This window comes from Camelina sativa, chromosome 15 (genome assembly GCF_030686135.1).
Source record: "Camelina sativa cultivar CO46 ecotype springtype chromosome 15, ASM3068613v1".
Taxonomy (NCBI): Eukaryota; Viridiplantae; Streptophyta; class Magnoliopsida; order Brassicales; family Brassicaceae; genus Camelina; species Camelina sativa.
Window position 1 is genome coordinate 15,582,006 of NC_141894.1, and position 141,457 is coordinate 15,723,462.

The following is a 141,457-nucleotide window of genomic DNA, read 5'->3' on the forward strand; positions in this document are numbered from 1 at the left end:
TTCTAACCATCTCCTTGCTTCACAGTTTGTTCTTCCTCGTTGGCTGCACCGTCTCCCCCGTCCGAAGCCTTCTTGATTTGTATATTCTGTTTTTGAGCTTTAATCAAATTTCAAAGGAATGATTTTAGTGTTCTGTGGTGTTACCAAGTACCAATCATAATCTTGTATTAGTAATATATATTCAATTATCATTATCCAGCCTTTGAGACAAATACTTGCACACCACTAAAGTAAATTGTAAATATAATTTACCAAAACAAATTAATCCTGTATGGTTTTAGATCTTCTCTTTTTTATATTGAAGAGTTGATATTAAAATATTATATCTATGATATGTGATTTAGATATTTATAAAAGTAGACATGTTTATAGTGCATAATTATGATAATTTATTAATAACATTTATAGAATTAACATTATTCTTTGACAAAATCTATATATAATAACAAACCCACTTTTGGGGGTCAACTTTAATCTAACGGATAAGATTGTTTTTATTATCTCATCTAACGATTTAAAATTATTAATGATCCCAATAGTTGCAAGTTTTTTTTCCAATAATCGTGTTTCTACGTCGTACATCTATATATAATAGCAAACCCACTTTTGGGGGTCACCTTTAATCTAACGGATAAGATTGTTTTTATTATCTTAAAATTATTAATGATCCCAATAGTTGCAAGTTTTTCTTTTCAATAATCGTGTTTCTTCGTCGTACCCCCATCTTTTAAAAATTGCACCTATTAAACCCTTTGTTCATGATCTCAAAAGTTGCAATGTTTCAGTCCAACAATTTTGTTTCTTCGTTGCACCCCCAACTTTCCATGTTGGCACCCGTTAGTTTTCACACCCTTTTGGTTTACACATGTTTATTTATATAAAGTTGCAATGTTTTGATCCACCAATTGTGTTTCTTCGTCGTACCCCTAGCTTTCAATGGTTGCACTTGTTAGTTTTCACACCTTTTTGTTTCACACCTCTTTGTTTTCACACTCTTTGTTTTTATATTTATACAGATTTTTATGGATTTTGAAAAGAGTTTTTGTTCTTTGAGTATTATTAATGATCTCACCCTTTGTTAATGTTCTCAAAGTTGCAAAGTTTTGGTCCAATAATTGTGTTTCTTCGTTGCACCCCCAACTTTCCATGTTGGCACCCGTTAGTTTTCATACCCTTTTGTTTTACACCTCTTTGTTTGTATAAAGTTGCAATGTTTTGATCTAACAATTGTGTTTCTTCGTTATACCCCTAACTTTCAATGGTTGCACTTGTTAGTTTTCGCACCTTTTTGTTTCACACCTCTTTGTTTTCACACTCTTTGTTTTTATATATATACATATTTTTATGGACTTTGAAAAGAGTTTTTGTTCTTTGAGTATGATTAATAATCTCACCCTTTGTTAATGATCTCAAAAGTTGCAAAGTTTTGGTCCAACAATTGTGTTTCTTCGTTGCACCTCCAGTTTTCTATGTTGGCACTTGTTAGTTTTCACACCCTTTTGTTTACACCTCTTTGTTTATATAAAGTTGCAATGTTTGGATCCAACAATTGTGTTTCTTCGTCGTACCCCTATCTTTCAATGGTTGCACTTGTTAGTTTTCACACCTCTTTGTTTTCACACTTTTTTATTTATATATATATATATACAGATTTTTATGATTTTGAAAAGAGTTTTTATTATTTAAGTATTATTAATGATCTCACCCTTTGTTAATGATCTCAAAAGTTTCAAAGACTTGATCCAACAATTGTGTTTCTTCGTCGCACCCCCAACTTTCCATGTAGGCTTCCGTTAGTTTTCACACCTTTTTGTTTTACACCTCTTTGTTTATATAAAGTTACAGTATTTTGATCCAACAGTTGTGTTTCTTCGTCGTACCCCTTGATTTCAATGTTTCCACTTGTTAGTTTTGCATCTTTTTGTTTTACACCTTTTTGTTTCACATATCTTTATTTTCCTATTTTTGCATTTTTTCGTCGTACCCCCATCTTCAAAAATCGCACCTATTAATTTTTTCACATTTTTTTTCAGCCCTCTATGTTTTAAACCTTTATATTTTACACCTCTTTGTTTATCATATCTTTTATGGAATACAAAACAAGTTTCGAATTTATTGTTTTCTGAGTATTTTTTAAACTTACAAGTTAATAAATAAAATCATATATTTATATGTTTATAAATTATAGCAAACTCACTTTTAGGGGTTAATTTAAATATAACAGAGGAGATTATTTTTAATATCTCATCTAACTGTTTAGATTTGTTAATTATCTTAATAGTTGCAATATTTTGATCCAACAATTGTGTTTCTTCGTCGTACTCCCAGCTTTCAATGTTCACATTTGTTAGTTTTCACACATTTTTGTTTCACACCTCTTTGTTTATATATATATATATATATATATATATATATTTTTTTTTTTTATGGACCTTGAAAAGAGTTTTTGTTATTTGACTATTATTTAATACCTCCAAATTTAAAAATTCTGAGTATTATTTTCATTCAATTTATTAATCAACGTTAATTCACTCATCTCTGTTAAAAAAATTGGATTATTTTATTTATTGATTCATTCATCTAACTTTTGTTTGACGTCGTTTTCCATCTAACTGTATTGATCATCTCTTTCAAGTATTAATTTAGGTAATTAATTGTGATTTCTAATTTTTCATAGATTTATCTTTTTAGGTAATTAATTTAGCTATGAGCTCTTTCTCCATGATTCTCTTATTATTTTTTTATAAATTTCGGTAGAATAATGATTTAAATTTTATTCTATGTGAATATCTTTCAAAATTGATTATCTGAGTATGATTCAGTAAACCTAGATTTATATATCTTTAACATTATTCTCTTATTGTCACTGAATCGATTTTTCATTTTTATATATATAACAAATATTTTATTTAACTAATTTGGTTAATTCATCTTAGTCATTATTTATAAATTTTATATTATACAGTGTTAAATAAAATATTACCATATCTTTTTCACTCGAAATGTGAAATTAATAATGTTAATAATTTCAAGTTTTCACTTTCCCGTACGGTAACGCACGGGCTGACATCCTAGTTATATGAAAAGCCATTGACTTTAAGAACAAAATAAATTTGTTTATTAAAAATAAAAAAGCTTACTCATGAAAAGTTAAATTTTAATAGTCAAACAATTTTTTAAAAGCTTTTAATACTATATCTTTGTAGTCAAACAAAACATATATATCCAAAAATATATATTTCTTTCTTTGAAATATTTATATTCTATTTCATATAGAAATATATCTTCATAAAATTAATTTCCAGTTAATTACAATAAACCTAATAAACCTAATGATTTTCGAGTTACGATTCTATAAATAATTTATAATTGTAACCTAATTTTCTTTCAACCCCACAATATCGATAACATAATCTATTTTGTTTTCTGTTGCCGCCCAGTATAACAGCCTCTTTTGTACTTTTTGTCTTCTCTCTTTCCCAACGAAATCAGGTAAGACTCCAAATTTTTCTTTTTTTTTCGTTACCATTGTAGCGAGAATTCAAAATTTGGATATAGATCTATCAAACTCTTGTCACTATCTAAAACGAGCATTCAATATATATATATATATTTGGATATAAATCTCTCTATCCCGCATGAAAAATATATATATCGTATATTGTATTATCTTTTTACATGTATTTATTTGTAGTTTTGGTTGTTTGTTCGTTTAATTATGTTAATTATTATCCACATGAAGCCATAAATCTCAACGTGTTTCGATTTTTATTATACAAAAAGCATTTTCTTGTTTGGTTTTATGTAATTTATTAGTTATATGTTGTTTGTTTGCAGAAATGGATATTCCTGAAGTGGCGTTTGTTGTCTTGGTGCGACTTCCGTTGAAAAGCATTGCAAGATTCAGATCAGTGTGCAAAGAATGGAAAGATTTGATCGATTCAGACTTCTTCCGAGATCACTTCATCTCTCGCAACTCATCTTCTTCAATCTCGTGGTCAATCATTCAGATGCAACCTCACAAACTGACACTTGAAATCGTGGGTCATCATGGATGCAAAACATGGGGACTTGCTCGTTCTCCGGGATCTTTCATGAGTTTCTTTGTCGAGAAAGCAATCAAGAAGCTACTAGTCTTGGCTTGCACCGATGGATTGGTCTTGCTTTACGCAGAAGCTACCGATGGAACTCCTATGTATTACGTTGGAAACCCTTTCTTTCAAGTGTGGTTTCGATTCCCTCTCCCTCCTTTTCTCTCTTTGGGAGATCTTCAGAGATTACGGCTGCATGAGCGTTTCAGGGACACTGGATTCGTTACCAAGATGCAGAGTGGTATCGTTGTGAGTTACAAGGTTGTGTTGTTGATGCCTCACGGTGGTACTAAAGTCGGTTTTGCGATCTACTCATCTGATACAGGAAAGTGGGAAAATCGTTATGTGACTTGTCCTCTTCATCATTGCTGGTTTAGTCACCGCAAGTCGATTGCTTTGAATAGGATGCTTCACTGGTTTTCAAATATCAACTCTTCTTTTATGGCCTATGATTTCTATGAAGGTAACGTTGATGATGGGTGTCGTATCATATCTTTCCCTGATAGTGGAAAAGATGATGTGTTACGGCGTTTTAGGAGAACCTTTACAACCTCGGAAGGGTCGATTGTGTATTTCAACGAGTACCGTGAAAATGAGAACCTCACGTTACGGGTTTGGAGGCTGGTCAAGTACACTGATGGTCCTGAGGAGGCGTGGCAGCTCTTATGGGAAGTCAGCTTGTTTTCTATGATCGAGTTGTTAGGTATTGATTATTTCCCGGTGGTGATGCATCCTTTGAACTCTGAAATAATCTACTTGTGGAGCAGGAACAAGAAAGGTATGATCTTGTTTAACTTGAGGACACTAGCGTTGTGTCTTCACAAGGAAAACGAAGACGATAGCAAGTGTATGGATGGTTGCGTCTTGAGTTTTAACAGATGTAGCGAGTTTATGGAGGACATCTGTGGCTACTTTTTCCCAGGGTTGTACGATGATTCTAACCATCTCATCTTTTCACAGTATGTTCTCCCTCGTTGGTTGCACCGGCTCCCTCGTCCTCCACCTACTTAGTGTGTAGCTATGTTTTGAGTTTATTAGTAATACAATTTTTCATGCATCCTCTAAGACAAACATTTGCACCATTATGTAAGTATTTGCACTACAAAATTGTGATCATATAGTTACGTCTTTCTGGTATGGAAAAAATAATAACAAATACTCCCTCCGTTTCAAAATATAGGATGTTTTAACTAAAACACGCAAATTAAGAAGTCTTTACTTTTAACAAGTTCAACCAGCAAAAACAATACTGCATAATATAAAATACTAAACTAATTTAAGAGTTGTATAGAAACTTGAAAACATCCTATATTATGAAAAAAAAAAAAATTTCTCTAAAGCTAATTAGTTACTAAACAAACATAAATTGAAACAAATTTGCTACAAATTTAGAGACACAAATTATTGTAGCACAAGTGCACACAACACAATATATCGCAGATTGTAGTAAAAATTACTAAAGTAATGAAAAAAGTATTTACTTTCTGAATTTACTAAAAAAATGAAACACTTAGAAACTGAAGGGTAAAAAAAAAAACAAAAACCATTTATTTTTTTTCTTTTCTCTTCTTCATCTCCTTTCCCACCTTCTCATTTTTTTTTTGTCAACCAAGATGAATCTTTTTCTTCTTCGATTGTTTCATGTACAGATTGGTGGTGGAAGTGCAATTTGGCGGATCCAGTACTAGTTCGACGGCGGCGGAAACTCCTCCTATTTCAAAGATGCTTCTATGAAATTTGGTTCTGCTCTGTGAATATTTTTTTATTCCCGTACTCCAATCATGAGTGACTCCACTAACAGCGTCTCTCCTTCCTCTGGTTACGCCTCCATCTCCTTCGGCGACCAGGTTCTCCATTTTTCTCAATTTCGATCTGGGCACGAATCTGTTTGTGTAGGATTTGAGAAATCACTTTGTGGGTTTTGCTTTATAGACCATTTTGTTTCATAAAGTCTTTCCTTTTATAAGTGGGGTGGGGATCTTGATGAATTCACATCTTGGATTTGTTTCTTAATCATGTTAAGAGCGGTTGGCTACTTTGGTTTTCTAACTTAATTCAGATTCTTTTTTTTTGAATATGAGACTTGTGCCTTTGTGTGAGTTTGATCAAGATTATGTATTTGCATTGTACTGATAAGAATAGCTTTTTGTAGGTCTAAGAGTCGTCCACAGTGTACTTACTTACTTAGCAACCAATCTTTTCTTGGTTGTGATTTGCAGAGTCTTCAGCGGAGTCGAAGGAGTGGAGATGGAAACAGAGCCATTGTGCGTGAGTCTCCCCACTGGCATTATGTATTCTGGTCAGCCATCTTTGTGATCCACATGGTTTGTTTGGGATTTGTGCTCGTGGTGCTTGGACTCAACAGGTTTAGAATATCAGATAGGTTAAACATCGATAGGTACACTCAAGGTATCTTGGAGAATCATAAAGGGCTCACCGAGGACTACTGGTCATTGTGACTTTTTTTAACTACAAGTTACTGATTTTTCTGACGTAATTTGTAACTAATAGTTACAGAAAAATGTAGCAATTAGTAGCAGTTGGCTACATATTTTCCGGTGACAAAATTTGTAGCAAATTTGTGACAAATAGTTATAACGGTGATTTTACTGACGACAATATAGTTATAAAACTTATTTGTAACAAAACTGTAACAAAGTTTTCGTTGCTGAAATTTTGGATATATCTACGGAATTTTTAGTAACTATATAAGATAAAATTGGTAGTGATATGAACCTTTCTATTCAATTGAAACAGTGATTGATAGGTGTTTTAGTAGCACAATATAAGCTAACCATTAAAGATTTAGTGAAATGACGATGTTTAATTGTTTTCTATATATATGTATATATTTATTTTTTTTTGTCAACCAAACATTTAATTATAAAATAACTCCAAGGTTGTCTAAATCGGAGTTTAAGAGTTTACAAAAGAAATTTCAAAAACTAATGTTCTGGAAGAGCGACCAAGATAGTGTGTCTTCACATTTGACGTATGCAGGATCCTGTTAAGAGTGAAATTAACATATGAGGTTTTAGAATAATATATAACTTGGATTAGTGAACATATATTCATTGTCGGGTTTAACCGTTTCACCTTTAATCATTGTTGATTTGGTCAGATATTAGATTATGGCAGGTGATGCACTTGGAAAATCCTTTTGTAGCGATATCACTCTAAAAATGTTCATGAAACTTTGTATATTTGCATTTAATGTGGGATAGTGATATGTATATATGATCTCTATCATTAGACCAACGATCGATATTTGACGTTAGAACTTATAAAAAGATGTTTTCATGGGATATAAATATGCAATGAACTCTTTTAGGGATACAATGTGAGAAGATTGTGGACAATATTGTTTACTCTTTCAGTGACATTTTTAACTTATTTTTTGTTAACATGTGATATATTGTTGATTTGCCAAGAAAACATTATTGTAATACTAGACAATATATGTTATATATAGATTAGTAAAATAAATATGACGTTCATATATATTTACTGATAAAGGTTTTTAACTAAAACTTCCAGAAATAGATAAAACAAAGAAACATTATCTTCAACAATATATATGTTGTATATTACTTAATTAGTAAAATAACTTTAGCGTTTATATAGATTTATACTCAAAAAGTTTGAATGTTTATATTTGAGCTAAATAATTTCTATTGATAAAAAATATTTTAAATTGAAATTCTGCGTGTGTGCGAGTATAAATTCTAGTTATAACATATAGTAAAAATAACTTTATATAGAAAATAGATTAAAGTATACAAAATTTGATGTGTTAAATTTAGTGTACAATGAAAAATATATTGTTAATTTTCCTTTTTGATTTCTTTTATTAGATATAAAAGTATATTTTTCTTAAATTTTTAACTCTTGTCGACATTATTTGATCAATATACTTACAATTATCATGATTACTAACTTTGAAACCAAACTTTATATCCACAAATTGTTTATCCAAATCTAAAAAATCACAAATAAATTTTTGTTACTTAATATATTATTACATAAAGCTTAATTTTCCATAAAGAAGAATTTGAAAATTTGAAAATATTAAAGGGGCATTCTCAAAAATGCCCCTTTTTCCATACCCCTTTTTAAAAATACCCCTTCATGTTGACCATTTTTAAAACTATCCCTCTTTATATACAAAATGACCAAATTATCCTTTTTGAGTGACAGCAAGAATGTACAGTCATCAAAATCAAAAATATTTTCCCGCCAAAGAAATTTCCCGCCAAAATTTTTTTTTCCCGCCAAAATCAAAAAATTTTCCCGAAAAAAATTATTTTTTCCCGCCAAAAAAAAATTTTCCCGCCAAAATCGAAAAATTTTCCCGCCAAAAATATTGAAATTTATACATTTTAAAAATATTGTAAACGCTTTTAAAAAACTTTAAAAGTGTTTACAAGGTTTTTAAAAGGTTTTTAAGCACATTGTAAACGCTTTTAAAAACCTTGTAAATGCTTTTAAAAAGCTTGTAAATGCTTTTAAAAGGTTTTTAAACACCTTGTAAGCTTTTAAAAACTTTTTAAAATCATTTACAAGGTGTTTAAAAACCTTTTAAAACCCTTTTAAAAATCTTGTAAAAACTTTTACAAGGTTTTTAAAAACATTGTAAAAGCGTTTACAAGGTGTTTAAAAACCTTTTAAAAATCTTTTTAAAAACCATTTGAAAACCTTTTAAAAACCTTTTAAAAACCTTTTAAAACCTTTTAAAAATCTTGTAGAAGCGTTTACAAGTTGTTTAAAAAACCTTTTAAAACTCTTTAAAAAATCTTGTAAAAGCATTTACAAGGTAGAAACCTTATAAAACCTTTTAAAAACCTTGTAAATTTTTTTGGCGGGAAAATTTTTGGCGGGAAAGTTTTTTTGTCGAAATTTTGTATCAAAAATTTTTTGACAAAAAAAATTTTGGCGGGAAAATTTTTTCGAAATTTTTTTGGCGGGAAAATATGTCGAAAATTTTTTGGCGGGAAAATTTTGTTTTTCTTTTTATTGAATAAAATAATTTTTATCTAAGAGTAAAATGGTCATTAAAAATTAAAAGAGGGCAAAAATAAAAATGGCCAGAAAAGAGGGTATTTTTGAAAAGGGGTATATCAAAAGGGGCATTTTTAACAAATTCTCAATATTAAAAGATAATTATAAGAAAATTTTATTTTTCAACAAAATATTAAAATTGTAAAAATATAATGAATATTCCAGAGGTGAAATTTCAAGTGTTGTTGTGACTTCCATTAAAGAGCATCGCAAGATGCAGATCAGAGCGGAAAGAATGGAAACTTCTGATCGGACTTCTTCAGAGACCAATTCATCTCACGCAACTCTTCCTCAGTCTCATGGTCAATCATCCAAATCAGACGTCACAAACTGACACTTGAAATGTTGGTCATCATGCATGCAAAACATGGGAACTTGCTTCTTCTCCTGGATCATTAGTGAGTTTTTTTTGTCGAAACCACAATCAGGAAACTACTAGTCTTAGCTTGTACCCATGGATTGGTGTTTCTTTACGTACAAGCTAGCGATGGAACTCAACTCTTCCTCAGTCTCATGAACAATTTCAATGCCCTTTTTGAGTTTTGGTAATTTTTCGATTCAGATCATATTTCTTAATCGGAGAGACTGATTCGGCTAACGTCATGAGTCGATACGATAGCCGGACTGGCGATTCCACCTCTTACCGTGACCGTCGAAGGTAAGTGTGTGTGTATGTGTTTGCTTATTGAAATCGATAACTCCGAAATTTGTTTCCACTTAGTTGCTCTATACACAGTGTATATCTCTTTGTTTTTTAGAGTCTGTAATTGAACCGAGTATGAAGCAAATCCGGCTTAATTTTTCCCAAGTCATCGTGTTACATGCATGGACAATCTTAAGTTATATATAGATAGCAGGGATGTGGGAAGTGAAAAATGGGGTGACTTGTCTTCATTCTGCCTTCTGGTTTTGTCATCACAAGTCCATTGCTTTGAATGGGTTCTTTTGTAGCTTACAATTTCTATGGATGTCATGAAGATGCGTGTCACATCATATATTTCCCTGACAGTGGAAAAGATTATGAGTTACCGCGTTCTCGGAGAACCTGAAAGTGCATCAGAGCTCTGAAGTGACAGGAGCTTGCAAAGTGTCTCAGAGTGCTGATATGCTGACGTGGCAGATGGGCTGACGTGGAGAAAGATTATGGAATGCCGTGACAAGATACGTGAGAAGGAAGGAAGAAGAGATCAAGATATGCTCGAAGATATTGAGAGTATATTTGATCGAGAGAGATAAGGGAGAATATTTCTTAGGTTAAAGAATATTTCATTTTAGTAAGGGATTCACAAAGATCTAGGTTAGAGATCGTTTGTGTAGGGTATAAAGAGACGAGGGCTAGCCGCAAAAAGAGCTAGCACTCGTGGGGATAAAAGTTGTGAGATTTGTAAACCTTCAAGCAATCGAAAAAAAGGCTTTGAAGGTGAGTGTGTTTACTCTTTTAGATCTACACATGGTGTTGTGATAGATAAACAAGAGAGTAGGCTTAGGTTCATATCTTTTAACAAACGGAGGTTTTTATTAGATTGAATAAAAGCGTTTGCTTGGCGCGTTTCCAAGCGGTTTGGTAGTTTTGCGTTCTCTATACCTCCAAACCATCACGGGTTTGGAGGCTGGTCAAGTACACTGATGGTCCTGAGGCGTGGCAGCTCTTATGGGAAGTCAGCTTGGTTTCAATGATCCAGTTGTTAGGTATCGATTATTTCCCGGTGGTGATGCATCCTTTGAACTCTGAGATCATCTACTTGTGGAGCAGGAACAAGAAAGGTATGGTCTTGTTTAACTTGAGGACACTAGCGTTGAGTCTTCACAAGGAAAACGAAGACGATAGCAAGTGTATGGATGGTTGCGTCTTGAGTTTTAACAGGTGTAGCGAGTATATGAAGAACATATGTGGCTACTTTTTCCCATGGTTTAACTCATGTTGTCCTAACCATCTCATCTTTTCACAGTATGTTCTTCCTTGTTGGTTGCACCGGCTCCCTCGTCCTCCACCTACTTAGTGTGTACGTCTTGAGTTTATTAGTAATATAATTTTTCATGCATCTTCTAAGACAAACATTTGCACCATTATGTAAGGACGTGCACACTACAAAATTGTGATCACTGATCATATAGTTAAATTTTTCTGCTACTGAAAAAATAATAACAAATATTAATTACAAATAGTTACAGATTAGTGACGGAAATTTAGGTAATAGATTTTCTAGCTAATTAATTACTACTAAACATAGCTATAAAGTTACAAATAGTAACAGACATAAATGGAAGCAAAATTGCTACAAATTTAGAGACACAAATAATTGTAGCACAAGTGCACACAACACAATATGTTGTTCCTGAAACTGGACAATTAACTCGTGAAGGTTTTTCATTGAGCGTCCCAGCTGATCAGATGAGACTGATTCATAACATTAATACGCTGATTGCTGAGGTAGTTTTATGGATTATTTATTTGATGTTTTCTTTTTTATTTTAAAAGGTTTCTTTAGCTGTGACAATAAATACTTTTGATTCTCATGGTGCTATCATTTTCTCAATTTAGATAATGACGTGATGATTATTTTGTTTCTTCTGTTGCAGTTGGCAATTGAGAAGGAAGAACTGGTGCAAGCACTGTCATCTGAGTTATCTCGAAGTGCGCAGGTGCAGGTACATTAACATTAATTCATGGGGCTAAAAACATGTCTTCTTTGACTTCAGTAAGAGTTTTCTGTCACCATAACATCTTGCATAACTTCTCTGACTAGGCTTTCTATATGGTATAGATTTCTTCTTCTTACGCTTTTTATTCATGCTGGTCTCTGTACTCCTTATTTTTTCTGGGTCTTTAGTAAGTTGCATTTTGCTGTTTGTGTGTGTTATCCTGGATCCCCAAGTCATTAAAAATATTTCTCATGTTTCTTAACCTAGGAACTGAACAAAGAGTTATCCAGAAAACTTGAAGCGCAGACCAAAAGGTTAGAGCTTCTAACAGCGCAAAAGATGGCCATAGACAATGTTTCACCTGAGAAGCAGCAGCCGGATTCTCATGTGGTTCAAGAGAGAACACCGATTGTAGATGAAGGCGATGAGGTACTCTCTATCTCTATCTCTGTGTGTTCAGAGTTTTAAACTTCAATCTGAGAGACTACAGACTAATGACATCTCTCTTTTAAGGTGGTCGAAAGGGTTTTAGGATGGATTATGAAGATGTTCCCAGGAGGACCGTCGAAAAGAAGGACAAGCAAGCTTCTCTAATGCGTGGCTCGCTCAGTCGTGACCCTTGTTGCCATTCTGTATATCCCGGGCACAGCCATGGATTGCTTCTTCTCCTTTAGTTTTGGAAGAAGTTCATTTTGGTTCTTTTGATCCTAAATTTTGGATTTCATTGGATTGAGCAAAAATGGTATAGTGAGAGACATCTTGAAGAGTTCCAAATGGATAGAGACATGGAAGCTCAATCAGAGCGAGAGAGCTGTTATATGAGTGAGTTTTTACTGTTTTGGACTGAATTTTGTAATTATTGATTGATTACATAGCCAAGTTAAAGTGTTCCTCGCCAAAGTATAATTTACCAACAAAAAAAAAACAACTTGGATGGTTTTGGATATTATCTTCTCGTTTAAATGGAAGACTTGATTAAACAAATGTGCTTTTGATAATTCCCCATGCGCAAAAGAGGTATTCATTATCATATAAGTATATGTATGCTCATATATTCGTACAAAAGGATTATTATATTGTTTATATATGAAACAGAAGTGTTTACCATCATCGGTTATATTGTTACAAAAACTATTGTTTCACTCGCAAATAAATAGTCATGAGTTCATTTTGACGATTGATTTCCCACTTATAGAGAGACTGATAAAAAGAGTTAGAAAAAGAAGAAAAAAAAAACTAGTATATATGAGCCACCCACCAACAAGAGGAAATATATGGGTCATAATCATATAGTAAAAGATGGTATTTATATCACTTATTTCATAATAACTCTTAGGTTTTATATTGAACAACGTCTTATTATAGCTTGGTTCTCAAAGTTGGTAACTCACCGAATCGTGACACATGTCAATTTTAACGATCAGAGATCAAAGTTAAAATCTCACCAGATCATGACACATGTCAATTTTAATGATTAAATAACAAAGTTGGTAACTCATCAGATCGTGACACGTATCAATTTTAACGATCATAAATTAAAATTTTCAAGCTTGGTAAAACGAAACATAAGATAATTGTAATCTTATTATATTAAAAAAAACTTTGTCAAAAAGACATCAAGCTAAGCTGCCAATCAAATTCAGACTTGTTGGAATGGCATTATACAGAATCAGGTTTCTATACTGTAAAATCAGGTTACTGGTTAAGTACACACCTCCAAGACAATATAAAAGATTTCAATCCACCTCCAGGATCTCAGGAACTCAAACAAGCAGTATGGCGGGTGAAAACAGCACCAAAGATAAAGCATTTTCTCTGGCGACTAATAACAAACACTGTAGGCATCAAATCAGTCTTATTTCAAAGGCGAATTTTAAGAGATCAAATATGCTCCAGATGCAACGCCTATGAAGAAACTCCGGATCATCTTTTCTTCACATGTCAGCATGCAACTAATATATGGCGAGGTACAATTTTCTCACACTCTGGTCTGCTAGATCCAACAATCTCATTTTCAGATAAGTTGAAGATGATTACGGAGTACAATAGCAATATCAATTTGTCCAAGCTGCACAATCAACTACCTCTTTGGATACTTTGGAGAATATGGAAAAGTCGAAACATGCTGTTCTATCAAGGAAAATCAAGTCTTTGGCACATGGATATACAAAATGCCATTACGGAAGCAACTGAATGGGCTGACATCGGAGTTATAAATGATTCGTGTCTACACACATCAAGACAACATACACAACAACTCTCAAACTGGAAAAAGCCGAACAGTGGTTACATCAAATGCAACTACGATTGTCGCGTACTAAGTGATGGACGACCATCAAAAACAGCATGGATTTTGCGAGACGAAAATTGTTTTTTCAAAGAAGCAGCTATTGGTATTGGAAGAAACTGCTCAGGACCATTGGAAGCAGAACTACAAGCGCTCTTAATGGCGATGCAACAAATCTGGAACAAAGGATATAGAAATGTGGTTTTTGAGGGAGACAATAAAACAGTGAAACGCCTAATTGATGGGAACAGCAAACATTTCGGTTTACACAACTGGGTAAGAGATATCAACTTATGGAAAGAGAAGTTTTCTTCAATTATCTTCCAATGGACACCACGAAGTAGCAATAAGGTTGCAGACCGTCTAGCAAAAGAAGAAATTTCTGATTCGTTGATAGTTAATTACCAATATGTTCCCAATTTCATTGTAAACCTCCTTCATGAGGATCACATTACAAGTTCTTAATGAAATCAGCTGTTCAAAAAAAAAAAAAAACTTTGTCAATCCTAAAAGGAAAAAGATTGTAAATACACCCCTCTATATAAGAAAATAGATGATGATTAAACAGTTAAAAGATAATTATAAAAAATTAAAAAAAAATTAAACAGTTAAAAAAATAATAATAATAAGGAGATTATATATTTCATAAAATTCAAAATTATAACATTATTTACTTATTTTTAATTTTAAGTTATTAATTCAACAAAAAAATAGAAAAAGGATTAAGAAAAATGTACAGTTAATTATTAATTCTAAAAAATGTAAATACTCGCTTCTATATAAATATAGACCGTCTCACATTTTTCATCTAACAAAATAATTTATTCAAAAACACTGTTTTAAACTTTGTTTTATTGGTAAAAAAGTTTTAACGGGAAGGTAAATTTTCCTTATTTTTTTAAACCAAAACTTTCTCCTACTTTCTCCTACTTTCTCCTTTTTTTCATTTTGGAATAGGTAAGATTAATATGTTGACCCAAAAGAAAATGTAATATTAATATGTGCGTCTTCTTTTTCTAATACTGTATTTTAAATTTTATTGTAGTATTTTTAGATTGTTTTATTAATTTATATTTTCATCTTTGATTTGAGACTTATATATTACCGTGCTTATAATTTTCTATTATTTCTTTAATTATGTCAAATTAATTTTCTTATAATTTCTCAACCTTGATTGGTTGGTCATAGACCTTTTTCTATTTCAAACATAATTGTTACCATTCATTCAATCCCAAAGTGAGATAAAGAGTAGAATCTTATCAACCTAATGGTTGGATAAAATAGGCTAATCAAACACAAGTTTACAACAAACATAGATAGATAGACTGGAAAAACATAAACTGTTTTTGATAGATCCATATGAGCTTGGAGACAGAGGTTACATCATGATGTGTCAAATAAACTTCCACGAATATATTGAGAAATTTAACATTAGTTACTATCAAAAGATTTTGTGACATTGGAAAAGGACTTTTACTTTCATTAGTTGCCGGAGCATGCCACTTTGTGTAACATCCGTGAACTGAAATCCCGGTTTAGAGGATTGCATCGGTCGATGCAGGTTTAGTTTTCTGCGTTTTGACTTAAGTTAAATGCTGCGTTTTGGGTTAGGGAAAACCCTTAACTCGAGTATTTTGTCTCATTCGGCAAGTTTAGCCACTTTTGAGAGAAACAAAGAGAGAAAGAGTGTTCTTGGTGTTCTTGGTGATTTCTGAGGCTTAGGACGTTGTAGGAGGCTTTTAGAAGTGTTTTCCTGCTTGATTGAGGTTCAGAATCTTCTTGGCAAAGGTAAGTGCAGGACCATGGCTTATCTAAGCTAGAGATCTCTCATTTGCTTGTTATGTGTTGTTAGACTTGTTAGATGGTTATTTGGGACGCTAGGAAGCTTTCTTGTGGCTTGGGATCGAGTTTTGTGGTTGTAGGAACGAAGATCTGGCGAGAATCTTCAGGGGAAGACGATGCTCGGCATTGCATCGGTCGATGCATATCTTCCGTCGGTCGATGCAAGTGCGAGGACGGCGCGTAAAATCTAGGGTTTTCGTGTTATGTCGAGCATGCGTCGGTCAATGCAATGGGATCATCGCTCGATGCAAGTTAACCTTTCATCGGTCAATGCATACCTTGCATCGGTCGACGCAACCCCCAAGTGGTGTCGGTCGATGCATGCTTGGTGTCGGTCGATGCAGTGTCCTGGTTTGTTATTGTTGATTGTTGATTGATGATTGATGGTTAGAGATGTCTCTATTGCTTGTGTGTATAGCCCAGTAGATGGGAAGATTGCCTTACTGAGTGTTTATAAAATACTCATGCATTGCAATTTGTGTTTGTGGTGCAGGTAAAGGCAAAGTGTGATCGTGGAATCAAGACAATGAAGAGGAGGATGTTCTAGTGGTTCGCTTGGTTGTCTGCCTTCTGTTAGGTTGCTAGAGTTGAGTCCTAGAATGTTGTTTAGGATTGCTGGTTCTCTGGTTTATGCTGTTTGGATCATTAGTTTATGATTTGGAATTAATGTTGGTTATTGGTTTATTATTGGTTATTTATTGGATAATGATATTAGTTATTTCCGATGTTGATTGTAATTGTGGTTAGGTGGCTAGTGGGAATAGGACCACTAGTTGTAGTTATTTGTTATTATTATTATTTATTAAAAAAAAAACGGGTTGGCTCGTTTCACTTTGAGATAGTTAAAAGACGTGAACATGTTCTCTTTACACATGAGGAGGGCAGAGTCAAGGTTCTCTCCATGGTGGAGGAGGTTGGAAGCATGCAAGGTTATCTCCCCAAGGGAGGAAGGCGGAGCCAAGGTTCTATTCATGGTGGAGGAGTTTGGACGCAAGGTTCTCTCCATTAGGGAGGAGGACGGAACCGAGGTTCTCTCCATCGTTGGTCATATATACACTATTGTGATGATACATTATTGATTATTATACTATTTAATATATTTTTTATTCAAGAAGTTTTTTGAACCAACAATTTTAGTGATTAAAGAAATTATGCAAAAGTGTAATATATTTGTAACATATAATATATTTAGGTGTAAAAAAATACACTTTTAATGGTATCATAAATAAAAAATTTGTAAATGCATATAAATCAGTGTATTATACCAAAAAACTTTTTTGATAAATAACATACAACAAGTTTTAATATATTTTTGTTAAATTTAATTTTATTTATAAAACTTTAAAATCCGCACATCGGTCGGGTCTTTATCTAGTTATCTATATTTGATGGATTTTTTTGATTGGTAATAATAACCTAATTAAACCTTTAAAACGTTTAGAAGTCATGATTGATTATTATACTTTATCTGTGACCAATCAGAATTGAATAAGTGGTCAATACAAAGAAGATGTACATTAAAAGTTGTTACCATAAGGCATAACACTATTGTTTTCCATTTTGTTATTCTATAAATACGTTATACGTGCAATCGATTCAACCTCATAGTTTCGACAACATAACCTAATTTATTCGTCGCCGGCGCCCACCGTAAAACCTTCTTTTGTCCTTTTTTCTTTACTCTGTTATAATATATTCTCTCTCGCTACCATTAGTGAGAGCATCACATCAAATTCAAATTAAACTCTTCTTAATAAATTTACTAAACAAGCAATCAATTTTTTTTTTTAATATAAATATTAGAATCCAGATTTATCCACATGGAAATAAATCCTATATTATATTGTCTATATAATATAGATTCGATTAATTTTTTTTTTTTTTTAATTTTTTTTTTGTCTTATACATGAAGTCGTGATCAATCCTATTTTTCTTTTTAATGTGCTTCGATTATTATATCAAAAACTTCTTAAAAAAAATAGAAAAACTGTTTTTTGTTTGGTTTTTCAGAAAAGCAAAACTAATTTGTAATTTTAATATTACAAAATTTGAGTAGAAAAACTGTTTTTTGTTGTTTGTTTGCATGCAGAAATGAAATATTCCAGAAGTGAAATTTGAAGTGTTGGTGCGACTTTCGTTAAAGAGCAACGTGCGGAAAGAATGGAAACGTCTGATCGATTCGGACTTCTTCCGAGATCATTTCATCTCACGCAACTCTTCCTCAGTCTCATGGTCAATCATCCAAACTGACACTTTTTTTTTTTTTTTGTAAAGCTGTGAATTTTCATTACTGAAATTCAATTGTAGTGAGACATTCAAATTGATAAGTGAGAATGAGAACGAAGAAGAGAACTTACAGTGATAGTTCGCGAGAGAGAGGACACTGGAAGGGCGAAGAGAGGAACAGATCCAGTCGGGGATAGTTCCGGGCAACCTCTTCCATTCTCAAATCTGTGATTTCGCAAGCATCGTTTTTGATCTCCAGTGCGGATACAGAAATCAAACCAACTTGCAAATGATCAGTGCGAGTTGGAAATGAATGGTGATGGATCTATTAAACGATATGACAGTCCACAACAATTTCGATTTTTTAAAGAATATTAAACTACAATTTGTTACCATTAATCAAGTGCTACAAAATATTTTGTCTCTTAGTTTATAGTAAATTAGTTTCAAATCTAAGCTCTATCTGTTTGTAATTATTTTCGGATAGAAACTCACAAATTTGCCACAAAATAAATTATCTAAAAATTTGTGACTAATTTGTAACTACGTGTAGCCAATATTTGTTATAAATGACTTTGTATCAATTTCTCGTAACTATATGACAGGTTTTTACTAGTGATAGCCCTTGCCCCAAAAAAAAAAAAAAAAAGCAAAGGGATATCTAGCCACATCTTGATACCTAATAGTGCTGACTTACATAAACCTCAACCAATCTTGCAATAGACTTTTGAAGTTGTTCCGATGCTTCTTTGCAAGAATTGCATCTCGAATTTGTCTGTCCAGGAGCTTGAAAAAGATATGTGATGAAGTTGCTATGCTGACACTTTAAATCGTTGGTCGTCCAGGAGCTTGAAAAAGATATGTGATGAAGTTGCTATGCTGACACTTTAAATCGTTGGTCATCGGGGAAACTACTCTTATGACGACTGGCTGACCTTATGGTTTGCCACTCGCCCTACTTGACTAATCTCTGCTGTAAATCTTGTCTTCTCTTTTTTCGGTCTTGTTTAAGCAAACTCAAAAACTGGTAACAGTCATTGTAAAACAGTTTTTTTTTTGTTTGAATTAATTTTACATTCAATTCTAAAAAAAAAAAAATCTTTAAATCATACAGTTGGAGTGAGTATATGGAGAACATTTCTAATTAATAACTTTCTCCCATCGTCTCAAGGTGGTTCTAACCATCTCCTTGCTTCACAGTTTGTTCTTCCTCGTTGGCTGCACCGTCTCCCCCGTCCGAAGCCTTTACTACAAGAAAACATGGATTTTCCGACTACGATCGGCGACTATATCCGTAGTCGTTAAACTTAGCGACCAATTACCCACTATTTTGCAACTGTTTTATGACTATGCTCACATAGTCACTTTTTTGTCGCTAATTTGTGACTAAATAATTTTGTTGCTATTTTAGTCGCTAAATGGCGACTATTTTGCGACATTTTCGGCGGGTCGCAAAACTTTGTCGCAAAATAGTCGCTAATTTAGCGACTACAAGGTAGTTTCTTGTGTAGTCGTAAATTTGGGGACTATTTTGTGACATTTTCGGCGGGTCGCAAAATTTTGTCGCAAAATAGTCGCTAAAAGTTGGTTTAAAACACGTTTTTAGCATTCGGAGTAGGTGTACCTATTTTTGGTGACTACGTAATATAGTCACTTTTTAGTCGCTAAATATGTCTATATAAACTGAGCTCACCAATCGTTTTTCTCACTCACAGAAACACAAAGCAACACAAGAAAAAAAAACGAGAATTATAGTAATTTCCGAGAGTGGATGTACAAGAGGATCGATGAGGTGACGGGAAATTTTACAGAAGAGTTCAGAGCCGGGATTGAGCAGTTCATGCAATTTGCAAATAGCCAGCCTTTTGCACAAGAAAACGGGGGTAAGTCTTTTTGCCCTTGTAGTAGGTGCAAAAACGGAAGCGTTTTCTAGGGACTTGAATTTGGAATCATCTTTTTAGTTATAGGTTTATGCCAGATTATTATGTTTGGTATAAGCATGGGGAAGAAATTAATATGGATATAGGAACGAGTACTGTTGATCCGACATTTATTAGTGGGAGTGAGGAAGTGGGTAATGTAGTAGAAGATAGATATGTGGATATGGTGAATGATGCATTTCCTTCTAATATGGGTTATGATGATAACTATCAATGGGATGGGGGTTATCAGAGTGTAGAAGAACCAGTACTTAACCATTCAAAAAAATTCTATGACTTGTTAGAAAGTGCAAAAAATCCAATATATGATGGTTGTCGTGAAGGTCAGTCACACTTATTTTTAGCTGCTAGAGTTATGCAAAATAAGGCAAATTATAATATGAGTGAAAAGTTAGTGGATTCAGTATGTGAAATGTTGAGTGATTATTTACCAGAGGGAAACCAAGCTACGGGTTTTCATTACGAGACAGAGAAATTAATGCGCAATTTAGGACTCCCATATCATACAATTGATGTTTGTATAAACAATTGTATGTTATTCTGGAAAGATGCCAAAAAGGAAGAAAAATGTTTGTTTTGTGATGCACCAAGATGGAAGCCTAAGAATGACCGACGTAGAACCAAAGTACCATATAGTCGTATGTGGTACTTACCTATTGGTGATAGACTGAAGAGAATGTATCAGAGTCACAAGACTGCAGCAGCAATGCGATGGCATGCCGAGCACCAAACAAAGGCGGGAGAAATGAGTCATCCGTCTGATGCAGCGGAGTGGAAGTATTTTCAAGAACAAAATCCTCAATTTGCTGAAGAACCACGTAACGTGTATTTGGGATTGTGTACTGATGGGTTCAATCCATTTGGGATGTCTCGTCACCATTCATTATGGCCAGTGATATTGACGCCATATAATCTACCCCCTGGTATGTGCATGGATGCTAAGTACTTGTTTCTTACAATTATGAACTCTGGTCCAAACCATCCGTGAGCTAGTCTTGATGTCTTTCTCCAACCTCTTATTGATGAGTTAAAAGAGTTGTGGTCTACCGGAGTCGATGCATACGATGTGTCATTGGGCCAAAATTTCACCTAAAAGCAGTGCTGATGTGGACGATAAGCGACTTTCCTGCGTATGGCATGTTATCTGGATGGACAACACATGGTAAATTGTCTTGTCCAGTTTGCATGGACGATATAAAGTCTTTTTATCTACCGAATGGAAGGAAGACATGTTGGTTTGATTGTCATCGGAGATTTCTTCCTCCTGATCATCCTCTGAGGAGGAATAAAAAAGACTTCTTGAAGGGAAAAGACGCTACAAGAGAGTATCCACCAGAGTCCTTGACCGGTGAGCAAGTTTATTCTGAGCGGTTGAATTGTGTAAATCCTCCAAGAACCAAGGACGTCGGTGGAAATGGTCATGAAAGGAAGATGCATGGATATGGAAAGGACCATAACTGGCACAAGGAAAGCATTTTATGTCGCTACCGTACTGGAAGGACCTTAATCTCCGACATGATATTGATGTGATGCATACAGAGAAGAATTGTTTGGACAACATCATGTACACTCTTATGCATGTGAAAGGTAAATCAAAAGATTCCGTCATGTCAAGGTTGGATATAGCAAAGTTCTGTTCTCGGCCACACTTACATCTTGATAGTAGGGGTAGAGCACCTTTCCCGCCCTATACATTGACAGACGAAGCCAGAACAAGCTTATTGGAATGTGTGAAATACTCGGTGAAATTCCCAGATGGCTATTCAGCAGACTTAGCTAGTTGTGTTGATATAGAAAATGGAAAGTTTTCAGGCATGAAGAGTGCCATGTTTTTATGGAGCGGTTACTTCCATTTATCTTTGCAGAACTCCTTGACCGGAATGTCCACCTTGCGTTATCAGGTATATTAATTAATTATTTAAAGTTCTATATATATATATATATATATATATATATATATATATATATATGAAGTGAGTAATTGTGATGAAGTTTGAATAAATATAATATTGTAGGGGTTGGAGCATTTTTTCGGGACTTATGCTCAAGAACTTTGCAAACAAGTCGACTTCAAATTCTAAAACAGAACATTGTTTTAACCCTCTGTAATTTGGAAAAGATATTTCCACCATCCTTTTTTGATGTGATGGAGCACCTGCCTATACATCTTCCCTACGAAGCTGAATTGGGAGGCTCTGTCCAATATAGGTGGATGTATCCTTTTGAAAGGTTTTTCAAAAAATTGAAAGGAACAGCAAAGAACAAAAGATATGCGGCTGGATCAATTGTTGAATCATATATCAATGACGAGATTGCTTATTTCTCTGAACACTACTTTGCTGCGAACATACGAACAAAATCAAGGTGAGCAATTAAGAGTAAATATTTTTAATGTGATATTTAATTTAATAGTCATAATAATTACTTTTTAATTATTTGGTCAGATTAACAAGATTTGATGAAGGTGAAGCGTTTGAATATCATGTCCCTGGAGTACCTTCTATATTTACTCAAGTTGGCCGTCCAAGTGGAGAAATGAATGAAATATAGCTTTCACGTGATGACTATCGTTGCGCAGACGCATATGTTTTACGGAATTTTGACTATTTTCAGCCAATTGAGAGGTATATAATTAGTTACATATCACAAATTAGTTACATTTCTAGATATCTAATTCCACTATATTTTCTCATATACATTGGTGATCTTATCTTTCTATATAGTATGTTCGAGGATTATATTTCGGCAAAATATCCAGGACTTACCGAGAAAGAACTCTCCGCGAAAAGAGCTGACGAATATCATTCTTGGGTTAAAGAATATGTATGCTAAACCATTTTTCATGATATACATATTGTACTTATTGTTATTATTTAACATAACAAGACTATATATATGCAGGTTAGTTATTGGAACGCCTCAAATCTATTTCCTACTTGGGTTCAGGAGATTGTGCATGGACCTTTGAACAAGGTTAAAACATGGCCAATGTATTCTACAAGAGGTTATTTGTTTCATACAGAGAACCACGGTGCTGGACGAAAGACATGTAATTATGGGGTCTCTGTTAAAGGTGAAAATTATGCGGATGCAACTGACGCTGCAGATTTCTATGGAACAATAACTGATATCATAGAACTTGAGTATGAGGGGATGCTTGGGTTGAAGATCACATTATTTAAGTGCAAGTCGTATGACCCTGTAATTGGTAGAGGCACTCGGAGAAGCAATGGTGGCGTTGTAGACGTTCTTTCAACCAGAAAGTACAATAAAAACGAGCCATTTATTCTAGGTATTTAAACGAATAATTATTTATTATCATTATCACATTTATATATAATATGTGTAAGTTTTACATGTTGATTGCAAAACAGCATCTCAAGCCTCACAGGTTTGTTATATTCCGTACCCATACGTAAAGAAACCGAAGCATTTATGGCTCAATGTTCTAAAAGTGAATCCGAGGGGAAACATTGATGGAGAACCGAGTCTTTTGCAAACAGAAAATGATAATGCTTTATTGATGACCACAATTGAAGATCTCATAACTACAATGTTGCAGACGCGGAACCTGAAGATGAATTTATGTGTAATTTATCGTTTTCGGAAGATGATGAAGAAGACGACGAAGAACCCTGAAGTCACTTTTGGTGATTTAAGATATGTAAAATAAATTATGTATTTTAATAAAATCTAATGGTTTTATTTACTTTTTAATAAACATTTGGAAGACCTTGTTAATTTCTTTAAGATTATTGTTTTATACAATTAATATAACATTTTATGTGTTTTTAAAACAAAAATATATATAACATTGGGGTTACTTGAACCCAGGTCTGATGATTACAATCATAGTACATTAACCATCTGAACCAATTTCTCTTTTGTGTATATTGACAAAATGTATCGGTTATATTGTGTAACATTCCTCTTATATTTTGGGCAAAAGAAATTTGGGCCAAAATATTTCGATTCGATCCATTAACAAAACACTCGATCCATTAAGAAAACAAAACCTAAACCTAAACCTAAACACTCGATCTCTCCTTCTTCCTCACTTTCGCATCTCCTTCGCTTCCATTAACCCTAATCTATTCGATCTCTCCTTCTTCCTCGATCTAAACCCTAACCTAAAGCTAAAACACTCGATCTCTCCTTCTTCCTCACTTCCGCATCTTCTTCGCTTCCATTAAACTTAATCAATTCGATCTCTCCTTCTTCCTCACTTCCGCATCTCCTTCAATCCTCATCTCAATCTCACTTCCTCAGCTCATGTCGAATCCTGCGGAAAAGAAAACAAAAAGGAGAAAGGTTGCACCCAACCTTTCTCAGAGAGTTTCCACATCTAACCCATCCGCAGTCGTTAATCTCACCAACTCTCAGAGAGCCGGACCGTCTAACCCATCCACAGCCATTCATCTCACCAACTCTCAGAGAGCCGGACCGTCTAACCCATCTGCAGCCGTTAATCGAACCAACCCGCTACCCCTGTAGTACAATTTCACCCCGACTGCTTGAATTCCTCTACCGTTCACGCCGTCGGAGGAAGAACGAATTATGCCCCAACAAGTACAACCGCATTTCCGGAACTTCCCACCGCCACAGACCCTTTTCCAGAGCTCCGGCAATCGAGATCCGCCTGTTCTGTCGCCTGATGTTCAGAACTATCCACTGGAGGATCATATGCTGTCTCCAACGCATCACTCCCATGGAAGTCAACCATCTTCGCAAGGCAACAACTACGAGCCTCAACTCCAGGATGACACGATGCAATCTCTAACCGCCCTCCTCACGATGCCTGGCTGTGAGACGTTTACGAAAGTTCTATCTCCTAAACCACTGGAGAACACGACTTGGTATGTTTCACTTCCTATTAATTGTGTGGAATTTGATGGGTTTTTAAAACAAAATTTGTGTTCCACTTGGTATTTGATGATTTGTGAATTGTGTGGAATTTGATGGTTTGATTAAAACACGACTTGTTTGTTTGTTGGTTTGATGGTTTGTCCAATACTAAATATGTTTTGGTATGTTTTGCTTTCTAATATGACAATTAACATTCGATGGTTTTATGGTTTGATGGTTTGTCCGATTATCTGAGTTAGTTTGTTCGATAATTTATGTTTTGCTTTCTAATATGACAAACAATTAGCATTCGATTATCTGAGTTAGTTAAGAACTTTGATTGTCTAACTGATCAAACTAACTACAATTTGTTTACATGTGTGTGTGGAGGTTTGATCAGGACAAAAAAGGCCAACTTGTTCGGAAGATTACCAAGATTTTTACAAACAAATTCGATGGTCCATATTATACTTGGTCTTGTGTGCCTCCCGATAGAAAAGAGAGATACTTCATAGAGTTTGCGGTAAGAATAGTACAATGTAACCTGTTTTATACTTTTGTTTATTGCTTGTTTTCACTGACATAATTCCTTCTCTCTTTGTTATGTAGAAAACTCACACCTGGGATCCATTGATAACAGGGACCGTTCAAGAAAATTTCAACACCATCTATAACCGCCGGATGAAGGGCATGTTTAGCGATGCAAGGACGGCTCGAATAAATCCTTCATGGATTGAAGGTGACCTCTGGAATGTGATGGTTGCTAATTGGGATACTGAAGAACAACAGCAAAGGAGTTCCACCTATTTCAAGTGTCGTATGTCTGACCGTAATTGATGTGATCACGGGATCGGTCATTCGTCCGGAACTCTCGAGCCGGACCTAGGCACCTCTCGGACACGCGTATCACCCGTCGGTCAACTTGGAGCCGGCGATCCTAGGATCATTCCCGGTGCAACCATTCGGAACAAGAGCTCATACAGGACTCCAAAATCAAGCACCGCCTTCAAGCGTTCATCTAAGAAGACCAAGAATCGATTCAGCCAAGGCAACCATCGGCTAGGTCGACCGGCCTTCGTCCTTACCCAAGGTCGAGGACGCTAAAGTCGTTAGAATCATGACTTGTACTCTTTTTCCTACTTCGGGTTTGTCCCAATGGGTTTACCGAAGGGGTTTTAATGAGGCAACGAGTTTTGACGCACAACGCCGCGTTTTGAAGCCAAAGACGAGGTTCCCGCGTCCAGCCTAAGGACGTGGCCTATTTTTACCTTTTTCCTTAAGCGTTGCGTTTTGGACTAGTCTAGATCCTTCTTTTTCGAACGTTGGGATAGTGTGACGTGTGTGGCCTTGTTTAAACCACAAAGAGGGGCGACGTGTTCACCGTTTGTGGAGACGCGTCAAGGGCAAACGTGTGCGGACCATAACGAGCCGCGTGTCCTAGGCTCCCTCTAAACCCTCACACTATTTAACCCCTTCTCTTACCTTGTAAAAGGCAGACTTGAAGTATTGAATTAAATTTCACAAAGAGAGAATCTTTGTTCTTGTCTCACCTCTCTCCTTAGCCAAGTCCGGGACTTGGCCCTTGAGAAACCCTAGGAGATTCACGAACCGGGTTCGTAATCTCTTAGTCGACCGTATCACGAGCCGAGCCATCTCTCGTGTGTCATCGCATCATCCCACCCATCTATCCGTCGCATCCGTCTTCCATCCGTACGCTGCGTCCCATTCGACCATTTCTTCGAGGATCGATCAGTTCGAGTTTCCTACCGAGACGTCCTCCCATCCGACCATCTTTTCCCGGAGTTTGCCGAGTCGAGTTTCACATCGGTCGACCCCCTTCGTATCCACCCTCGCACCGTCTCGCATCCGCTCGCAAGTTCCCACCGTTCGCATCGCAACTCTCGAAGCCACTCCCGTCCCACCATAGCTTCTCGAGACCGCCAACGTTCCATCGTCATTTCCCGAGTTCCCCACCGATCCGCATCGTAGCCATCCGAGACCACCGAGGTTCCGAGGCGCAACCGTTCGTAGCCGACCGGAGCCTCTTGTAGCCGATCGAAGCCTCTTGGAGCCCTTCGACCAAAACGGAGCTAAACTCGAGGATTTTTCAAACCACTCGTTGGTTTCTCTTCTCCTCTCATTTCCTCCGTTATTTTATCCCCTAGAGTCGATCCCCAGAAGCTTGACAGAGGAAAGTCGACTCACATCTGACTTGACCGAAGAAGACTCGTTCGTCCGAAACGCACCCGCATCCCTGGGTCACATCAGTAATGGTCTCGGTCCTCACATCCACTTATCAGGCCCTAAGTCATATAGGGAAATCCAAGATGATCTGGTACTAAATCATTTCTATTTTGTTAGTTTCATTTATCAACATTTCTATTTTATCTAGTACTAACAATTCTTTAATTTCTAACATTGCAGGAAGAGGAGTTGGGAAGAGAGGTCAGTATGGGTGAAGTTATTTTCAAAACACATACAAAGCCGGATGGTTCTTATGTTGATGGCAAGGCATAGAAAATCCATCAAGCTTATCAGCAAAAGTTGCAAGAGAAGATGGTTGAGCTCGAGGCAGATTCAACTCTTTCAGATGGTACTTCACACCGTCGGGAGCTCACCACCGATGAATGTACTGCCATCTTTCTTGAGGTAAAGTAGCATTTCTACTCGATCATGCATTTGTTTTGCTCTTTACCTCTTTACTTACTGTTTTTCTTTTTCAAAAAACAGTGCACTGAGAGGGATTCACATGGAACTCCTTATGGTGTTGGAAGCCTCAAAGATACTCTTGGCAAGGGCAAGGGCAATCAACCATCACAAACGGAAGCCTTTTTCACACTGCAAGAGCAACTGAAGGAAGCCCAACGCCATATTGAAGTTCAGGCTGAAATCCAGGCGACTCTCAACGCTGAAGCTGCTGCTCGAGAAAAAAAGACTGCTCTCCTTTTGGCTGAGCAAAAGCAAGAGTTGACGATGATGGCAAAGTTTATGCGCCACACTAATCCAGCCTACATGGAGTTTATAGCCTCTCAATCAGCTGAGGAGGACAATCTTCCATCATCAACTCCATGATCAACTCCACAACCTTGCATTTTGTTTCTCAACACATGAACTAAGTTCTTGTATTCAGTTTGTATGTGTTATAAACTTTTCCTTTCTATGCTTTTGGTTTGATCTCTATTTTGAACTTGTGTATGTTAAGGTTTTAATACAATTATGATTATGTTTTTGGAAGGTGTATTCATTAGATTTTTCATTTACTAATTCAGTATTAAAATCAGGATTACAAAACAATAAAAACCAGTAAATTTCATTATTTTCTAAAACAAAGTAGTCGCTATATAGTCGTCATCTAGTCTGCAAATTGTCGTTAAATAGAGGGTAAATAGTCACAGAATAAAACGACTACTTTCAGACTAAAGTATTGCAAGTTTTATTCATGTAAATACGTCGTAACTTTGTCGCAGATTAGTCGCTAAATTTAGCTACTAATAAATGACTAATGCTAATATAATCGTTAAATTGTCGGCAAATTGTCGCAATATTTGGTTACTAAGTTACGACAACGCAACGACAAATTAACGACAACGCTATATCGTCGTTAAATAGTCGTTATTTAGGGACTATTTAACGACTATACGAATTAGCGATAAAATTTTACCTACAACAGTAATTAGTCGCTAAATAGTCGTATATGTTCATTTAACGACTATTTAGCGACTATTTACACAGTCGTCGTTGGCCTGTTTTCTTGTAGTGCTTCTTGATTTGTGTATTCTGTTTTTGAGTTTTAATCAAATTTCAAATGTAAATGATTACCAAGTACCAATCATAATCTTGTATTAGTAATATATATTCAATTATCATTATCCAGCCTTTGAGACAAATACTTGCACACCACTAAAGTAAATTATAAATATAATTTACCAAAACAAAATCCTGTATGGTTTTAGATCTTCTCTTTTTATATTGAATAGTTGATTTTAAAATATTATATCTATGATATGTGATTTAGATATTTATAAAAGTAGACATGTTTATAGTGTATAATTATGATAATTTATTAATAACATTTATAGAATTAACATTAATTTTTGACAAAATTATATGAGAAGCCATTGACTTTAAGAACAAAATAAATTTGTTTCTTAAAAATAAAAAAGCTTACTCATGAAAAGTTAAATTTTAATAGTCAAACAAGTTTTTAATACTCTCTCTTTGTAGTCAAATAAACATATATATCCAAAAATATATCTTTCTTTCTTTAAAATATTTATATTATATTTTATATAGAAATATATCTTCATAAAACTAATTTCACAGTTTGTTCTTCCTCGTTGGCTGCACCGTCTTCCCCGTCCGAAGCCTTCTTGATTTGTGTATTCTGTTTTTTTAAGTTTTAATCAAATTTCAAATGTGAATGTTTTATTGTTCTGTGATGCAACCAAGTATCAGTCATATTCTTGTCTGGTAATATACAATTTATCATGCTCGAGCCCTTTGAGATAAATATAATTTACCAAAACAAAATCCTGTATGGTTTAAGATCCACTCTTTTTATATTGAAGAACTGATATTAAACTATTATAGTATATGTATGATGTGATTTAGATATTTATAAAAATAGAAATGTTTATATTGTATAATTATGATATTTATTAATAAAATTTATAGAATTAACATTTATTTTGACAAAATTATATGAAAAGCCAGTGACTTTAAGAACAAAATAAATTTGTTTATTTAAAATAAAAAAGCTTACTCATGAAAAGTTAAATTTTAATAGTCAAACAAGTTTTTAAAAGCTTTTAATACTATATCTTTGTAGTCAAACAAACATATATATCCAAAAATATATCTTTCTTTTTTAAAAATATTTATATTATATTTCATATAGAAATATATCTTCATAAAATTAATTTCCAGTTTATTACAGTTTTTAAACCCGATTTTTTTATTTAGGTTTTGGGTTGGATATTCGGCGGATACAGTTTTTATACCTAGACCTATATAAACCTAATGATTTCTGGATTATAATTCTATAAATATTTGTAACCTAATTTTCTTTCAACCCCACAATATCAATAACATAATCTATTTTGTTTTCTGCTGCCGCCCAGTATAACAGCCTCTTTTGTACTTTTTGTCTTTTTTCCCAACAAAAATCAGGTAAAACTCCAAATTTTTCGTTTGTTCGTTACAATTATAGCGAGCATTCAGTATTTGGATATAGATCTATGAAACTCTTCTCACTATCTAAAATGAGCATTCAATCTTATATAATCTTATATAATATGAGAAGGTTTTTATCAACTTTTGCTAAGGAGATGACACTTGGCTTACTATATTTCTGATATCTGTATTTTTTTGTTTGGACCTAATTAACTATAGTTTAGATCTAATTAAATACAAGCCCATAAAACCAAAAAAAAAAAACCAACAACATTCCTTCCTCCCTTCTTTAATCAGAAACATATGCAGCCCCAAGAATCTAAAGTCACCTTATATCATTGTGTGGTTGGTTTCATCTCGGAACTATATCAACATTAAATTAAATTTATAGGTTTGAATTCTTGGGTTTAATTTAAGTAAGATGGTGGGATGGTATTATTTAAGTAAAAATAGTTTAAATTTTTAAAAAATTGTTCATATAAATTAAATTTTTGAGTTTACTTTTTGAAAAATCACGTAAGATTGTGAGATGGTTTTGATCTAATTCTATAATTATTTTGTTCGATTCACACTTATTATTTCAAACATCATGGTATTTTTGAATTAAAATTTATAAGTTTTCATATTAGGAATTTCAGAATAAATTATGAACATAATCAGTTATGTTTTTATTTGAAATAATACCATCCTTTTATGCATTGCCTTATATCTACCCACTATTTTCCTCAATTTTCATTTTTGTTTATATTACTTCTCATTTTTAGCTTATTATTTCGAAACAGTTGCGAATTTATGATCACTAATATTTGATTTCAATCCCTTCTCTCTCTTAAAGGCTCAAACATTCTATAAGTTTTCTAAAAACAACCTATTACCATACAAACACATCCTCTTTCGGACTATTGTGAAAACTAAAACATTTACTTTCTATTCTATCCTCGATTCAATCTCCAACGAACAACAAACACTGATAACAATAGTATCGTTGTTTGAATCATCCGTTTTTGGGAAGCTCCTAACTTTAGAAGAAATATTATCTTACTAAGTCTTGAATATTTTTTCCACAAATGTAAATTATATTTACTATTGTTCATCTTTTGATGATTTATGCAATCATTTTAAAATATTTATAAAAGAAAATAAATAATTTCATGTGTATTTGATTTTAAAAGAATTTTTATATATAATGATGTTGGACGTCAGATTCTTAGAGCAAGAGTTGAAAGAAACCTTACTATATTATATCATCTAATAATAAAGTAAAGTTTTCTTTGAAAAGCTCCAAAAGATTGTCATTTGATGCTCTCTTCTTTCACAAGTTTCATTTTGTTTCTTTTAATTTATAGTGTAACAAATTTATTCAATTGAATTTACATAATAAAATTTTCACTTAACAAATAATTTGATGATTAAATAGTTTAAGGATATAAGATTATAATATTTGGGTTTCATAGGATAATGTCGAGTAATAATTGGCTGTTTTATTTCATACTATAATATAAATAATTCACATGATCTTGATATTACATTATTTTATTTCATTTTCAATCCATTTAAAAAAACTATATATTTTGATAATATAATTTCTATATAGCTAAATGAGAATTGAATATTTTTTTTTGATAAAGAGATAACTGTATATATTTCTGTTTAAAGAGAGAAGTGAATATATATTTAAATTCATGATTTGATTAGCTAAGATGTCCATTCATAGATCTATATTTATAATATATAACTCTTGAATATATATTTAAAACAATAGACAATTTTAGTTATTAATTCACAATAATGTATTTTTATAAACCAAACACATTTTTTATTAACTTTTCTATTTCATCTCATCAATCCAATATTTTTTACTAACTCTCATTTTTGTAACTTTCATAATATTTATAGTAATGCAATGAATGATTAATAATAGTATTTAGAAATATTACATATATAAGAAAATATATTAATACGTAATTATTGCATATCTATAACTCTCATATAGTTTATGTGATTCCTCTAACAATGAAATACAACTTCTGTTTTAATTTAGTTGTCGTTATAGGTTTTCAGTGAAAATGTTTGGTGAATATTTCAGTTTTATCTCTGCTGTTTTAAAGTTTTGACCAATGAAATATTTATAAGATATATTAATAAAGGATAAAACAGACAATTTAATATATAGTTTTTTAAATTTGTTTGAGAAAACCTTAAACGACAAGTAAAAAACCGGAAAAAGTATTATTAATTACATTTACTTAATTAATATAAAAATTAGTGCATTTATTATCTAATTAAATAATAAATTTTCCATATGCTCTTAACTACAATTTCTCTTATAAATAGAAAGATACACATTTTACTAATCCTCATATTTCAAATCTTACATAATATTTTTATTTAATTAATATTATTTTAACTAACAATCTCCAAAATTACAAAAAATATATCTAAAAACAACGTAAACTATATATATATATTTGGATATAGATATCTCTATTCCGCATGAAAAAATATATATCGTATATTGTATTATCTTTATTTATTTGTAGTTTTGGTTATTTGTTCGTTTAGTTATGTTAATTATTATACACATGAAGCGATAAATCTCAATGTGTTTCGATTTTTATTATACCAAAAGCATTTTCTTGTTTGGTCTTATGTAATTTATTAGTTATATGTTGTTTGTTTGCAGAAATGGATATTCCTGAAGTGGCGTTTGTTGTCTTGGTGCGACTTCCGTTGAAAAGCATTGCAAGATTCAGATCAGTGTGCAAAGAATGGAAAGATTTGATCGATTCAGACTTCTTCCGAGATCACTTCATCTCTCGCAACTCATCTTCTTCAATCTCGTGGTCAATCATTCAGATGCAACCTCACAAACTGACACTTGAAATCGTGGGTCATCATGGATGCAAAACATGGGGACTTGCTCGTTCTCCGGGATCTTTCATGAGTTTCTTTGTCGAGAAAGCAATCAAGAAGCTACTAGTCTTGGCTTGCACCGATGGATTGGTCTTGCTTTACGCAGAAGCTACCGATGAAACTCCTATGTATTACGTTGGAAACCCTTTCTTTCAAGTGTGGTTTCGAGTCCCTCTCCCTCCTTTTCTCTCTTTGGGAGATCTTCAGAGATTACGGCTGCATGAGCGTTTCAGGGACACTGGATTCGTTACCAAGATGCAGAGTGGTATCGTTGTGAGTTACAAGGTTGTGTTGGTGATGACTCACGGTGGTACTAACGTCGGTTTTGCGATTTACTCATCTGATACGGGGACGTGGGAAACTCGACATGTGACTTGTCCTCTTCATCATTGCTGGTTTAGTCACCGCAAGTCGATTGCTTTGAATGGGATGCTTCACTGGTTTTCAAGTCTCAACTCTTCTTTTATGGCCTATGATTTCTATGGAGGTAATGTTGATGATGAGTGTCGTATCATATCTTTCCCCGATAGTGGAAAACATGATGTGTTACGGCGTTTTAGCAGAACCTTTACAACCTCGGAAGGGTCGATTGTGTATTTCAACGCGTACGGTGAAAATGAAAACCGCACGTTACGGGTTTGGAGGCTGGTCAAGTATACTGATAGTCCTGAGGACGCGTGGCAGCTCTTATGGGAAGTTAGCTTGGTTTCTATGAATGATTGGTTAGGTATTGATTATTTCCCGGTGGTGATGCATCCTTTGAACTCTGAGATCATCTACTTGTGGTGCATGGACAAGAAAGGCATGGTCTTGTTCAACTTGAGGACACTAGCGTTGAGTCTTCACAAGGAAAACGAAGACGATAGCAAGTGTATGGATAGTTGCGTCTTGAGTTTTAACAGATGTAGCGAGTACATGGAGAACATCTGTGGCTACTTTTTCGCATCGTTTAACGGTTGTGGTCCTAACCAACTCCTTTTTTCACAGTATGTTCTCCCTCGTTGGTTGCACCGGCTCCCTCGTCCTCCACCTACTTAGTTTGACGGAAATAGTTACAGATTAGTGACGGAAATTTAGATAATAGATTTTCTAGCTATAAAATCCAAACTCATATCTTGATTAACTCACATCTTGGATTTGTTTCTTACTTATCAATTTATCATGTTAAGAGCGGTTGACTACTTTGCTTTTCTAACTTTAAACAAGGGTTGGTAGCAAATTTTGATTTTTTTTTTGAATATGAGACGACTTGTGTTGTGTGAGTTTGATCAAGATTATGTATTTTCATTGTACTGATAAGAATAGCTTTTTGTAGGTCTAAGAGTCATCCACGGTGTACTTACTTACTTAGCAACCAATGTTTTTCTTGGTTTGTGATTTGCAGAGTCTTCAGCGGAGTCGAAGGAGTGGAGATGGAAACTGAGCCATTGTGCGTGAGTCTTGCCACTAGCATGATGTAATCTAGTCAGCCATCTTTGTGATCCACATGGTTTGTTTGGGATTTGTGCTCGTGGTGCTTGGACTCAATAGGTTTAGAATATCAGATAATTTAAACATCGATAGGTACACGCAAGGTCTCTTGGAGAATCATAAAGGGCTCACCGAGGACTACTGGCCTCTCTATGTTGTTGATGGTGGGATTGGAGTCTTTATTAGTTGGGTTTGGTCATTGCTTCTTGGCTCTTACGCCAGTGAGATGATGAAAGTTTCTGTTCACATCTTAACTACCTATCTAGCTGTAGTTAGTGTACTATGTTTCTGGTGCAGACAGTTCTTCTGGGGCGGTGCATTTGCCGTCGGAGCTCTGTTGCAGTTCTTGTATGTTATTTCACTTTTTGACAGGTGCGTGCATGGTTATAAATATTATTGAACCAATATAGTTAACTTGGTAACACTTATCACAGTTATCATATTAGGAATGTTCATATATGTAAAGGAAGATTTGATTAACACAAATCTCTCCTATGATTTATTCTCATTTACTGTCCGTATATTCTCATTCCCTTATATGTGAATATGTCAGTGTATATATTGTACTCTCCATGTCAATAATAAACACATTCAATCTCATAATCTCTTATGGTATCAGAGCTGTTAGCGATACCGCAAACCAGAATCTCAAATTTTTTCAAACCAGAATCTCAAATTTTTTCTTTCTCTTCTCTTCGTCTTTCTTTTCTCCTCTTCCATGGCTGCTGAATCTATCACTGTGTCCGACAACCCTACTCTCCTCAGCGTCAATATGACGAATGTCACTCGCCTCACCACGACGAACTTTCTCATGTGGAGCCGACAGGTTCATGCCTTGCTCAATGGTTATGCGCTTGCTGGATACCTTGATGGATCCAGCATTCCACCATCTCTCACCATCACTTCTGATGTTGGTGTTGTTTCACCCAACCCTGCCTTCCTCCTATGGCAACGTCAAGATCAACTCATTTACAGTGCTCTCTTGGGTGCCATCTCTGTCTCGATTCAGCCTATCCTTTCCACGACGGAAACCTCTGCTCAGATCTGGAAGAAACTCTCGCTCACCTACGCAAATCCCAGCCGTGGTCATGTCCAGCAACTGCGTCAACAAGTTCGCCAATGGAAGAAAGGCACCAAAACCATCGATGAGTTTGTTCAGGGTCTTGTGACTCGTTTTGATCAATTGGCGCTTCTTGGCAAGCCCATTGATATTGAAGATCAAGTCGATTACCTTGTTGATGGTCTCTCTGAAGACTACAAGTAGGTTATCGATCAGATTCAAGCCCGTGATGTGTCTCCATCACTCACTGAAATCCATGAGAAGCTGTTAAACTATGAAGTCAAACTCCATGCTTCGGCCACCGCTGCATCTCTTCCAATCTCTGCCAACCTGGCTCGCCATCATTCTACCCACAACAACAACAACAGATCTGCCTACCCTCGCAGTCAGTTCCGCAACAACAATCATCATGGAACCAATCCTTCTCAGCATACCTATTCCCCACATCCCGATTCATCCTCTTCTCGTGGCTATCAGGGTAAGTGCCAGATCTGTGGCATCTTTGGGCACAGTGCCCGCAAATTTCCTCAACTTGGCAACACTTCCATGCCTCGTGCAAACTATGCTGGCGTACCCAACTCTGCGAACCCTTGGCTTCTCGACTCGGGCTCCACTCATCACATTGCCTCTAATCTTGTAAACCTTTCCCTGCACCAGCCTTACAACGGTGGCGAGGAAGTGGTTGTTGGCAACGGCAACGGGTTATCTATAACCCACACTGGTTCTACTCTTTTACCCTCTCCTTCCAAACCATTGCATCTCCATAATGTTCTGTGTGTTCCTCAAATACAAAAGAATCTCATCTCTGTCTACAAACTATGCAATGGTAATCAAGTCTCGGTACAATTTTTCCTTTCATGTTTTCAGGTGAGGGATCTCAGCACGGGGACCCTGTTGCTCCAAGGGAGTGTCAAGAATGAGCTTTACGAGTGGCCTCTCTCGTTGCCTTTCGCTTCTATCTTCTCCACAGCCACAAACAACATCAAAACCACCATCACCGATTGGCCCTCAAGACTAGGCCACCCATCTTATCCTATACTTAAAAATATTATCTCATGTTTTTCTTTACCGCATTCTGGCTCTCTTTCACAACCACTGCCTTGTAGTGATTGTTCCATTGATAAAAGCCACAAATTATCTTTTTCACAAACCTCTATCAACTCTACTCGCCCACTTGAATACTTATTCACAGATGTTTGGATGTCTCATGTTCCTTCTGTTGACAATTATAAGTATTACCTTCTTATAGTTGATCATTACTCTCGATACACCTGGCTCTATCCCCTAAAACTCAAATCTCAAGTAAAAGAAACTTTCATTCGTTATACTGCTCTTGTTGAAAACAAATTTCAAACAAAAATCGGGACCCTATTCTCTGATAATGGTGGTGGATTCATCGCTCTCCGTGACTTTCTATCCTCCAAAGGAATCACCCATCTTACCTCACCACCCCACACACCTGAACACAATGGTCTTGCCGAACGTCGTCATCGACACATTGTCGAAACAGGTCTCACTCTTCTCACCAAAGCAAAAATTCCTACCTCTTTCTGGCCATATGCCTTTGCTACATCTATTTATCTTATCAATAGAATGCCTACCCCAAATTTATCTCTCCAATCCCCATTCCAAATACTTTTCAACTTCGTTCCAAACTACAGCAAATTAAAAGTCTTTGGCTGTCTGTGTTTTCCTTGGCTTCGACCTTATACCTCTCATAAACTCGATTCACGATCCCTACCCTGTGTCTTTCTTGGATATTCTCTAAGCCAAAGTGCTTTTCTCTGTTTTGACCCCAAAACCAGTAGAATGTATGTCTCGCGACATGTTTGATTTGATGAAACCTCCTATCCCTACCAGCAACTAATCACACCCATCACTACTCCACTTCCTGACTCCACGCCTATATATCCAAACCATGTCGTCCCTATCACTCCTCTGCCCCCACTCGTAACTGCTCACTCTGCTCCGTTGGAGACTCCATCGGCATCCTCGGACTCGGATTCGTTACCTGCTGGCTCATCACCGACCTTGGCACCACCGCCATCTCCAACTCCGGCGGTCTCGTCGACTTCCCAGAACTCCGACTCATCCTCATCTCCCTCGTCGTCGGCTCCTCTTTCTGCTACATCGTCGTCTTCCAATGATGCTAATCACGAGAATCTTCTAAGCCCAGCTTCACCAACGGGCCCAACAACAACAAATTCTTCAACAAACAATTCAGGCCCAACAAGCACTAAATTTTCTCCGGCCCATTCAAGTCCAACAGCACCAACACCCACCAATTCGTCTTCTTCGTCTCACTCCTCGGCGAATCAGGCTCCGATCGTCGACAATCTCCATCCAATGCAAACGCGCGCCAAGAATAACATTATCAAACCCAATCGGAAGTTTTGTCTCACTGCCACTGTCTCCGCTGCTGACAGTTGTGTGAGCCACGCACAGTAACTCAAGCTCTCAAAAATCGATGGTGGCGAGGCTCGATGTCTACAGAATTTGATGCACAGGTACGAAATCACACTTGGGATCTTGTTCCCCCTCCTAAGGATGCCAATATAATCGACTGCAAATGGATTTTTTGCCTCAAGTATCTACCTGATGGCTCACTCGACAAATACAAATCACGTCTTGTTGCCAAAGGATTTACACAACAACCGGGTGTGGATTATTTCGAGACTTTCAGTCCAGTAATTAAAGCCACCACCATTCGAATAGCTCTTGATACTGCTGTCAGTCGTGACTGGTGCATTCGACAAATTGATGTCAATAATGCATTCCTTCAAGGGAATCTCGATGAAGAAGTTTATATGTATCAGCCTGAAGGGTTCGTGGATCCTGATCGTCCTACACATGTTTGTCGTCTCCGGAAAGCTCTCTATGGCCTTAAACAGGCTCCGCGTGCATGGTACCTTGAGTTAAAGCAGTATCTCCTCGCCGTTGGTTTCCAAAACTCTCTCTCGGATACGGCTCTGTTTTTTCTGCATCAAGGTGATCTCTTTCTCTATTTATTGGTGTATGTTGATGACATTATTGTCACTGGCAACAACACTGCTGCTGTAGAACACACTATCAAGAACCTTGCAGCACGTTTTTCTCTCAAAGACATGGGCAATCTATCTTACTTTCTGGGTCTTGAAGCCATTCGCACATCTGCCGGTTTGCACCTCAATCAACGTAAGTATACCATTGATCTCCTTCACCGCATGAAGATGCAGGATGCAAAACCTGTTGCCACACCAATGGCATCATCACCCAAGCTCACTCTTCATGGCGACTTGCATTCTGACCCGACCGCTTACAGGACTCTTGTGGGAAGCTTGCAATACATGGCTTTCACACGCCCCCGACATTGCTTATGCAGTCAACAAACTCTCCCAATACATGCATCGGCCAACCGTGGATCACTGGCAGGCAGCTAAACGTGTTCTACGTTATCTCGCCGGTACACCAACATATGGAATAATGTTTCGCAAGTCCAATCCTCTCACATTACATGCCTTCTCTGACGCCGACTGGGCAGGTGATGCAGACAACTATGCATCCACAAATGGTTATATTCTATATCTTGGCTCTCAACCCATCTCATGGTCCTCCAAGAAGCAGAAAAGTATTGCTCGCTCCTCTACCGAAGCGGAGTATCGTGCGGTAGCAAACACGGCATCTGAACTTGTTTGGGTATGTTCGTTACTTACTGAACTAGGCATCCATCAACACAATCCACCGGTTATTTACTTTGACAATATTGGTGCCACTTATTTATGTGCAAATCCGGTGTTCCATTCAAGAATGAAGCATGTGGCAATAGCTTATCATTTTATTCGTGATCTTGTGCAAAAGGGAAAGATTCGGGTCTCACATGTCTCAACAAAAGATAAGTTAGCCGACTGTCTAACTAAGCCCCTCGGTCGACCTCAGTTCCTACTTATACGTGACAAGATTGGTGTGTCTAAAGGCCCACCATCTTGAGGGAGGATATTAGGAATGTTCATATATGTAAAGGAAGATTTGGTTAACACAAATCTCTCCTATGATTTATTCTCATTTACTGTCCGTATATTCTCATTCCCTTATATGTGAATATGTCATTGTATATATTGTACTCTCCATGTCAATAATAAACACATTCAATCTCATAATCTCTTATATCAAGTCTTGATGATTTGAGTTGTTCATGTGTAGACTTCCCTTCACAATGCTGGTTCTGCGGAAAGCGCTGAAATTAGTTTGGGGACTTCCTAAGGTGATAATGGTGGCACATGCTTTCACAGTGGTCATGCTTTTGTGGATGTCTCTATGGTCTTTTGGAGCAGCTGGTGTTGTGGCATGGATTATGAGCGATGAAGGACGCTGGTGGCTTCTTGTGGTGAGTTTTATATTCGTTTTGTGTGGTATGGTGGAGAATCTTTCTCCTCATTGTGATCAATTACCACAGCCAAAGCTCTGCATCGTTATGTTCTTGGTTTTGGTTTCTAGAGTTAGTTAGTGATTGGAGTAACTTAATTGGGGATTAGGAGAGTCGATTTAATGGTTGATACTTCATATTATGAAGATCTTGAGTGGCTGAACAGATCTTCCCCACTAGCATCTGTTTGCTCAGAGCCTAATGAGATTAAACACCACTGGCAATGGCGATGGACTAACCCTTTGCCCTATGTTGACACACTGATTACAGATGCAACTACGAGTATTGTCGTCAGTTTATTCTTTTATCCTCCAACTTCTTACCTTTTTCAACTGTTTTCATATCAGGAATCCAATCAAAATGTTGTGTCTTTGTGAAGAGGATTGCCACGATACTCATAAGCATCAAGACCGGTGTGTGACAGGAGCAATTATTATAGTCCACTGTGAGTGAGATTGTTATAGTGAATCTGATTCTAAAGCTTCAGTCTGAGTTCTATGGAACGTTGAGCCATTATTTGTGTTTGTCTAACCAAAATATATATCTAATATATTCTGCTTGATGTGATTCTTTTTTTATTTTCCAGCTCTAGTTCTCCTACTCAATTCACCATTGTAAGCAAAACTCTTTCAATCTTAGTTCCAGTATCATGAATCAATGTGTGTGTGTGGAAACTATGCAGTTTGTTGACGACTTTCAAAAGTATTAGAAGCACAATGAGAAGCTGAAAAGACTGGATTCACTACAAGTAAGAAAGGCTGTTAAGGATGCTGGTGTTATTCTTCCAAAACTTTAGGTTACAAAAATTAGTTATTTATTGTATGTAATGTAACTATGTAAGTAAAATATGTTTTGTGTAACGAATGTTCTTCATAATAAAGCAATACTTTACATATATAATTCTAATTAAATAAATTTTGTAAAACAGGGGTCAATATACAAATTATATTCAATTAAAATCATATAACAAAAAAATAATGCTGTTACATTCTATAGATAACTAGATAGTTATCCGCGCTACGCGCGGAAGTTTTATTATCTATTTATTTTATTTGTTTATCCTCATCCTTATTAGCCACTAATTATTTTATTTGTTACATTCTATAGATAACTAGCTAGTTATCCGCGCTACGCGCGGAAGTTTTATTTTTTTTTTAAGTTGGGTAGTTTTGTAATATTAATTATAATATAATTGAAAATTTTGAAATAGCTATTGCATTTGTATTCAATGTCATTGATGCAGTACATGATGGTTAATCGAACAACCGCCAAAGTAGCGTAATAGAGTTGTAGTTTTGTTACCCTGAGTCCATGTAATGATTGTTTGTCTTTTTCTAGCATTGATCGGTTTTTGCTTTGCTTTGTTTCCAGTCCAGCTTATCTAATTAGAGTTTTCCTTCCACAATATTACCTCTGCATACCATTATAATTTTGTAAAGGTAAATACTACTGCTGTTCGTAAATATTCCAATCCTAAATCTGTGTTGTTTTTGTGATAATATTCTTGAATTCGTTTTATGTAGTGTGCCTCCACATTTTGACTTCTGAGGTATTTCTCCATGAGGTCTTTGTCTCTATTTATTGTTGATAAAGGATTCATATCTTGCGGCCTTAAGTTGATATTCTTGTATACTCGATTGTCTCGGGCTGCCTTTGCAAGTTGTGGTAATGCTTCCAATATATGTCTTACGTTTTTGCGGGAAACGCGAGCAATTCGTGCCATTATATCTCTGAGGATGTCATTTGGGAGTTCTTCTAGAGTGTATGGTTTTACTTGGTACATTTTTTTCTATGTTTCTTCTGAATTTTTTTGGTCATAACTTTTCATGTACTTTATAGTGTTGATCGCGTTGGAGTTATATTTTGGTATTATGGCTTAATTGTTGGTTTGTCTTTAATGTACTTTATAGTGTTGATGTGCGTTGGAGTTATATTTTGGTATTATGGCTTAATTGTTGGTTTGTCTTTATTGTTGGTTAATTGTGTGTTTTATATTGAGGTTTTATGTAGTATTGCCGTTACCTCTTCTGAGTATTTGTGTTTAGTGGCGTTTTTGTTTATTATCGATTGTGTGAATAATTTTGTTGTGTGGCTTGCTCTCAAAAAAATTTAAATTCTATTTTAAACTTATTATGAACTTGTTGGTCTATACTTTTAAAATTTAAGACATATACTGTATTGAAGTTGTTGATGGTCTCCGAATTAACCCTTTGCTCTTTTTTTTTTGTCCTAAATACTATTAATTATTATAATGTATTAAAATTAAGTAGTTTTCAGAGAAAATTTTATTTTTAGGTAATTTTTTTTTAGTGTTTTAATGAAACCACCTTTAATTTGTATAACAGATTACAATAACCTAAATGTTTTTGTTAGCAATTTTTTTTTGTCTTTATTAATGGATCTAGATGTTGTTGTTAATATTGTGGGCCTTTTTGATATATTGGTGAGAGTTGAAGGATTATTTGTAATTTTTTTGGTTGTCAAAATTAGAAATTAGAAATAAGAAGTAAAACATTTATGTTTAATATGGGCTTGTTATGAACAAATCAGTTAGAAACTGCTTAAATGGGTAAGTGTTTAAAAATAGGCCCAAAAAATAAAGAATGAGTTGCTGATATGGCAGCACCAGGAATGAGGAAAGGTAACTTTATATATATAGATTTGTAACAAATTTATGACAAATAATTTTAAAGATTTCTCTGAGGAAATTAGTCACAAAATTTCGTAACTTTTTATAACTACAAGTTATTGATTTTTTTGACGTAATTTGTAACTAATAGTTACAGAAACATGTAGCAATTAGTAGCAGTTGGCTACATATTTTTCGGTGACAAATTTGCCACAATTAGTTATAACGGTGATTTTAATGACGACAATATAGTTATAAAATTTATTTGTAACAAAACTTTAACAAAATTTTTGTTGCTACGAAATTTTTAGTAACTATATAAGATAAATTTTGTAGTGGTGAACCTTTCTATTCTATTGAAACAGTGATTCATAGGTGTTTTAGTAGCACAAAATAAGCTAACCATTAAAGATTTAGTGAAATGACGATGTTTAATTGTTTTATATATATATATATATATATATATATATTTATATTTTTTTTTGTCAACCAAACATTTAATTAGAAAATAACTCCAAGGTTGTCTAAATCGGAGTTTCAGAAACTAAAGTTCTCGAAGAGCGAGCAAGACAGTCTACCCTCATATTTGACGTACGCGGGATCCTGTTAAGAGTGAAAGTAACATATTAAATTTTAGAAAAATATACAACTTGTATTAATAAACGGATATTCATTGTAGGGTTTAACCATTTTACCATTTAAGCATTGTTGATTTGGTCGGGAAATATATTATGGCAGGTGATGCACTTGGAAAACCCCGTTGTAGCGACATAACACTAAAAATGTTCGTGAAACTTTTTATATCTGCATTTAATGTGGGATATCGATATGTATAAATGATCTCTATCATTAAGCCAACGATCGACATTTAACGTTAGAATCTTTAAAAAGATGTTTTCGTGGGATATAAATATGGAATTAATTATTCTAGGGATAAAATGTGAAAAGATTGTCGATAATATTGTTTACTCTTCCAGTGACGTTTTTAACTCATTTTTTGTTACCACGTGATATATTGTTGATTTGCCAAGAAAACATTATGGGAGATTCTCAAAAATAGCACCAAAATAAGTTTTTTTCCAAACTTAGCACAAAATCTCTAAAATTCCAAAAATAGCACCAATTAATCTTTCAAAATTAAATCCTAAATTCAAAATACTAAACCCTACATCTCAAAACTATACCCTAAATATGAAATTGGGAACCCAAACCTAAAAATCAAATTCTAAAAATTAATTTTAAATATTTTAATGTGTTAAATAGTGCTATTTTTGGAAATTTATGGAATGTGTGCTATAGTTGTCCATAAAACTTGTTTAGTGCTATTTTAGGGTATTTCTCAAACATTATTGCAACACTAGACAATAGATGCTATATATAGATTAGTAAAATAAACATAACATATATATATATATATATATATATTTATCTTTTAAACTTCAAATGATTATATTTATATTTAATGATTTTTATTGATAAATGTTTTTAACTAAAATCTCCCGCAAATATATATAACAAATAGACATTATATTCAACAATATATATGTTATATATTACTTAATTAGTAAAATAAGTTTAGTGTTTATATAGCTTTATACTCAAAAGTTTGATGTGAAAATATTTTATATTTTAAGTTTAGTGTTTATATTTTATATTTTATACATATGTTATCTTCAAATAAGTTTAGTGTTTATATTTTATATTTTATATATATGTTATCTTCAAATAAGTTTAGTGTTTATATTTAAGCTAAAGAATTTATATTTATAGAAAATATTTTAAACTAAAATTATGCACGTATGTGAGTACAAATTCTAGTTATAACATATAGTAGAAAGGTGAAGTGACCTTAGTGCAGTGCCAGGAGGTAAGTCTATTTGTAGAAGGCACCATCACACCCGGGATTGAGTCCCGGTTCCTACGAATGTAGGAATTTGGCTAATGGGCCGGCCAGTTGTGGCTCAATGGTTGACAAAAAAAAAACATATAGTAAAAAGAACTTTATACAGAAAATAGATTAAAGTATACAAAATTTGATGTGTTAAGTTTAGCATATAATAAAAAAATATATTGATAATTTTCCTTTTTGATTTCTTTTATTAGATATAAATGTATTATTTCTTAAATTTTTAACACTTGTCGATATTATTTCATCAATATAGTTACAATTGTCATGATTACTAACTTTGAAACCAAACTTTATATAATAAGATTCTGTCAATTTATATCCACAAATTGTTTATCCAAATCTAAAAAAGTCACAAATATTTTTTTACTTAATATCTTGTTATATAAAGCTTAATTTTCCATAAAGAAAAATTTGAAAATATAAAAGATAATTATAATATTTCAACAAAATGTTAAAATTGTAGAAATATAATGAACTAGATAAAGACCCGTCCGATGTGCGGGTTTAAAGTTTTCTAAATAAAATAAAATTTAATAAAAATATATTAAAATTTATAATACATTATTTATAAAAAATGTTTTGCTATAATACACTGATTTATATTCATATACAAATCTTTTAGGTATGTTACCAGTAAAAGTGTATATTTTACACCTAAGTATATTGTATATTACAAATATATTATTTACCCCCACCTAGAAAATATCTATATGAACAAATTAAGCCAACTATTATATGTCTCTTTACTTTCACTTTTGCATAGTTTCTTTAATCACTAAAATTGTTGACTCAAAAAGTATTTTGAATCAAAAATAAATTACATCACAATAGTGTAAGACATAAAGCAGAATCCGGTAATCTTACTGTTACTCAAATTTTACAAATGGTCTGATTGACCTTTTTAGGCTAAAGACGGCGTTTCTCTACTTTTGCATACTGGTGATTTTTTTTATTTAGAAGTAATATGCACTTTTTGACTAACCATAGAGAGAACTTCGGTTCTGCCCTCTTCCCTTATGGAGAGAACCTTGCATCCAACCTCCTTTATCATGGAGAGAACCTTCGCTCTGCCGTAATTACTCCCTTGGGGAGATAACCTTGCGTGCTACCTTCCTTATCTTCCTCCTTTGGGGAGATAACCTTGCATCCAACCTCCTCCACCATAGAGAGAATATTGGCTCTGCCCTCTTCCTGTGTGGAGAGAACATGTTCACGTCTTTTAGCTATCTCAAAGTGGCTTGCTCAACAACCAATGAAACTAAAGACCATTTTCCAACGTTACAAAACTTTTTGATAGTAACTAATGTTAAATTTGCCAATGTATTCATGGAAGTTTCTTTGTCACACCATGATGTAGCCTCTGTCTTCAAGCTCCTATAGATCCATCAACAATGATTTATGTTTTTTCAACCTATCTATGTTTGTTGTAAGTTTGTGTTTGATTAGCATATTTTATCCAACCATTAGGTTGATGACCTTCTCCTCTTTTATCTCCTTTTGAGATTATACTAATGGTAGCAATTATGTTCTCACAAAAAAAGGTCTATAAATAACCAATCAAGGTTGAGAAATTAGAAGAAAATTAATATGACATAATTAATGAAATAATAGAAAATTATAAGCACGGTAATATATGAATCTCAAATAATTCAAAGATGAAAATATAAATTAAATAAAACAATCTAAAACTACTACAATAAATTTTAAAAACAGTATTAGAAAAAGAAGATGCATATATTAATCTTCCATTTTTTTTTGGGTCAACATGTTAATCTTACCTATTCCAAACTGAAAAAGTAGAAAGTAAGGAAAATTTGTCTTCTCATTAAAAAAGTTTGACCAATAGAACAAAGTTGAAACCAATATTTTTGAATAAATTATTCTGTTAGATGAATAATATGAGATAATCTATGTTTCTATAGAAGTGAGTATTTACATTTTTTAGAATTAATAAATTTCTGTATATTTTCCTTAATCATTTTTCTATTTTATGAGAAAATTTATTCCAATGAGCTTATTTAAAAAAAAAAATTTATTGCTTCACACTTTCTTGTATGACGTACTATCGTTCGACGATAAGAATGTTTTCTATTTCGTTGATCTAGTTTTATATAATCTATGTTGTTATCTTGCATTTATGTATTCATATTTTTTTATGCTACATGTCCTGCAAATTAATAGAAATAATAATAACACCGTGAGAAATTTTTTAATCCCAAAAACCTTAGTTATTATGCATAAGAAACTTTGTTAACACTTCAAAAGTCAAAGATTGCGTAGTATGCATTAAAAATTTGAGAAACGAAAGAAAATTAAAATAAACGATGACGAAAACACGTGGTAATATCTAGGGTTCTTTTTATATAGTTGCTTCGATTAGACAATAAACAAATTACCTTCGAGACTTATTCAAGAACAATGATGTGTCAAACAAAATGTTATAAAAAACAAAGAAGAAAATTTTATCCAGAAAAACAAAGATAGTCGAAATTATTTTGTTTGGTGAAACATATGTCATCATCTCTTTGCTTACAAATGGGTGTATTTAAAATCCTTTTCTTTTTAGGATTAACAAAGTTCTTTTTTAATTTAATAAGATTACAATTGTTTTATGCATCGTTTTACCAAACTTGAAAATTGTGAATTCTGATCGTTAAAATTAACACGTGTGACGATCTGATGAGTTACTAACTTTGATATGTGATTCGATCTGGTGAGTTTTTGACTTTAATCTCTGATCGTTAAAACTAACACTTGTTATGAGTTACTAACTTTGAGAACCAAGCTTTATATAATAAGATATTCCAGAGGTGAAATTTGAAGTGTTGGTGCGACTTTCATTAAAAAGCATCGCAAGATGCAGATCAGTGCAGAAAGAATGGAAACTTCTGATCGATTCGGACTACTTCCGAGACCAATTCATCTCACGCAACTCTTCCTCAGTCTCACGGTCAATCATTCAAACCAGACCTCACAAACTGACACTTGAAATTGTTGGTCATCATGCATGCAAAACATTGGAACTTGCTTCTTCTCCTGGATCATTAGTGATTTTTTTTTTTTGTCGAAACCACAATCAGGAAACTACTAGTCTTAGCTTGTACCGATGGATTGGTGTTTCTTTACGCACAAGCTAGCGATGGAACTCAACTCTTCCTCAGTCTCATGAACAATTGCAATGCCCTTTTTGAGTTTTGGTATTTTTTCGATTCCGATCATATTTCTTAATCGGAGAGACTAATTCGGCTAACATCATCAGTCACTACGATTACCGGACCGGCGATTCCACCTCTTACCGTGACCGTCGAAGGTAAGTGTGTGTTGTATGTGTTTGCTTATTGAAATCGATAACTCCGAAATTTGTTTTTTAGAGTCTGTAATTGAACCGAGTATGAAGCAAATCCGGCTTAATTTTTCCCAAGTCATCGTGTTACATGCATAGACAATCTTAAGTTATATATAGATAGCAGGGATGTGGGAAGTTAAAAATGGGGTGACTTGTCTTCATTCTGCCTTCTGGTTTGGTCATCAAAAGTCCATTGCCTTCTGGTTTGGTCATCAAAAGTCCATTGCTTTGAATGGGATTCTTCATTGGCTTTCCAACCTCACCGGTTCTTTTGTAGCTTACAATTTCTATGGACGTCATGAAGATGCGTGTCACATCATATATTTCCCTGACAGTGGAAAAGATTATGAGTTACCGCGTTTTCGGAGTGTAAGTGCATCAGAGCTCTGAGGGTGACAGGAGCTTGCGAAGTGTCTCAGAGTGCTGATATGCTGACGTGGCAGATGGGCTGACGTGGAAGAAGATTATGGACGCCGTGATAAGAAGCGTGAGAAGTAAGGAAGAAGAAGATCAAGATATACACGAAGATATTGAGGGTATATTTGATCGACAGAGTTAAGGGAGGATATTTCTTAGGATAAGGAATATTTCCTTTTAGTTAGGGATTCACAAGATCTAGGTTAGAGATCGTGTGTAAAGGGTTTAAAAGAGACGAGGGCTAGCCGCAAAAGAGTTAGCACTCGTGGGAAAGTTTGAGAGATTTGTAAACCTTTGAGCAAACAAAAAGAGCTTTGAAGGTGAGTGTGTTTTTACTCTTTTTGATCTACACAGGGTGTTGTGTTAGATAGACAAGAGAGTAGGCTTAGATTCATAACTTGTAAAAGGGAGTTTTTATAAGTTTGAATAAAAGCGTTTTGCTTGGCGCATTTCCAAGCAGTTTGAGTGATTGTTGTCCTCTATACCTTTACAATTGGTATCAGAGCGAGCACCTGATAAAAATTTCTGATATCCTTTTTCAACAGGTGAGATCTTGCGGCAAGGGTATGGAGAAATCACTGGATTTTGTTGCGGTTCAATAACCATTGAAACTCGATCCTGAGTGCTTTGGTTTTTGGAAAGTGTCAATCAAGCATGCCATCTCAAGCATTGACATGGAAGCTTGGTTTGCGGTGGAAGATGGTTGGTCTCATCCGACGGAGAAAAATGAGAAGGGAGACTTGGTGCTTAAGCACAGGAAGAAATGGACGGCCGAAGAAAAAGCGGAGTCCAAACATAACTCACAGGCTCTGTCAGTTATCTTCAAGTCTTTGCCTAGGGACATTTTCAATCAAGTCCAAGGGTGTGAAGCGGCCAAGGAAGCATGGGACATTCTGGTAGTCACGTTTGAAGGCACAAGTAGGGTCAAACGTACAATGCTGGACAATCTCGCTTCAGATTTTGAGAACTTGCACATGACAGAAACTGAGTCAGTTGCTGATTACAGCAGTCGTCTGAGTGGTATTGCACAAGAAGCTGTAGTTTTGGGTAAACGCTACAAGGACAAGAAGCTGGTGAAGAAATTCCTCAGGAGTCTGCCAGATAAGTTTCAACCACACAGGTCTGCTATTGATGTTTCACTGAATTCTGATGAGCTCAAGTACAATCAAGTGGTTGGGATGATGCAGGCATTTGAGATACAGCTGAAGAAGAAGGAAAAGATAAATGAGAAATCATTTGCTCTCAAAGCCATTGAGGAACAGAAGATTGCAGAGTCTCAGGAAGTTGCAGATGAAGAAAAAGTCGGCTTGCTGGTTAAGAAATACTTTCGCAAGATGGAAAGAGGTCAGCGGAAGGGAACATCATCGGTCTTGAAATCTGATACTGATAAGGAGATCAGGAAGGGTGACAAGCAAGAACAACTGTGTGCTGAATGTGAGGGTTTTGGGCATTACAAGTCTGAATGTCCAAACAACAAACGGAAGAACTCTTTGCAATGCTATGGATGTAAGGGTTACGGTCACACTAAGTTTGATTGTCCTTCACGAGAAAACAAGCAGAAGTACTACATCACTTGGAGTGAAAGCAACTCAGATGAAGAGGTCGGCAAAGGAGAGGTTCTTAACAGCTTCCTTGCACTGCTAGGTGTCATTGAGGAAGATGAAGAAGATTATGTGGTGCTTGAAACCAAGGACGTAGATGAGAAGGTGAATTCTGATTCAGAAGGAGAAGAGGGAGATTTGTCAGTAGAAGATCAGATAGAGCTTCTCATCAAGACGGTGGTTCAGAAGACTCAAGACAACACACAATTAACTTCTGAGAGAGATACCTTACAGCTTCATGTTGCCATGATCTCTAAAGAATTAAGTGAAGAAAAGGCAAAGACTCTGCGACTTGAGAAGCAGTTAGATGAACAGCTGAAGAATATCAGGATGCTGAATAAAGGAACCAAAGATCTGGATACACTGCTGAGTACTGGAAGATCCAGCAATCTGAAGTGGGGTCTGGGTTACCAAGGAACAAACACCAACCCAACCACTAAATTCGTCAAAGGAGTGGAGTCTGAACCAGAGCTGAAGGAGAGGAAGTTCCCTCAAACGACTAGAAGGTGTGATCAGGTTCCTGTGAATCCGAATTCAAGAAACCCAAGGATGGTGGTGTTTCCTGAGGTAAATACTAGGCCGCCATATGTCTCTAGTGGGTTTCGGCAGACGTCTCAAAGACCTGTTCAGCGTAGTTGACGGAGAGGATGTTGGTATTGTGGGCATCTAACTCACTATAAAGCCCAATGCTATCAGTTCCAGAATCGTGTGTCTAACCTTATGCAACGTCGTGGGTTTTTTCCAGCTGTAAGGAGAAACACACAGGAGTATGTCAGGAAAGATGATCTCTACTATCATGTGGCTTTCACAGCAGAAAAAACAGAGGTTGATCAGGCCAAGTGGTATTTTGACAGTGGTTGCTCCAGGCATATGACTGGTGCCCGTGATAATCTATCACATCTAGAAGGTGTTGCTGGAGGGAGAGTTACTTTTGGTGATGGAGGAAAGGGTACAATCCGAGGAAAAGGCACAACTGGTGGTTATTCTCAACCACATCTTAAGGATGTCTTTCTGGTCGAAGGGTTGAAGGCTAATCTGATAAGTATCAGTCAGTTGTGTGATGAAGGTCTGGATGTCACATTCACCAAGAAGGGGTGCAAGGCTGTGGATCAACAAGGGTCAATACGACTTAGAGGCAGAAGATCTGGTAACAACTGTTACATGTGGAAATCATCAATATAGTGCTTTAACACGACTGCTGAGTTGGATACAGAACTGTGGCACCAGAAGCTTGGTCATCTCAACATTCGCACAATGATGAAATTGGCTAATCAAGAGGTTATGCGTGGAATTCCAAAGCTGAAAGGTGATCCACAGTTCATATGTGGTCCTTGCAACAAAGGCAAGCAAGTCAAGACGTCTCATGGGCCTGTGACAGATGTTCGCACTAGTCATGCACTCCAGTTAGTACATATGGATCTGATGGGTCCAATTCAAGTTTAGAGCATTTCTGGACGACGGTTCATCTTTGTCATGGTGGACGATTTCACTCGCTACACCTGGGTGCGATTTCTTCGTGAAAAAGCTGATGCTCTTGAATGCTTTCGCATTCTTGCCCTGCAGATTAAAAGTGAAAAATGTTCAATCCAAGCTATTAGGAGTGATCATGGAGGAGAGTTTCAGAATGACAAGTTTGATCAATTCTGCGGAAATCAGGGCATTGTTCATTAGTACTCTGCTCCGAGAACCCCAGAGCAGAATGGTGTTGTTGAACGAAAGAACAGAACACTTCAAGAAATGGCGAAAGCTATGCTGCATGGGAATCAAGTGCCACATCGGTTTTGGGATGAAGCTGTCAACACTGCTTGCTACATTATCAATCGTGTGTATGTCCGACCTGGAACCAGCAAGACTCCCTATGAGTTATGGAAAGGTAAGCCACCAACTGTAAGCTACTTTCATGTGTTTGGCTGTCTATGCTACATCCTGAATGACAAGGATCAGTTGGGTAAATTTGACTCAAAGAGTGATGAAGGGATCTTTCTTGGTTACTCCGGACACAACACTGCTTTTCGTGTCTACAACAAACGCACAAGATCAGTTCAGGAAACAGTAAATGTTGTTTTTGATGATACTTCGTTTCAACGAATTGATATGGTGCCTGTTCTCTCTGACAAGGATCTGGTAACTGATGATGAGAAGTCTGAGCAAGCCTCTGGGAGTGTGAGTGATCATGCCAGCACTGGATTGTCAACAGACGAGCTTCCTCCATCTTCTCAGGTCCATCGGAATCACTCCTCAGACGATGTTATCGGTGCGATTCAGGGGGGTAGAGTTACCAGGGGCAAACAGATTGACTTTGCTCAGCTGGCTGGAAGGAAACAGAAGACTGTAGTTCCAGACACTGTCTCTCAGGACTCTGAGATAGTTCAATTTGCCTGTTTTGTTTCCACTATGGAACCAAAGAATCACAAAGAGGCTCTTCGGGATGAGTTCTGGGTTGCTGCAATGCAAGATGAGCTGGAACAATTTGAGCGCAGCAATGTGTGGGAACTCACTAAACGACCAGCTAATGTCAATATAGTGGGAACGAAGTGGATCTTCAAGAATAAGAGTGATGCCAGTGGATGCATTGTGAGAAATAAAGCAAGACTAGTGGCCCAAGGTTACTCCCAAGTCGAAGGAGTTGACTTTGATGAAACCTTTGCTCCGGTAGCAAGGCTAGAATTGATCAGGTTCATGTTTGGTATGTCATGTGCTCTCAAGTTTACATTACATCAGATGGATGTTAAAAGTGCATTTCTGAATGGGATTCTACAAGAAGAAGTGTTTGTAGAGCAGCCAAAAGGTTTTGAGAACCCACAACATCCTGAGCATGTGTACCGTCTGAAGAAAGCACTATATGGTCTCAAGCAGGCTCCAAGAGCATGGTATGAGAGGTTAACAACGTTTCTTCTGGATCAAGGATATGTTCGTGGAAGTGTAGACAAGACACTGTTTGTTCTCAACAGCAACAATGCCTTGATGTTCGTTCAGATCTATGTGGACGACATTATTTTTGGTTCTACCTGTCAATCTCTGGTGCAAAGGTTTGTGAAGAACATGTCACAGGAGTTTGAGATGAGTATGGTGGGAGAGCTGAAATACTTCCTGGGTCTGCAAGTAGAACAATCAGCTGATGGGATCTTTGTGTCTCAAAGCACCTATGCTAAAGAATTGGTTCAGCGATTTGGTTTAGGAAAGAGTAAAGAAGCCAAGGTACCTATGGGAGTCAATGACAAGCTTTCAAAAGATGAGGAAGGAGAGGATGTGGATGAACGACTATACAGAGGTATGATTGGGAGCTTGCTCTACCTGACAGCAAGTAGGCCTGACATTTGTCTGTCAGTGGGGATTTGCGCACGGTACCAGGCCAAGCCTAAGTTGTCTCACTTGCTAGCAGTCAAGAAGATCATCAAGTACGTCAAGGGGACAGTGAACTTTGGTATTTTCTTCACCAAGGATACCAACACCAGTCTGAGCGGGTACTGCGATGCTGATTGGGCCGGTTCTGTGGATGATCGCCGAAGTACAAGTGGAGGATGCTTCTTTATGGGCAACAATCTAATTTCATGGCACAACAAGAAGCAGAACAGTGTCTCACTGTCAACCGCTGAGGCAGAATACATTGCCTTGGGCAGCTGTTGTATACAGCTCCTGTGGATGCGTCAAATGTCCTCTGACTATGGTATGGTTTCTGACACTTTGTTAATTCATTGTGATAATTTGAGTACTATAAACATCTCTAAGAATCCTGTCCAGCATTCTAGAACAAAACACATAGATATTAGACACCACTTTGTTCGTGAACTTGTTGAGGCGAAACTGATTGAGATAGACCATGTGAGCACTGATTTTCAATTGGCTGATTTGTTTACTAAGCCTCTGGATTTCAACAGATTCATAAATCTGAGGAAGTCTATTGGTGTCTGTGAACTCTAACTATTTCTCTGAGTTGTGTTAGTCTAAGGCAGGAACTGGAGCTAGAACAGATCATAGAAATCCTGGAATATATAGGAGATCAACATCTGAAAGAGTGTGGGAAATAGCTGCCTGTCTTGCCGGTCTGTCCATCCTGTTAAACGTTGCCATGATTAAGGAGGTCAAAGAGCTGTGAAGAGACATGCACAATCATTCAAAGGTTTAATAACCTAAGAAATGATGAGTTCCAAATCAGTGGCTGACGCAATCAAATGATGTCACTGAAGCTCAAGATGCTGAAGCAGTCATCATAAGGCTGTTTGGAGAAATAAAATAAAAAACAAAAAAAAAAAAAAATCTTGTGCTCTTCAAAGAGATGAACTCCAGCTGCCTTAACATGTTGGGATGGACTGGAGACTAAAGGCATGCCAGTGTGAAAGACTACCCACATGCAACAATACTCTGATCTTCAACAATTCAAGAGGTTGTGATAGTTTCTAGTGAAGGTTCTGAACAAGTGGCGGATACGACAAAGGTCTGGTTAGTGTTCTATCTTCTGCACTGTTTAAGTTTAAAAAAAAAAAAAAAAAAAAAAAAAAAAAAAAAAAAAAACAAAAATACATATATTCATTGCTCATGTGTGTTTAATTCTCGTTCAGGGTCCCTCATGAATCTGTCATTAGTGGTTGTGTGTATCTGTGTGTTTGATTCATGAATCTGTTAATTGGATTAAAAAGGAGGAAGAATGAGATTTATTAATGCATTAATATTAATTGCGATTGATTGAATTAACAATTGAATGCAGTCAAATGAGGAAATAGATGCAGTGTACACTAATGTTTAATTAAGTGGTTTCAGGAAAACTTTAATGTTTTGGGCCGAGTTTGTGCAGCCCATTGAGACTCACGGAGGTGTATAAAAAGGAGCAGCTAGGGTTTTGGCGTTTTCCTCATCACCTTTGCGATTTCAATCCTGTGTCGATTAATCTTCTGCTCAAATCTCTCCTTGTAACACCCGCAAACCAATTTTTTTGGTATTTTGGTAAGGGTGTCGATCGACACCTTCTAGTGAGGCATCGATCGACACCAGTTATGGTCGGTTTGGTCGGTTCAATTTTAATTGTCCGGTTTGCGTGGTTGGTTTAGGGAATCCCTAAATCGAGTGTAAAAGAGGGAAAACGACCTAGGGTCGTGTTTTTGGTGTTATTTGGCCGCTTTTAGAGAAAAAGAAAGAGAGAAAAGTGTTCTTGAGCTTTTGGGAAGAGTTTGAGAGATTCCTTGCTGTTCTTGGGAGATCTAAGGCTGGGAAGGTGTTAGAAGCTTGCTAGGAGTGAGGGAATTCGTTCTTGTTGGTCAGAATCTTCTTGAAAGAGGTGAGTGCATGACCATGGCTTATCTAAGCTAAGATCTCTAGATTCTATGTGATTTGGTGCTTATGTGGTTGTTTCTTTGAGTTCTCTATGATATTTCGTTGCTGTCTGGGCTGGGTTTGGCTTCTGGGAGTGCAAGGAGCGGATTGGAGAAGATTGGAGGCGAGATTCGGAGTTTCTGATCGAGGGAAATCGCTGCTCGGCATCGGTGTCGGTCGACACCAGTTGGGGTGTCGGTCGACACCAGTTGGGGTGTCGGTCGACACCAGTTGGGGTGTCGGTCGACACCAACGCGAGGACGGCTCGGGACTTTGGCGAGTGTCGATCGATGCCATGTGGAGGTGTCGGTCGACACAAACTAGGGTTTTCGGGAGTGTCGGGCAGGGTGTCGGTCGACACCAGTTTGGTGTCGGTCGACACCAGATAGTCAGTGTCGATCGACACCATCTGGTGTCGGTCGACACCCCTTGTTCAGTTACGATGGATGTTGCATGCTATGTATATTGCCTGGTTTGTTTTATTGATTGTTGTTTGTGGCATGTAGAGATCTTATTGCTTGTGTGTATAGCCCAGTAGATGGGAGGATTGCCTCACTGAGTGTTTATCAAATACTCATGCATCTCAATTTGTGTTTGTGGTGCAGGTAAAGGCAAAATGTGTAGCGTGGAATCATGGTGATGAGGAGGAGGATGATCTAGGGTCTCGTTTGTGTGATGTTGGTTATATTATTTATGTTGGAACCTTGGTTAGAGTTATGTTAGGTTGCTGGATAGATTGGATAGGAATGTTATTGTATTGATGATGTATCGTTTCTGTATTATAGGTATGTTTCCGCTGTGCATATTGGTTGTTATTGGTTTAATGAGGAATGGTGGTTTGGGTGGTTTAATTAAGTAGTATGGGATGCTTAATTATATGTTGTATTTAGTATTAAAAAGAAAAAAAAAGGGTCGGTCGTTTCATTTTGGTATCAGAGCCCTTACGGTTCTAGGTTTGGGTTCACTAGGTTTCTGTTGTGATGTTTGGGATTGCATGTCTTGATTGATTATGTGAGTTAGTTAATTGTGTGTGGCATGGAGTCCTAGAACATCCTCTTCGAGCCTTCAATGAGATTCCACGGTAAGATGTGTGTTTGTGTGCGGTTTTGATTTGTGTACTTAGCTTTCTGTTCTGGGTAGTGCAGATGGTTAAGGGTGGAGCTGTTGCTGGTCGTGGACGCGGACGTGGTGGGGGTCGCGGTCGTGGTCGTGGTCGTGGTAGGGGCAGAGTCCCAGCAGTGAGTGAGTCTGTTGAGCAGAGTGTGACAGCTGAGGGTGTCGGCGAGTCGCAGGATTTCCAGGAGGGGTCCATGAGTGTGGCCGGTGGTGGTACTGATAGGACCGTAGGCGCTGAGGGGGTCGGTGCGGGCGGTGTCGGTGCTCGAGTGGCCGGTGGTGCTAGGGTTCCGGGTGTGGGAATCCCAGCAGGTGGGGCTCCTGTGGGAGGTGTGGACCTGGCGGGCTTGTTGACACAGCTGTTGGAGCGGATACCGGGGTTGGGTCCGGCTCAGGCTCAGGTAGTGCCACCAGTGGTGGTGGAGGAGTAGCAGCCAGTGGCTGCGGATGTGAGAGCTCATGCTCGTTATTTGTCTATGCTGAAGGAGATGCATAAACTTTATACTGAGAGGTTTTCGGGTGGTACAGACCCTACCGTTGCGGATGCGTGGAGGACGAGTGTGGAACGTAACTTCCATACTCTGAGATGTCCTGAGGAGTTTTGGGTGGACATAGGGGTCCATCATTTGAGTGGTGATGCTGAGGTGTGGTGGAGATCGGTGGCTGCTAGGAGAGTGCAGAGGGAGATGACTTGGGCTGACTTCGTCTTGGAGTTCAACCGCAAGTATTTTCCTAGAGAGGCATTGGACCGGTTGGAGGTGCAGTTCCTTCAGTTGTCACAGGGGACACGGTCAGTGCGGGAGCTGGACTTGGAGTTCAGTCGACTTCTTTGTTATGGGGGTCGGGCTATGGAGCCTGAGGAGGCCCAGATCAGGAGGTTTATGAGGGCTCTTCGTGATGACTTGAGGGTCCATTGTAGGGGACGTAGTTATGCTACGCGTGCAGAACTGGTTGAGACTGCAGCAGAGATTGAGCAGGATATCCGGGCATAGTCAGTGGTGGTCAGTCCAGCGGTTCAGACAGAGGAGACTTCGGAGCAGAACAATCCAAACAAGGGTAACAAGTCGGAGCAAAGGCATAAGAGGAAGCGGGAAGACACGTCAGGTATGCAGCAAGGTGGGCGAGGGTGCTTCGGATGTGGGAGCAAGAACCACAGGTTGGCAGACTGTCCCAAGAAAGGTGATTCACAAGAATATCGTCGATCGTGTTACCATTGTGGAGAGGAGGGGCACATCAGGCCTTTCTGTCCTAAGTTGAGACAGATGATGGGGGGTGCGGCACAACCGAAGGGAGGACCGGGTGCTCAACTCGGAGATTATTTTGGCTTCTGTTTCTTTTTATTTCAGCTACGTATTTTCGTTTGGAGTTGTAAACGTTTATTGCACTTGAGGTTTTTAATAAAATGCAGTTATTTGGTTTTTGGAATTGTGGATCTTGTGGAAAAGAAAATCGCTCGGGAATTCTATAAATGGAAAGTTTCCATGCATAGAAAGTTTCTAAAAACATAAAGTTCTATGAATAGTTAGAACTTGTATTTAGTGGAAAGGGTGTTTGTAAACACCGAGGAGTTGAGATGTTAGTAGTGAGACCTGGGGGTGGCCATGGCTGTGGTGATATTCTCAGAGAGGATATGGGGTCGGTAGGACATTGAGATGTTCTACGCGGATCACGGGGGTGGTCCAGGTTGGAAAATGCTTATAGACGTTATGACCGTTTGCTTGAGGGACGGGGGGTCCTGAACAACTCATGAGGAGATGGGGGTTCTCCTGAGGGGACGGGGGGTTCCCTAGATACCGATAGCTCGAGGGACTGCGGTCCTGAGGGTGGCAGAGGAGATGGGGGTTCTCCTGAGGAGATGGGGGTTCTCCTGGTACCGTGATCTTAAGGGTGACGACCCGAGGGTGAGACGGTATGGCTCAAAGACGGGGGGTCTGAGAGTGTGATCGGTATGGCTTGAAGGTTGCGACCTAAGAGCAGATGAGTTGGTGGCAACAGTGTCAAGGGCGTGGAAATAAGAATGGTAACCGGATGTGGATTTATGAGACTGATGGAGGTTCAATCTCAGGGTTACGGTTGAGATCGGAAGCGGATCTCGGGATTGATGGGGGTTCAGTCTCGGGGTTTTCTATGTGTTGACCAGGAGGGTCAGGTGTATGCTGGTCGGGGGGACCGGAGTGGTGATGACCAGTGGGTTCAGGGTGGTTTGGACCAGTGGTGTCCTTGTTGTGGCAGACCAAATGGGTGGATGGTATGAACTGTTGCGACGGTGTTTTTGTGAGTTTGCGGATGAGTGGCGGTGTGTTCAGATTCGAGGACGAATCTTCTGTTAGTGGGGGAGAATTGTAACACCCGCAAACCAATTTTTTTGGTATTTTGGTAAGGGTGTCGATCGACACCTTCTAGTGAGGCATCGATCGACACCAGTTATGGCCGGTTTGGTCGGTTCAATTTTAATTGTCCGGTTTGCGTGGTTGGTTTAGGGAATCCCTAAATCGAGTGTAAAAGAGGGAAAACGACCTAGGGTCGTGTTTTTGGTGTTATTTGGCCGCTTTTAGAGAAAAAGAAAGAGAGAAAAGTGTTCTTGAGCTTTTGGGAAGAGTTTGAGAGATTCCTTGCTGTTCTTGGGAGATCTAAGGCTGGGAAGGTGTTAGAAGCTTGCTAGGAGTGAGGGAATTCGTTCTAGTTGGTCAGAATCTTCTTGAAAGAGGTGAGTGCATGACCATGGCTTATCTAAGCTAAGATCTCTAGATTCTATGTGATTTGGTGCTTATGTGGTTGTTTCTTTGAGTTCTCTATGATATTTCGTTGCTGTCTGGGCTGGGTTTGGCTTCTGGGAGTGCAAGGAGCGGATTGGAGAAGATTGGAGGCGAGATTCGGAGTTTCTGATCGAGGGAAATCGTTGCTCGGCATCGGTGTCGGTCGACACCAGTTGGGGTGTCGGTCGACACCAACGCGAGGACGGCTCGGGACTTTGGCGAGTGTCGATCGATGCCATGTGGAGGTGTCGGTCGACACAAACTAGGGTTTTCGGGAGTGTCGGGCAGGGTGTCGGTCGACACCAGTTTGGTGTCGGTCGACACCAGATAGTCAGTGTCGATCGACACCATCTGGTGTCAGTCGACACCCCTTGTTCAGTTACGATGGATGTTGCATGCTATGTATATTGCCTGGTTTGTTTTATTGATTGTTGTTTGTGGCATGTAGATGGGAGGATTGCCTCACTGAGTGTTTATCAAATACTCATGCATCTCAATTTGTGTTTGTGGTGCAGGTAAAGGCAAAATGTGTAGCGTGGAATCATGGCGATGAGGAGGAGGATGATCTAGGGTCTCGTTTGTGTGATGTTGGTTATATTATTTATGTTGGAACCTTGGTTAGAGTTATGTTAGGTTGCTGGATAGATTGGATAGGAATGTTATTGTATTGATGATGTATCGTTTCTGTATTATTGGTATGTTTCCGCTGTGCATATTGGTTGTTATTGGTTTAATGAGGAATGGTGGTTTGGGTGGTTTAATTAAGTAGTATGGGATGCTTAATTATATGTTGTATTTAGTATTAAAAAGAAAAAAAAAGGGTCGGTCGTTTCACTCCTTCTCCATTCGATCAACACTCTATCAACGATGAAGTCCATCTTTAGTGGTTTCCACTATGACTCCAGCTCAGATGAGGAGCTTCACACTCCACCGTCCTCGTTGCCTCCGCCCACTCCACTTGCTCTGATTGATCCCGCGACTGCCATGGTGGTCTACCAGCCTCAAGAGGAGTCTGTCACTGCATCACCGACTCGGGTGGATCAAGTTCCCTCGCCTTCTCACGGGAACCAAGAAACCTGCGACTCTTCGTCTTCTCCGCCGAGAGAGGTGACTTCTCGATTTCCGGTGGTCGATCTCACTGGTGATGTTCCTTTTCCCACAGTATCGAATCAGGGGATCTCGTCTCGTCTGCGTAAAAGACAATCAGCTGCGGATACAGATGGTCGTGAATCCAAGCGTCCGTCTCTCCGTAAGGACAAGGGTGTGTCCTCCTCACGCGGTGCATTGTCAAAGGACTTTGACACAAAACGGTTCATGTCTGCTGAGGCTGCTCGGCGGTATGGTTTCTTCACCTCTCGAACCATTGCTGCTGAGGTTAGCTATACTCAGGGAGTAGGTGTTTCTACTAGGGAGCTGCTTGATCAAGCTGGTCTGTTGAAAACAGTCACCCAAATTGTCCCTTATGATTCTGAGGTTGTTTATGAGTTCTGGGCAAATCTTCCTACAGTTAAGGTTGAAGGAAACTCAGTTGATGTGCTTGTCAGAGATTGGATGTACGAGTTTTCCCCAAGCCGCATCAATGCTCTGTTTGGTCTTCAATCAGTTGATGTTCGTGAACAAAAGCTACAGACGGCTGCAATCCTGGAGGAGGATCTCGCACTCTTTTTATCTGGTGGTCAAGTGAAGACCTGCAAGCAGCTTGTGTCGACGGCAATCAAGGACCCAGTGATCAAGGATCTGAATAAGATTTGCTGCAGCAACTGGTCTCCCACGGTGAATATAGGGTACATATCCGCGAACAGAGCCATGGTGATCTACATGATCATGCATCGTATTCCGTTTGATTTTGGGAGGATGATCTATGAACAGATCATACAGTTGGGTCTGCAAGCTCAGTCAGGGTTTCGTCTACCTTTTCCAAGCCTTATCCATCAGCTCCTTGCAGCTCAGCGTCCTGTCCCGAGTCTTCAGCAACAAGACGTGAAAAAGACAAAGGGGAAGAAGACTGTGTCGCGGCCCGCTGAAAAGACTATTCATAGTGGTACATCTGCAGAGCGCAAAGCCATCCGGTTGGCGATCAAGATCCTACAAGATGCCTTGGACGCTGGTAAGTGGTTTCTCACTTTGATGTTTGCTCCAGTTTCTGGTTTAGTTTCTTGGTATTTTTGACTAAACTGTGCCAAACAAGCAGGGGGAGATGAGTCTGATTCAGAGGCCTGAGGGGGAGATTAAGCTATGGGGGAGCAGTTGTTATTTTTTTTTATTTGATTTCATGTGGTTCTCCCCTGTTTAAAACTTGAGACTTGTTTTTATTGTTTTTATTTTGTTTCTGTTTTGGTTTTGAACAGTTTATTTTTAACAAGTCTTTATCGGTTAACCGTCTTGTGTTGATTGCTGGAATATTTTGCTAGTACGGTTGTGTTCTTGTCTTGGGTGTATTGTCTGTGCGTTTTCAGGTTTGATGCTGCGGTTGCTTGTGTGGCAAGATTCAGTCAAAAAGGGGGAGATTGTAAGTGCATCAGAGCTCTGAGGGTGACAGGAGCTTGCGAAGTGTCTCAGAGTGCTGATATGCTGATGTGGCAGATGGGCTGACGTGGAAGAAGATTATGGACGCCGTGATAAGAAGCGTGAGAAGGAAGGAAGAAGAAGATCAAGATATACACGAAGATATTGAGGGTATATTTGATCGAGAGAGTTAAGGGAGGATATTTCTTAGGATAAGGAATATTTCCTTTTAGTTAGGGATTCACAAGATCTAGGTTAGAGATCGTGTGTAAAAGGTTTAAAAGAGACGAGGGCTAGCCGCAAAAGAGTTAGCACTCGTGGGAAAGTTTGAGAGATTTGTAAACCTTCGAGCAAACAAAAAGAGCTTTGAAGGTGAGTGTGTTTTTAATCTTTTAGATCTACACAGGGTGTTGTGTTAGATAGACAAGAGAGTAGGCTTAGATTCATAACTTGTAAAAGGGAGTTTTTATAAGTTTGAATAAAAGCGTTTTGCTTGGCGCATTTCCAAGTAGTTTGAGTGATTGTTGTCCTCTATACCTTTACACGGAGAACCATCACGACCTCGGAAGGGTCTATTGTTTACTTCAACGAGTATGGTGGTAATGGAAACCGCACATTGGCTGGTCAAGTACACTGAAATTGGTCCTAAGGCGTGGCAGCACCTCTTTTGGGAAGTCAAGTTGGTGTCTTTGACCGAGCTAGGTATCGGTTATTTCCTGGTGGTGATGCATCCTTGAAACTGTGAGATCATATACTTGTAGAGTAGACACAAGAAAGGTATGGTGTTGTTTAACTTGAGGACTAAAGTGTTTAGTCTTCACAAGGAAACTGAAGACGCTCGTAAGTGTATGGATGGTTGCGTCTTGAGTTTTAACTGGTGTAGCGAGTATATGGAAAACGTTTCTAATTACTTTATCCTATCGTTTCAAGGTGTTTCTAACCATCTCCTTGCTTCACAGTTTGTTCTCCTTCGTTGGCTGCACCGTCTTCCCCGTCCGAAGCCTTCTTGATTTGTGTATTCTGTTTTTTAAGTTTTAATCAAATTTCAAATGTGAATGTTTTACTGTTCTGTGATGTAAGTCATGTAACCATGTACTAGTCATATTCTTGTGTTAGTAATATATATTCAATTATCATTATCTAGCCTTTGAGACAAGTACTTGCACACCACTAAAGTAAATTTTAAATATAATTTACCAAAACAAAATCCTGTATGGTTTGGTTTTAGATCTTCTCTTTTTATATTGAAGAGTTGATATTAAAATATTATATCTATGATATGTGATTTAGATATCTATAAAAGTAGACATGTTTATAGTGTATAATTATGATATTTTATTAATAACATTTATAGAATTAACATTAATTTTTGACAAAATTATATGAAAAGCCATTGACTTTAAGAACAAAACAAATTTTCTTATTAAAAATAAAAAAGTCTACTCATGAAAAGTTAAATTTTAATAGTCAATTAAGTTTTTAAAAGCTTTCAATACTATCTTTGTAGTCAAACAAACATATATATCCAAAAATATATCTTTCTTTCTTTGAAGTATTTATATTATATTTTTATATAGAAATAAATCTTCATAAAATTAATTTCCAGTTTATTACAATCTTTTTCTTTTTTCTTAAATGAATAACAAAAAAAAAAGACAAAAGTAAAAGCCATAGTGAAATGTACTTTATCTTCAGTCACCATAGTGGTTGCATATAAAAAGATGTATAAACCTAATGATCTCTGAGTTACGATTCTATAAATACTTGTAAATTTTCGTTCAACCCCACAATATCGATAACATAACCTATTTTGTTTCCTGCCGCCGTGCAGTATTAACAGCCTCTTTTCTTCTCTAGCTTTCCAGACGATATCAGGTAAGACTCCATTTTTTGTTTTTCATTACCAGTAGCAAGAAACACAAACCAAACTCTTCTCAATATCTATATATATATATTAGGATTTAGACCTCTCTATTCCCCATGAAAGAATATCGTATAATATTATATTATCTTTTTCATGTATGTATTTGTAGATTTGGTTAGATTTTCGTTTAATTATGTTAATTATTTTGTCATATACATAAAGCCATAAATCTCAACGTGTTTCGATTATTATTATACAAAAAGCATTTTCTTGTTTGGTTTTATGTAAATTAAATTTGAAGAGTATGTTTTGAAGCTTTTAATTTCATCAGTTATATGTTGTTTGTTTGCAGAAATGAATATTCCTGAGGTGACGTTTGTTGTCTTGGTGTTGGTGCGACTTCCGTTGAAAAGCATTGCAAGATTCAGATCAGTGTGCAAAGAATGGAAAGATTTGATCGACTCAGACTTCTTCCGAGATCACTTCATCTCACTCAACTCTTCCTCAGTCTCATGGTCAATCATCCAAACGGGACCTTACAAACTGACGCTTGAAATCGTTGGTCATCATGGATGCAAAACATGGGGACTTGCTCGTTCTCCGGGATCTTTAATGAGTTTCTTCGTCGAGAGAGCAATCAAGAAGCTACTAGTCTTGGCTTGCACCGATGGATTGGTCTTGCTTTACGTAGAAGCTGCCGATGAAACTCCTATGTATTACGTTGGAAACCCTTTGTTTCAAGAATGGTTTCGAGTCCCTCTCCCTCCTTTCCTCTCTTTGGAAGATTTTGAGATATTACGGACGCAGGAGCGTTTCAACGACTGTGGATTGGTTACGAAGATGCAGAGTGGTATCGTTGTGAGTTACAAGGTTGTGTTGGTGATGACTCACGGTGGTACTAACGTCGGTTTTGCGATTTACTCATCTGATACGGGGACGTGGGAAACTCGACATGTGACTTGTCCTCTTCATCATTGCTGGTTTAGTCACCGCAAGTCGATTGCTTTGAATGGGATGCTTCACTGGTTTTCAAGTCTCAACTCTTCTTTTATGGCCTATGATTTCTATGGAGGTAATGTTGATGATGAGTGTCGTATCATATCTTTCCCCGATAGTGGAAAACATGATGTGTTACGGCGTTTTAGCAGAACCTTTACAACCTCGGAAGGGTCGATTGTGTATTTCAACGCGTACGGTGAAAATGAAAACCGCACGTTACGGGTTTGGAGGCTGGTCAAGTATACTGATAGTCCTGAGGACGCGTGGCAGCTCTTATGGGAAGTTAGCTTGGTTTCTATGAATGATTGGTTAGGTATTGATTATTTCCCGGTGGTGATGCATCCTTTGAACTCTGAGATCATCTACTTGTGGTGCATGGACAAGAAAGGCATGGTCTTGTTCAACTTGAGGACACTAGCGTTGAGTCTTCACAAGGAAAACGAAGACGATAGCAAGTGTATGGCAAGTTAATCTTTTGTGGTGCAAAGACGATAGAAGTAACACTGGTCAACGTCTTGCTTCGGTGTCCATTGAAGAGCATCGCGAGATTCAGATCAGGAAGCTGAAGATGTTCGTAAGTGTATGGATGGTTGCGCTGACTCAGAGACTACAAACCGAACACGGCCATTATTATTATTTTATAAATCTTATGAGCATACGTATCATTAATCTGTCACTAAAAGACTTCAAGATTATAACTTTCAACGAGATTAAGTAATTTCTGTTAATTTATAAAAAAAATAATTAATTTTTTCAAACAAAAAAGTTGTCAGATGCCGGGTTTAAACCCTAAAATACTTCAATATGTTTAAACATGTAATTACATATTTTACATTTTCAACCATAAAAATTTCATACTATCAGGATTTAAACACGAAAATAAACATCTATTGAGATGAATTTAACATGTGTTTTACAACGGAACCGAAAATGCATAAATTGAGATGAATTTGACCACGAAACTTATGTGTTAAATATAAATATAGAAAATGATACATGCTGCAAGAAGAGAGTGACAAATGGAAACTTATTAGAGAAAAAGAAAAATCATTATTTTGGACAATATACTACACAAATTAAAGAATAAATTTAACATCTTATAATGTATAATATCAAATTATATTTTATCTTAAATATAAACATAAATAAGATAATGTATGTCATATAATATTAATTGAAAAAAATACACTAAAAATATTAAAAAGAAAATAACACATGTTGCAAGAAGAGAGTGGCAAATGGTATAACTTCTTAGACCTTGTTAAAAGAGAACTTTACTTTATTATATAAGATATATATTGACAAAAATAATTACATATTTTAAACAAAAAAAAAGTTTTTCGAGAAACCATCAATTAATAAATTAAACAAATATGCTACAAAAAAATGCATTTAATCTATATCTAACATATATCAAAACAGAAAAATTACAAAACTTTAAATTATTTTAGATAATATATGGTTGAACACTTGAACACGAAACTGTAAATAGACCCTGTTGTACCCACGATCTGTCATCTCGGGCAGTAGGCAAAGGGCCTAGGCCAGGCGCGTCTAATGGGCCAAGAACGTATTACTGATCGGCCCATCAGGCCCGGAGAAAGGAAAAGAGCACAGAGATGCTTCGTGTTGGTCAGCTCGCAGCTCGGACTCGGTCAAAGATTCTCGCATTCAAGAGGATTAATTAGGATACGCAAATCGTGCCCTATTAATTATGCATTAATTAGGTAATAAATTGGTCGATATAAATATGTAAGGGGGGCATCTTTTGTAAGGGATCGAACAAATTTTCCAAAACAAGCAATACAATACAAATTCTCAAAACTCTCTCAATTCAGTTCGGAACTTATAAACGGTGTTAAGCTCCTCCGCATTCGAATCACTTCGGAAGGAGAGAATTGATTTCAGTTCTCACATTTGGCGCTAGAAGGAGGGCAGTTATCACCTAACTCTTGATTAGTTCCGATTTCACACCCAAATCCATTTCATCCAACCACCGCTATGGCAACCGACTCTTCCAACCAGGCAACTCTGGAGGTTATTCAGAAGCTCTTGCAGGACCTGTCTGAGAAGTCTGACCGTCAGTAAGCAGCCTCGACGGCTCTTACAGAACGTTTCGACAGCCTGGAGGGTCAGGTCTCCACCCGTCTGGAGGAGGTCGCAACGTCAGTAGCCGACCTCTCAGCCTCCCACCGCGCGTACGCCGATCGGATTGATTTCTTGTCCTCCGACCAAAACCCACGCCGACGTGCTCTGGATTTTTCCGGCATTACTCTACCTCTCGCTTCGCAGACAGCAGCGACAAATGCCACCCCGGGAGATTCTTTCCCACCTCAGCTCAATACTCAAGCAGCGCCACCTCTGGTTGGCGATAGCCCCACTCCGGTTCAGCCCGGGGTCGCCGGCTCTTCCGACGCCCCAGTTCGCCTTCCTCATCCTGTGAGTGGGAACACTTCGACTCCGGGGCATGTTACCAATCCCGAGATCTTCTGCATGCAGAGCGAAATCCGGGATATGCGGTCCGTGATGCACAGTGCAACCACCTTGGCTCCAGATATATTCCGTGTAATTGAGGAGTCTAGGCGAACTCCCTTCTCTGACCAGGTGGCCCGAGTTCGCATCAAAGATACTGGCAAAATTAAGTTCTCAAGCTATGAAGGAAAAGGGGATCCGACCAATCATCTCAAGACCTTCTTGTTGACAGCTAGCCGAGTAGACCTCGAGCCTCACAAAGCAGACGCTGGGTACTGCAAGTTGTTCGCTGAAACGTTTAGTGGACCGGTACTACTTTGGTTCGCGTCCCTAGCAGCCGGCTCTATAAATAACTTCACCGAGCTGTCAACCTCGTTCGTTAAGCAGTATTCTAGCTCAATCGAAACCGCGGTAACAGATGCTCAGCTTTGGAACTTAAGCCAAAAAGCTAGAGAGTCTCTTCGGTCATATATAACAAAGTTCAAGGAGATCCAGGTCAAGATCCCAGGATTTTCGGACTCCACAGCTCTGGCCGCGCTTAAAAACGGCCTCTGGCATGAGTCTCGCTTCCGCGAAGAGTTGTCCGTGAATCGGTTCCCAACTATTCAGGACGCGCTACACCGAGCATCGAACTGGATAGTCGCAGAGGAAGACAAAAATTCCGCCGCGCAGAAACAAAACGCTCCGCCTACAGGAAAACCTCGGTTCGAAGCGCCCACCAAAAAGACTCCGCCTACGACTCCGAAGTCCGGGCCGAGCACGTTCGCGGTCACTCAATCTCCTAAGAAGAATTCGCCAAAGAATTCATCGTCCAAACCTCCATTCTCACCGCGTTCCAAGAGTGGTGTACTCCCAAGTAACAAATGGGTCCGAGATGAGGATACGTACTGCGAGCTCCATAAAACCAACAGTCATTCCACTCGAGACTGCAAGAAGCTGATGCACCTCCTCGCAGAAAAATATGTGGCGGGAGAAATGCCGAATGTAACAATTGAGGAGTTGGAGCAGAAAGCGACTCCCGAGGTGGACGAAGATGCCCCACCTCCGAGAAAACCGAAGCAATCTGACGGCAGTGCAGCCCCCAAGAAAAGAATAGACGTGATAATGGGGGGATCGCGACTCTTTCGAAACTCCATAACTGCGATCAAAGACCATCAGCGGAAGCTCACGAGCCCTCAGCCGAAGCGAGCTAAGGTCACAGCAAGCGACCTACCTGAAGTTTCTTTCTCAGAGAAGGAAACTGAAGAGTTGGATACTCCGCATGATGACGCACTCGTCATATCACTCGACGTGGCTAACCATGAAGTATGCCGGATCCTAATTGACACTGGGAGTTCGGTAGACTTGATTTTCCTCGAGACGTTGGCTAGAATGGGTATCGGGAAAGAGCACATCGTGGGACCGCCATCACCTTTGGTTTCATTCACGAGCGAGACGTCAATGTCCTTGGGCACGATCACACTACCGGTGTCCACTCAAGGAGTGGTTAAAATGGTGGAGTTCACGGTCTTTGACCGACCTGCGGCCTATAACATTATTTTGGGAACTCCCTGGCTCTACCAGATAAAGGCAGTGGCATCGACGTACCATCTGTGCGTCAAATTTCCAACCCCACAAGGAGTCCGGGAGGTTCTAGGAAGCCAAAGGACGGCAAGGAGCTGTTACCTCGCAAGTCACAAGCTCCTGGTTCAATAGCAACCACAGCTCGAGGTCCCGAAGAATCCAGTTCGGAAGCAGTTAAAAGGTGACCTCACTGAGCCCATTTTCATCAATGATAAGTTTCCGGATCAGGAAATCAAGATCGGAGTGGGATTGGATGGCGAGCTCCGCACTAGTCTAGTAACCTTCTTGAAAGAAAATATGGCCACCTTTGCGTGGTCCGTAGACGAAATGCCCGGTATCAGTCCGGAAGTTATCTCCCACGAGCTGAATGTGGATCCAACGTTCCGACCTGTAAAGCAGAAGCGAAGGAAGCTGGGTCCTGAGCGAGCTGAAATCGTTAACAAAGAGGTGGAACGTTTACTGAAGGCAGGACAGATACGCGAAGTGAAGTACCCAGAGTGGCTCTCGAACACAGTGGTAGTTAAAAAGAAGAATGGAAAATCACGAGTCTGCGTTGATTTCACCGACCTAAACAAGGCGTGCCCCAAGGATAGCTTTTCACTTCCGCATATCGACCGACTAGTTGAGTCCACTTTGGGTCACGAGCTGATGTCTTTCATGGATGCCTTCTCCGGCTACAACCAAATCCTTATGAACCCGGACGACCAGGAGAAGACTGCATTCATTACGGACCGCGGGATTTACTGTTACAAGGTGATGCCTTTTGGGTTAAAGAATGCGGGAGCAACTTACCAGAGACTGGTAAATCGAATGTTCGAGCACCAGCTCGGAAAGACCATGGAAGTCTACATCGATGACATGTTGGTGAAGTCGATGGAAGCTAGCTCGCATCTCACGGATCTGAAAGTTTGCTTCGACATCCTGTATCAGTTCGGGATGAAGCTTAACCCCACAAAATGCACTTTTGCAGTCCCATCAGGGGAGTTTCTGGGGTATATCGTCACAGAAAGAGGAATTGAAGCGAATCCGAGGCAGATTAATGCTTTCTTGTCTATGAGTTCTCCTAGAACTTTACGCGAAGTGCAACGCCTTAATGGACGGATCGCAGCCCTCAACCGCTTCATCTCTCGCTCTACGGACAAATGCCTCCCGTTCTACCAATTGTTGCGAAAAGGGGGGAAGAACTTCTTATGGGATGCGAAGTGCGAAGTGGCGTTCTCTCAGCTCAAAACTTATCTATCCGAGCCGCCGGTCTTGGCTAAGCCCGAGTTCGGAGAGCCGCTTTTTCTTTATGTAGCTGTCTCGGACAGTGCAGTCAGTGGAGTCCTGGTTCGGGAGGAAAGGGGGGAGCAGCGACCAATTTTCTATGTCAGTAAGTTATTTACTGGGGCAGAATCCAGGTACCCTATGATGGAGAAATTGGCCCTAGCAGTAGTCACTTCGGCAAGAAAGCTGCGGCCTTACTTCCAGTCCCATACAATCATAATCCTGACGACGCAACTACTTCGGACGGTGTTACATAGTCCAAGCCAGTCTGGGAGACTAGCTAAATGGTCCGTCGAGCTGAGTGAATATGACATCGAGTTCCAGACTCGAACCTGCACCAAGGCGCAAGTGCTGGCTGATTTTTTTATCGAACTCCCACTAGCCTCTTCGGTTAGCGACAATGTCGAAGTCCCATGGACGTTGTATGTTGATGGCGCTTCTTCCAGATCGGGAGCAGGAATTGGGGTTCGCCTCACTTCTCCTACCGGCGAAGTGATCGAACAGTCATTTCACTTGGCTTTCAGTGCGTCAAACAACAAAGCCGAGTACGAATCCTTCCTTGCTGGTTTACGCCTTGCAGTGGGGATTGGTGTCCGAAAACTCCGAGCTTTTTGCGATTCGCAGCTGGTCACCAACCAGTTTTTGGGGGAGTACGAGACAAAGGATGGTCGAGAACTAGTCACTAAGTTCGAGGATTTTGAAATCACTAAGATCCCACGAAGTGAAAACTCCACTGTGGACGCTTTAGCATCTTTGGCATCCACTTCGGATCCTGCGATGACAAGGATTATCCCCGTTGAAGTCATCCAGTTTCCGAGTATCCGACTAGAGAACTCAAACGTTGTCACCCGGGCAATGAAAAAACAGTTGGCTGCAGAGGAGGCAGCTCACAAGGCGTCTGAGGACTCTCCGCCACCGGAGGACCCAGCCCCCGTTATGCCTACTCCGATGGAAGTTCACCCACCTCTGGCCGAGTTAGACGCGAGTCAAATTCTGGAACCGTCAAGCTTACCAGTTGACAATCTAGCTGTTATCCCACATACTACTTCGAGCAGTGCGAACTCCAACAGCTGGGGGCAGGCGACTGGCGGAGCCTGATCTGGGCTTACTTGCAAAAAGGGGAACTCCCAGCCGACAAATGGGCAGCCAGGAAGCTCAAGATTGTCAGTGCACGGTATTGCGTCTACAACGGAATACTCTTACGCCGAAGTGTAGCTGGTCCTTATCTAACATTTGTTGCCGGTAAAGAGCCTGTGATGCTAATGCGAGCTGTTCACGACGGTCCCAATGGAAATCACTCCGGAGGTTAGACTCTGGCTTTCAAAATCAAAAGGCAAGGCTACTTCTGGCCTACTATGGTCACGGACTGCGAAAACTATTCTCGAGCTTGTGAGAAGTGCCAAAAGCATGCCCCGTCAATCCATCAACCTACCGAGCTCCTGTCTTCGGTGTCCGCACCTTACCCATTCATGAGGTGGTTTATGGATATCATCGGTCCATTGCATCGGGGACCAGGAGGAGTTAACTACGTACTCGCTCTTACCGATTATTTCTCTAAATGGGTGGAGGCAGCGGCTTACGTTAAGGTGACAAGTGAAGAAGTGGAACAATTCGTGGTAAAGAGTATAATCTATCGCTATGGTGTCCCCCACGAAATCGTCACGGACAATGGTCCACAGTTCATCTCCTCGACTCAATAAATCAACTCCTCGTTACCCGCAAGGTAATGGGCAAGCCGAGGCGATGAATAAAGTCATTCTTGCTAACTTGAAGAAACGGCTCGATTCTCGCAAAGGGCGCTGGCCAGACGAACTGCAGGACGTTCTTTGGGCAATTCGAACAACACCTCGCCGGGCCACTAATGAAACACCTTTTTCCCTGGTTTACGGAGTTGATGCCGTAGTCCCAGCTGACAAAGAGGTCCCTGGAGTCCGTACCTCGCTGAACCCGCTCCGAGCTGAGGAGAATGAGGAATTCCTACAGGATACTCTCGATACAATCAATGAGCGTCGGGACCAGGCCTTAGTTCGGATCCAGAATTACCAGAACGCAGTAGCTCGGTACTATAACTCCAAAATCCGAGGCAGGCCCTTGGCAGTTGGCGACCTAGTCCTCCGCAAAGTCTACGAGAACATAGAGGAGCTCAATGCAGGGAAGCTGGGAATTAACTGGGAAGGACCGTACAGAATTACTCGCGAAGTCCAAAATGGAGTCTATCAGCTCGAGGATTCAGAGGGAAAACCAGTCCCAAGGTCCTGGAATTTCTTACACCTTAAGCTTTTTTACAGTTAATTTATTTGTATCGAACTACGTTTAAGCTTGATCCCAATAAGGGTACGTAGGCAGGCCACTTCGGGTCCAGCTATCCATATTAATAAAATTTAAAGTTTTCTTAAACTTTTTTTTTTATTAATAATGGTTCAAAAGAAAAAAAGCCGAAGTCAGACTTCGCATATGTCATTCAAAGCCGAAGTCAGACTTCGCATAAGTCATTCAAAGCCGAAGTCAGACTTCGCATATGTCATTCAAAGCCGAGGTTCAACTTCGCAAATTTAAATCGAAGTTCTCACTTCGTACTCAGCTTTACTTATTAAAGTCAAAGCATAGTTTTGCAAAACTCTAATCTAAACCGAAGTTCTCACTTCGTACTCAGCTTTACTTATTAAAGTTGAAGCTTAGTTTTGCAAAACTCTAATCTGAACCGAAGTTCTCACTTCGTACCCAGCCTCACAAGTCTAATTTTGCGAACTCTAGTCTAAAACCGAAGGATTTCACTTCGCATTCAGCTTCTCTTATTAAGTTGAAGATGGGGTTTAATTTTGCAAATTCTAGTTAAAACCAAAGTCCTCACTTCGTACAAATTATCGCAAGTTAAAACCAAGGTTGTGTACTTCGCGTTCTTTCTCTAAACTATAGTTGTAGGGATTGAGTTCGCAGAGGGTGAAAATTCTTTGGTTCAAAATACGCGAATGGTCACCACGACCAAAACACTCCAAAACAAGTCTAAAAATAAATGCAACAAATAGGGGGGCAACTCGTGCCAAAACAACCCCGAGATAGAGATTATTGAGTAGGGAGAGCGGGTTCCGACGCCGCTTCGGAAAGGGCCAAGCCCATCTCTGCAAGCTCCCCTTCCGACCTGGCGTTCGCCAGAAAGTCGTCCATCCCCTGTTTTGACATTTTCCCGAGGTTAGTGCCGGACTCATCGATTGTGACGCTTAGCGGGTGTTCGCTGCACAAGAGATCGGGCGTATCCGCCAAAAGATCTGAGAATGCAGAGAGGTCGAGGTCGCGAGGAGTTACCTTCGAAACCTTTTCGTCTGCCTCCTCCTCGTCAGCTTTCTTGAGTCCGAGCTCAGCTTCCATATCTTGGATCTCTCCCCTTGAGATCTCCTCGATCAGCATCCGGTTAGCCCTGATCTCAGCGGCTCGGATCTGGATCGGAGCTAGCTTCACCCTCTCTTCGAAGGTGATCCTCACCTCCTCGACTAAGGGGCGGAGAGTTCGCCTCATTGCCTGCCTCTCTTCCCTCCGCACCCTCTCAATCTCGCAGCTATTGCCGGCTTCGAGTAGCTGATTGCGGAGTTCGATCTCGTGCAATCTATTTTTTGCTGCCTGGGCGTCCTCCGCCGCCTCAAAGTAAAGGTCCCCCGCCTTCTTCAGCTTGTCTCGAAGGTCTTCATTGGCAACCCCGAGGTTGAGCACCTCTACCTCAGCCTTCTTCATCCGAGCTCGGATTCGCTCGGCTTTCGCCACGGTGTCGGCATTCTCGGCCTCCAGTCTGGCATACTCCTTTATCTGAGCTTCCAGGTCAGCAATCCTTTCTTGAAGGAGATTTACTTCGGAAGGCGAAGGGGAGGCGAACAGTTGATCCTCGTAGGATGCCACCGAGGAGTTAAACTTGATCATTAGCTGGAAAGATAGCTTGTTATGCGGCAAGAATGACGAGAGTAAAAAAAAAGAAACAAACAGAAAGGACATGTACCTCGCCGATTTTGTCCGCGAAGCAAAAGAAGTTCGCGTGGTTAACCTCAGACATATCAACAAACGCCGGAATCCTAACTCCGGGCCGGACGTAGCTCCTCATTAGATCAGCTGGGGACACAGGGGGAGCTGAAGGATTCAAACAAAGTCATTTCAGTCGTCAAACTATCAAAAACAGTGATAGCATCAAATTCAGAGCACCTCGGGAAAACGTTACCTCGAGGGGAAGGACGTTGATCCTTCAGGAGAAGTCTTCCGGAGGAGTCCCCGGACTCTTTGGAAGTTGGGGCCTCCTTGGATCTCCTCTCCGAGGAGAGACCCCTGTCTCTCGAGCTGGATTTACTCCGCTCATCTCCTAATGAGCCAGTCCGGGCTCGGCTTTTCTCACGAGAAGAGGAGGAAGTCTCGGGTTCCTTTCTCTTTTTCGATGAGTCAGCTTGCTGAGAACTGACCTCAGCAGGGGCCTTCTTTGTCAGCGGGGGGGAAGCAGCGACCTCCCGCGGCTCGTCGCTAGAGTCAGCGATGACAATCACGGAAGGCACCAACGGGCTAGCCAGAGCCTCGGTAGATTCCGTGCGGAGCTCGGAGGAGCCAGCTGGGGGCGCGGAAGTTCCGCTTACCTCGGGAACGGAGGAGCCGGAGGAATTCTTGTTAGAAATGCGAGCTTTGCCTTCGGCAAGGGCTGCCGCCATCTGTTTCTTTGCCTCTTTTTCGGCAGCTCGGCATGACCTTTCTTCCCTGTAATTCATTTCCGAAACGCTCAATGGGACAGAACAGACAAGAGAACGCCTTCCGAGCCTCGCTGTGGACTCTCTAATCCTTTCGCAGGAGAAAGAATCCCAAGCGATCTGTCCCTGGCTGCAGAACCTCGAGAAGAACTCCGCGAATATGGGGCAAAGCAATCCGCGTTCGAAGTGATCTGAAAAAGAAGCAATTAAAAGGTGAGACGGAAAGTCAAAACAACACATAACTTGGACCTAGCAAGGAACTCCATTCTACCGATTTTCGAAGTCCACTTCGATACGTGCGAACTCACGCGGTGGCCGAAAGTGAGTTCGTTAACCGGGAAGAAGAAATAGGACTTTCGCCACTTTTCATCCTTCTCGGGCAGGTCGTCGAAGACCTTTAGTCCAGGAGGCGGGCTTACGTAAAGCGTGCCCTTGGTACGACCAGTCTTCACCGTGTACACCTGGAGGAAGTCGGCCAGTGACAGCTGGTAGTTGAACTCCTCCCCCAGAGTTTGAAGGCACAAGACAGTCCGAACAAAGTTGGAGCACATCTGGGGAAGAGCGAAGCCCAGTTCGAACATCATCTTCACGATGAGTTCGGGAAGGGGAAATGACAGACCGCACGCAGAGAAGAATATCTCGAACGCTCAACAGTACCCTGGAGGGGGTTCTCCGGAGACTCATGAGCCTCTGGGAATCTGATCTCGACCTCCGGTGGAATCCCGGTGGATCCTCTAATCTCGGCTATGCTCTCCGCAGAGAGAATTGACGGCTGGTGGGGGCCGAAAACGCCCGGAATCAAGGGTTTTGTGGCTTTACCCGATGAGGATTTCGGAGGAGAATGCTTTTCCGGTAAAAGTAGTAAGAAATAAAGGAAGAGTGAAGGATTTTCCGGCGAAAGTAAAGAAGTTCACAGAAGAAAAGAGAGAAATCGCAGAGCAAAACGAAAAGAAAACTGAGAATTAAAAGTAGAAGAGAGAAGTCGGGTGAGTTTACCTTTATACACGGAACCAGGGAGTAATGATTGCCTGGGGAAGTGAAAGGTCTCGCACCGTTTTCTCTCCCTCTTATAGCTGACACGCCACCTAGTGGGCCCCGGGGCTTGTTCGGGAAGGCAAATCTCATCATCACCACGATCAAATCGTGGAGATAAGAGAGATATTCAGTTTCCCGAAATTGATCGCTTGAAGGTCGAAAGTCCCCCGAACTGCTCAGCTCGGGAGACTTGGGGGGCAACTGTTGTACCCACGATCTGTCATCTCGGGCAGTAGGCAAAGGGCCTAGGCCGGGCGCGTCTAATGGGCCAAGAACGTATTACTGATCGGCCCATCAGGCCCGAAGAAAGGAAAAGAGCGCAGAGATGCTTCGTGTTGGTCAGCTCGCAGCTCGGGCTCGGTCAAAGATTCTCGCATTCAAGAGGATTAATTAGGATACGCAAATCGTGCCCTATTAATTATGCATTAATTAGGTAATAAATTGGTCGATATAAATATGTAAGGGGGGAGTCTTTTGTAAGGGATCGAACAAATTTTCCAAAACAAGCAATACAATACAAATTCTCAAAACTCTCTCAATTCAGTTCGGAACTTATAAACAGTGTTAAGCTCCTCCGCATTCGAATCACTTCGGAAGGAGAGAATTGATTTCAGTTCTCACAGACCCCCATTAATTGTAAGCAATAAAGTTGGAAAACTAAGCTAATCTATATCTTATTATATGTATATATATTATATAGTACTAGATTAGGATCTGCTCGATGCGCAGGTTTTAAAAATAGCTACTAAAATACAATTTTAAAAAAATATTAATGAAATACATTTTCCAGAAATAAATATATAAATATTCTTAGTTAGAGATAAGTTTTTACTTTAATACATTTATTTGTATTTATATATTTTAAAATTGAAGCGACCGACCTTTTTTTTTCTTTTTTTTTAATAACAATATAATATAATAAATAAACTATAACTAGTGGTCTCGTACCCACTAGCCACCTAACCACATTCACAATCAACAGCGGAATAACAAAAACCAATAACCAATAAAATAATAACCAGTATTAATTCCAATCACAAACTAATGATCCAACCAGCATAAATCAAATAACAAGCAATCCTAAACAATGTTCTAGGACCCAACTCTAGCAACCTAACAGAAGCCAGACAACCAAGCGAACCACTAGAACATCCTCCTCTTCATCGCCTTAGTTCCACGATCACACTTTGCCTTTACCTGCACCACAAACACATATTGAGATGCATGAGTATTTGATAAACACTCAGTGAGGCAATCCTCCCATCTACTGGGCTATATACACAAGCAACAATGATTCCAAAGTTCCAAACAAGCATCAAACAGAACACACAAACCAGGAAATCAAACATCGTCTCGCTGGAAGGGAGGTGTCGATCGACACCAGCCAAGTGTCGACCGACACTGGCCTTGGTGTCGACCGACACTACCTGAAACGACCGACCTTTTTGTTTTTTTATAAATAAATAAATAAGAAATAATAATAATAACATAAATCATAGAACCAGCAACCTAGCAATGTTCTAATGACTCAACTCTAGCAACCTAGCAATGCCAGACAACACCAAACCGAGTCCCTAGAACATCCTCCTCTTCATTGCCTGGATTCCACGATCATACTTTGCCTTTACCTGCACCACAAACACATATTGCAATGCATGAGTATTTTATAAACACTCAGTAAGGCAATCCTCCCATCTACTGGGCTATACACACAAGCAATAGAGTACCAATAACCAACACACAACAATCAACAAACGACCATAACAAACCAGGACTTAGCATCGACCGACACCACACATGCATCGACCGATGCCAAATGGGGAAGCATCGATCGACACAGAAGCTGCATCGACCGATGCAAGTGTAACTTGCATCGACCGATACCCAGTCTGCATCGACCGACGCATGCCCGACGTAACACGAAAACCCTAGAGTTTTACGCGCCGTCCTCACACTTGCATCGACCGATGCAAGATATGCATCGATCGACGCAACGTCGAGCACCGTGATTTCCCCGAAGCTTCTCGCCGGATTTCGTTCCTACAACCACAGAAACTCATTCCCAAGCCACACGGAAGCTTCCTAACGTCCATACCAACAATCTAACAAGTCTATCAATACAAAACAAGCAAGTTAAAGGTTCCTCTAGCTTAGATAAGCCATGGTCATGCACTTACCTGTGCCAAGACGAATCTGAACAACAAGCAAGCAAGAACACGCTTCTAGGAAGCTCCTACAACAATCCCAGCTACAGATCTCACCAAGAAACGCCTCAAATCTCAAGAAATCACCAAGAACTTTCAGGAACTCTTTCTCCCTTCTCTTTTCTCTCAAAAACGGCTACACACGTCTAATGAGACAAAAGACACGACCTAAGGGTTTTCCCTTTCTCTTCTGACCAAAACGCAGCGTTTGACTTAAGTCAAAACGCAGGGAATTGAACCAGCATCGACCGATGCTACCACTGCATCGATCGATGCACACCCTAAAACGGGATTCCGGTTCGCGGGTGTTACAATTCTCCCCCACCAAACTGGATTCGTCCCCGAATCCCAAACAACCATCAGTCAAGGACTCCCGTGCAACCGTCTCCACGGCCCGCACTCCTCCGACCGATCCACAGAAGGTCACCTCTAGGCGATAAACTCACGCTCCAGGCGTCATTTGCTCTTGACTTTTTGGACTTTCCTTTACTCTTAGGCCTAAACCTTGAGTTTTTATTGGCTCCTCATCAGACCTAAGTCTGCATGCCAAATGATATCAGGAAAAATCCAAACTCGTCTCTCGGGTTGCCACCCTACAGCGCGCCCCCGGATCGTCATCCGAAGTCGATATACTAACCATACTCCCGAGCCACAAAGTCTCTGAATATAGCAGTACTAGGAGAACCTAAGTCCCCCAAGAGTCACGAGCAAACAATTCTGAACACGTCTGAGTCCTATCCCTATCCAGGTTTCCTTCCCGTGGCTCGCGTAAAACATCTCAATGTCCTACCAACCACATATCCCCTCACCGGGATACCCCATGACCACACAAGGATCATATACCCGCCACAAGGGCCGCCACAAAGGCCAACAAAATGTCCTCACGAGGACCGCCACCAAGGCCAAACAAATGTCCTAAAAAGGACCGCCACCAAGGCCACTCGTCCCAAAGGACTGTCACAAAGACCATCTGTCCCGAAGGACCGTCACAAAGACCACATGTCCCGAAGGACCGTTACAAAGACCATCTGTCCCGAAGGACCGTCACAAAGACCATCTGTCCCGAAGGACCGTCACAAAGACCATCTGTCCCGAAGGACCGTCACAAAGACACTCTGGCTAAACAGCCCGCCACAAAGGCCAACAAATGGCTAAAAGCCCGCCACAAAGGCCACACAATTGGCTAAAAGCCCGCCACAAAGGCCACACAATGTCTAACAAGACCGCCACACACAGGCACTCTGACTCGAAAGTCCGCCACAAAGGCCACAAAAGCCCCTCCAAGGCTTCCCACCGCAAAAATGGACAAATTCTGACTCCCGCAAAACTTTCCATATTTAGCACTTTCCATTTTTGGAAACTTTCCACTTTTGGAAACTTCTCTTCACAACCCCGCCTCACGAAACTTTGTACCCCAAACACCACCTCATCTTGTTACTGAGTCGCACAACCAGCCACCCTAAGCGACCGAGTAACAAGAGAGATGGGCTGGAATACTCCATTCCCGCTCCAGCCACGGATCACAGATGGGACCAGGCTAAACAAGCTCAAGTCGCGGCTTGCTTCTCATACCACTTCTTGAACCTTGCCTTCATCTTTGCCTCAGGCTCCCAAGTCTGCTCCTCAACACCATCACAGTCCCACAGGACTCTCATCAAAGGAATCTTCTTCTTCCGGAGTTCCTTGATCCTCCTCTCGAGAACCCTCACTGGTCTCGCCTCCACAGTCATGTTAGGCTGAAGATCCTCAGGAATCTTAGCCAACACCTGCTCACCCTCACGGAGACACTTCCGCAACATAGACACATGGAAAACCTTATGGAATGCACGCATAACCTCAGGTAACTCTAATCTATATGCCACTGGTCCAACCCGCTCAATCACTCTGAATGGACCCATATACCTCGGACTCAACTTAGTCTCTGACAATGACCTGTTCGGACCCCGCAACATGGCCATCTTGAGGTACACTCTGTGATGTGACCGCCGGACGCGGTCTCGGTACGATCGCGGTACGGACGTGGCTTGGACTTACGGCCAACTTTCAGTCGGTGAAACTTTCACGGCCGAGGTTCTGGGCTCCGGTTATAGGGAAGAATCAAACGATGGAAACGGAGTTTGAAGGATTTCAAACGAGCCGTTCGGGAGATACTTCAGGAAGCCACGAATGGTTCAGTCGGTCAGTACGGATGCGGGATGAGCGGGTGGACGTCTTTGAGGGAAACGATAGCGGAATGATTTGAGATGAATCGAGGGGACTCGAGATAGATGAAAGAGGACAGATGGAAACGTAGTGAGGGGAAAATACGGATGGATCGATTGACGACACAAGAGGTTTGGCTCTCCTCTTGATACGGTCGCTAACAAGGGTGAACCCGGTTCGCGTCTTGTTAGGGTTTTCTCAAGGTTCAATCCCGGATTGAAGAAAGAGAAGAGTGAGACAAGTTTCAAGAATCTCTCTTGAGAAAAGTTTTATTTTCATACAAGTCTAAGGAGGAACAAGGGCTTAAGAAGAGTTTAAATAGCTAGGTCTAGGTAGGAGCTTAAGGACACGCGGATTCATCTTGATCCGCACATCGTCCTTTTGACGTGTCCCCTTTACAAAGAGAACACATCGCCACCTTTTGACTAACACGCTTAGCCACAAACACTCTCCAACGTTCATAAACATAGGATCAAAAGAGAATATTCTCAAGTTCAAAATTAAACCAAAAATAAGAGGGAAAGAGAGATAACCGCCTTGGCCTTGCGCGTGAAGCAACTTAGCCTTAGGCGTTTTGCGTTTAGCTCCATGCCTCGTTAAAACCTCCTCCGGTAAACCCATTGGGACAAACCCGGAGTGAGGAAAAAGAGTACACTTCCTCGCTTAACGACTTGACCGTCTTCACTCTTGGGTAAGAGTGAAGACTAAGCGGACTGAGCCTTCGGAGTCTTCGTTGGGTGGCTGGTGTCGGACGTAGGTTCGGACAAATAGGTTGAGCCGCTGTTTGGCCGCCTTTGCTGAGCTCTTGGAACGTGTGGTGGCTCCGGGAAGGATCGTTGGAGCCTTGGCCACGTCTGAAGAGGTTGCCCTGGTCACGTCTGATGCGGCTTGGTCAGGCGTCTCGGTCGCGTCCGGCGTGTCTTGGTCTTCTTGGCTGAGGTCGCGTCCTGCGATCACATCATTCCCTCCCCCTTGAAAAGGTTTTGTCCCCAAAACATCTTCGTCTTCACCTACATCAAACGGAACGAGGTCAGTGACATTGAATGAGGTGGACGTACCATACTCACCTGGAAGCTCAAGTCGGTAGGCGTTATCGTTGATCTTCTCGATGACTTGGAATGGGCCATCTCCTCGCGGGCTGAGCTTGTCCTTGCGTTTCTGCTGGAACCTCTCCGGCCTTCAGTGTAACCAGACCCAATCACCAGGTTTGAACAGCATCGGTTTACGTCCTCGGTTGAGAAAGCGTGCATACTGCTCGTTCCTTCGCTCTATGTTGGCTCGGACCTCCTCGTGCAAAGCCTTGACCATTTCTGCTCGTGCGACTCCGTCTTGATTCTCGGCTTCATTCGGTGGTATAAGGAGGAGATCCAGGGGCGTCAAAGGCTTGAATCCGTATGCGACCTCGAATGGCGACCTTTTCGTAGCTGAATGCACCGCTTGGTTGTATGCAAACTCGATGATCGGAATGCACTCGAGCCAAGAGCCTTTGTTGCTGGCGATAGCTGTGCGGAGCAAGGCGCCTATTGATCTGTTGACGACCTCCGTTTGGCCGTCGGTCTGAGGGTGAGCCGCGGTGGAGTACAGTAACTTCGTCCCGAGCTTACGCCAAATAGTTCGCCAGAAGTGACCAAGGAACTTGGGATCCCGATCGGATATGATGGTGCGCGGAACGCCATGAAGCCTTACAACCTGACTAAAGAACAAGTTCGCCAATTGCACAGCATCATTGTTCTTATTGCATGGAATGAAGTAAGCCATCTTCGAGAACCTATCAACAACCACCATGATACTATCTTTATGCGCCAAGAGGGGTAGGCCGAGGATGAAATCCATGGAGAGACCGATCCATGGTGCGGTGGACACGGGCAAAGGAATGTAGAGGCCATGCGGGTGAGTTGTCGACTTGGAGGTGCGACAAGCTATGCAACGGCCGACGTAAAAATGCTCTTTGGCCACTAAAAATGCTCCTTGAGCACGGCCAAGGTCTTGGTGATGCCAAAATGACCCGCTAAACCTCCACTATGGGCTTCCCGCACTAGCAACTCCCGGATAGAACCATTTGGTATACACAGCCTTCGACCTCTGAACAGGAAACCCTCGTGAATGTAGAACTCGGTGTAGATTCCTTTCCCATGGTTCTGGAAGCAATCTCCAAACTCAGCATCTCCAGCATAAGCATCCTTGATGCTTTCAAAACCCAATACGCGCGCGTCCATTGTAGTGATTAGTGCATGCCGTCTTGACAAGGCGTCGGCGACTACGTTCTCCTTGCCCTTCTTGTACTTAATGACGTATGGGAACGACTCAATGAACTCCAACCATTTCGCATGACGTCTCTTGAGGTTGGTCTGGCCGCGGAGGTGCTTGAGGGTTTCGTGATCAGTATGAATCACAAACTCTCTCGCCAATAGATAATGTTGCCAAACCTCCATGGCACGAACGAGGGCGTATAACTCCTTGTCATACGTAGGGTAATTAAGCGTAGCCCCACTAAGCTTCTCACTAAAGTACGCCACCGGTTTGCCTCCTTGAGTCAGGACAGCTCCGACTCCAACTCCCGACGCATCGCACTCACCTCAAAAGTTTTGTTGAAGTCGGGCAATGTAAGCAAGGGTGCTTGCGTGAGGCGTTTCTTGAGCTCGGTGAACGCCTTGTCTTGTTCCTCTCCCCATCGAAACTCGCTGTTCTTCTTGATCACGGAGGTGAGAGGCGCGGCGATCGTACTGAAATCTCGCACAAACCTCCGGTAAAAACTGGCTAGGCCGTGGAACGACCGGACTTGAGTGATGCTCGTTGGCGTGGGCCACTCCTCTATTGCGCGTATATTCTCTCCATCGACCTTGAGGCCCTGCGAACTCACAACAAAGCCTAAAAAGACCAATTCATCAGCAGCAAACACGCACTTTTTCAAGTTTGCGTAGAGTTGCTCTTCGCGGAGGGTAAACAAGACAACCTCTAGGTGTTTTACATGATCAGTCAAACTAGAGCTATATACCAATATATCATCAAAATAGACCACTACGAATTTATTGATAAACGACCTCAAAACATGGTTCATAAGACGCATAAAGGTAGAGGGGGCGTTAGAAAGACCGAATGGCATTACTAGCCATTCGTACAAACCCTGTTTTGTCTTGAAGGCCGTTTTCCACTCGTCACCCTCCTTCATCCGAACTTGATGGTAGCCGCTCTTCAGATCGATCTTTGAGAAGACACTGGCGCCGCTAAGCTCGTCTAGCATGTCATCGAGGTGTGGAATGGGGTGGCGGTATTTGATAGTGATGTTGTTGACGGCTCGACAGTCAACGCACATCCTCCATGACCCGTCTTTCTTCGGGACTAGTAGCACTGGTACAGCACACGGACTCAAACTCTCTCGGACGTAACCTTGCGCCATGAGGTCTTTGACTTGTCGCTCAAGCTCCTTCGCCTCTTCGGGGTTGACACGGTAGGCCGGCCGGTTGGGAAGCTGCGCTTCTGGGACTTGATCGATCTGATGTTCGATTCCTCTGATCGGTGGTAGGCCTTCGGGGAGTTCTTCGGGGAACACATCGGCGAATCGCTTGAGGACGCCGCGTATGACCTCCGGTAAGGCTTCTAGTGAACCATCAAGACCTGAAAGCAATGCATCTCGAAACAACATCAAAATCACTTGGGCTGAGTCCTTAAGGGACTTTCTAACATCACCAAATTGAATCAGGAAATTCTTTTTATCGTTCGAGTCTTTAGACAACTTGTCTTGCATTTCATGTACTTGCGTGGGGCTCAAGGGTTTCAAGCAAATACGTTTGTTGTCATGAACGAAAAAGTATTGGTTAGTATGGCCGCAGTGTGTGGTGCGCTTATCAAACTGCCATGGGCGCCCCAATAAGAGGTGGCTAGCTTGCATAGGCACCACATCACAAAGAACTTGATCCTTATACGGACCGATACTGAATGGGACCGTGACTTGTTCCTTTACTTGGATCACGGTCTTATCATTTAACCATCTCAAGCGATAAGGGCGAGGGTGGTTTGTGGTTTCAAGAGAAAGTTTCTTGACAAGACTGGAACTTGCCACATTAGTGCAAGAACCTCCATCTATGATCAAGCCACAAACGCGACCACTTACAGTGCATCTCGTGTGGAAAATGTTGTCACGTTGGTTGGCGTCATCCGTGGCTACACCGACGTTCAGGATGCGGCGTATCATGAGCAGTTCTCCGACCTCGGGTTCCGCAACAGCTCCTCGCACCATCTCTTCAGTGGCCTCATCGTCGGACTCGATCTCGCCAGCCTCAGTCAGTATCATCGTCCGTGCGTTCGGACAATCACGAGCGTAATGGCCTCTCCCTTGGCACTTGAAACATACAATGTCGCGGCTCCGGACGTTGGTGGTGTTGCGTCGCGGATCTTGGCGCTCATTGATGGCCGGCTCCCTAGGTTTGAACCTTGAGTCCGCGCTGGTCGCCTTTGGTTTTTCCGGCAATCGGTTTGATGGCGACGCGTTAGGAGTCCAATTGGTAGCTCCTTGAATTCGGCCACGAGGCGCAGAGGCGCTCTTTTTCTTGATTTGAGTCTCAATTTGCACCGAGAGATGCAACAACTCCTCAAAAGTTTGATAGGGTTGGCGCTCGACCTTGCGTGCAATGCGTTCTTGCAATCCGTCCAAGAACTGAGCCATGAGTGACTCTTCGGAGTCATCGACTTGCAACCGGTTGCGCAAGTGTTCAAATTCTTCGTAATACTCCTCCACGTTCCGTGCGCCTTGCGTTAGTCGCCGAAAGTTCTTCTGGAGCTCGCGGTGGTAGTAGGGAGGCACGTAGCGCCTTCGCATCTCTGCTTTCAAGACCTCCCAAACAGTGATAGGTCGGTCGCGGTTGCGTCGTTGTTCAGCCTCCAGTCGATCCCACCAGGTAAGGGCGTGATCGGTGAATTGTGCCACCGCATATTGGACCTTTCGTAGCTCCGGATAGGCATGGCACGAGTATAAGTGGTCCATGCGACTTTCCCATTCAAGATAGGCCTCGGGGTCTGACTTGCCTGCGAACGTTGGTGGGACCATCTTGTGGTTCGGCTCATAACGTCTCGGACCTTCGTCGTCTTGATCATCATAGCGGTGTCGCCGTCTAGGCCTCGGTTCAAATTCCTCATCGGACTGATCACTCGCTGGCTCGCGTCGTGGTCGCCTCGCGGGTAACGGATCTTCGCGAGGAGGATTCATAAGTTCAATCCTCGTGAGGCGATCAGCTAGTTGCTCTAGGCCGGCTCGTAATGCGGCGAGGGTGACACCAATCTCTGGTGGCGCTGGTGGAATTTCTTCGGTCATCGTACGGACTGGTTGTTGGTGACGTGGCGTGGCTCCGCGGTATAGGTTTGAATTTAAACCTCGCAAAAAGAAAACCACACGTGAGTCTCACACGCTCAAGAGGACCACACAAAGATTCGTTCCACTATCAATGATTAAGGACAGCTATGACACATGCAATCCTATGACTAAAACAAATAAAACAAAAGCAAAAGTAAAAGTACTACGCGACAAGAATTGCTTTATGCCTAAGGCCGGAAACACAAAAACTAATCGCGAAACTAGCTTTATGGATCTAAAAGTGAACTCGCAAGAACACAAAGGAACAGAGATATGAACACGAAGAACAAATGCGAATTCTAACAACCTAAGCGGACGAAAGACAAACCTAAGCATGCACCAAATTAAACCAAAAAGAACAAGCGAGTCCTATGGAGCTAAAAGATGCAAGCTTTAAACTCAAAGATGGAAACTTTAAAGGAGCAGAGAGTTCTGGAAAGAAACAACCTCGTAGGAGCTTTGAAGCTCTGATACCAAGCTGATGTGACCGCCGGACGCGGTCTCGGTACGATCGCGGTACGGAAGCGGCTTGGACTTACGGCCAACTTTCAGTCGGTGAAACTTTCACGGCCGAGGTTCTGGGCTCCGGTTCTAGGGAAGAATCAAACGATGGAAACGGAGTTTGAAGGAATTCAAACGAGCCGTTCGGGAGATACTTCAGGAAGCCACGAACGGTTCAGTCGGTCAGTATGGATGCGGGATGAGCGGGTGGACGTCTTTGAGGGAAATGATAGCGGAATGATTTGAGATGAATCGAGGGGACTCGAGATAGATGAAAGAGGACAGATGGAAACGTAGTGAGGGGAAAATACGGATGGATCGATTGACGACACAAGAGGTTTGGCTCTCCTCTTGATACGGTCGCTAACAAGGGCGAACCCGGTTCGCGTCTTGTTAGGGTTTTCTCAAGGTTCAATCCCGGATTGAAGAAAGAGAAGAGTGAGACAAGTTTCAAGAATCTCTCTTGAGAAAAGTTTTATTTTCATACAAGTCTAAGGAGGAACAAGGGCTTAAGAAGAGTTTAAATAGCTAGGTCTAGGTAGGAGCTTAAGGACACGCGGATTCATCTTGATCCGCACATCGTCCTTTTGACGTGTCCCCTTTACAAAGAGAACACATCGCCACCTTTTGACTAACACGCTTAGCCACAAACACTCTCCAACGTTCATAAACATAGGATCAAAAGAGAATATTCTCAAGTTCAAAATTAAACCAAAAATAAGAGGGAAAGAGAGATAACCGCCTTGGCCTTGCGCGTGAAGCAACTTAGCCTTAGGCGTTTTGCGTTTAGCTCCATGCCTCGTTAAAACCTCCTCCGGTAAACCCATTGGGACAAACCCGGAGTGAGGAAAAAGAGTACACTTCCTCGCTTAACGACTTGACCGTCTTCACTCTTGGGTAAGAGTGAAGACTAAGCGGACTGAGCCTTCGGAGTCTTCGTTGGGTGGCTGGTATCGGACGTAGGTTCGGACAAATAGGTTGAGCCGCTGTTTGGCCGCCTTTGCTGAGCTCTTGGAACGTGTGGTGGCTCCGGGAAGGATCGTTGGAGCCTTGGCCACGTCTGAAGAGGTTGCCCTGGTCGCGTCCGATGCGTCTTGGTCAGGCGTCTCGGTCGCGTCCGGTGTGTCTTGGTCTTCTTGGCTGAGGTCGCGTCCTGCGATCACATCACTCTGTCTCCTACCTGAAACTCAAGATCTCTCCTCCTCCTATCAGCATAACTCCTCTGCCTATCCTGAGCCTCCTTCATGTTCAGCTTGAGAACCCGAATCTTCTCTGAGGTCTCCTAAACAAAACTAGCACCAAACATGCTCCTCTCCCCCACCTGAGTCCAGCATAATGGTGTATGACATGGCCTCCCATACAAAGCCTCATAAGGAGCCATCTTAATACTCCCCTGATAACTGTTGTTGTAAGCAAACTCTACCAGGTTCAGGTGATCTGCCCAATGGCCACCCCAATCCAACACACACATCCTCAGCAAATCCTCCAGCGTCTGGATCGTCCTCTTAGACTGTCCATCTGTCTGGGGATGATAAGCTGTACTCATATGCACCTTAGTGCCCATCTCTGCCTGAAATGCCTTCCAGAACACCGAAGTGAACTTGGAATCTCTGTCAGACACAATGCTCGCTGGCACCCCATGCAATCTGACTATCTCTCTCACATACTTCTTAGCCAAGACCGCTGCTCCATCAGTCTTCTTAATGGCCAGAAAATGTGCAGACTTAGTCAACCGGTCCACAATTACCCAAATAGCATCAAAGGTTCGTGACACTGGCAATTCTACCACGAAATCCATGGTGATCATATCCCACTTCCACTCAGGAATGGGTAAACTCTTCAGTAACCCGCCAGGAACCTGATGCACAGCCTTCACTAGCTGACACACATCACACCTCGAAACCCAACTAGCTACATCCTTCTTCATCCCGACCCAATGATAGTACCTCTTGAGATCACGGTACATCTTAGTCGCTCCTGGATGAATAGACAACTTGCTCGCATGAGCCTCTCTCAGAATCTCCTGTCTCAACTCTTCATCCTTGGGCACACAAACCCGACCGTGCACCAAGATAGTACCATTATCTGAGACCTGATACTCTGAATCCACATCCTTAGAGGCATTCACCAGCCCCAAATCCTTCTCCTGAGCCAACCGCACCCTACTCAGAAGATCTGCTCGATCTACTGCTTCCAAACCCAACGGTTCCTGTGAAACAGCACACAAGCTCAAAGCACTGATCTCCCCTACCAGAGACTCCATCTCCTGCTCCTGAGCCGAAGCTACTCTCTTCCGACTCAGAGCATCTGCAACCGTGTTAGCCTTACCAGGATGATAGGCTATCTCCAAATCATAATCTGCCACCAGCTCCATCCACCGCCTCTGTCTCAAATTCAACTCAGGCTGAGTGAATATATACTTCAGGCTCTTGTGATCTGTAAACACATGTACCTTTGCACCATAAAGATAAGATCTCCAAATCTTCAGGGCAAAAACTACAGCACCCATCTCCAAGTCATGAGTAGGATAGTTGCCTTCATGCACCCGCAACTGCCGTGAAGCATAGGCAATCACCTTCCCATGCTGCATCAGAACACACCCCAAACCAACTCTAGATGCATCTGTATAAACCACATAGGGTTCTCCCTGCTCAGGCAAAGCCAACACTGGCGCAGTAGTCAACATCTCTTTCAGGCTTGCAAAGCCTTCCTCACACTCTTCTGACCAGACAAAAGGAACATCCTTCCCTGTCAACTTAGTCATAGGACGTGCCCTGCTTGCAAACCCCTGCACAAATCTCCTGTAATACCCTGCCAAACCAAGGAAACTCCTGATCTCTGTGGCATTCTGCGGTCTAGGCCAATCCCTAATAGCCTGAATCTTCTCTGGATCTACAGAAACCCCTTCTGCAGAAACAATGTGACCCAGAAAGCCCATCTCACGCTGCCAAAAGCTACACTTGCTCAACTTAGCAAACAACTTCTGCTCCCGCAGCTTCTCCATAACTGCCCTCAAATGCACTGCATGCTCTTCAGGACTCTTAGAATAAACCAGGATATCGTCGATGAAAATGATGACAGATACGTCCAGAAACTCCTGAAACACACTGTTCATCAATCTCATAAACGCTGCTGGTGCGTTAGTCAGTCCAAAAGGCATCACCACAAACTCATAGTGCCCATACCTAGTCCTGAAAGCAGTCTTCCTCACATCTGCCTCATCTATCGGTATCTGATGATAACCCGATGCCAGATCCACCTTAGAGAACCAAGTAGCACCCCTCAACTGATCCAACAACTCATAAATCCTAGGAAGAGGGTACTTGTTCTTCACAGTAACCCGGTTCAAACCCCATTAATCTATACACAAGCGGAGACTTCCGTCCTCCTTTTTAACAAACAACACCGGTGCTCTCCACGGTGATACACTAGAACGTATGAATCCCTTGCTCCATAAATCCTCTAGTTACTTCCTCAGCTTAACTAAACAAATACTCAAGTATGCCGACATCAACTCGCCGCCACCTGAATATCAACCCTCTTGTTCCTCCAAGAACCTCTAGTAACTTGCCAGTTAGGAAAACTTCCACAAGTTAGCTTATTCCAAAGATAGCTTTCCGCTTGGCAATTCTCCACAGCAAATCATCAATACGAACGTAATAAAACAAACAAGTACCATACATTCGCATATTCTGATTCACCGCTTCAAATGCTTTACAGGCCGCTAACTCAAACCACTTGACTTATTCCCTCCAACAAGCTTACCAAAACCTTGAATCTAGCAACCCTGTCCATCTCCAATGAACTTCATCCAACATCGTCGCAACGGTTAGTTTATCCTGCCATGAAGGCTTCTCGTGAACTTATGTATCTGGCAAACATGCCTTTCCCGGCTCAAACCTGCTGTAACTCCCCTTCCCGGGACTCCGGCACCACCGGCCTCACAATCCTGGCAAAACAGCCACACATTCATAACCGCTCTGGTTCATAAACCCTGGCCCATCGGCCAACATAATCCTAAAATCCAAGATTAAACCACCATCACTCTCGAGGTCTACATTCCGTCGTTGTGTTTATACTCACCTTCTATACATTGCTTGCTCCCACCTCTTCCACTCTTAGGTCGCAACCTTCGAGTCATACCGATCTCACTCTCAGACCAGCATCTTCGAGTTATACCGTCTCACTCTTGGACCACAATCCTCAAGATCTCGGTATCAGGGGAACTACTCATCCCCTCAGGAGAACAACATCCCCTCTGCCACTCTCGGAGCCCTCAGCCCCTCGAGCTATCGGTATTCAGGGGAATCACCATCCCCTCAGGAGCAACAATCCTTAACGACTATAAACATCTCTCGACACAAGTACCTCCTGTGGTCCGAGTATAACATTGCAATGTTACACCTGCCCACTAAACTTCTAATATCCAATTGGATTAACCCCCAAACAGAGAAATATCTGCTCCAACTGCATATATCCACCTATCCGCCTCTCTAGGCTCGATACCTCTTGAGAATAATCTCATACCGGTCATCTACAACTGCTCATTCTTTTAACATAAGATGGAAACTCCTCAACATCCACAGCCCTCGGCTGCACCCCGCCACATGCGGCACAACTGGAGCCTACACTAGTATCCCTCTCAGTAACCGCTCCAACAGCACGCCAAATGATCCACCAAGCGATCATCTCGACCCTGGGCTCCACCTGCTGCAACCCCACACTTGGGTTCCCAGCACCCCCGGCACGCTCACTGGCTAACCCCCCCTCTGGTCCCTTCTGATAGGCTTGCGACCCTCTGACGTACTTCCTTGTGGAACTCTGGACCACACACTCGCTGCCCTCGGGACCCGCCCGACAATGACCACGACCACGTCCCCGTTCACGACCAACAACTCAAACACCTTAACCACTGATCTTCCAAGAACAGTGGCTAACAAGCATAAAACAAATCAATACCACACAAAGAAACATAACAATAACTCACCGTGGAATCTCATTGAAGGCTCGAAGAGGATGTTCTAGGACTCCATGCCACACACAATTGACTAACTCACATAATCAATCAAGACATGCAATCCCAAACATCTACAACAGAAACCTAGTGAACCCAAACCTAGAACCGTAAGGGCTCTGATACCAAAATGAAACGACCGACCTTTTTTTTTTATAAATAAATAAATAAGAAATAATAATAATAACATAAATCATAGAACCAGCAACCTAGCAATGTTCTAATGACTCAACTCTAGCAACCTAGCAATGCCAGACAACACCAAACCGAGTCCCTAGAACATCCTCCTCTTCATTGCCTGGATTCCACGATCACACTTTGCCTTTACCTGCACCACAAACACATATTGCAATGCATGAGTATTTTATAAACACTCAGTAAGGCAATCCTCCCATCTACTGGGTTATACACACAAGCAATAGAGTACCAATAACCAACACACAACAATCAACAAACGACCATAAAAAACCAGGACTTAGCATCGACCGACACCACACATGCATCGACCGATGCCAAATGGGGAAGCATCGATCGACACAGAAGCTGCATCGACCGATGCAAGTGTAACTTACATCAACCGATGCAAGTGTAACTTGCATCGACCGATACCCAGTCTGCATCGACCGACGCATGCCCGACGTAACACGAAAACCCTAGAGTTTTACGCGCCGTCCTCGCACTTGCATCGACCGATGCAAGATATGCATCAATCGACGCAACGTCGAGCACCGTGATTTCCCCGAAGCTTCTCGCCGGATTTCGTTCCTACAACCACAGAAACTCATTCCCAAGCCACACGGAAGCTTCCTAACGTCCATACCAACAATCTAACAAGTCTATCAATACAAAACAAGCAAGTTAAAGGTTTCTCTAGCTTAGATAAGCCATGGTCATGCACTTACCTGTGCCAAGACGAATCTGAACAACAAGCAAGCAAGAACACGCTTCTAGGAAGCTCCTACAACAATCCCAGGTACAGATCTCACCAAGAAACGCCTCAAATCTCAAGAAATCACCAAGAACTTTCAGGAACTCTTTCTCCCTTCTTTTTTCTCTCAAAAACGGCTACACACGTCTAATGAGACAAAAGACACGACCTAAGGGTTTTCCCTTTCTCTTCTGACCAAAACGCAGTGTTTGACTTAAGTCAAAACGCAGGGAATTGAACCAGCATCGACCGATGCTACCACTGCATCGATCGATGCACACCCTAAACCGGGATTCCGGTTTGCGGGTGTTACACTACCCCACAGTGTCGATCGATGCCCAATTTGCTGGTGTCGACCGACACCAAGTGGTGTCGATCGACACTCCCTCTGCAACTACGATCCGCGCAAAGTCGAGAGTCGAATCTCGCTCCCAAATCTCCTTCAAATCGTCCAATACTCAAAACCCAAGCCTTATACATCCGTAGGAACCTGTATCAACCAATCCCAGCAAGAAAAACACACAAACAAGCAACAAACAAGCAAGAACAAGGGAATCAAAGGCTTAGATTAGCCATGGTCATGCACTCACCTATTTGCAGGAAGATTCTGACAAAAAAAAAACGAATCCTTCACTCCTAGCAAGCTTCTAGCACCTTCCCAGCCTTAGATCCCTCAAGAAACAGCAAGAAATCTCACCAATCTCACCAAAATCTCAAGAACTCTCTTTCTAAATCTCAAGAACTCTCTTTCTCTTCCTTTTTCTCTCAAAAATGTTAAACGACGACAAGAGAAAACTCCCAAAACCCTTTTGGTCGACCACACTCTTAAATATCTCGGTTTAATGATTTTTCCTAAACCAAACCGATCCAAATCAATAACTAAATCGAACTGGTCGAACCAGAAAATTAGTGGTGTCGACCGACACCCCCTTGGTGTCGATCGACACCCATCCCCAAAAACCAATTTTTGGTTCGCGGATGTTACAATTCTCCCCCACCAATCTAGATTCGTCCTCAAATCTCGAACGACCGTCAGCCAAGGACTCCCGTGCAACCGTCTCCACGGCCCGCACTCCTCCGACCGATCTATAGAAGGTCACCTCTAGGCGATAGACTCACGCTCCAGGCGTCATTTGCTCTCGACTTTTGGATTTTCTTTTACTCATAGGCCTAGACCTTGAGTTCTTATTGGCTCCTCATGAGACCTAAGTCTGCATGCCAAATGTTGGCTCCTCATCAGACCTAAACCCGCATGCCATAATATATATGGAAAAATCCAAACTCGTCTCTCGGGTCGTCACCCTACAGCGTGCCTCCGGACCGTCGTCCAAAGTCGATATACCAATCACACTCCCAAGCCACAAAGTCTCTGAATATGGCAGTACTAGGAGAACAATTCTGAACACGTCTGAAGTCCTCCAAGAGCCGCGAGCAAACAATTCTGAACACGTCTGAGTCCTATCCCTATCCAGGTTTCCTTCCCGTGGCTCGCGTAAAACATCTCAATGTCCTACCAACCACATATCCCCTCACTGGAATACCTCATGACCACACAAGGATCATATACATGCCACAAGGGCCGCCACTAAGGCCAAACAAAATATCCTAAAGAGGACCGCCACCAAGGCCAAACAAAATGTCCTAAAGAGGACCGCCACCAAGGCCAAACAAATATCCTAAAGAGGACCGCCACCAAGGCCAAACAAATGTCCTAAAGAGGACCGTCACAAAGACACTCTGGCTAAACAGCCCGTCACAAAGACCATCTGTCCCGAAGGACCGTCACAAAGACACTCTGGCTAAATAGCCCGCCACAAAGGCCACGCAATTGGCTAAACAGCCCGCCACAAAGGCCACACAATGTCTAAAAAGACCGCCACACACGGGCACACTGACTCGAAAGTCCGCCACTAAGGCCACACACAAGCGCCTCCCAGGCTCTCCACCGCTAAAATGGACAAATTATAACTCCCGTAAAACATCCCATATTTAGCACTTTCCATTTTTGGAAACTTTCCAGTTTTGGAAACTCCTATTCCAGGAAACTTTCCTCCAGAAACCCCGCCTCACAGAAACTTTGTACCCCGAGCACCACCTCATCCTGTTACTGAGTCGCACAACCAACCATCCCAAGCGACCGAGTAACAAGAGAGATGGGCTGGAATACTCCATTCCCGCTCCAGCCACGGATTACAGATGGGACCAGGCTAAACAAGCTCAAGTCGCGGCTTGCTTCTCATACCACTTCTTGAACCTTGCCTTCATCTTTGCCTCAGGCTCCCAAGTCTACTCCTCAACACCATCACAGTCCCACAGGACTCTCATCAAAGGAATCTTCTTCTTCCGAAGTTCTTTGATCCTCCTCTCGAGAACCCTCACTGGTCTCGCCTCCAATGTCATGTTAGGGTGAAGATCCTCAGGAATCTTAGCAAACACCTGCTCACCCTCACGGAGACATTTCCGCAACATCGACACATGGAAAACCTTATGAAATGCACGCATAACCTCGGGTAACTCCAGTCTATATGCCACAGGTCCAACCCACTCAATCACTCTTAATGGAACCATATACCTCGGACTCAACTTAGTCTCTGACAATGACCAGTTCGGACCCCGCAACATGGCCATCTTGAGGTACACTCTGTCTCCTACCTGAAACTCAAGATCTCTCCTCCTCCTATCAGCATAACTCCTCTGCCTATCCTGAGCCTCCTTCATGTTCAGCTTGAGAACCCGAATCTTCTCTGAGGTCTCCTGAACAAAACTAGCACCAAACATGCTCCTCTCCCCCACCTGAGTCCAGCATAATGGTGTACGACATGGCCTCCCATACAAAGCCTCATAAGGAGCCATCTTAATACTCCCCTGATAACTGTTGTTGTAAGCAAACTCTACCAGGTTCAGGTGATCTGCCCAATGGCCACCCCAATCCAACGCACACATCCTCAGCAAATCCTCCAGCGTCTGGATCGTCCTCTCAGACTGTCCATCTGTCTGGGGATGATAAGCTGTACTCATATGCACCTTAGTGCCCATCTCTGCCTGAAATGCCTTCCAGAACACCGAAGTGAACTTGGAATCTCTGTCAGACACAATGCTCGCTGGCACCCCATGCAATCTGACTATCTCTCTCACATACTTCTTAGCCAAGACCGCTGCTCCATCAGTCTTCTTAATGGCCAGAAAATGTGCAGACTTAGTCAACCGGTCCACAATGACCCAAATAGCATCAAAGGTCCGTGACACTGGCAATCCTACCACAAAATCCATGGTGATCATATCCCACTTCCACTCAGGAATGGGTAAACTCTTCAGTAACCCGCCAGGAACCTGATGCTCAGCCTTCACTAGCTGACACACATCACACCTCGAAACCCAACTAGCTACATCCTTCTTCATCCTGATCCAATGATAGTACCTCTTGAGATCGCGGTACATCTTAGTCGCTCCTGGATGAATAGACAACTTGCTCGCATGAGCCTCTCTCAGAATCTGCTGACCTCCAGGCTGCACCTTCTGCAACGCTGCCACTGCTGCCGGCTGTAACTTGCGACAAAAATGCCTGATGTGCCTTATCTCCCTACAATGATAACATACCCGAGGCCCTGTCGTCGGAGCACTCCTCTTGGGACAAGTAGCAACCCTATGATCCTTGCTCCCACAACCGAAGCAACTCGCACCACTCGGCTTCTGCGTAGCCTCCCATCTCCTCTTGGTTTCCTGTGCAGACCTACCGCCCCTACTGGAACCACCCTGCTGCTGAGCCTTACCAGGCTGAATTGCTGGAGCTACCGCCACTGACTGTGCCCGGATATCCTCCTCAATCTCTGCTGCAGTCTCAACCAGCTCTGCATGCGTAGCATAACTCCGCCCTCTACAGTGAACTCTCAAATCATCACGTAGAGCCCTCTAAAACCTCCTGATCTGAGCCTCCTCAGGCTCCATAACCCGACCCCCGTAACAAAGAAGTCGACTGAACTCCAAGTCCAGCTCCCGCACTGACCGCGTTCCCTGAGATAACTGAAGGAACTGCACCTCCAACCGGTCCAATGCCTCTCTAGGAAAATACTTGCGGTTGAACTCCAAGACGAAGTCAGCCCAAGTCATCTCCCTCTGCACCCTCCTAGCAGCCACTGATCTCAGCCATATCTGAGCATCACCAACCAAATGATGGACCCCTATGTCCACCCAAAACTCCTCAGGGCATCTCAGAGTATGGAAGTTACGTTCCACACTCGCCCTCCATGCATCCGCCGCAGTAGGATCTACACCTCCTGAAAACTGCTCGGTACGAATACGGCCCATCTCTGTCAGCATGCTGAGATAACGAGAATGGACTCCCACATCCGCAGCCACTGGCTGCCGCTCCTCCGCCACCATTGGTGGCACTACCTGAGCCTGCGCCGGTACCACAGGTGGTAACCGCGCTAACACGTCTGCTAGCATAGCCGCAACGTCAGTACCAGGGACTCCACCCGCTGGGACTCCCATACCCGGGACCCTAGCATCACCTGCCACTGGAGCATCAACACCGCCCCCTCCTGCCACACTCATGGAATCCCCCGGAACACCCTGCGACTCGCCAACACCCTCAGCTGTCACACTCTGGTCCTCGGTTTCACTAACCACTGGGACTCTGCCCCTACCACGACCACGTCCGCGTCCACGACCACGACCAGCCACAGCCTCACCTCTAACCATCTGCACTACCATGAACAGAAGGCTAAGCAAACAATTTCTATTAAAACACAGAAACATAAACTCACTGTGGAATCACACAGTCGGCTCGAAGAGGATGTTCTAGGACTCCATGCCACACACAATTGACTAACTCACATAATCAATCAAAGCATGCAAATCCCAAACATCACAACAGAAACCTAGTGAACCCAAACCTAGAACCGTAAGGGCTCTGATACCAAAATGAAGCGACCGACCTTTTTTTTTTTTTTTTTTTTTAATAACAATATAATATAATAAATAAACTACAACTAGTGGTCCCATATCCACTAGCCACCTAACCACATTCACAATCAACAGCGGAATAACAAAAACCAATAAATATCCAATAAACCAATAACCAATAAAATAATAACCAGTATTAATTCCAATCACAAACTAATGATCCAACCTAGTCCTGGGCGTTCGGGTATTCGGTTCGGTTCCGGATATATCCATTCGGTTCCGGGTAGTTCGGATATAGAGGTTTAGGATCCATTCGGTTAATTTACTATTTCAGTTCGGGTTTGGTTCGGTTTCGGTTATTTTCGGTTCGGTTCCGGATATCTAAAACAGTGTAATATATTTTTTAAAAAATATTATTTAAATAAAACTTGATTATAATTTAACAAATATATCTAAAACCTTCCAAATATTTGGTTTATTTAAAATATTTTGGTATTTTGGTCTAAATATATATGATATTGGTGTGGTTTTTTAGTTTAATTTTATTACGTTATATATTTTAACATGTAATAGAATGTCAAAACTTCAACGTGGTGTAGTGGCCACTTTGCACGGTCAAATTTGCAGAGGACTCAAGTTCGATTCTTGGCTAAAACATAATTTTTATATGAGTTCGGTTTGATTCGGATAACCGAATGGATATCGGTTCGGTTCGGTTAATAACCGATATCCATGGGTAATTGAAACACTATCCAATCGGTTATTATTTACTAACCATACTCGAACCGGAACCGAAATTTCGGTTTGGTTTCGGTTCGGTCCGTTCGGTTCCGGTTATTTGCCCAGGACTAATCCAACCAGCATAAATCAAATAACCAGCAATCCTAAACAATGTTCTAGGACCCAACTCTAGCAACCTAACATAAGCTAGACAACCAAGCGAACCACTAGAACATCCTCCTCTTCATCGCCTTGATTCCACGATCACACTTTGCCTTTACCTGCACCACAAACACATATTGAGATGCATGAATATTTGATAAACACTCAGTGAGGCAATCCTCCCATCTACTAGGTTATACACACAAGCAGCAATGATTCCAAAGTTCCAAACAAGCATCAAACAGAACACACAAACCAGGAAATCAAACATTGTCTCGCTGGAAGGGAGGTATCGACCGACACCAGCCAAGTGCCGACCGACACTGGCCTTGGTGTCGACCGACACTACCGCACAGTGTTGATTGATGCCCAATTTGCTGGTGTTGATCGACACTCCCTCTGCAACTGCGATCCGTGCGAAGTCGAGAGTCGAATCTCGCTCCCAAATCTCCTCCGACTCGTCCAATACTCGAAACTCAAGCCTTATACATCCGTAGGAACCTGTATCAACCAATCCCAGCAAGAAAAACACACAAACAAGCAACAAACAAGCAACAAACAAGCAAGAACAAGGGAATCAAAGGCTTAGATTAGCCATGGTCATGCACTCACCTCTTTGCAGGAAGATTCTGACAAAAAAAAAAACGAATCCTTCACTCCTAGCAAGCTTCTAGCACCTTCCCAGCCTTAGATCCCTCAAGAAACAGCAAGGAATCTCACCAATCTCACCAAAATCTCAAGAACTCTCTTTCTCTTCCTTTTTCTCTCAAAAACGTTAAACGGCTACAAGAGAAAACTCCCAAAACCCTTCTGGTCGACCACACTCTTAAATATCTCGGTTTAATGGTTTTTCCTAAACCAAACCGGTCCAAATCGATAATTAAATCGAACTGGTCGAACCAGAAAATTAGTGGTGTCGACCGACACCCCCTTGGTGTCGATCGACACCCATCACCAAAAACCAATTTTTAGTTCACGGATGTTACAAAAATTATTATTACAATTATTACAATAATTTAAAGCTACAGTATCAAATTTCAAAACTTTTCACGAATTATTACAATATATTATTACATTATCAAATTTCAAAACTTTTCACGAATTATTACATTACAATAATTATTATTACAATATATTTTCCATCAAAACTTTTTTCAAACATTAATCATTACAACAGGAGGTCAAACTCAGGACCAAGCAGGGCAGTAGCTAGTCAACCAAGGACCAATATTGTCAAATTTCAAAAACGTTTCACGAATTATTCATGTTTTACATGGAATTAACTCGTCAAATTAGAATCCACGTACAATTTTACTATATGTTTTACCACTAAAAAGTAAAAATATGTTCTTACATCCAAAAAATTTTATTTTTAAAATTTGCTTTTTATCACCACCTATAAAATGATTTTGTGAACAAATTAAACCAATTCTTGTTCATTTACTTTTAATCTGACGTAGTTCCTTTTCACCATTAAAATTTGTCTGTGATAGTTTGTATAACTACTAAAATATTTTTTTTTAAATTGTTTACTCGGAAAATGTTGTGGATAAAAGAAAACAATATCTACACGATTGCAATGAGTTTATGACCAACCCAATAAAATTTGAGAAATTGAAAGATAATTAATTTGACATAATAAAAATAAAAATTAAAAATTATAAGCAAGATGATATATGAGTCTTTAGATAATTTAGAGATATAAAATATTAAAAAAGAAAGAATAAACAAATATTGATAGTTAGTAGATTTCCTTTTTACAATAGATTTAGAATTTTTACTTTATAATTTTTAGTTTTTAATATTTTAATAAATTTAGAATTGACACATGTCAATATAAGTAACACGTGTTACGATCTTGTTAATGAATAACTTTGACATCAAGTTAATTTGACTTAATAAAAATAAAAATTGAAAATTATAACCAAGATGATATATGAGTCTTAGATAATTTAGATATATAAAATATTAAAAAAGAAACAATAAACAAATATTGATAGTTAGTAGATTTTTTTTTACAATAGTTTTAGAACTTTTACTTTTAAATTTTTAGTTTTTTTAATGTTTTAGTAATTTTATTATTAACATGACACATGTCAACATATTATCGATACAAGTAACACTTGTCACGATCTTGTTAATGAGTAAGATGATATATGAGTCTTAGATAATTTAGATATGTAAAAATATTAAAAAAGAAAAAATAAACAAATATTGATAGTTAGTAGATTTCTTTTTTTACAATAGGTTTAGAACTTTTACTTGTTTTAGTTTTTTAATGTTTTATCAAATTAATAATTAACATGACATATGTCAACATATTATCGATAATTAACATGACACATGTTAACATATTATCGATACAAGTAACACATGTCAAGATCTTGTTAATGAATAATTTTGACATCAAGCTATATATAATAAGATAGGAGGGATTCCTTTGCTAACACTATCTCTCAGAGAATAAATAATAATCGTCTCGTCGCAAATGCTCACTTGTAGGTAGCAGATCATATCTTAACTTTTAGACTTATGCAGAACAACAAATTTTATTGATTGGTATATTAATCTCAAATTGTAATTTCAATATATTCATATCAAAAACTTGATCTTGTTTGGGTGTCCAAAACAATAACTAATTAATTGTACTTAATTTGGTGATTTCAATATTCAAAAATTGTTTTTGGAGTTTTATCGGTTTTGGAGTACATCATATAAATCATAACCGAAGAAGAAGAAGAAAACTTGGAAACCCAAAAAATGGATATTCAAGAAATAGTAATGGAAGTCTTGGCGCGATTACCACTTAAGAGCATTGCAAGATTCAGATCAACGAGCAAAGGATGGAAACTTCTGATCGATTCAGATTTCTTCAGAGATTACTTCATCTTTCGCAACTCATCTTCTTCAGTCACGTGGTCAATCATTCAGATGCGACCTCACAAACTGACACTTGAAATCATTGGTCATCATGGATGCAAAACATGGGGACTTACTCGTTCTCCGGGATCTTTAATGAGTTGCCTCGTCGAGAGAGCAATCAAGAATCTACAAGTCTTGACTTGCACCGATGGATTGGTGTTGCTTTACGCAAAAGCTACCGATGGAACTCCTATGTATTACGTTGGAAACCCTCTGTTTCAAGAATGGTTTCGAATCCCTCTCCCTCCTTTCCTCTCTTTGCAAGATCTTAAGATATTAAGGAACCGCGGGCTATCCGGTGACAGTGGATTGGTTACGAAGATGCAGAGTGGTATTGTTGTGAGTTACAAGGTAGTGTTCGTGATGAGTCATGGTGGTACTAAAGTCGGTTTTGCGATTTACTCATCTGATACAGGGACGTGGGAAACTCGACACGTGACTTGTCTTGATTTTATACTCTTGTTTGGTTCGCACAAGTCAATTGCTTTGAATGGGATTCTTCACTGGATTTTTCACAGGGATGGCAGTGGCACCCGTTCTATTTTAGCCTACGATTTCTATGGAGATCATGATGATATATTGTGTAGTATCGTAGATTTCCCAGATACTGGAGAAGTTGAGGGGTTATCGCGTTTTACGAGAACCATCACGACCTCGGAAGGGTCTATTGTGTATTTCAACGAGTTCGGTGAGAATGGAAACCGCACATTACAGGTTTGGAGGCTGGTCACGTACACCGATGTTGATCCTGAGGCGTGGCAGCTCTTTTGGGAAGTCAGCTTGGAGCCTTTGATCGAGTTCTTTGGTGGTGATGCATCCTTTGAACTCTGAGATCATCTACTTGTGGAGCATTAGCAAGAATATGCTGATCTTGTTTAACTTGAGGACACATGCGTTTAGTCTTCACGAGGAAACCGCAGACAATAGCAATAAGTGTATGGATGGTTGCATCTTGAGTTTTAACGAGTGCAGCGAGTATATGCAGAGGTACTATATCCCACTGAGATCATCAACTGGTCTTGTTAATCTCCTCTTTTCACAGTATGTTCTCCCTCGTTGGCTACAACGTCTCCCTCGTCCTCAACCTACTTAATGTCTTCTCTTTTTGAGTTTGAATCTCTCTGTCTAATTTGTGAAGAAATCGACTTTTTTTTTTCATATGATTCCACCGCTTTACTATGTTACCAATCAAAATCTTATATATTAGTAATACAATCTTCATGTTCAAAGCTTGTGAGACAAATACTACATACATGCACCATTATGGTATTGAACCTTTCTATTTAATCAAAACAGTGTTTCATAAGCGTTTTAGCAGCACAAAAATAGCTAACCGTTCAAGGTTTACAAGTGAAATATGATGATGCCATGATGGTTATAGCTATCCATTCAGCTTAAAAAACAAGAAACATAAAGATACCTACAATCCCTAAAGATGATCATGATCTTCAAATCTATTTTCCTACGTCATTCATCAAAGAGTAGCAGCAATAACCTTCACCAAGTAATACGAGTAGGGGACTTGAAGAACAGCATATCAAGCAGCTCAACCTTCCCCCAAATCTCACCTCCAAAACTGAGCAAACTTAGGTACTCCAACCTAACCCTTCCCCCAAATTTCTTCCACAATCTCTCACGTTAGATCTTAGCAATCTCACAAAAACATTCTCTATGGTGCAATAAGAGCGAGTCCCATTCTGAGCCATATCTCCTTGGACCAAGACCCATCAAACTTCATTTGGATCATAAGCCAGACCATTTTTTCCAACCATCAGATGAAACTTACGTACCTTCTTCAAGACATGAGCTCCTAGGTACACACCCCCAATTTAGCTTCCATGTTTGAGTCTTTGAGTCAAAACACTTGGATCCAACTCCATGAATCTGAATCACCATTTTCGATGATACCTCCTCCTACATAAGAAATGGTATAGTCTCTTCACCATATAAAAGATTGGATCTTTACGCCCTTGTGAGACCGACAGTCTAAGATGGAGTTACTAGACGAAGGTAGATGATTGACCGCTACGAGACAAGGAGCAAATGGGCAAGAGGAGAACGAGGGGATGGGAATGGGACAAAAAGAAATTGCCACTTGACTGGAACTGAAAATTTGAGGGAGAAGGAGTGAAAGAAAATTTAAACAAAATTAAAAAAATTGTAATAAATGAGATGGTAATTTCAATTTTAGAAATTGAGTTTTAATGAATATTAGTAGTTGTTTTTTAAAAGATTGACTATTCAGTATTCAGTATTCACTATATAATGAAATTACTAGATTAGGATACGCAGTACACCGCGGAGCAAAATTATTTATAACTAAAATATTTAAATTATAAGTTGTATTTGTTGGTTAAATATGTTATAATTATATAATAATTGTTAAATAAACCATATAATACCACAATATAGTTTCTTTTTTTACATAATATTTATTTAATCAATTTAATTAGATATGTCTATTGTCTAATACCGACAATGTTAACAAAATAATGAAATGATGTTTTATCCTTGTAACACCGAATTAATGATATTTTTTAGTTTATATAAATATCGATAAAACCCGTCCCACTATATAACCTTGTCCCGAGATATTTTAACTCACACTATATCATCTTAACTTTTAATATTTATTGTGTATCTACGGTATAATATTTATCATATTTAACTTTTTAAAAGTTTTAAATATTTTTCATATTTAATCTTTTAAAAATCTTTAAAATAAAGAACCGGAATAAACCAAATAAAAGTTTTTAAAGTTTGAATGCATGATAAATCAAGTTTTCTACTCATTTGTATTCGGAATCATTTTGGTCTCTTTTATAGTATGACTCTGAACCATTGTCTAATTTTTTTTAGACGATGTGGAATATTATACCCGTATTTTTTAATTCATCTATTGAGTAATATATGTCCGTTTTAAAATTTTTGTATTACATCATATGCAGGAAAAAATCACAACTTTTTATTAACGAAATGTATTATAGAATAATTCAAGATAATTTAAATATTAATTCAAATAAAAAATGAAATGGAATCATATATTTATGTTTGAATGAGGTAAAAATATTTCCTTATTTTTAAAAATCTTACCTATAATTAATTTTGAAATTTTGGTAACTAATATTAAAGTCAATGCATTAAATGTAAAAACTTTCCAAAAATTATTTTTGAGCAAAAACTGCTGCAAAAATACTAGTATAGATTAATGGAAGGATTCCTCAGCGTAAAATCAAAAAAAAAAATTCAGCAAAGGTAATTTATTCAGAATAAAATCTGTCCAAATACAACGGTTCCATCAACCCAATTGGAGGATTAGAACCTATGATGCACGGGGACGGCAGTTTGATGACGTCTCCCGTATTAGAAACGTCCCGGGTACGGGTACGGCACGGAAACGGCAAAAAAACGTCTCCAAGACGTTTCTAACAGGGCGGGGACGGCGGTAATAGGGTTTCGGAAACGTTTCGACGACTTATTCACTTATCTTTCCTCCAAATAAAACATAAAAAAATAGGAAATATCATTAAAGTTTGATTTCTTAAGATTTGACATTACTATACATGTTCACTAATTCCTATATCCTCTGTTTAGTCCTCATCTCTTTTATTTCAAATATGTTTAGAGCTTAGTGTTTGATGGATAACCATGAAACGTAAGCTAGAATCAGTCTTGGGCATATACACAAGTATAGAGGATAGTAATACATACTTGTAATTTTTTTATGTAGAGTCTTATATATGTGTGGTTTCTTATATATTTGCATACTATAGGTATTTTTATTGACATACCCCTGCCGTACCCGTATTCCTAAAAATTTACTTCGCCGTTTCCCATTCCCGTTCCCGTACCCGATTCCCGTTCCAGTACCCGTCTCGGTGCAGCATAGATTAGAACAATCAGAATAAAAATCTAAGTTATTACAACCATTTTTTGCCAATAAATGAGCAAACTCATTATTGGTACGATGAATAAAGGAAAATTGAACTTCACTAAACAATCTTGAGCAGAGCTTAATATCTTGGATTAGACTGTGAATTGAGATATCTACTAACGAACCAGAGAGGCAATCCATCAAAATTTTACAATCTCCTTCAAAACATACATTCATGTATCCCAAGATTAGCAGTTTGTTGAATGGCCAATAACAGAGCCTCTGCTTCACCTTCCAAAGAGTTATTTGCTGCCCTTAGTACACTTGATCCCCAATGTGTAGCCATACCTTCATTATTTCGAACAATCCATCCTCCTATTGTTGGTTTTGTATTTGCCATGTAGCTTACATCAAAGTTGCATTTTACCATTGGTGATAAAGGTCTCACCCAATGAGGGTTCTGCGTGTGTACAGCCGAAGACAAATGTTGAGGTTGAAAAGATAGAGATTGGAGCCACTCAAAGGCCTCTGCTTTGGATTGAGACAAAGTCCGGTGATGATCTGCTAAGATATTATTGAAAATGTAATTATTACGATCTTTCCAAATATTCCAAATGAGCCAAAGAGGTAGCAGATTTTGTTCTCTTGAGATCGATTGATCATTATAAATGTTAAACAAAGAGGCAACATTTAGCTCATGGTCTGAGACATGAAATGGAGATTGTGTTGGTATATTCACCAAATCCCAAACCAACTGTGCTGATGGACAAGTGAATAATGTATGATTAATCGTTTCATCCGATTGTTTGCAACGTTGACACATTTTATCAATCTTGACTCCATGAGAAATGAGTCTAGTTGCTGTACCAAGAGATTTAGATAAAACATTCCAAAGAAAATGTTTGATCTTAGGCAAAATTTGAAGTTTCCATAACCAGTTTTTCAGATCAATTGAGCCATGGGGTATATCTGGAGCAGGAACTAAATTGGTAGGATCATGTGTAGCAAGCCAATACCCTGAACGAATAGTATACTCACCAGAAGAGTTATAATGCCAAACTATTTTGTCTCTCGAACATGACTGAGGAATGTATATTTGGGTTAATCCTTGGACATCAGTTGGTTTAATAAAGTTAACGATGGTCTGAGTATTCCATGACTTTGTGTTGTCTGCCGAGTGAATAAATGTAGACAGCATACCATTATAATTGGGATCAACCGAACTGACCGGACGTGGAGGATGTGAAACAATAACAGTATCAACGTTAACACGAATAGTCGAACCATCTCCTACTATAACTCTAACACCTTTTTTTAATAGCTTCAGACCAGTTAAAATCAAAGACCATCCATATGACTGTTGTTTTTTAGCCATTGCATCTAGAACCGAGACATCCGGAAAGTATCTAGCCTTCATAACCTTTGCAAATAGACTTTCAGGACAATTTAAGATTCTCTTGTTTCGCCAAAATATATTTTTAAAGATATTTTTAGAAATAATTAATAATTAATAATTTTAAATATCTAAATATATTTGTCTGCATAGGAAATTATCATATAATATATTGTCGATATAAATGTATGTAAATTCACGAGAAATAATTATTTGTTTAATATATCTTTTATATTTTTCATAAACAAAAAGACATGAATCTCTATTATTTCAAGTTCTTCGATTATTAAATACTTGTTCAGAATAGCAAATAATAAGTTGTAATTTATTGGAAAAATTGTCTTTGGAGCTTTTTCATTTCATTGGTTCGGTGTGTGTTTCTGCAAGAACCGATTATATATAACCTAAACCGAAGAAGAAGAAGAAGAATAAGTCGAGAACACAAAACCCAAAAATGGATATTCAAGAAATGGTGGAGGAAGTCTTGGCGCGATTACCATTGAAGAGCATCGCAAGATTCAGATCAACGAGCAGAAGATGGAAACTTCTGATCGATTCAGACTTCTTCAGAGATTACTTCATCTCTCGCAACTCATCTTCTTCAATCTCGTGGTCAATCATTCAGATGCAACCTAACAAGCTGACACTTGAAATCATTGGTCATCATGGATGCAAAACATGGGGACTTACTCGTTCTCCGGGATCTTTGGTGAGTTTCTTGGTCGAGAGAGCAATCAAGAAGCTATTAGTCTTGGCTTGCACCGATGGATTGGTCTTGCTTTACACAGAAGCTACCGATGGAACTCCTATGTATTACGTTGGAAACACTCTGTTTCAAGAATGGTTTTGAATCCCTCTCCCTCCTTTCCTCTCTTTGCAAGATCTTGAGAGATTACGGACCTACGATCGTTTCAGCGACAGTGGATTGGTTACGAGGATGCAGAGTGGTATCGTTTTGAGTTACAAGGTTGTGTGGTTGATCACTCGCCAAGCTGCTAATGTCGATTTTGCGATTTACTCATCTGATACAGGGACGTGGGAAACACGAAATGTGACTTGTATTGATTCTTTAGTCTGGTACGGTACGCACAAGTCAATTGCTTTGAATGGGATTCTTCACTGGATTCACGACAAGATCAGTTCTTTTGTAGCCTACGATTTCTATGGTGGTCATGATGATAGATTGTGTAGTATCGTAGACTTCCCAGATAATGGAGAACTTCATAACTTATCACGTTTTAGGAAAACCATCACGACCTCGGAAGGGTCTATTGTGTATTTCAACGAGTTCCGTGAGAATGGAAACCTAACATTACGTGTTTGGAGGCTGGTCACGTACATTAGTAGCATTAATGCTCCTGAGGATCAGTGGCAGCTCTTTTGGGAAGTCAGCTTGGCGTCTGTGATCGAGTTAGGTATCGATTATTTTCCTGTGGTGATGCATCCTTTGAACTCTGAGATCATCTACTTGTGGAGCAGGGGCAACAATATGCTGATCTTGTTTAACTTGAGGACACATGCGTTTAGGCTTCAGGAGGAAACTGCAGACAATAGCAACAAGTGTATGGATGGTTTCATCTTGAGTTTTAACGGGTGCAGTGAGTATATGCAGATGCACAATATGGTAGCAATACCATTTTCTGGTCCTAACCATCTCCTCTTTTCCCAGTTTGTTCTCCCTCGTTGGATGCAACGTCTCCCTCGTCCCCAGCCTAATTAGTGTCTTCCTCTTAATACTCTACTCTAATGATCTTCTTTCGTCAGTAACTCTTTTAAACTCTTTGCTTGTAAAGAAGAGCAAATATGTAGTTGTTGGTTTTATTGGGCTTATTCTGTTTTTTAAGTTTCCATATTCTCATTTGTAAAAGTGAAAGAACAAATAAAAAATTTGAGAGTACAAATAATCAAACACAACTAATATCTATCATGTATAAAGAAGAAGAAACAGCCACTACAAAATATTAGATGTATTGTATCATATAAATTGCATCACACAAGTAAATGATTTATTTTTAAATTGTTTATTTACAAGTGAAGCAAATATATATGACATAACATCAATTAATTATAAGTGATGTTATAATTATCTAATTTAACATCATTTAGTTAAAACTGATTTACTTTTTGTAAGATTGTATCATTTTTTTAGAATTGATATAAAATATAAATTTACATCATTTAAATAAGTGATGTATTTATTTATTTCTGGTAAAATCACTTTTTAAACGATTTAAAATTTACGTCAATATAAAACTGAAGTTAAAATTAATTATATTAAAAGAATTTATATACAAATATATTGGTTTTCTAAAACAAAATCAGATATCCTCAAAATCGATTGACAATTTTTTTTTTTTTTTTTTTTTTTTTTTTGAACAAACAATCGATTGACAATTATTAGTTATTAAAAAAAGGCATAGAGAACCCCACTTCCCCCATCGTCTTCTTCTTCAGCTCTTCACGCTTCTTCATCTTTTCAAAGTTTTTTTCTTTTTTTTGTGCAAACTTATTCAAGTTTCTAAACTAAGAATTATTGTAGAAGAACAATCGGGTTTTGTTCCTCTTGTCTAACACAATCTAAGGTATGTTCTAGAAACTCAAATCTCATGATTAATTTTGAAATAATCCTTTTGATTTTCATTCGTTGATTGATTAATGGTTGATTGATTAATTTCTAAAGCTTACAGACTAGATTAATCTATTTTTTTTAGGTTTGATGGATAAGTCACGGATAAAGAAACCACGTTTATCTCAAGATTACATATCAGGGGTGAAAGGTTTTTTGGACTTTGCATTTGGTACATCAACAGCAACCATGATGAAATGTCCATGTAACTGTTGTTATCTGTTGAAATATAAGTCGAGAGAAGATATTGATGGTGATTTGATGCACTATGGCTTTTTAAGTTCTTACACACATTGGGTACTACACGGTGAGGATATATGTGTCACAGGTAATGCAAGAGTAGCTTATGATATTGCTCCGGCTGAAGTAGATTCAACTTCGACTCTCTTAAATGATCTTTTTCCAGATAGTACTACAAATATTGATGGTGGATATGAACCTGGATCTTCTGAGCAACCTATGGACACTGATATACCATCAACTTCAAGTGGAAATTGTGAAAAAGGAGAAGGTTTTGATGAGTTGCTTGCTGACTTTAATCAAGAGCTATATGCAGGATGCACTAAGTTCACAAAGTTGTCTTTTATATTGAAGCTTTACCATATCAAATGTATGTGTGGAATTACCGACAAGGGGATATCTTTGGTGCTTGATTTGCTGAAAGAAGCATTTACACATGCCAAATTGCCAACTTCATTTAGTGACATGAAAAGGGTTATTCGCAAATTAGGATTGAACTATGAGTCAATTCATGCATGTCCAAATGATTGCATGTTGTTTTGGGGGGAAGATGCAGAAAGGAACATCTGCAAAGTTTGTAAAGCATCTCGTTGGAAAGAAAAGATTAAGACAAAGAGTACAGGATCTGCTGGGTCTGCAACACTTGATGGGTCTGCAACACCTGACGGGTCTGCAACACCTGCTGGGTCTGCAACATCTACTGGATCTGCAGGATCAAAGAAGAGAAAAAGTAAAGCTCCTGCAAAGGTTTTGCGTTATTTTCCTCTAAAGCCACAACTACAACGTTTATTCATGTCATCAAAAACTGCTACCCACATGAGATGGCATGCAACAGCTAGTAACAATGATGGTAAGCTTCGACATCCAAGAGACGGAGAGGCTTGGAAGGCATTTGATCAAAGATATCCTGAATTTGCATCTGATCCAAGAAATGTCAGACTAGGTTTGGCGACTGATGGTTTTAACCCCTTTGGTACAATGAGTGTTAGTTATAGCATATGGCCAGTGATATTATTTCCTTATAATTTTCCTCCATGGATGTCAATGAAGCAAACATCAATGATTCTCTCTATGGTTATCCCTGGAAAGCACATGCCTGGTAATGATATTGATGTCTACTTGCAACCACTTATAAAAGAGTTGAAGGAATTGTGGTCTGTTGGGGTTAAGACGCAAGATGCTTCCACAAACCAAACATTTAACATGCGAGCAGCTATCATGTGGACAATTAGTGATTTTCCTGGTCTTGGAAATTTGTCGGGTTGGAATACATATACTACATCAGCTTGTCCAAACTGCAATTTTGATGCCACTGGACAACGTTTACAGCATGGGAAAAAAAACTGTTTTATGGGTCATCGTCGGTTTCTTCCTCAAGATCATAACTTTTGTCAAAATAAAAATAATTTTGACGGAAAGATAGAAACCAGATCTCCACCAGTTATATTGACAGGTACTGCAATTATTCATCAACTAGAACAAGTTAATGTCACTCTAGGTAAGAACCATGGTTTACTTAGAGTTGGAAAGAAAAGAGGTCGAAGTGGTACTGCTACAGGAAGTAGTACTCAGCAATGGAAAAAAAAAAGTATATTTTTCGAGTTGTCTTATTGGGAATTCATTAAGCTGCAGCATAACTTAGATGTCATGCACATAGAGAGGAATGTGTTTGACAATCTAGTTTACACATTTTTGGATGACAAAAAAAAATCGAAAGATAATCTGAGTGCTAGAAAAGATCTCTGTGAGCTAGGTATACGTTCTGAGTTGTGGCCTGATGATAATGGGAAGTATAAAGCAGGAAGTTACACTTTGGAAAATGAGGGGAAAGACATTTTTTTAAGTGTCTTAAAGAATGTAAAATTCCCTGACGGTTATGCTTCTAATTTATCAAGTTGTGCTGATGTTAATGGTCGAAAGCTATCAGGCTTAAAAAGCCATGACTGTCATGTGATAATGAGAGACTTATTGATAGTCGCAATTCAGAATCTGCTACCAGCTGATGTTACATCAGCCGTTCTCGAGCTTTGTCATTTTTTCAGAGATATATCTGCAAGGGTTCTTGATGTCGATGAGCTTGATAAATTACAAGACCGTATTGTACTGGCTTTATGTCGTATGGAGATGCTTTTTCCTCCATCATTTTTAACAGTGATGGTACATTTAGTAGTACATCTTACAGAAGAAGCAAAACTTGGTGGACCAGTTCCATATCGCTGGATGTATCCGATTGAGAGGTATTTTTCCCATACTATGTTTATATATATCCACAAATGAAAACATACTTACTTCACTAATCTACAGGACTCTAGGGCACTTCAAATCATATGTTCGGAATCGCGCTAAACCTGAAGGTTCTATATGTGAGCAATATTTAGCTGATGAGTGTATAACGTTTTGCTCCATGTATCTCAATGATATAGAGACTCGATTTACTCGATATGGACGTGTTGATGATCGACCTCTACCTCATACTAGTATAAGACCGAATTCAGAACTTCCATTAATTTTTCCAAACCTTGGAAGATTTGTTGGAGCTGGTCAGGTTTATACTCTTACTCATGTAGAGTGGCAGCAAGCACATCGACATATATTGGTCAATTGTAAACTACTTGATCACTTACGAGAGTAAGTTTCTCTCATTCAAGAATATCTTATTTTAATTATGGTTGATTGAAGTTTAATAGCAAAATTCTGCTAATTGTTTATCTAGGATGTATAAAAGTGAGCTGTGGAGTAAACCATCTCATCAGAGCAAGAGGAATCGTGCTATTGACATTGACAGAGAAATGCATCTTAATTTTGCAAAATGGATCAAACAGAAAGTAGAGGTAAATGATTTTGACGAGATAACCGATGATTTACGATGCTTAGCTTTGGGTCCATCTGAATAAGTTGTGAAGTATACTGGTTACAATGTCAATGGTTTAAAATTCCGGACCATAGAAAGAGATGTTGACCTGAAAACCCAGAATAGTGGTGTTTATTTAGCGGCTGAGACTATGAGCTATGCCAGCTCTCGTGATCCTAACCCAATAACAGGAACAGTAGCTTATTATGGAAATCTGGTTGAAGTTATAGAGTTAAACTACTATGAAGTTTTCAAAGTTGTTCTGTTCAAGTGCAAATGGGCTGATACTCGTACAGAGCGAGGATATAAAATGGATGCATATGATCATCCTATGGTGAATTTTTCACGTTTGTTACATACGGGAGATAAAGAAGAGGATGAGCCATACATATTGGCTTCTCAAGCAAAGATGGTGTATTATGTACTTCATCCTTGCCAAGAAGATTGGAATATTGCAGTTCATGTTCAGCCTAGAGATGTTTATGATATGGGCGATTTAGATGATGATGCTTAAGCAAACTTTTGTTTTAATTTTCCTAACCATGCTTAGTCAAAGTTTTGTTTTTTATTTTATCCTACTAAGGATTATTGAGAATTATTATGATCGTTTGTGAAATTTTTAATTCGTGAGCTGCTATTTTCTAAAAGTTCAAGTATAATTGTTGTATTGGGAAAAATCATCAATGATCATCTCGTAGTGGTCACATGTGTTGGACCAAAAAACGTTTACATCCATCCAATACAACACACGCTTCTTTCCCAACGGACAAACGTATCGGGACGTTATAACTCTTCACGCGTCCAAAACATGTTTGTTATGTTTTGGTTAATTTTGTTAACTGGTTTGAACCAAGATGAACCATAAAATCGATTTTACCATTATTAAATCGTTAATTTTTACTAAAAAAAAAAAGGCAGAGAGCTAAACCCTTATTCTCGGCCCCCATCGTCTTCTCTTCTTCAGCTCTTCACGCTTCTTCATCACTTCAAGTTTCTAAGCTCAGAACAATTGGGTTTTGTTCCTCAGGTATGTTCTAGAAACCGATCTCATGTTAGTTTTGAAGTAATCCTTTTGTTTTTCAATCAACCTCAGATATGAGATTTAAGCTGAAATATTTGGGCATAATTGGATAATTCCCCAACTGTTCCCCTTGGATAATTCTCTCATATAGTTCCCCTTGATGAATTCTTTTTATTGCCTTTGATGTTGTAGACTTTCCACTTCCTTAACATGGTGAAAACAGCAACACCAACCACAAGAAAGGGAAGCAAAAGAGCACCATCAAACCCAAGGAAAACGATTGTAACTAGCAGATCGAAAGGTAAAGCAAGAAAGAAAGCACAACCAACTGGTTCAACTCTGATTCCGGAATCACCTCCACAAGAAAAACTGCCATGGAAAGAATGGGGCACAAAGATGGTTAAAGGTGTCAACTATAGGGCTGCGTGTCAAAGAGCTGTTGTCGTACCGACTCTCTACTGCGATGATTTCACTCTTGGTGCGTTGGGAATTCGCGATGATGTGGACTGGCTCTTTCGAAAATGGGGATTACGAAAGTTCATTTCGTTTAAGTACAATGCTTATGAAGAGCTTACTAAGGAGTTTCTTGGAACAGTCACAGTTGCTTTTCAGGATGCAAGGACACCACGAGCAGATACTGGGATATTAGATTTCTGCATTGGTGACAAAGAGTACTCTATTAAGATTCCGGATCTTTGCAAGGCTTTTGGTTTCACTTCTTACGAGAAGATCCGATTCACACCCTCCAAAAGTACTTACCCAATATGGACACAATTTGCAGATCATAATGCTTATGAAGGTGGTTCTAAAGCAGCACAGATCAAGCATCCTGCTTTACGTTATGCACATCGAATGTTAGCCAACACAATGTTTTCTCGGGGAGATACTAGCACAGTCAAAGCAGATGAGTTCTATATCATGATGGCACCATTCATCAACGATCCGCAGAAGGTAAACCTTGGAGCAGTTCTCGCTTGTGAGTTGGTAGAATATAAGCATTATGCTTACGAGAACAGGAACAAGCGAGCTGTTTTTGGCATTGGTGGAGTTGTTTCAGTAATATTGGAAGCTTGTGGGGTTGATCTGAAGGAGCACACACCTGTGGAAGGGAACAACCGCATTGATCTTGCTTTTCTTGGGCGCACACATTACTTAGGAGGATGGGTTGATAACCCTCTGCAATTTGCTTACCGCTTCACTGCATCTTACGAAAATGAGTAGATATTCTTGTTGCCCAGCCCGCATCTTCCATCAATTAAGCCAAGCAGTACACCATTTCCGCCTTCACCAAGTTCCTTCTATATAGCCACTATCGACAGACCGCTTTTGCTGCTAAGCAAATACTTTGCTAAGATGCGCAAGTCAATTCCAAAAAACACCATACAGCCCTCCAGTGAGAGATCGGCTGTCTCTCAACCGCTTAACCAACCTGTAAATGCTCCCCTGCGCACTGAGACAGACAAGTGGTTCTACTCCTCTATCACTAAGCTGGAAAAGAACCAAGCACGCCTTGAGAAGAAACTGGCCTGCCAGGCTTTGATCATCACTAAACTGACGCGCGCCGTAAAGAAATATGCTCCTGCACTCGTCTTTAAGCGTTCTACCAAAGAGAAAGACCCGCGCCAGCTCCATTCTGACGGGGATTTAAGCGATACTAGTCTCAGCTTTCCTTTTATTTTGGAGGAGCATGATGTTGACAAAAATGATATCACCAGTGAACCACCAGCTCCAGCTGGCCCATCAACTTTAGAAGACAATGCTCCATCTTCCTCCGATGACGAGTGCTAGCTAAGGTATCACCGTTTCAAACCATTGTTCAATAACAAGCTTTTTAAGAATTTCTAGATTTGTCTAATTAAGGACGTCCAATTCCATATTATCTATTAGTATGACTTTTGTGTTTCTTTGTCGGGGTGAAGTCATCTTCATAAAAAAAATGTTTTGTTAAGATTAAATTCATGTTGAACTTCTTTCTCTTTCTCCATTGCTTGAACAACTCCATCTCTAGTGTCAAACTCTTCTCCAAGTGTCTTAAAAATCGTTTTCTTTAGAACAAATTCATGTTGAACTTTTTTCTTCTGCCCCGTTTTTTTTTAATTTTACTATAAATATAAAGTGACCAAAAATCAATATCAATACAAAAACATCAAACATAAAAGAAAACAGAGGTAAACTACCCAAACAAAGTAGTATTTCTTTCCTTGAATATAGGAAGACTTATTGTTAACTAGTTTTTTCCCTTAATTTTGTGAGCTAATTATTTTTTTCTTTTGTGCGTGATTATCTTTTAGGTAGTTTACAACAAACTCTTACACACGTACCACGTACGTTCTAAATTTTGTGAATTTTCATTTATTTTTCTCTCACACTAACAATACTTCTTAAAAATATATCCATTTGGTTTCAGATCCCGCTTAATTTTTAGCCCAAGCGGGAATAAATTATCTTCATATAAAGTATCTACAACTAAATAAATCTCAGTATGAGAAACTGCTGGGCAATCTAAGAGAATCTGAAGGTGACGTAAACTGATTTTGTAAATCTAATTTTTACATATTCTGCAAATCAGTTTCTATAGTGCTAACTTGTTTTCTTTTCTATTTTTTAACCTAGTTTAGGGTCGATCATGGATTTCATGGATTCAGAGACACAACCACCTGATGATTTACCGCAGCTGGAAGCAGATTACAACATGCCTCCTCCACTTGCTCCAGAATGTAAAAGCTACAAATGGAAAATAGAAGTCATAAGTAAGATTTAAAGTTCATTACTTTAATTTCATTAAATAATTGTTTTCCTTTAAACTGTTGCATTAGCCGATTTTATTGCTTTCATTTTAAATCAAAACAGTTGTTACGATTGTTTTCCTTCTTATGATTGCTTTCATTTCGAATCAAAATAGTTGTTACGATTTATAAAATGTCTTATAAGTTAATTTGGTTTATTATAGACTAACTCCAATTTGGTTTCAAATATATATGTGTTCATCAACAAGATACGGATGGAACTATAGAAGGCAAACTGATGACATCTGGAGATGTCTGGAAATTGCAAGATAGTCAAGTTATTGTGCATTTCGATGTTGATACCAGTCAACCAATTGGAGATTCTGGAGGTTTACTTGGATCATGGTTAGGTCAATTGAGCACTGATGTGCGATTGCTAGCCATTGACTATGACTATTGGAGGTTGGTTAGTCCTGATATAAAAGATAAAGCATGGGAATTAGTTCAGGTAAACATCTAGCATATATTTATCTATAACTTTTTTAAATCATGCCATGTTTTAATACTAAATTTTGCTTGATGACTCGTTTCATGTTATGTCATTTCAGTCCAAATTCAAATTTGATGATCCTATGATGAGAAAAGCATATGTAATAAGTGCACTAGGTAGCCGATGCAAGGATGTCAAATTACGCCTTTGGAGAGAACACAAAAAAAATAATCTGATTGAAACTTTGAGGAATCGACCGGAGAAAATTCCTGAAAATCAATGGTCTCATTTTGTTCACAAGAGGTTCACCGAAAAGTGGAAGGTATAGTTTATTCGACAGATATTTATATGTACTTATATGTCTATATCAAATGCAAGTAATTCTTTTTTTTTTAATGTATGAGACTTCAGAAAATGCAAGAGCGGAATACAAGGAGCCAAAAAAATAATACCATGCCTCACTTATGTGGACGAAAGAGTTTTTCAAGAAAAAGAAACGAGATTGTGAGTAACTTAGTCATGATATAAACCTATTCTATTATATTGATTTTGTACATTGTTTATGCATGTCTCTTTACTGCAGAAAGTCAAGACTGGAAAAACACCATGTCGAGCAGAATTTTTCATTGAGACTCGCAAGAAACCTGATGGAACCTTTGTGTCAGAGGAGGCGAAAACACACGCGGTTCGTTTTATTATAGTCACTATGAATTTTCATCAATACTTTTTCGAAGTGAACTTTTAAGAAAAAAACTTGTGGTACGTTCTTTTAGTCTGTTGGATTTTTCCTTGTATCCTTTATAAAGAAAGCACTTACGACGTTGATGGAGCAAAATCCGCAAGTCATGAGCAATGTTACAGCTAGATTGGATGACGAATATGCTCAAGTGTTTGGTCCAGAGCGTTCCGGACGAGTGCGTTGTGTTGGTCGTGGACCCACACCTTCAAAATTAGTGAGACACTCGACTGCTGCAACTGGACAAGAGATAGAGAATTCTGAAACAGTTATCCAGCTGAGGACACAAATGAAAGTTTTAGCAGATCAAGTTAAAGCAATGTCTGCATTCGTTGGACAAATACTTGGTAATTCAACGGGTGAACAGGTATTAATATATAACAATAGTTTTGTAAGTTTATTTGCATTAGTATAAATTAGATATATAACACTAATGTTTTACGTTAAATATTCAGGCAACTGCATGGGCTGTAAATTTTGCAACAGCTTTTGCGAACATACCAAATCCAGCCTTTGCAAACATTCCAAATCCACCGAATCCTCGGGTAATTTATTTGCATATTACTTTCTTTGATATCAGATATTTAGATAATAAACTAATGGATTGAATGCCTTTTTCCAGGAATTGGATGATGGTGCCAATGATAAACGCTAGATGCTTAAAGCATTCAACCAAATGCTAGACATCATCATCTACGTACCAATGATCAAGATCTGTTTGTCAATGATCAAGATCTGTTTGTCAAAACAATTTAGCATGCAACTTTGATTTGTTTATGTTTTATGTATTTAATTTGCTCGTTTATGATGGACTACTTTTGTAATTCGTTTTTCAGATTTCTTTCAATTTAATTTAAAGATGTTTTTTCGTTTTTAATTAATTATTTTTTAGATTTTTAAATACTGATAATAACTAAATATGCTAAAACACGGGAGTTTTTTTTCCTTCACTTTACAAATGATGTGGATTTGTATCAAAATATGGTCTTTTATTAATACCTTAAAATGACGAAAAATATAATTCTCGCAACAATCTTTAAATGGCCAGAATCATTTATAAAAACTGACATGAAAATAACATCATTTACGTAAAACTGATACTATGTTTCCTATCAGTTATTGTAAATGATACACTAATTAAATCATTTCCTATAAATGATACAAATATTGAAATCACTTCTGAAAATTGACACTAATGTTAGTATCAATTATTTATAAGTGATTGAAAAAATAACATCATTTGTTAAAACGTTACAAATACTAACATCATGTTTTTGTAATTGACACAAAATTAACATCATTTAAAACAACCGATGCAAATATTATATATAATTGCATCAGTTATTAATGAAACGATGTCAATTATTTGCATCACCCCATTTTATATCATTTAAATAAACGATGAAAATTTCTTTTGCATCATTTATAAGTAATGCAAATATTCAAAATAAATGATACAAAATGACCTTTTTTTTGTAGTGAGCCGGTGCTAAATTCTAATGAGATAACTAATAACAATACAAATAATTTTACATGCCCTTCTGTTAATAACAAATTTGAGGTTTCCATGATTGTTCCAAGTTTCAGCAAACTAAACATGAGCAATAACACCAAACGAGAAGAGTTGTGGCTGTCTGGCTGCAGAACCTATTAAACCTATTTGGCTGCAAAGATCAAAAGTTCTGTAAGCACACTTGTTAAAAAAAAAAAAAAAAAAACGGGGGCAAAGAAAAATGCTGCATGGTAAGGAAATCAAGACCATACACGAGATTCTAAAACTCTGACAGTCAACAAATAATTCCATTTGAAGCATCTACAAACGGATTATTTCATCAGAATTTCTCAATCAAGGCTACAACTAGCCTGTGATCAAACCACAGACAATTCACAACAAGACATTCCTCATTGCGCACTAACACTTCCTTTTGCAACCCCATTCTATAGTACTCTACCAGGATATGTTACATATACTACTACAATGCCAAACTCTAAAAGGTGTAGCAAGCACTCTCTAGAAACGAACAGGGAGAAGTAAACACACTGACAAGTTTAAAGCTGAACTTCAACTCTAAGGTAATTAAGGACCATCAACTATCGAAACTTGTAACAGAAGAAACACAATCTACATGTACAAGTAAAAGATTCTTACATACTTTGCTATTTCCAGGTAAATCCTTTCCAAATCTTCTCGCATACATATACCTGGCGGCTAGAATATCACATGCCACAGACAGTTATCAAAACGCAGACATCAAAACGAAAAACACATTCACATTCAAGAAAAGACACTTTGATGATTTCTCGATATCTACAGTTAGATGATACATAGGATGCATATAAGCTAACGAAAGCTTATAATCTCATATACTATCTTGACTTCTTATAGAATAAATACAAGTCTTTACTATTATTAACTTCAGTCAGTATAGTCACAACTCAGAACTCCAATTACTCATAAGTGATAATTAGCCAAGAGTCTTTTTAACTCTTAAACATAGAACCACTTTTGATCTAATTAATAACCAATTCTTTTAATAAACTTCGGCTTATTGCTACCTTGTCTTTTTTCAATTGGTAAACAAATTATTTTAGTTTATTAACTAACGTAACTAAATCGTGTCTCACTGAAAGTCTGAAAATATCAATACAATAAAACTACAATGTGTTTTTCTTCAGTTGATGACATTTCAACATTTTAGAGAATTCTGGAGCTGACACCTCAGTAAAAATAGGTAACCAATCAAATTAATATAATTCATCATTTTTCTCTAGTAATAATCCTTGGTTCCATGTCACTTTACTCTAGGTTTTTTTTTCTTATGTTAATATTTTAAAAAGCATAAATGGGTAAATGTTACAAAGCCTATATAGGGCTTAATCGGCTAACACTCATTTAAGAGAACCAAATTTGAATTTAGGTAACCCAAAAAATAAAATCAAATACCAAGCTGATCTTTCACGAGGAATAAAGGGAAGAGAAGACAGCGTTGAAACAAATAACATAATCTGAAGCAGAGAAAGATGAGAGATTAAAAAAAATGAGAGACGCACTCTTTCACTTATTCCTCCTTAGATCGATTTGGTTTGGTGTGTTTCTTGTAGTTGTATAAATCTGATTGGAGATTTATACATGTAAATATGTAGACATATGCCGCAAGCCAATGACATGAAGGAGTGCGGTCAAATTTCCAAAAAATGAAAACGCCCTGTCGAACATACAAGGCAGCACTTGCAGTCTCCAGTATAAAAAGAAGAAAGCTCCAATTGTGAATTTTCTTCTCCTCTTAATCCAATATATTACAGGTTTAATCGTGGTTCTGTGTGCTATAAAACCAAAAGCAAATTTTGAGAAGTCTCCCTATATGTGATATGTACTCTCATGTAGGTATCTTCGTTTCTTGACTTGTGAAATCTCGTGCGTGGATCATGGAGTGCATCTGATTCGTTGCTTGCAACATGTAGTAGAGACAAGGCTGTCTAGATTTGGGAGATACCACCGAAGAAAAAATTTGATTGTGTTGTAGTGTTAAATGGCCATACACAAAATGTTAAGACGGTCCATTGGGCAGTGGCATAATATGATAAAACTATCAAGATAAAGAGAATAATGCTTCAAAAGTGCTTTGATGAATTGAACATTGAAGCTTTGAAACGTTTTTCATATCATATCCATATATATAAGCATTTAACTACAATTCTTGTGTTTCTCTTAACAAGTTTGGTGGTCTAAGGATGAGTATGGTGATTATAACTTTGTCCAAACCTTAATTAGGTGAATCTAACAAGTATACCGTGCTATTGTTTTCTATAATCTTCTTCTATGCGTATAATAATACATGTTGCTTCTAATCTTCTTCTATGAGATTAGTCTTTGGGCCTAGGAAACCTTTAGGATCACTCCTGAGCTATCAAAAAAAAAAAAAAATCTTCACTTTGTGGTCATTCTTCTACCGTATGGCGCCTATGGGCTATCTCCTTTAATGATGATGTGGAAAAGATGTTCACTTATAGATTAGTGAATCTTTTATCCATTGTTTCTTTACCTTGGCCCCGATTGGTAACGACTGTTATTTGTGGCTGTAGAGACTTTGACTGTAAAAATTTGGCTGTATAAAATTTGGCTGTAGAGACTTTGGCTGTAGATACTTTAACTGTTAAAATCTGATTGTTAAAAAACAAACTTTTAAAACTGTGACTGTAATTTTATTAAAAACAAAATTATAAGAAAATACAAAGGTGATAATAAAAATAATAAATTTGTGAAGAGAAGTGGATATCAAAAGAAAGAGAAAAAATACTGATAATTAATCTATAAAAAAATGTTTGTATTAAAATATATATAAAATTATATAGAGTTTTTAATTATGATGGAGAAAGAAAAAATAAGTTTTGTAAATTTGTTAGTTTTACAGCGTCATTTTGAAGCTTTAAAAAAAAGAAAGGAAATAAAGAAGAAAAAAATTAAAGTGGCTGTAGAAACTTTAAGGAAAAAAGATTGTGAGCTACCTGAAGTATGGCGGAATGCATGGCCACACATGCCAACTATGATAAAGGACACTCAACTACATCACCTATATGTATTGCATGGTCACATGTATGAAGTATATGATGTTATGTGCTCAACATCATACACATAGAATCTCGGTTTACCGGATCATTTACGCCGACGTTGACCTACCATTGACTCGTCGGAACCGAAAAAAAGACCTGATCAGATTTATTGACCCGAACCCGAGACCTGACCCGGTTCAGATAATTGTTGGGTTTAGTTTTTGGGCCGAAATTTAATTAAAATTTAGGCCCATTAAGAAAACCCTAAAATTGATTCCATCAAAACAACATCGATTCCATCGTTTTCACTTCTCACAGGTGAAACACGGTTTCTTGAAAACAAAGATATTCGAGTCAGTCGCTGTGAAAGGTCGAGTCGACTATTAGGGTTCTTAGTGTTCATCATTTCAAAGATGGAATTAAGCTCGGGATCGTCCAGTAACAGCAGATTTGGGGGGCGCAAAGTCTGTGATTGTAACAGCAGATTTGTGGCAAAGATTTTCAAGTCTAAGACGGCAAGAAATCCACATCGAAAGTTTTATGGGTGTGAGTTGTACAAGGTATGTTCTTTAAGTGTTATTAAGAATGTTTAGGTGGTGAGATTTGTTGATTAAGAAGTCTCCAATTGAAGTCTCCAATTGATGTGTCTGAAGGAAGGTGGGAACGCTCATTGCAAATACTTTAGGTGGGTTGATGAAGAAGAGGTGAAAGGCTGGCCGAGACAAGCGTTGGTAGAAGCTGAAGCTGAAATTAACGAGAAGATTAAGATGATCAGTCAACTAAAATCGACAATTAAGGAGCTTCGTGGTGATTTGGAGAAGAAACAATTGGAGATATCATCAAAGAATGCTGAGATGGAAAGAATTATGTATCGTCAACGCATTGTCATCACTGGATTGACAGGATTGCTTGTATGGGCTGTTGGAGCCATTGTTTTTGGCTGAGCATTGTTGTTGTTTGAATGAGCTTTGGTTGTAATGCCTTCGGTTAGTGGCTTTGTAATGCCTTCGGTTAGTGGCCTTGTATTGAATTTGTTGTTGTTTGTATGAATTTGGTTAGTGAATTTGGCTTTTGGTAAAGAATTTGTTTAGAAAAAGAAGTAGAACACTTGAACAATTACCAAATTAAGTGTTTAAAGTAACCAAATACATGCCCAAATTGACCAATAATGTATCCAAAAAACCAATCTGACCAACCTAACATGTCAACAATGTATCCAAAAAACCAACCTTTTATGTGCCAATTACCAACCTAACATGTCAATAATGTATCCAAAAAACCAACCTCACATGTACCAATGACCAACCTAACATGTCAATAATGTATCCAAAAAACCAACCTGACATGTCAATATGTCATCCGATTAAAGTATGTCACCAAAACAGCCGATTAAAGTATTTAACCATCCAAAAAACCTTCTACAAATCAGTCCCTCATCCAAATAGCATCCTCTCGACCCAGCTTCTCTGTGGTGCGGATGAAGAAACATCTTGCACTTCAGGTTCTTCAGCTTGATGTCCAACTTCAGGTTCTTCAGCTCGATGTCCAGCTTCAGGTCCAGGTGCTTCCATTGCGGCAAATGCTACTTCCATTTCAGATTGATCTTGAGCTTCCAATTGACCTGGTTCTCCATTTAATCTTATTCTCTTTGCCCTGCTCTCAGAAGACTATAGAAAGATATATAAGAAAACTACCATTAAAACATAACCAAAAGGAATAGAAAGATATGGTAGAGACATACTTCATGTGGACACCGTCTTGAATTATGACCCGCTTCACCACAGAGACCACAGTGCATAACTCTTCCTTCCCGACCAACTTTCTTGTCAGATTTCTTTTTGCGTGGTGATTCATTAAGACCTTTGATCCTTGCCTTGCCCTTAGGTCTCCCTGCAGGACGCTTGTAAGGCGGTGCAGCAATCCGTGGTCTTCCAGAGTCCTTCCAGAACTTAGGACCATTGACAGGCCTCAATCCTCTCCTATATGTCCCTTGCCATTTCTCAGTCAAGTAATAGTCTGACATATAGTCTTCTACCTCGTAATTCATCTCTCTGATCGCACATACAGCATGACGACATGGGATACCAGTCAAATCCCACTTCCTGCATGCACAAGTACGCGCACTCAGATTCACAAAGTATCCGGTGCCAAACTCAACAATCTCAAACTCGCCTCCTGTGCTTGTAATCATGGCACAATATTGAGCTTCATCACATGATTTCTCCAGCTCTTTTCTTGCTTTTTTTGTGTACTTTGCAGTTTCTTTTGCAGCAATAGTGGACCTGGTGGCAACCCTTTGCATAGCATCCCTCCTTATCAGCTCTAGCATCTGAACAAATGGCTTCCTCCTTGCAATTTTCAGTGTCCTATTATATGACTCGGTATGATTGTTGTGAGTATCCGCACAACAACAACCAACCTGAAAGAATGCTCTGCACCATGTACTTGGATCCTTCCTAAGTAGAGTTTGGCAAGATTGAGGATCAAACTCTTTGAAAATCGCCATATTCTCCTTGTAATCAGCTTCATTGAAGCTGCTTGCAACTCTCCAGAACAGTGGCTTCAACATATCTGCCTTGTTTGATTTCTTCAAGGCAGAGTAGATGTGTCTAGCACAAGCTCGATGCTCTGCCATTGGTAATTCAGTAGCAACTCCGTGAATTAACCCTTTGTGCATATCCGATATGAGAGTGATGTTCTCACCCAGCCCCAACTCCAAGTCTGCTTTAATCTTCTTCACAAACCATTCCCAATTGGGATAGTTCTCACAGTCTACCACGGCCCATGCTATTGGAAAAATCTGGTTATTAGGATCCCTTCCAACAGCAGTAAGCATCATCCCATTTGAAGAGTTCTTCAAGAATGTTCCATCCAAACCTATGACTGGTCTGCAATTCTGCTTCCAAGCAGTCCTCAACGGCTCAAAGCAAATGTAAATTTGGTGGAATGCCTCACGACCATCAGCTCTTACTACTGTGTTGATCTCCACTGTACTTTGAGGATTAGACCTAAAAGAAATCAAAAACTTATTAAGACAACCACGATAATAAACCAAATAAGAAATAAAAAATAATAAGACTAAGGCCAAAATCATATTAACTTACGTTATTAGATGAAGTTCATAGTCTCTTAATCTTGCGAACTGCTCATCACATTCGGCTTGCAGCTTATCAAATACACGTCTTCTTGCAACTTTTGCCTGGTTTGGTGAGATAATGATGTTGTACCTCCTCTTCATCTCATCTTTAATCTCTAGACCACTCATCTCTGGATCCCTCCTAATATCTTCAAGGAATAAATCAGCAATGACAGGAGTCTTTACAATTTCACATCGTCCTGTTGGATGGCATTGATGGTCGTAGTCATAGGTCTTCACCATCCATTTTCCGATAGGGTTCTCCACAGCACAATAAATTTTCCACCCACAGCCTTTTGCTTTACACTTTGCACCAAGCCTTTCCTTCTCCCACCTATCATACACAACATTCCGCCTAGTCTTCAATACATACTTGATCACATTCTTCTTAAACTCACTCCCACTGTTAAACACTTGCTTCAAACTAAACACACCATCAAGTAAACCACCTCTCTGCATCCTCTCTGTTTGTGCTTCCTCATCCCCAGATTCATCATCAGTTGCTGGATACACATCATCTTCATCCGGTATCTGCTCCTCGTAGTTTTGGTTGTTGAAAATTTGTATGTCCTCCTCAACAACCTCAGCCTCCTCGTCAACAATGTCAGCCTCAACATCTGACTCTGATGATTCAGATAAACATGCCTCCGAATTCTGACCTTCATCATTATCATCACACGCGACATCCTTGACAAGTAGTTGTGTTTCTTCTGTGATCTTTTCTCCTCCAATAGCCGTGTCTTTATTTCCAACCGCTCTTGTGTCTACACCTTCAACACATTCTCCTACTTCCTTCTCAAAATAGATATCTACTTCTCCCATCCATCGTCCTTTTGCAACCAATTTCTTCTTATTGGCATCCACATTCTCCCATAGAGGCTTCCTATCAGATAAATCCTCAAATGGTAGCTTGTACCACATCTTCCCAATGTGCTTAATTCGCTTCTCAAGCATACTCATCAATACATCTTCAAAGATTGTGACAGAATCCACCTCCAAAGTACAAACAACTCCATCAACGTAGTTTAACACACCATCCACCATCTTGAATTCCCCAGAATGGTGACATTTCACCTTCACAGATATTCTCGCACTACAAAAAAAAAAAAAAAAAAAAAAAAAGGTCAAAGTCAAAGTTCCCGATGACTATTTACAACTCTATGAGACAATAGAAGTCAAACAAGACGGCAAAACTGCAAAATCCCGACACAAACACGACATGTCTAATTTTTAATTGACAATACCACGAGAAAAGGAATCAAACAAAAAGTTTCTTCTTTCGAGTAATAAGAAAACCCGAAACAAACCCCAACAACTACACGACAACATCCCCACATCCCCACTAGTTCAGACCCGTGGCATATGTTACCAAATAAAAAGAAAATTGAGAAAGTTACCTCATCTGAATGAGAATTCAAACCCTCACTCTGACCTTTTCTCGATTTCAACCAATACAACAGATTCTGTTGCAGATTCGATTCTTTTGTCGAGTAAAACCTAGGTTAAAAGGAGATCTTGTTCTTCACCTCAAATGGACAAAAGTGAGAAGTGAAAACGATGGAATCGATGTTGTTTTGATGGAATCAATTTTAGGGTTTTCTTAATGGGCCTAAATTTTAATTAAATTTCGGCCCAAAAACTAAACCCAACAATTATCTGAACCGGGTCAGGTCATTAAAATTTGATTGGCAAATAAAATGCTTTTAAGACTTTTAAATAATTTTAAAGTATTAAAAGTCATCACCAATCAGGGCCCTTATCTAAAGATCCTCCGTTTAAGAGATATTGTGTTTACCGATGAGACCACTTTTGAGAGACTTGTCTCGATGTAAACCATTTTTTTTGTTCGATGTAAACCGTTTAACAATTATGTAATGAACAAATTATTCATTTATATATAGCACACAAAGATTTTGTTAAGATGTAAATTTCAGGGTTTTGTTAAGTAATGAATTTATACTACATATATATTAAAAATATATAACTACATAATCCTAAACCAAATACAGTAGAACCTCCGTAAATTAATACTCGATAAATTAATAATCTCTATAAATTAATAAATTTCTTCGGTCACAAGTCGAGACTAGTGTAATTTTGGACATAGTTCGATAATATAATAAGATAATAATTTTTTTGAAAATCCATTATAAATATATAGTCCCATCAATAATATAAATTAATAATTATATAAAATTATCAAAATATATGTATATATATATATATACACATTAATTTTAATTAGAGTTTATTTTTAATATTTTTACTATATAAAAATCTTTGTGTGCTATTTTCAAAATATAATAATTGTTATTTTTCTTGTAATTAATTTTATAAAAATATTAATTATAACAATTAAATCATTTTTTTAACCAAATTAGAAAAGTTTCTTTATAAATTAATAATTATTAGTTTATTGATAAATTAAAACCTCTATAAATTAATAGGTTTTTACGATCCTAACCTTATTAATTTATAGAGGTTTTACTGTAATTTCTTTCCTTTTCTGGGCTTCAAACCCAGAAAGACATCGATCAAACTGAAAAGATCACTCAGGATGGTTATAACTTTTAACCAGTGCACTATAATGGATTTTTTATTAATTAATGAATTTGTTTTATATATGAATAAATAATAAATAATTACATAATATAAACCAAAAATTTGTTTTAGGCTGCCGTGCTTCCTATGTTGCATGGAAACTCTTTTTGAGGTGCGTTTCCTGTTTCCGAAACGTTTCGAAAACGGAAACTCGTGGAAACTCGGAAACAAGTCACAGAAACACAACTCCAAAAAATCTCTGTTTTGAAACACGATAGAAACTCTGTTTCCATTTTGGAAACGCGATGTAAACTCTTTTTTATAATTTCAAAATTTAATAAATAAACAAATTGAAAGTATAAGAATTTATGATACATATAATGATAAAAATATAATATAATTAGTAGCATAAAAGTTAAAATCCCTAAATATATGGTGATGCTGGTAAAAAAAAATTGATTTTGAACGTTTATTTTTTTTACAGTTTTAAACTATTTAATATTTCTGTTTTGAATTTGTGTTGTTTCAGAAATTTTTTTAATATAGTTTTTATGTTTGGGGATTTATTATATTTATATATATATATATGTGTATATATGTTTCCTACACGATTCCATTACTTAATCTTTGAAAAAAATTGTTTCCCGTTTCTGAAACGTTTTGTTTCCGCGTTTCCATGCAACCTAGCGTGCTTCGAACCCAAAAATATATCAGTTGAGATGAAATTAACCAATGTACTACAACAAATCTTTTGATAAAGAATGAATTTATCATACATATATTGTAATAGATAACTACATGATACAGAACAAAGAGATATAATGTCAAAATTTCCGTTAGAAATGAGCGATCATCTTATTTTTAATTTGATGTACGTATCTCAAATTATAATTTTGATATACTAATATTGTAAAGTCTAAAGATTGGTTTAACGGTTTATTTGTTTAATTCGAAAAATTGTTATTGGAGCTTTTTCATTTCATCGGGTTCTGTGTTTTCTTGAGAAAATAGATTATATATATATATAGAACCCAACCGAAGGAGAAGAAGAATAAGTCGAGAACACTAAACCTAAAAAATGGAAATTCAAGAAATGGTGATGGAAGTCTTGGCGCGACTACCATTGAAGAGCATCGCAAGATTCAGATCAACGAGCAAAGGATGGAAAGATTTGATCGATTCAGACTTCTTCAGAGATTACTTCATCTCTCGCAACTCATCTTCTTCAATCTCGTGGTCAATCATTCAGACGACGCAACCTCACAATCTGACACTTGAAATCATTGGTCATCATGGATGCAAAACATGGGGACTTACTCGTTCTCCGGGATCTTTAATGAGTTTTTTCGTCGAGAGAGCAATCAAGAAGCTACAAGTCTTAGCTTGCACCGATGGATTGGTCTTGCTTTACGCAGAAGCTACCGATGGAACTCCTATGTATTACGTTGGAAACCCTCTGTTTCAAGAATGGTTTCAAATCCCTCTGCCTCCTTTCCTCTCTTTGCAAGATCTTGAGATATTACGGACCTACGATCGTTTGAACGACAGTGGATTGGTTACGAAGATGCAGAGTGGTATCGTTGTGAGTTACAAGGTTGTGTGGTTGATTCGCACGAAACTAGAATTGTTCGTTCCTACTAAAGATAAAGTCGATTTAGTAATATACTCATCTGATACAGGGACGTGGGAAACTCGACATGTGACTTGTCTTAATACTTTATTCTGGTTTATGAAGCACAAGTCAATTGCTTTGAATGGGATTGTTCACTGGATTTACGGCTTCACCAGTAACTTTGTAGCTCACGATTTCTATGGTGGTCATCATGATGATAGATGGTCTGGTTTCGTAAATTTCCCAGATAGAGGAGTTGAGGAGTTATCACGTTTTAGGAGAACCATCACAACCTCGGAAGGGTCTATAGTGTATTTCAACGAGTTCACTGAGAATGGAAACCGCACACTACGGGTTTGGAGGCTGGTCAAGTACATTTCTGGTCCTGAGGCGTGGGAGCTCTCTTGGGATGTCAGCTTGGAGCCTTTGATTGAGTTAGGTACAGATTATTTTCCTGTGGTGATGCATCCTTTGAACTCTGAGGTCATATACTTGTGGAGCACGAACGAAGAAATGCTGATCTTGTATAATTTGAGGACACATGAGTTTAGGCTTCACGAGGAAACTGCAGACGATAGCAACAAGTGTATGGATGATTGCATCTTGAGTTTTAACGGGTGCAGTGAGTATATGCAGATGCACAATATGGCAGCATTACCAAATGGTATTACCGAACTCCTCTTTTCCCAGTATGTTTTGCCTCGTTGGATGCAACGTCTCCCTCGTCCCCAGCCTAATTAGTGTCTTCTCTTAATACGCTAGTCGTCTAATGATCTTCGTTCGTCAGTAACTCTTTTAAACTCTTTGCTTGTGAAGGAGGAACTTGTATTTGTTGCTTTTTTGGGCTTATTCTGTTATTAAGTTTGCATATTCTCATTTGTTAAAGTAAAACAAAAAAAAATGAGAGTAGTCAAACACACATAAATGGCCACCCATACATCTCTCCACCAAAATTTACTCGTTTCTTTCTTGACCACAATATAATCAAGAAATCACAAATAATGCTAAACCCACTATAAATACACTTTTCGTAAAACGAAATAACAGTATCAATCAATCAAAGCTCATTTACTTGATATAATCATGTCGAACTTGCAGCAATCCTACAACGCTGGACAGACCAAGGGCCAAACTCAGGTCTCTTCCTTTTTCCTTTTTTCTTTTTCATCCATTCCAATTACTCTTGTTTTTTGTAGTTATAATATGATGGAATTTGAGTTTTGTTATCAACAAGTACTGAATGTAATAGATTTGGTTTTTGCAGGAGAAGGCTGAGCAATGGACAGAATCTGCCAAGGAAACTGCACACAGCGCCCGCGACAAGACTGCTAACGCGGCTCAGTCCACCAAAGAATCTGCCCAACATGGCCAACAACAAGCCTCTGGTATCATCCAACAAGTAAGCTTAATTAACTAATGTTTAACCATAGCTAATTATGTATATAATTATGAATAATTAGTACGACTACAAAACTGTGTTTAATCTATATTAATGTTGATGGGGACAGACTGGAGAGTCAGTGAAGAACATGGCTCAGGGTGCTGTTGATGGTGTCAAAAACACTCTTGGCATCAATGAGAAGAAATGATAAGTAAGAAAACTACTCATATCATAAATTTTTACATATAAGGAGTTATTATAATTTTGAAAACTCCTTTTTTCTTTTCTAATTAATTTTGTAATAAAGTTATGGATTTTTTTTGTACCCGTGTTTTGACGATTATGTCAAGAGATCTGAAATGTAATAAAATGGTGTAATATTTGCCCACATTATATATGCTGGTGGTGCACTTCCTCGTATCATAGACTTATTTATGCGAATCCGTCTTTATTCTGTCTTTTTATTCGTAATGCCACAACAGAAGTTTTTTTATTTTGACAAAAAGAGAAACAAAACCTTAAAACCAACCTTGCATCTAGTCTAATGATCAGTCACATAGTAACATGATCTAGAAGCTAAAATAAATAATAAACGTACATAAATTCCCTCATGAACACACTACATCCTTCTGCTCATTCAAAAAACTCCCTCTTAGATCGTTATTTTACTCATCAGTCACACATCCATCTGAAGCCGATTGCACGTTCTTGATGTACTGTTTTAGAATATCATAAACCATTCATTAGAAACTAATCCAACAGATGTCAAAGAGACTTCAATTACATACATGCATACATACACAGTATATGAATTCATAATACCTTGTATAGAACTCCGCGGTTAACCTTGTATGCAGGAGCAGTCCATTTCTTTCTACGCTCATTCATTTCTTCGGGTGAAACTTGTGTGTCTATTCTCTTCTTTCCTATGTCAATGGTGATTATGTCTCCATTCTCTATCAGACCGATCGGACCACCCTCCTGCAGATATAAATAGTAAGCATACCCGGATAACAGCTTTCAGCATTATTATCTTCACATTCTCAAATCAGATAAATATCGCTTTTAGTATTTGAAAGAACCCAAAATCATCATAACTGTATAAGAGCTGGCCATCAACTATTCAGGCATACCGTTACCATTGTTCCATTTTGCTAAAGCTAAATATGATGACTGACACAATAGCATTTGTTTTCCGTACTATGGATCTATCAAATTTATCTTGTAATCCAATGAAGCCAGTGGACAGATAGAGAAAAAGGGAGAGAGAGAGAGAGAGAGAGAGAGAGAGAGAGAGAGACCTGAGCTTCAGGGCAAATGTGGCCAACAACAAAACCGTGTGACCCACCAGAGAACCTACCATCAGTCAGTAATGCACATTCCTGCAGCACCCAATAGCAACATATTGTCACTTTGTATAAGTGTGTATTTTTGGATATGGATAAAGTAGATAAATGAATCAGGTGACTACCATAAGCGAGTTCTTTAACTTAGAACATAAAAATTGATCAGACTAAGTAAATATCTCAATAACCCAGTAAACTGGTCATACCTTTCCAAGACCGGCACCCATTATTGCACTTGTTGGTGTCAACATCTCAGGCATACCTGGACCTCCTTTAGGCCCCTCTCCTCTGATAACAACCACTGTTCCCTGAAACACAATACATTTTAGCATATAAAGAAATAAACAGCTCTAGAGACGAACTTCATACGAGAATGGAAATTACCTTAAAACTCATTGGGTCTGCTGATATAGCAGCAAGCATAGATTCCTCTCCTTCAAATACAAGCGCAGGACCTAAAATAAATAGTTCCACTACATAAGCCCTATAATCGAGAAGCATTAGCTAGATATTGAGTGTAAAGAAGGCATTGGAGTGAACCAACTTTACCAGAGAAATATAATCCCTCTTTGCCGGTAATTTTTGCTACAGAACCATCTGGTGCAAGGTCTCCTCGCAAGATTTGTATGTGTCCAGTCTCCTTGATTGGATTTGACACAGGTCTAATTATCTCCTGGAAAATATATCAGAATTAATTAGAAAACTGTATAACTAAACATCCATTATAAATAAGAAGAAACAGCCAGTAGATTTCCATGAGATAACTAATAAAATTACAAACAATCCTACCTGCCCTTCACTTAAGCTGGGGACGTTTTCTAAATTTTGAGCCAAAGTCTGCCCTGTGACTGGTAAGGAGATACAAAAGCGTAGTTATGTAATCAGTTTTATAAGTACTTCACATCAACTCAAAATGCTAAGTGGGTTTACAAGATGTTTGAGCATTAATACCTGTCATACAATCCCCATCCATAAATCCATGCTCTAATAGAAAGCGAAGAACAGCTGGTGTGCCACCAATCTGTGATCAAACAACAAAACTTACAAAAATGATCAACAGAAACACACATAAGTAATAAGCAAAACGATTTTGCCAAAGCCCGCACCTTATGTATATCCTCCATAACATATTTCCCACTGGGTTTCAGATCTGCCAGAAACGGAACCGCATCGCTGACCTTCTGAAAATCATCAAGGGTCAACTCCAAACCAACAGACCTGAAACCATTTCAATTCATTACTACGGTCCATTGCTCTCCATGGTAATAACACTAAGCAAAACATATCAATCTGTCACCTTGCAATAGCAATTAGATGCAATACAGCATTTGTCGATCCTCCAAGGGCCATGACAGTAACCATTGCATTACGAAGTGATTTTGGAGTGATAATATCCCGTGGTTTCAAGTCCATTCTTAGCAATTCTAAAAGATATTTACCAGCTAAACGGCACTCGTCCAATTTTAATGGGTCTTCAGCTGGTATCGAAGAGCTTCAAAAAAAGAATAAGCAAATATATGAATCTTTGGAATAAGCATTTTGCACATACAATTTAGGATCTCCAATGTGCTTGTGGAAATAACTTTCAATTAAGCATAAATTTGTCAAAATGTTTGAAGTTGATGTTATAAATGTGGTCTTCAGGACTGAAAGCCTCACCTGTAAGGAAGGGACATTCCCATGGCTTCGATTGCAGAAGCCATTGTGTTAGCTGTGTACATACCACCACAGGCTCCAGCTCCAGGACATGAATGATGGAGGACAGTCTTTCTCTGTTCATCACTTATAGAACCACTAACAAATTCTCCATAACTCTGAAACACAAAATTGAAAAACATGAGGAACCCCACAAGTACTAAAGCGATTTGACACCACAGTCACCAAGAATTTTTGTAACTTAATCCCAAAATTGAAAAACTCAATGAAGTCTCATAAATAAACTTCAGAATTTAGAAACAAGATGTTGATAGAAGAAAAGATAGATACCTGGAAAGCAGATACTATGTCATACGTCTTTTCTTGAAAATGGCCAGGCTGCAATCATATCAAAACAAGGTCAATAAGCTATCGAACCAACTAGTCACAAGGGTTCAGGGTTTAATGAACTGTTCCTTTCATCAATTTGATAAGTAAAGTACCTTAATGGTTCCACCATAAACCATAATGCCTGGTCTGTTAAGCCTTCCCATAGCCATAATAGTTCCAGGCATCTAAAAACGTCACAAAAAAAAACAACAATAGAACAAATCAACCACACATCCATGGAGATAACGGAAGAGGGGGACATTCCATTTACACAACAACACAAAAGAGGGGGCAAAGCTCACATTTTTATCACAACCAGGAATAGATATGTTGCCATCATACCACTGAGCACTCATTACAGTCTCAATACTATCAGCAATCAAATCCCTAGACTGCAAACTAAAACACATCCCTCTCGTTCCCATCGAGATAGCATCACTAACACCAATCGTATTAAACCTAAACCCAACCATCCCAGCGTTTTGAACTCCTTCTTTCACAGCCTCAGACAACTTCAGCAAATGCATATTACAAGTGTTCCCTTCGTACCACACCGACGAGATACCAACTTGGGGTTTCAGCAAATCGTCGTCTGACAAACCCACACCGTGAAGAATCGCTTGAGACCCACCTTGGGATTTGGGTTCGGTGATTCTCGAGCTGTACTTGTTGAGCTTGTTGGCGTCAGTGGCGGGTGGGGAAGGATCAGCGGTCACGGATTGAACAGAGCAGGAGAAGGTTGAGGGGCGGTTGCGAGAGTTGACATTGTGGGAAGGGTGGAGAGGTTTACAGGGGAAGAGGGTGGCGCGTGGGGAGAAGATGGTGGCTTGCATGACGGCGCGCGGAGTAAATGGTTTACAAAGAGGGGCTTTGGCGGCGGCGTGTGGAGGAGAAACTTCAAAAAGTGAAAACTCTGATGAGAGTGAGAAGGAGATATAAATGGTCAGGATTCAGATACAAATATAAAAAATAGGGTTTTTTGGTAATTTCCGAACGGTGTCTTTTAGTATAAATTGGGAAATGTTTGGTTTAATTCGCCGGTTTGGTATATTGGATTTAAGTTAGTGATAGACTGGTAGGTAAGGGTGTCAAATCGGGTTCAATTGGGTCTGAAATAACCAATTGGAAAAAGATAAATACTGGGTTTAACTCGTTGGTTTTATATAGGGGATTAGTTGATTCAAGTTGTGTTAAAGTTGTAATGAAATATTTGGCTATAAAATTGCATTGAAGAGATAATAAATTGGTTTGGTTTCATCTTTTTTTTTTTAATAATCAATACCGCAAAAGAAATCAAACCATATCTATAATACAAAAAAAATACCCCACTAAAATACCATATTTATAATATAGGAGTCAAGTAAAAAAAAAATATATATATATATATATATATATATTCTACTATAAAAAAAATCTTCAAATTTAAATAAATGTTGTTAAAAAGGATAAAGCCCCAAAAATATCAAAACTGAACCAAACACAAGTTACAACCAGACGATTTTGAGTGTTTTCCACATGATTTTTGAGTGTTTTAATCTTTTATTAACTTTGAGGTATCATCCAAAAACAGAATAAACAAAGAAAATCGAAACTAGTGAAAAATATCGAGTTGCCACTGTTTTTAAAGTTTTTAATATTTCTTAAGATTAAGAGAAAAATAGAGATAGAGAAAAAATTTGTTGTATTATTGTTAGGTATACATATATATATATATATACCACAAAGAGTTATACGTGTAGCGTGAATTTGAAACTAATATAATAAAATATGCAATATGTTATGATTAAATAAATATTAAAAATATTTAGTTATTTTCAGACTGATTATTTTTATATGTCATACTTCCTCTATTTCACAAACAATGTCATTTTAGAAAGAAAAAAAAAATTGTTTTATAAAAAGTGTTATTCAACATTTTCAATGTATTTTTACGCTGAATTTTATAATTTATCCCTAACCCAATGTTTATTTCATTAAATTTAAATCATTAACCACTTATTAAAATAGAGGTAAATATGTATAATTTAAAATTTTCTTAATTTGTTTGAAATGTGTCAAAATGACACTTTTCATGAAACGGAAAGAGTATTAAATAAATTAATCGTTTATACTGAATATTTAACTTTCAAGAATAATCTAATATAACATAAAAATTGTAAAATAATTAATCTTCTATCATAATTAGTTGTCAAATGCAACATGAGACAATAGTTGTTTTGGTCAAAAATGATATGCTATAAAAACATGATCTGTGAATATGTATTTATAAGTATGTCACACTATTTTGTGTTTAAAAATATAATGGCTACTTCTAATACAATTTATGACAACTTTAATACATAACTTTAAATTAATAATTAAGATTTTGTGACATCATTAATATGTTGTAATTATTGATTTGAGAACCTAACTTCATATGTCATGTCTGATAAACAGATAGTTAATATAGTGGGAAATTATTGTACTAGTACATAATGAGTACAACACTACAACTATTGATAACTCATGAGGAAAATTGTTTAAAATCTCTACCTCATCAACCAATAAACTCTCTAATCCGAATCAGTATATTCGAAAATCCAAACAAAAGTTATGTGTTATTTAATAATTAATTAAATTATTTTTTTGATTAAAACCATTTTGTATTAGTTTTATGGAACTTTTTTCTCTATGACTAGTGAGAGATATAGAGTTGTTATTGTCTTCAAATTTGCAATATTTCTTAAGATTAAGAAAAAAATAGAGATAGAAAGAAGAATGTTGTATTTTCATTAGATATCTTTGTATTTGTTATTTTCTTTCAAACCTACACAACACTTGTAATTGTTTCTAAGGAAAAAACAAAATGTACTTATTGAGAATACAAAGAATGTGTCCCTCATATATAATAATACAATTCAATTTAACAAAAATAGATAATGATGTATATAACTTTAAAAGTAATGACACATGTCATAATGAGAGATGTCACATGTTAATGTTTTTTACTCTAAGTATGGAGTATAAACTTCACTTTGTATAATTAACTTACATGTCTATATCTAAAAGAATTATTAAAAAATTTCAACTAAAAAAGAAAACTAACAAAAATACTTAGTTACATATGCTAATTTTACATGTGCGTGATCATTTAAATTTTGACATGTATCTTTGAAAACAAATATTTAGCATGGAAATTTAACTAAACATTAAATGAATGTTAAAAAGTTGCATTTCCTAATAAAATAATCAATCTTAAAAGCTAAGTCCGATTAGAGAGAAAAAGAATATTTTGGATATAATTTACCAATGAGAACCTAAAGAAAACCAAACCGGAAATCGGGTTGGTCTTCAGTCTACCACTCCGTCGGTACAGGATCGCAAAGAATGTGAGATGTCCAAGATCAAAGGAACCAGGGTAAGAATCAACATTTCTAATTCAACCAGGGTAAGAATCAACATTTCTAATTGGAACTATAAGGTGTTTGAGCTATAATGAAATGGTTCATGATCACAACTGTGAAATAATTGCATCAAGAGCGTATCGTACTAAAACAAAAACCAAAAACAAAAATGATTTAATTTGTGAAAAATCTTTGATGGGTCATGTGCTTTTTGAACTCATATAGTGATATGATTTTACTATATTCCCAATATATTTTTTTTGGTAAAACAACCAAAAGAGAAATAAATAATAATATGACATTGTGGATCAAGATTCTCTGACTGATATGACTGTTCTTGCAAAAGACTATTTGACAAAAAGAGTTTTATGTACATTTGACACATTTGGTCTTCAATATCAACAGATTCATGGATGCTAAGGATCCTGTCCTCTTCTTCTTCTTCTTTTTGCTTCCAAGAATCTTCAAACTCTGTCTCAATATGTCAATCTCTCTTTCTTTCTCGTACTTTTGTCTATCCATCAAACTTATTTTCTCTTTTAGTGTCTCAATTGTCTCTTCTTTAACTCTAACTTCATCTCTCAATACTTCCACAGTCTTCGCTTCTGTTTCTTCCTCTTCTTTTTCTTCCTTCCCAAGTTTCATTTGCATTATTGCTTCTCCTACCAAAAAAATGACACTTTAAGGATCCATATTTTTTTCTCACATTAAGTTGAAATGAGTTGAGTTTTTTTTTTTACCAGAGGAAGAAGTAGTGTGGATAATGAGATGATCAAGCTCGTTCTTGATAGCTAAATAGAGTTGTTTCCATTTCTCAACGGCTTCATCTCTCACTGCTCTCTCTACACACATCTCCTCAACAACCCACTTCCAATATTCTCTTTCCTCTGTGGTTGTTGTTGTTGTTGTCTTTGCTTCCTCTCTCTCCTCAAGTTTCTCCCTTAGTCTCCTCACTTCCTCTCTCAGCTTCTTCCTCTCTTTCCTCCACTCTCTCTCCGCCTCTTTAAGCTGAGCATACATCACCTTCTCTCTCTCATCTCTCTCTTTAACCATGGGTCTTCTTGATCCTCTGTTTTTCTCTTTCGACGTCTCCTTCACACTTTTCATACTTTTTCCGCTCACTTTCTTGCTTGTGCATCCACCCATATCTAATCTTGTGAATGTATCTTCTTCTTCTTCGATCTTTCTTTTTTCCTTTTATAACATGGAATAAGAATATTTTAACAAAGGAGTATCTCACTTTTTTTTTCTCTGAAACCTATGTTGTTGTCTTATTTATTGATGTAGAGAGGCTCTCCTTCATTCAATGAAGAGAAGTCATAATTGTGAATGAGTTAGCTCCACTAGTACTACACTACCATTTATATATGGCCCCTTCTAAAAAGAGCATCTCAAATCTGTAATAAATATCTCTAGCTTTGTTTTTTCACTCACTCACATGTGTAACACACTACAGTAAAAAGGTAAATTAAAGATTGGTAGAATGGAATAAATTAAAAGGGAAGTGGGTGATATGGGAGATGTCAGAAGGGAAGGTGGAGAATTGTGTTAGAAGATTAGGTTTAAGGACATGGAAAACTACAAGACTATATTCTCATCCATTACCACAATTAATGGTGTGGGCTTTCATTGTTTTTCACATGGTCCATGACCATCATCAACTATTTGGACCCATCCCTCTCTCTATGTTATATATTATATACTCTATAAGACTATAACTCTATAGTTACTATTTTCATTTCATATTAGTAATCAGTTTCCAGAGTCACAAGTCCCCAAATAATAGATAATATGTGGGTAGATGTCACATTAGGAGGGGAATAGAGAGACCTGTTTTTGAGTGGCTCAAGGGTCAAATTAATCATATAGAGAAAGAGACAAAAGTAAGACTGTTCTCTAATCACAAATCTTATTCATACTGAATAGTTTATGTTTTTAGGTTTTACAGCCACATAATCAATTAAAAAGATTAGATTGGTCCCACGATTTTTGTTTGTGAGAATGAGAATTTAGTAATATGTGTTTGGCTGGTTTAAGCTGTAACTTCACGTGAACTTCCCTATTAATCCGGCTCCTCTGTCCTTAATTATTTCTTTGTTTCATCTAATCTTCTCTACTATTTTTTAGAAGAAACATCCATCACTACTTGTGTTTTGGTCTCCCTAATTTGGTCGTTCTTTTGCATCTTTTGGTGAAAACATTGATAAAGCTTCTTAGTTAATGGTTTACCTTGAGTTAATTATAAAGGCACGGTAAATGGTGTTTTTGGTCAGCAAGTTTTGAGATTGAGATTAATGAAGGCCATAAGCTACCTGGTGTGTAGTAAGTAGTAACTATTGTTTCCAACTAGTTTCGGGAGTAATGTTGTTTAGGCATTAAGCAAATACTTTCTTACCCAAATGTACAATCCAAATGACCCACACCCACACATAATGTTTGTAAGTGGACAATGCCAAGTTTGGGATTCGCTATTACCTATGTGGATTTTGGTAGCTAGTTTACGGTCTAAGTTCTTATATTTTACATCCTCCAATGAATTAAACTCATATGATGGTTGACCAAGCAATTATACGAACAGTGCTAAAGTACACAACAAATCAAAACTAAGGCACATCTTTGCAACTATTGTAATAAATTTTACATTACGATATATCATTCATTCATAGTATTATATATTGAAGAAATGTTATTTCTTTCTCCCTCCGTTGAAGAGTATATACATCTTTTAGCATATATTAAAAGTAGTAGAATGAATGCCACAACCTGACCGGAAAAATACCAGAGCTGTGGCATACATTTTGATTTTACTAACAATACATACACAAACTCCAACAAGCCTAAACATCTTTTCGGCATCATCATAGAACTATTCCATTATTAGGGATCGCATACAGACATAAACCATCGAACCATGCCACAATCTCTGTCTCTCTAGTGAGTGAGAGCCACTGCAGCTTCTTGAACCAGCGGCTGAGTAACGTGCACAAAATGCTCAGCTTCACGCTCAACTTCTTCCCAACACCTATGAGAGTCTCTTCTTTCGCCCATTTTCTTCACAAACGCTACAAATTTTCCCCAGTTATTTGCCTGAAACAACTCCGGGTTCATCCTTAGGTAAGTAAATGCACACATCTCTCGGTTTTCTCCCTCGCTGTTCTGATCGAAGCTCAGCGCTGTGGCCTTGAGGATCTGCTCGTGCGCATAGTCATCATACCTAGGCAATGCGTTTTCACCAGCTAGAGGAACTTCTGCGGCCAGAGTGGCTAGAGCCACCTGGTTAACTAGCTTCTCTGGTGCACAAAGCGCGTCTTGAGGCTGTTCGTGGTCCCTCATCTCGATACATGTGAAGTTGAATATGGCGTTGTGCCTGGCTAACATTTGGGCGATCGGTAGGTACCCATCTCTGAACCTTGTGTTGTAGTATCCCGCTGTGAGCTCAGGGGCGTGAGAACGGGTCCCGTAGTGCCAGTGGATTCCAGCGACTTTGACTGATATTTTGACACCCGTACTTTCGAATATCGATTTGGCTGATGAAAGAATCCGCTCACCATGATCTAGCAGCATCTGAGAGTACCATGAGAGGAAGAACTCTCCGTACTCTGTGTTCCAACCACCATCTTCTTTTTTGAAGAACTGAGTGTCTTCTGGCCAGTTGTTGTAGTGACCAGCATCGGTTGGACCAGTACTGCCCCACTCTGGCTTCCCATAAGCCTCAGCTGCTGCTTTCAAGCTGCTTAACGAGTACTGTATCAATCAAAGCAAGTAAACCAAATTAGTATGACTTTCTTTGCAAAATGAATCAGAGGCTATCCATATGTGATTTGCGGTAATTACCTTATCATAGCACTGGAAGGCTCCAATCCCTGGGAACTTCCATGTCCCTTCTTGCTCAGGGTACGAAGGGTAACGCAGCTCTCCTGCAGGTCCCATTCCCACTTGGATTTCCTGAAAAAATGAATTCAATCCAAACTCAGACTTCTAACCAAAACATTGTTGAGGAACAAAGAGAGTCAAAGAAGCATGTTCTAAAATGAAACACGAAACGGAGAAAAAAATCTAAAACATACCACAATGGTGTCTCCAAGAAGATGCTTGAAGTTGTCTCTGAAAGCACGCATGAAATCCCCATAGCACTGCACGGGAGTTCTACCTTTAAGAACCGGGAGTGTATCAGCGCCAAGTGATACATACTCATGGTTCCTTCTTCCCCACTGATCAGTGTATGCAAGCTCTGGGTCCTTGTCAACCTCTTCAATAACCCACTGAGGCAGAGGAATACTGCAGAAGAAAAATAATTCCCAATTAGAACCCAACGTTTCATTAGTGAATGATACGACAATGACTTATTTACTCTTAATATGAAGTAACTCTATATTGAAGACATAAAAATAAGTCACTGGTCCATATAAAAGAAACGTCTTGACTACAAAATCCATCATTTGTAATCAATCTTGAAAGAGACATAAGATGGGATGATGAGAAAGAAAAAACAAAAAAGACCCGAAAAGAGTATAGAGTTTCGTAAAGAGAAAACAACAGAGAAAAAGACGAAATGTTTAATTTGAGACGCTCACGTAACAAAGAAAAAAAAAGATGTGGCTCTTAAACTCTTGAAACTATCACTTTCTTCTTGAACATTGTATCATCACGTGTCACAGCAATTTTCCGTACACGTTACTCCATCAATCAATTAAAAAAGAAAATGGAACATTTTTGTGCCTACACAAACTTAAATCACAATCTGCAAAAAATGTAAGCCTCAATTCTAAAACTTCCTCAAGACTCTCTCTGATCAAACTAAACATTCACAGAACCAATGTTATATCGAACCTGCCTAGCCTAAAATCCCCAATCCTAACTATCACTAAAATGTTTAACAATAATACTAAAGAGATTGAATAAGAGAAAGAGAGAGATACGTACGTTACAGAGTCACCAACGTTACCACCACACTGATGAAACGACATAACAGCTTGAACCTTAAGCCCAAGCTTCTTAGCCATCTCAAGCAACTCATTATAACCACCCCAATTATAAGTACCAGGAGACTCCTTCTCAACCAAACCCCACCACACATCAATCATAATCCCTTCAACACCAGCACTCTTCAACGCCTGCAAACTCGCTTTCATCGCTTTCCTCCGATTCACCGTATTCCCCATCGTAACACTATC

General features: G+C 38.9%; 14 protein-coding genes and 7 pseudogenes across 23 annotated transcripts in view; 15 read left to right on the plus strand and 6 right to left on the minus strand.

Moving 5' to 3' along the window:
• Positions 1-3,358: 3,358 nt before the first annotated feature.
• Positions 3,359-5,182, plus strand: LOC104746951 (putative F-box protein At3g23950 pseudogene; annotated as a pseudogene). Its single transcript, XR_015581338.1, has 2 exons — positions 3,359-3,492; positions 3,838-5,182. The product of XR_015581338.1 is annotated as a putative F-box protein At3g23950 pseudogene (transcript).
• A 5,640-nt stretch (positions 5,183-10,822) lies between these two features.
• LOC104746954 (protein BLISTER-like) lies at positions 10,823-12,776 on the plus strand. Its single transcript, XM_087487162.1, has 5 exons — positions 10,823-11,111; positions 11,456-11,580; positions 11,730-11,798; positions 12,060-12,221; positions 12,306-12,776. The coding sequence occupies exons 1-5, from the start codon at positions 10,823-10,825 to the stop codon at positions 12,384-12,386; spliced, it is 726 nt and encodes a 241-aa protein (XP_087343288.1). The 3' UTR covers positions 12,387-12,776.
• Positions 12,777-13,914: 1,138 nt separating this feature from the next.
• On the plus strand, positions 13,915-20,849 carry LOC147926690 (uncharacterized; annotated as a pseudogene).
• Positions 20,850-32,789: 11,940 nt separating this feature from the next.
• On the plus strand, positions 32,790-34,055 carry LOC104746953 (putative F-box protein At3g23950 pseudogene; annotated as a pseudogene).
• A 13,904-nt stretch (positions 34,056-47,959) lies between these two features.
• LOC104748523 (uncharacterized) lies at positions 47,960-51,522 on the plus strand. Its single transcript, XM_087487163.1, has 6 exons — positions 47,960-48,191; positions 48,277-48,369; positions 48,893-50,418; positions 50,548-50,998; positions 51,065-51,231; positions 51,415-51,522. Exons 1-6 carry the CDS (start codon positions 47,960-47,962, stop codon positions 51,520-51,522), a joined length of 2,577 nt encoding a protein of 858 aa, XP_087343289.1.
• Positions 51,523-63,274: 11,752 nt separating this feature from the next.
• Positions 63,275-65,304, plus strand: LOC147926691 (putative F-box protein At3g23950 pseudogene; annotated as a pseudogene). Its single transcript, XR_015581798.1, has 2 exons — positions 63,275-63,410; positions 63,752-65,304. The product of XR_015581798.1 is annotated as a putative F-box protein At3g23950 pseudogene (transcript).
• Positions 65,305-66,399: 1,095 nt separating this feature from the next.
• Positions 66,400-68,565, plus strand: LOC147926692 (uncharacterized). The gene is made up of 2 exons (XM_087487164.1): positions 66,400-66,470; positions 66,522-68,565. The coding sequence occupies exons 1-2, from the start codon at positions 66,400-66,402 to the stop codon at positions 68,563-68,565; spliced, it is 2,115 nt and encodes a 704-aa protein (XP_087343290.1).
• A 2,877-nt stretch (positions 68,566-71,442) lies between these two features.
• On the plus strand, positions 71,443-71,991 carry LOC147926693 (uncharacterized). Its single transcript, XM_087487165.1, has one exon. The coding sequence runs from the start codon at positions 71,443-71,445 to the stop codon at positions 71,989-71,991; it is 549 nt and encodes a 182-aa protein (XP_087343291.1).
• A 9,816-nt stretch (positions 71,992-81,807) lies between these two features.
• LOC147926694 (uncharacterized) lies at positions 81,808-85,160 on the minus strand. Its single transcript, XM_087487166.1, has 5 exons — positions 83,780-85,160; positions 82,946-83,467; positions 82,428-82,720; positions 82,057-82,308; positions 81,808-81,990 (listed from the first exon to the last, which is right to left on the minus strand). Exons 1-5 carry the CDS (start codon positions 85,158-85,160, stop codon positions 81,808-81,810), a joined length of 2,631 nt encoding a protein of 876 aa, XP_087343292.1.
• Positions 85,161-99,906: 14,746 nt separating this feature from the next.
• LOC104748524 (putative F-box protein At3g23950 pseudogene) lies at positions 99,907-101,514 on the plus strand (annotated as a pseudogene).
• A 423-nt stretch (positions 101,515-101,937) lies between these two features.
• On the minus strand, positions 101,938-105,642 carry LOC147926695 (uncharacterized). The gene is made up of 4 exons (XM_087487167.1): positions 104,457-105,642; positions 104,154-104,263; positions 102,142-102,265; positions 101,938-102,062 (listed from the first exon to the last, which is right to left on the minus strand). Exons 1-4 carry the CDS (start codon positions 105,640-105,642, stop codon positions 101,938-101,940), a joined length of 1,545 nt encoding a protein of 514 aa, XP_087343293.1.
• Positions 105,643-106,072: 430 nt separating this feature from the next.
• LOC104746955 (putative F-box protein At3g23950 pseudogene) lies at positions 106,073-107,339 on the plus strand (annotated as a pseudogene).
• Positions 107,340-108,026: 687 nt separating this feature from the next.
• On the plus strand, positions 108,027-111,982 carry LOC104746956 (uncharacterized). Of its 2 annotated transcripts, XM_087489466.1 has the most exons (5): positions 108,056-108,200; positions 108,330-108,572; positions 108,651-110,721; positions 110,789-111,112; positions 111,198-111,982. In XM_087489466.1, the coding sequence occupies exons 2-5, from the start codon at positions 108,335-108,337 to the stop codon at positions 111,376-111,378; spliced, it is 2,814 nt and encodes a 937-aa protein (XP_087345592.1). In that variant the 5' UTR covers positions 108,056-108,200; positions 108,330-108,334; the 3' UTR covers positions 111,379-111,982. The 2 variants fall into 2 exon arrangements, with proteins under 2 accessions (XP_010466813.2, XP_087345592.1); XM_010468511.3 differs by having other exon boundaries at positions 108,027-108,200; positions 108,330-110,721.
• Positions 111,983-112,149: 167 nt separating this feature from the next.
• On the plus strand, positions 112,150-117,185 carry LOC104746957 (uncharacterized). Of its 6 annotated transcripts, none has more exons than XM_019236490.2 (10): positions 112,549-114,149; positions 114,764-114,874; positions 114,975-115,106; positions 115,352-115,590; positions 115,691-115,894; positions 115,984-116,076; positions 116,156-116,257; positions 116,379-116,675; positions 116,764-116,853; positions 116,931-117,185. In XM_019236490.2, the coding sequence occupies exons 3-10, from the start codon at positions 114,983-114,985 to the stop codon at positions 116,961-116,963; spliced, it is 1,182 nt and encodes a 393-aa protein (XP_019092035.1). In that variant the 5' UTR covers positions 112,549-114,149; positions 114,764-114,874; positions 114,975-114,982; the 3' UTR covers positions 116,964-117,185. The 6 variants fall into 6 exon arrangements, 4 of the variants coding, with proteins under 4 accessions (XP_019092035.1, XP_010466818.1, XP_010466817.1 ...); XM_010468515.3 differs by having other exon boundaries at positions 112,935-114,149; positions 114,970-115,106; XM_010468516.3 differs by lacking the exon at positions 114,764-114,874 and having other exon boundaries at positions 112,810-114,149.
• Positions 117,186-121,201: 4,016 nt separating this feature from the next.
• On the plus strand, positions 121,202-121,938 carry LOC147926696 (uncharacterized). Its single transcript, XM_087487804.1, has 2 exons — positions 121,202-121,419; positions 121,513-121,938. The coding sequence occupies exons 1-2, from the start codon at positions 121,273-121,275 to the stop codon at positions 121,801-121,803; spliced, it is 438 nt and encodes a 145-aa protein (XP_087343930.1). The 5' UTR covers positions 121,202-121,272; the 3' UTR covers positions 121,804-121,938.
• Positions 121,939-121,959: 21 nt separating this feature from the next.
• LOC147926697 (uncharacterized) lies at positions 121,960-125,078 on the minus strand. Its single transcript, XM_087487803.1, has 3 exons — positions 123,964-125,078; positions 122,601-123,867; positions 121,960-122,526 (listed from the first exon to the last, which is right to left on the minus strand). The coding sequence occupies exons 1-3, from the start codon at positions 125,037-125,039 to the stop codon at positions 122,293-122,295; spliced, it is 2,577 nt and encodes an 858-aa protein (XP_087343929.1). The 5' UTR covers positions 125,040-125,078; the 3' UTR covers positions 121,960-122,292.
• A 2,536-nt stretch (positions 125,079-127,614) lies between these two features.
• On the plus strand, positions 127,615-128,889 carry LOC104748526 (putative F-box protein At3g23950 pseudogene; annotated as a pseudogene).
• Positions 128,890-129,143: 254 nt separating this feature from the next.
• LOC104746959 (uncharacterized) lies at positions 129,144-129,967 on the plus strand. Its single transcript, XM_010468517.2, has 3 exons — positions 129,144-129,285; positions 129,413-129,547; positions 129,657-129,967. Exons 1-3 carry the CDS (start codon positions 129,232-129,234, stop codon positions 129,735-129,737), a joined length of 270 nt encoding a protein of 89 aa, XP_010466819.1. The 5' UTR covers positions 129,144-129,231; the 3' UTR covers positions 129,738-129,967.
• On the minus strand, positions 129,961-133,900 carry LOC104746960 (dihydroxy-acid dehydratase, chloroplastic). The gene is made up of 14 exons (XM_010468518.3): positions 133,203-133,900; positions 133,014-133,085; positions 132,862-132,909; positions 132,535-132,689; positions 132,173-132,367; positions 131,982-132,093; positions 131,827-131,896; positions 131,665-131,723; positions 131,425-131,548; positions 131,260-131,330; positions 131,082-131,183; positions 130,831-130,911; positions 130,352-130,510; positions 129,961-130,245 (listed from the first exon to the last, which is right to left on the minus strand). The coding sequence occupies exons 1-14, from the start codon at positions 133,731-133,733 to the stop codon at positions 130,195-130,197; spliced, it is 1,830 nt and encodes a 609-aa protein (XP_010466820.1). The 5' UTR covers positions 133,734-133,900; the 3' UTR covers positions 129,961-130,194.
• Positions 133,901-136,491: 2,591 nt separating this feature from the next.
• Positions 136,492-137,636, minus strand: LOC104746961 (uncharacterized). Of its 2 annotated transcripts, none has more exons than XM_010468519.3 (2): positions 137,024-137,636; positions 136,492-136,945 (listed from the first exon to the last, which is right to left on the minus strand). In XM_010468519.3, exons 1-2 carry the CDS (start codon positions 137,427-137,429, stop codon positions 136,650-136,652), a joined length of 702 nt encoding a protein of 233 aa, XP_010466821.1. In that variant the 5' UTR covers positions 137,430-137,636; the 3' UTR covers positions 136,492-136,649. The 2 variants fall into 2 exon arrangements, with proteins under 2 accessions (XP_010466821.1, XP_010466822.1); XM_010468520.3 differs by having other exon boundaries at positions 136,492-136,939; positions 137,024-137,619.
• A 1,272-nt stretch (positions 137,637-138,908) lies between these two features.
• LOC104746962 (beta-amylase 1, chloroplastic) overlaps positions 138,909-141,457 on the minus strand; it is a 3,081-nt gene continuing 532 nt past the window's right edge. The window contains exons 1-4 of the mRNA XM_010468521.3: positions 141,207-141,457; positions 140,351-140,561; positions 140,118-140,228; positions 138,909-140,027 (exon numbers count right to left, since the gene is read on the minus strand). The exon at positions 141,207-141,457 is cut by the window's right edge and continues 532 nt beyond it. Of these exons, the coding sequence (XP_010466823.2) occupies positions 139,215-140,027; positions 140,118-140,228; positions 140,351-140,561; positions 141,207-141,457 (1,386 nt within the window). The 3' untranslated portion in view covers positions 138,909-139,214. The remainder of the gene's footprint in view (positions 140,028-140,117; positions 140,229-140,350; positions 140,562-141,206) is intronic.

Excerpts from the sequence above, each read along its gene's own strand:
- LOC104748523 (XM_087487163.1), top strand. The coding sequence starts at position 47,960 with ATGTGGGAAGTTAAAAATGGGGTGACTTGTCTTCATTCTGCCTTCTGG. Across the intron at positions 50,419-50,547 it reads GGATGGTGGTGTTTCCTGAG|TTCCAGAATCGTGTGTCTAA; the intron begins GTAAATACTAGG and ends CAATGCTATCAG. Across the intron at positions 51,232-51,414 it reads CTCATGGGCCTGTGACAGAT|ATTAAAAGTGAAAAATGTTC; the intron begins GTTCGCACTAGT and ends CTTGCCCTGCAG.
- LOC147926694 (XM_087487166.1), bottom strand. The coding sequence starts at position 85,160 with ATGACCGAAGAAATTCCACCAGCGCCACCAGAGATTGGTGTCACCCTC. Across the intron at positions 82,309-82,427 it reads ACTTCAACAAAACTTTTGAG|GAGTTATACGCCCTCGTTCG; the intron begins GTGAGTGCGATG and ends ACGTATGACAAG. Across the intron at positions 81,991-82,056 it reads TCACTACAATGGACGCGCGC|AACCATGGGAAAGGAATCTA; the intron begins GTATTGGGTTTT and ends GATTGCTTCCAG.
- LOC104746959 (XM_010468517.2), top strand. The coding sequence starts at position 129,232 with ATGTCGAACTTGCAGCAATCCTACAACGCTGGACAGACCAAGGGCCAA. Across the intron at positions 129,286-129,412 it reads AGACCAAGGGCCAAACTCAG|GAGAAGGCTGAGCAATGGAC; the intron begins GTCTCTTCCTTT and ends TGGTTTTTGCAG. Across the intron at positions 129,548-129,656 it reads CCTCTGGTATCATCCAACAA|ACTGGAGAGTCAGTGAAGAA; the intron begins GTAAGCTTAATT and ends TGATGGGGACAG.
- LOC104746960 (XM_010468518.3), bottom strand. The coding sequence starts at position 133,733 with ATGCAAGCCACCATCTTCTCCCCACGCGCCACCCTCTTCCCCTGTAAA. Across the intron at positions 133,086-133,202 it reads TTCCTGGTTGTGATAAAAAT|ATGCCTGGAACTATTATGGC; the intron begins GTGAGCTTTGCC and ends TGACGTTTTTAG. Across the intron at positions 131,549-131,664 it reads CCAGCTTAAGTGAAGGGCAG|GAGATAATTAGACCTGTGTC; the intron begins GTAGGATTGTTT and ends TATATTTTCCAG.
- LOC104746954 (XM_087487162.1), top strand. The coding sequence starts at position 10,823 with ATGATCCAGTTGTTAGGTATCGATTATTTCCCGGTGGTGATGCATCCT. Across the intron at positions 11,112-11,455 it reads TTCACAGTATGTTCTTCCTT|CACAAGTGCACACAACACAA; the intron begins GTTGGTTGCACC and ends AAATAATTGTAG. Across the intron at positions 11,799-12,059 it reads CTCGAAGTGCGCAGGTGCAG|GAACTGAACAAAGAGTTATC; the intron begins GTACATTAACAT and ends TTCTTAACCTAG.
- LOC147926692 (XM_087487164.1), top strand. The coding sequence starts at position 66,400 with ATGGCAACCGACTCTTCCAACCAGGCAACTCTGGAGGTTATTCAGAAG. Across the intron at positions 66,471-66,521 it reads TTGCAGGACCTGTCTGAGAA|CCTGGAGGGTCAGGTCTCCA; the intron begins GTCTGACCGTCA and ends ACGTTTCGACAG.
- LOC104746957 (XM_019236490.2), top strand. The coding sequence starts at position 114,983 with ATGGATTTCATGGATTCAGAGACACAACCACCTGATGATTTACCGCAG. Across the intron at positions 115,591-115,690 it reads AAGCATGGGAATTAGTTCAG|TCCAAATTCAAATTTGATGA; the intron begins GTAAACATCTAG and ends ATGTCATTTCAG. Across the intron at positions 116,854-116,930 it reads CAAATCCACCGAATCCTCGG|GAATTGGATGATGGTGCCAA; the intron begins GTAATTTATTTG and ends GCCTTTTTCCAG.
- LOC104746961 (XM_010468519.3), bottom strand. The coding sequence starts at position 137,429 with ATGGGTGGATGCACAAGCAAGAAAGTGAGCGGAAAAAGTATGAAAAGT. Across the intron at positions 136,946-137,023 it reads CCACACTACTTCTTCCTCTG|GAGAAGCAATAATGCAAATG; the intron begins GTAAAAAAAAAA and ends TTTTTTTGGTAG.
- LOC147926697 (XM_087487803.1), bottom strand. The coding sequence starts at position 125,039 with ATGGTGGATGGTGTGTTAAACTACGTTGATGGAGTTGTTTGTACTTTG. Across the intron at positions 123,868-123,963 it reads TATGAACTTCATCTAATAAC|GTCTAATCCTCAAAGTACAG; the intron begins GTAAGTTAATAT and ends GATTTCTTTTAG. Across the intron at positions 122,527-122,600 it reads CAAGACGGTGTCCACATGAA|TCTTCTGAGAGCAGGGCAAA; the intron begins GTATGTCTCTAC and ends ATCTTTCTATAG.
- LOC147926696 (XM_087487804.1), top strand. The coding sequence starts at position 121,273 with ATGGAATTAAGCTCGGGATCGTCCAGTAACAGCAGATTTGGGGGGCGC. Across the intron at positions 121,420-121,512 it reads ATGGGTGTGAGTTGTACAAG|GAAGGTGGGAACGCTCATTG; the intron begins GTATGTTCTTTA and ends ATGTGTCTGAAG.
- LOC147926693 (XM_087487165.1), top strand. The coding sequence starts at position 71,443 with ATGAATAAAGTCATTCTTGCTAACTTGAAGAAACGGCTCGATTCTCGC.
- LOC104746956 (XM_010468511.3), top strand. The coding sequence starts at position 108,335 with ATGGATAAGTCACGGATAAAGAAACCACGTTTATCTCAAGATTACATA. Across the intron at positions 110,722-110,788 it reads TGGATGTATCCGATTGAGAG|GACTCTAGGGCACTTCAAAT; the intron begins GTATTTTTCCCA and ends ACTAATCTACAG. Across the intron at positions 111,113-111,197 it reads CTACTTGATCACTTACGAGA|GATGTATAAAAGTGAGCTGT; the intron begins GTAAGTTTCTCT and ends TTGTTTATCTAG.
- LOC147926695 (XM_087487167.1), bottom strand. The coding sequence starts at position 105,642 with ATGAAGGCTAGATACTTTCCGGATGTCTCGGTTCTAGATGCAATGGCT. Across the intron at positions 104,264-104,456 it reads TAATCTTGGGATACATGAAT|ATTTTTATTCTGATTGTTCT; the intron begins GTATGTTTTGAA and ends GTAATAACTTAG. Across the intron at positions 102,266-104,153 it reads GTAAATTTTTAGGAATACGG|GAGGAGGTATCATCGAAAAT; the intron begins GTACGGCAGGGG and ends TTTCTTATGTAG.